The following is a 144179-nucleotide window of genomic DNA, read 5'->3' as shown; positions in this document are numbered from 1 at the left end:
TAAAAAGTAACCATTATTCAAGCTCATAAAAGGATAAATTTCCATCTAGATTCCATTTCCTCAAATTGTTGCCAAAAATAGAGTTATGCAATCTACAAAAGAAAGTTCCAGAAATGAAAACCTCTACTGTGAAAATCTCTCCTCGTCAGAAATCTAATGGATTTGGCAATCACACAAGGGTCTTATGCTTTTTCCTCAAGGATAGAGATTTACAGCCCTTTATCAAGTTCTGCATTGTTTCTGTACATGTTCTATGGTATTTATGCTTGATTTTTCAAAATGCAATTCTTATGGTTATAAAATTCAAATGACATACAATGATATTCGTGAATATGAAAGCTCACAACACTTCTCTACCCAGACTCACCACATTGCAAGACTGCAAGAGGCATAACCTATAAAAGACAAAGTAAGTGGAATCACCTTAGGATACAAATTCACCCTCCAGTTGTCTGTGCCTTCATGCCTGACTCCACTTCCTAGAGGAAACTGCTATTTTTAAATCAACTTTTAAAAGTATAATTTTTGCACAACAAACTAAGACCATTGAAAATGTACCTTTTAATAATTTTTGACAAAGGCATACAGTCATGAAATCATCATCCCATTCAAGATACAGAGCACTTTTTTTTCCCCCCAGAAGTTTCGACCTGCTATTTTTCAGACAGTCCCTCCTATAACCATGAGCCCGAGTTCAACCACTAATCTGCTTTCTGTCACTTATGATTTTTCCCGTTCTGGAAATTCACATAAATGAACTCAGGACATGTGGATGTTTTGAGTCTAGCTTTGTTATTTGTCATTTTATTGTTGAATTATATATATTGTTGATTCATACATTCTGGAAAAATTCTTTATCATAAATGAGCACTGTCAAATGCTTTTCCTTCATTTATTGATATACTCTAATTATTTTTTTCTTTTTTAGCCTATTAATTTTGTAACATGCACTGATTGATACCCAGATATTAAGCAAAATTGGATTCCTGAAATAAGTCCCATTTAGTCATAATGTGTAATTCCTTTTATGTAGTGTTGGATATCATTTTCTAAAGTTTTGATAAGGGTTTACATATCTATGTTTATGAGAAATTTTGGTATAGAGTATGCTTTTCTTGTAATCTTATAATGTAGTCTTTGTATCAGAAGAACCCTGACCTCAGAAAATAAGTTGAGAAGTGTTCCTTATTCTAAATAATTTTTTGTAGTTTTGGTATTATTTTTCCCAAAAATATTCAATAGATTTTGCCCTTGCAAATATCTGGGCTTAGAATTCTTTGAACCTAAGATTTTTAACTTTTAATTTATTTAATAGATATAAAGCTATGGTAGGCAGAATAATGGCCTCTCAAAGATGTCTACATCCTAATTTCTGGAGCATGTGAATATGTTATTTTATATGGGAAAGGAGAATTAAGATAGCAATTATTAATTAACTGATTTTAAAATAGGAGATTATCCTCATTTTGTGCTTAGGTCAAATGTAATCATCAGATTTCTAAACACAGAAGAGGAAGGTAGAAAAGACAGTCTCAGAATGATGCAGTTTGGGGAAAACTCAACTGCTGTTGATGACTTAGAGGGCAGATAGAGGAGCATGAACTAAGGAATTCAGGTGTCCTCTGGAAGACAGAAAAAAGTAGGAAACTGTTCCTTCCCTAGAGCCTCTCAAAGAGAGGCAGCGCTGTTGACACTTTGGTTTCAGTCAGTGAAATCCATTTTGGACTTCTGACTTCCAGAACTATCAGATAATCAATTTGTATTGTTTTAAGTTGTGGGGTATGTGGTGATTTGTTATACCAGCAATAGAAAACTAATGTAAGAGTTCTTGATATGTTCTATTCTCACTTGAGTTTTGGTAAGTGTGCCTTTCCAACAATTATTCATTCTGTCTATGTTGTCAAATTCATTGTGTAAATCTATTTATAGTATCTATTTATGAATTTTAATGACTATGGATACATAATGGTGTATCTTCTTCATTCCTAATGTTGGTATTTTGTGTTCCCCCTCTTTCTTGAACAGTCAAGCTAGAAGTTTATACATCTATTTTTAGAGTTTTCAAAGAACCACTTTTGTTTTTATTGATTTTTTTCCATTGCATGTTTTTCTTCCTGTTTCATTACTTCCTTTCTTCCTTTCATCTGAATCTAACTTGTTCTTTATTTTCACTTCCAAAACGAAAGCTTGGATCTTCAACTTTATAGTATTATTCTTCCCCATGTAAGAATTTGAAGTTATACATTTTCTTCTAAAGCTTCATTTTAGTGGCATCCCACTAGTTTTGATGTTTTGTGTTTTCATTATCATTCAGGTAAAAATGTTTACGAATTGCCACATGTTATTTAGGAATGAGTTAATGAGTGCCTACCTATTTGGTTCTTTTTAAGATATTTTATGATTTCTAATGTAATTTCACTGTGATCAGAAAACATGCTCTAACATTTTGATCTTTTGAAATGAAATCTATTAAGACTTGTTTTATAGCCCATAACATGACCTCTCTTAATGAATTTCTATATGGGCTTGAAATAACCGTTCTTTTTGCAGTTATTGAGTGTGGTGTTCTGTAAATGAAAATTAGGTTAAGGGAGTTGGTACATCCTGACTGATTATTTTTCTAGTTAACCTATTCATTACTGAATGAGGGGAATTAGTCTCCAACTATAATTGTGAATTCATATATATTTTAATTTAGTTTTGACGGTTTGGACTATTATTTTTGAGGCTTTTTTTATTAGGTTCATATATATTTATAATTATTATACTTTCAGAATATACTGATTCTTTTACCATTATTATATATTATTATTTAGTTTTTTGTAGGCAGTGCTCCTTGTCTTAAAGTTGACTTTTTGTGATATTGACATAGTTACCTTACTTTCTTTTTTCATAAATGATTTTTTTAAAGTTTATTTATTACTTATTTTGAGAGAGACATACACACACACACACACACACACACACACACACACACACAGGAGTGGCAAAGAGAGACGTAGAGAGACAGAATCCCACACTGTCAGCAGAGGGCCTGATGCGGGGCTCGAACTCATGAACCTTGAGATCATGACCTGAGCCGGAGTCAGACGCTTAACTGACTGAGCCACCCAGGCACCTCAGTTATCCTACTTTCTTAAGCACACTGTTGTCTGCATTCCATATCTTTTTTCCATTCTTTTATTCTAATCGTTTCATATCTATGTATCTGAAGTGCATCTCTTGTCAATTGCATAACATTTGTCTTCTTCTTTTTTTTTCTTTTTTAATTCCATTTTGGGGATCTCATCCTGAATAATTAGGAATAAAGTTTATTTAGGTCTTCTAACTTGCTGTTGGCTTTGCATTTGTCTCATCTTATTTTTCATTTGTTCTATGTTCCTACTGGAATTCTTTGGGTTGCTTCTTTGGATTGGTAAATATTTTTGGTATTTCATCTTAATTATCAGATTTCTAGTTATATTATTATAATTTAGTGGTTCTTCTAGGAATTACAATATGCATCCCTAACTTATCCTAATTGAAGTGTCTTAAATGAGGAAAGAACTATGAATTTGTATTTGTATGTGCACCTAATTTATTTTTGTGACTTTCTTGAAGTCTAAAATAAAGTTGATATTAAAGAACTATAGTCAAAAATATGAAATAAAATCTAATCCAAATTCACGTATATGTAATATATAACAAATTTCAGAAGTAAACAATGATAAATACAAAATTCAGAGAAATGATACATAGCATTGCTGTTTTAGCAACTGAGAAATATGTTCAAAATACATGTGTATCTACTGTCAGCTATGGCCAGAAACCCTATATTTGATAGAGAAACACTTTCCATAAGCAATGTAAAGGGCCACAAGGATCAAAATCAATATTCTAATAAGATAATTATAAAAAGCCTATATTTAAATAGGAATTTTAAGGTAACACACAACTGATGGTTTCGAATAAATATTTGATCATTTTTGAATAAAACACTAACACCTGATATAGACTTCTTTTTTAGATTAAAAAGAAGGAAACAATACCATGTGTTTTAATTAAAGCCCTTGATTCTTTCTTCATTCATTAGTCTAAGAATATAAACATGAAAATAGTTATTTCCACTCTTGAATTGCTTACCCATGGGTATTACTTACCCATGCACATATAATTATTCATTTACATAATTTGTAAAAACTTACTTAAAATGCCTTAATTTTTATTTTATTCTGACATTATGGAAATATAAACATACCACTTTAGTTTGTAATAACTCAGAAAACAAAAACTTTTGTGAATCCTAATTAAAAATTTAAACTCACATTCAATTTAAAAGAGGTGGCTTTAGTAAATGCTTCTGACTAACGAGGGAGTAAAAAACAATATTTTATATTCACAAAATTACTACAGTTATAGATAATGAGAAGAAAGATTTAATGAGCAAATATATGTGAGGTCACTTTTTAAAAAGGCAAAAATTTAAAGTGTTATGCTGTCTTGTCATTCCAAATAAAATAAGTGGGATAATTCTTTTCCTACATGAATGTTTTTACTTCAGTTTTTATATGTACCTTGTGAGTTAGACAGGCGGTTGTTACTACCCTTACTTTATAGATCAGGAAACTAAGATGAGAAAACTATATATATATATATATATATATATATATATATATATATACACATTGTTTTAATATTTATTTAAAAAAAATTTTAACATTTATTTTTGAGACAGAGAGAGACAGAGCATGAACGGGGAGGGGCAGAGAGAGAGGGAGACACAGAGTCCGAGGGAGGCTCCAGGCTCTGAGCTGCCAACACAGAGCTCCATGCGGGGCTCGCAGTCACCAACTGTGAGATCATGACTTGAGCCAAAGTTGGACGCTTAACTGGCTGAGCCACCCAGGCGTCCCGAGAAATATACAATCATACAATTAATAGTCTGTAGAGTTACGTTCAATTCCAGATGTTTGACTCCAAGTTCACTGCTTTTTTAACTGCTTCATGAAGCTTCAACAAAAACATAAATTCTCTTGATTTTGACTTTAACCTCACCCAGTAAATTGAAGAACTCTTTTTTAGAATCTAAAGTCTGCAACAATCTCATTAACCAACTCTGCAAGATAGAAAAGCTCCAGGATAGTTCTCATGCTGATCAGAAACACTTCTACCAAAATAAAAAGCATCAAAAACCAGCGGAGGAAAGGCAGAAAAGGGGAAGACTAGACAAAAGCCAAAAGAGAAAGAGTACTACCTGGGGAGGATTTTGAAGATCAAGCTCAATGCTGGTGGGAGGTTGGGTATGCACAGGAATTACATAACTGGTGCTGCCCACACACTGTCCCTGCTGCTAAGTTAAAAATAAAAAAAACACGCTTGGTAGTTGGGAGATAGAATTGATTATAATTGGCACATTTGATGTATGTTGACACTGTACCCAATGGAAGTAAATGTCTACAGGGGTAGGATGAAGTAGGGGAAGAGGAAGGAGAATGAAGGGGTTATATTTCTAAAGTCTATTTGTTTTCTTCACATAGGGTGGAGGAAGCCAAAAGGTCACGGATCAAGGTCTTGGGGTAGCCTGTAATTTAATTAAGATCAAATTACACATTTTCATTACCTGGTACCAAAGAAGCCAATGTGTTAATGCTTGTCTGGTATTCAGTACACAATTCAGGGTTTCTGTTCTTGGCTTCAGCTGGTCTCCCGTTTGAAGTAGGCATTTGAAGACTTCATGTTAATCAAATTTTCCCATTCTTGATGATTTAAAAATATAAATGTGCAAGTCTGTAAAATACAGAGTGGGAGAGAGTTAAAACTTCATTTTTATACAGTACAGTGCAGTTTTAATTGTAAATCGGCTTTCTAATTTTATATTTTGGAAAGAAAAAAAAAGGTGGGGTTAACATATATTGAGTATTATGTCATCAAACATTTGGAAAAAAACTTGAGAGGCATATTTTTCATTTAAATGATGTGACAAACATCATCAGTACACAGGTGAGAAAACTATCTGAATGAATAAGCTAAGGTTCACATCCTAAAGGCATCTGTTTTCAAAACCCATACTCCTTCTAAACCATAGCCACTCTGTTTCCCTCTCTTCCACCTCCACCTACTAAATGATAATTAGCGATTGTGAATGAGACACTCTTCGTCTTTCCTTGATAAAATAAAGTCCCGTTAATGTCCACCAACAACTGAATCAGATCATATCTGGGTGAGCTATGGAAAGAAGGACAAGAAATCTTAAAGGATAAACACTGTCTTCTCAACAGCAACTGCACAACCAAATGCATCCACTTATTTGGCATTTAATCAAGCCTTCTTTGAAAAGAGACAAGGGGTGCCTGGGTGGCTCGGTCGGTTGGGCCTCCGACTTCGGCTCGGGTCATGATCTCACAGTTTGTGAGTTTGAGCCCCGCATCCGGCTCTGTGCTGACAGCTCAGAGCCTGGAGCTTGCTTTGGAGTCTGTGTCTCCCCTCTCTCTGCCCCTCCCCTGCTCACGCTCTGTGTCTCACTGTCTCTCAATAATACATAAGTGTGAATAAAAAAAAAAAAAGAGACAAAATTGCTTTACTGGGGTCAAATGATTATATATAAAATATTATGATTATATATAAAATTATGTATATAATTTATATATTTTATTATATATTATATATAATTTATATATATGTATGTTGTATATATGTATATGTATATATGTATGCATATATGTATATATATGTTGTTATATATATTATATATAATTTATATATATGTATGTTGTATATATATGTATATGTATATATATGTATATATATGTATATATGTATGTATGTATATATTATATATATATAATATATATAATAAAATAATCATAAAATGCAGATCATAAAATCCTTGATTTCTCACAGAGGCTTAGACCATAAACCCAGAGGCTTTTCCGTGGTTATTCCAAGTTTTATTCTCCATTTCAACTCTAACATAAAAGCTATTGTTCTACTCTGAGTTTACAGTTTTTGTTTGTTTTTGAAAGATAAATGGTCAAACACCCCGCAAATCAATGGGGATTAGCAGTTGAGACTGTCAAAACTGGTTCAGCCTGAAGGAAAAAAAACCAGAAAACAAAAAACAAAAACTAGATTGTTATATAATACTACATTCAGTGGTGAAATCCTGATAAACCGGATAAAGATTCACAATGAAGGGTCAAATGATAAATTTAATAGAAGAGAATGCAGTATAACACCTTTGTGATATAAAAGTGAGGACAGACTTTCTAAGTAAAACCTACAAAACATTGAACTATAGGGAATTCATTTACAGTTCAAAATAAAGGATTTCTTTTAACAAAGGACAGCATAAATAGAGGCAAGAATCATCACAAGAGCTGATACCTATATAGTGCTTACTGTGTGCCAAGAACCTTTTCTATCATTATGCCCATTTTGCTGATGAATCAAACAGAATAATAACAACAAAAGAGATAAAGTAACTTGTCCAAGATCATGTGGCTAGTAAAATAAGGAGTCTATGTTCTTTACCATGATTTCTTATAGTCTCCTATTGGCTGATGGGAGACACATTTGCAATATCCAAAACCATTGAGGGCTGGCTACGTAGAATATACAGAGAACACCCGCAAATTACAACTACAACAAAGACTAATATTCCAAGGGATATAAGAGAAAGGATTCTATTAAAGCAGTTTACAAAACTGAAACCATCTAAACAGCAATGGATTCTCAATCACATCAGTAAACACAGAAGTATAAATTAAAGCAAGAAGATATCACTTTCTAAAACTGGCAAATTTCAGAAAGATGAATGAGTCGAGTTGATGGAGATGGTGAAATATAAAACACTCCTGCATTGTTGGTGGCTACGGCCCTTCCAGACAGTTGTGGGACAGCAGCATTAGGTCAGTTAAGATACTTGTTTCTGCCTGGGTACATATTCCAAAGAAATGCTCACGTAGGTTCTTCAGGGGGTGTGTGTAGATGTTAACCACTGTGGGAGGTGGAGTTGGATCTAATGTAATGTCTATTATCAAGGATGTATATTAGTAAATTGCGGGAGATGCATATACAGAAGATAATAAAGCAAAGAACCACGTAGTCCTCGTAAAGGCACATGGATGGATCTAAAGAAGGAAGCAGTGCAGACAAAAAAAAAATGTAAGGAAGAGATGACATCTCTAATGGAATACTATACGTATAAGTCAAAATCATATGTACCCCAAACAAAAATAGACACTTCAAAAAAGCATATAGCAACAAAATACTTCTGGAAAGTAAATATTGAATAAGAATAGGAAATAATGCAGCTAAAGGGAAGTAAAATGTTCAAATAGTCAAAAGATGGGCACTGCACACACCAGTGATGATAATTTTACACTAAATGAGAGGTACAATTATTTCAAACAACTGCATCAGAAATCCAAATGGAAAAGAAAAAAAAAACAAAACAATGACATTTTTGTTTCGATTTAATATTAAATGAATAATGCTTATTAATCATCTACTTCATTTTTTTTTAAAAATGTTTATTTATTTATTTTGAGAGAGAGAGAGAGAGAGCGCACATGCCCATGAGTGAAGGGGGGACAGAGAGAAAGGGAGAGAGAATCTCAAGCAGGCTCCATGCTCAGTGCAGCGTCCCGTGTGGAGCCACTCGCATGTCCCCCAGGCACTCTACAGGGGGCTCGAACCCGGGAACCATGAGAGCATTACCTGAGCTGAAGTCGGACGCTTAACCGATTGAGCCACCCAGGCGCCCCTATCACCTACTTCATTTTGAATTACTGAAGTAGGCAGTTACATATATTCTATTCTATATTCTTTCCCTCACAAATGCCTGTAATATAAATATTAAATGCCATTTACAGAGGAGAGGAACTTGCATCTAAGATATGATGTGGCCTGCTAGGAAGAGGCAAAACTGGAGGGTAATCCCATGTCCCTTATCTGTTTCAAAAGATTTTAATCATTTCACTCTATTTATCTAACATGTTCAAAAGAATTCCCAGAGGCTTATATCCAGATTTCTATAAATACAGAGAAAACCAAGGTTTCATTAATACAGGTCTTCCTAAAACTTTTAATTCCCCAATATTGACAGTGGTCGCATTTGTTTGAAGGAAAAACAGCACCACACACATACAAGCACCATTTAGCCAGTCTGAGAGAAAGGGTGGAAACAAAACAAAACAAACAACAACAACAACAAAAACCTTTTTTCTTTCTTTCTGATAGCTCCTATTTTAGACCTTCTTGAAACTAGCGTTTTCCCTGCCCTCATAGGTAATATTGCTTGGGTCTCGTACTCTATGTACACTTTTAGGAAATAAAAAGTTACCTGGTCAGTTATACTCAAAAAGAATCAGTTCAGTTATTAAATAGCCGATGTAATAATTCAATGTAATAATCAAAATAATCCAACTTCTTTTAAATTGGAGCTCTTTCCTGCCCCAGTGTGGTTCTACGTTGGGCTGGCTACCTAACCTGGGATTTTATGATTGGCTTTTTCATTCTTTCTCCTGTTTTGCGTTTCTACCCAACTTCATCAGTTTAGGAGAGGGGGGTAAGAAGGACAGCTAAAGGAAGCAGGAAATATTTGTAATAATCCAGGTGAAACATGCTGGCAGTGGTTACCACCCTGGTCAAGTTATCGTTAGTGTCTCCTGAATTATTTATGATACTAATCTCCCTCCACTCCTTTTCTTATTTTCTGCTCTCAGCATAGAACAAGCCTGATCCATTTCTAACAAGTTGGGTCGTGCTACTCATTTGCTCAAAATCAATCCCCCAACGCTCAGTGTAAAAGTCAAATCTTTGCACGTCCCTACATAATATGGACACAGCCCTCCCCCATCTTACCTCCTATAGACACAGCCTCTATTCCTTCATTCTTTGTAAGCTTTGCAGCCATAAGTGATTTTCCTTGAACACAGCCTTTCAGGTTTAATCCAAACAAGACCTTGGGTACATTATCAATAAGAGATCAGTTACCTCCCAAACCACCCTCTCTACTCCTATTACAAAGGCTAGCCTTCAGCCAGCCTCTCACCCTTTTGATTTTTTTGTCCTTTGTCCCCATGCTCCAAAGGAAACATGTTAAGCTTTTTGACTGGATCTGTTTGAAACTCCTCTCCTCTCATGCTTAAAGTGAATGGGATGCAATACCAACTCATCCCTTATGGTGGGGGGGGGGTGGGTGGGGGGGTGGGGGGAATAACTCAAGTAGCAGCATATTCTCAATAATATTTTCTACCATGATGAAAGTATTGGGTAATTAAAGATTTCTTAAATATGCCTTCGGGATTTGAATGATGACACAGGGAATATAATATAGGCTTGCAAATGATAGTTTACACATTAGTATTCAATCTGATTGTTTATTCTTTTCATAAATATTTATATAGCACCCACTGCAATCCCAGTCCCATCCTGGAGGCTGATGATCTGTTGTGGAAAAACATCTGAGGAGACTCATATTTTAGTTGGAGGTAGATTGGAAATAAGCAAGTCAACCAGTAAGTGAAGAAAAGCCTCGTAGATATGACCAGAACTTTGAAGAAAATCAAGTGAGGTGAGTTGGGAAAGAATAGCAGGGCATACTTATAATGGAAAGTTCATAGAATTTCTCTTTGAGAATGTGTTCTTTGAAATGAAAACTGAATTTAAGGCATTTCACATCTTTTAAAAATTGGACAGCAACACAGAGAAGAATGAAACTGGACCACTTTCTCATACCATACACAAAAATGAATTCAAAATGGATACATATGTTTAAAATTAGAACATGCTCATACTGTATTTAGGAATACATTGTGTTTAAATTATTACTGTACACATTAAATATGCATACATACATATACATGTATTTACCTACATACACAGATATATATATACTCGTACAAATGTTTCCATATATATTAATTTATCTTCATACAAAATGTACATGGTATGAATAATGTATACAACTATATTTATATTATATATATTACATAAAATTTTATAAATAAAATATACCAGGAATGTGTTTTCTACTATGAATATATTTCCATGATTTATTGTGTTAAATTGACCTCTTTTTTTTTCCCCTACTATTATCAATAGATGAGGTTTCTAATAAATCAGCACTTCTACAGATTAATGGTATGAAAGAGTTCTTAAAATACAGGTATGTTATAATTTTAAGATCCCTTTTTATTTCTACGGTCATATTTAAAATAAATAAATAAGTAAATTACTGGCTTCAAATTTTCTGTTTCCTTATTTATAGTATTATGGATTTAAATGCCTTTTGTGGCACAGATACATACTTAAGGATCTAGAGGAGTCTAATTTACAGCGTAAGTTATTTTATTTTTATTTTTTAAGTTTATTTATTTATTTTGAGAGAAAGAGAGAGAGCTAGGGAGAGGAAGTGGGGGAGGAGCAGAGAGAGAGGGGAGAGAGAAAATCCCAAGCAGGCTCTACACTGTCAGCACAGAGCCAGACGCGGGGCTCGAACCCACGAATTGTGAGATCATGACCTGAGCCGAAATCAAGAGTCAGATGCTTAACTGGCGCCACCCAGGAGCCCCTACAGTGTAAATTATTTTAGTTGAAATATAGGTTCTATATTTTAATGGCAGGGAAACTGATGTTCTGATTCCAAGGTTCTTCTGTAATTCATTCCCAATGCCTTTTTACCAGTAAGAATTTTTTTTTTCTCAGCTTTTATCTTCTATTTTTTGTATCCCTGCCCCCAACCTCTTCATCACTAAGACCAGGAAACTTCTAAGTTGAAAATTATTTCATTCACTGTCTTAAGCTTCCCATGAATGTATTTTCATTTTCTGTTTACTTTTTTCCATATATAATAAGTGCCATTTAAAGATGCTATACTTTTCCATTCTAGTACTCACAAATGATTTAAGAGTTGGACTTTATTTTTTGTCCTTCAGTAAATTTTAGAAAGAAAAAGAATATAATGCACAAACATCATTCATCCACACAATAAATTATGAATTCACACATCCTTGAAAAATGTTTGGTTTCTCACAAAAACAAATGTGTGCATTCACACCCATTATAGAGAGTAACACATAGCTATATCTCTTATGAAAGGATCTTTATGTACTTTACAGAATTTATGAAGAAAGGTCCTTTTAAGCACCACTGAATGATACCATCTGTGGTTGAAAATACAACAGGTATTCAGTGCTGTGTCACAGAGAAAAGGGGAAAATGAGTTACAACTCTTAAGTGTCTTGCAGCCCTTGTTAGTTAGAATGACTAGAAACTTTTTTTAACCAAGGAATTCATAGTCATTCTAAAACACAAATGTGAAGCAAGGAAATTTATTCATAATATCACTGCACAAAGATTACCATTTTTGTTTTCTGTTTTCTACATAAAATGCTTAGTATCCTGCTTGGTATATTGTAATCATTCATTAAAAGGCAATTATTTAATAATAATTTTAATAATATTTTCAGTAGATTAATATATATCAAGTCAAATGTTTCTTAAGATAATTTCTTTCCCTGTTTTGCCATAAATAAATCAGTCATCTTACATTTTTGTTGACCTCTGGCATTCCCTTTAATCTTTACATATTTATTACTAACAAGAATAAAGATGAGGAATAGTTAGCATTAAGTATGCATTAGAGCTAAAATTAATATCATACATTTATGGTAGCATGTACTGTATATAACAAAAAACTTTCAGGTAGGTACTGATATAGAAAGTGAAACAGAGGTTAAGAACTTAACTCAAGGTCATGCAAAAGGTAAGAAAGGAGACAGAATCCAAACCTAAGTAACTACTCCAGACCCTACAGTTCCTGATACTATAAGGAATTACATGTTTTTATTGATGACAGTAGATATCTCCACCTATACACCTGAGGAGATATATCACTGCAATGAATCAGAAGCCAGAGGACGAGGGGCGCCTTGTTGGCTCAGTCAGTTAAGTGTCTGACTTCAATTCAGGTCATGCTCTCATGGTTAGTGGGTTCGAGCCCCGCATTGGACTCTGTGCTGACAGCTCAGAGCCTGGAGCCTGGTTTGGATTCGGTGTCTTCTGCTCTCTCTGCCCCTACCCCGCTAGCACTCTGTCTCTTTCTGTCTCAAAAATAAACATTAAAAAAATTAAAAAAAAAAAAGAAGCCCCAGGACTGACTGAGCAGTGATCCATAACTCAAACTATTAAGAGTGCGTGGGTAAGAGTGCATGGGTCTCTGAGTGACCCCTCATAGGAGAGACTTGAAAGCCTGAAAGGTGTCTTCACTTCTTCACTACTCAATACTTTTAGGAAGTTGCAGGCAGAGGAAACAGAGGAAGTGAATTGTGATTGTAAAACGTGTCCTAGAGAGTAAATATACATCAACTAAAGACAGTCTTATAAACACATCCCTTTGCTCACAAATTGCTTATCCCACATATTAGTGTAAATCTTTAGATCAATAAAATGTGATATGCTGTAATCTAGATTTTTGTCTGCCTTCGCTAGTTTACCGCAGGATATCAGGGCGGCCATAACTACCAGAGGAAGAGGTTTTGCCCCAGATCCCATAACCAATCCTGGCACAAACATCTTGGGCAATGAAATTCCCAAGGCTCTGAATTCCTCTCTGGAAAAGTGATGAGAATGCTTGCCATATAAAAATTATATAATATGTTAGGAAAGACGTGTTGATGCTGAATTATTGTTAGAAACCTTTAAATATCCTATTTTACTTGAAAATACATTTCTGACACTTACCAAAGTGATGCATTCTTCAAGCCTCAGTTGAAACCCTTTCTCCTTGTGTAACATTTTAGTTTATTCCAAGCCTCAAAAATTTCTCCTTACCCCACTCTTGTGACACTGGGTAATGTATATTCAACTGTTAATTGTGGCCTTTCTTCTCCCAATCCTTGTGTTTTGTTGAATTTAAAATTACCTCATGCATTGCCATTTAACTGGGTAGAATTTCACTTTGCCTTCCCACCTTCATGATAGGTATGTAAATAACAAAAACTGTGTTATACTTGTTTTTACACCAACATTGTCTCTCCAAGGGTAGGAACTCAGTATATAAATACATGAATGGATACGCTGATGTCATCAATTGATGAAAATATAACTCTTTTACATTGCAAATAAATTTGTAAATTGTTTCTCAACTCATAAGATTCTTGTGAGGAGACACTTTTATATCTAGGCATGTTAGCAGTATTTGATAAGATGTAACTTTTAATTTTAGTGGATAATTTAATATTTCATAAATACAAAATGTTTTGAAAATATATTTATGAAGAAAAATCACTTTCACTAAAGCAAAGTTGTTTGATCTTTTTTTCCAAGTTTCATTATACTTCAATTTGACATCGATTGATAGGGAACATGCCATGAAAAAGTGACAAAAATTCTATACAAATGTTACCTTGGGAGGTTTCTAGGTAACGTATAGCATAGGGAATATGGTCAATAATATTGTAATAGTTTGTATGATGACAGATGGTAATTAGATTTATGGGAATCATTTTGTGATGTATAAAAATATTGAATCACTACAATATACACATGAAAGTAGTAAGATATTGTATACTAATAATACTTCAATAAAATTTTTTTAAAAACTAGGGATACTTTATTTGCAATAAACAAACAAATAAAGCAAAATGGAGCGTGGTGGATGGAAGTTTCCTCTCTAGATTAAGTGGATAAGATTGTATCTAGGGTGACCTTGATTTCACTGTCAAATTTTATTTACTCTTAAAATCAAAAAGATACTTAAAATTTTTTTAAATGTATATTTATTTTTGAGAGAGAGAGGCAGACTGCAAGCAGGTGGGAGCAAAGAGAGAGGGAGACACAGAATCTGAAGCCAGGCTCTGAGCTGTCAGCACAGAGCCCAGCAGGGGCTTGACCCCATGAACCATGAGATCATGACCTCAGCTGAAGTCAGATGCTCAACCAACTGAGCCACCCAGGCACCCCAAAAAGATACTTTTGTCTTCAGAAATAATTTACAATTTATCATATGTGAAGTTAAAAAACAAACAAGCAAACAAAAAAAACACCGGCAGAGGAGAAAATCTAAAAGTGGAAACTCAAGACAAAATGAAACAAAACACTGATAGAGATTGATAGAATCTTGTGGATGAGATAGGAAGGCTGATTCCTTACCCTTCAGTTATCACAAATTTGATGCAGAGATGTCATTCTTACTTCTATAACTGTAACCTTTTGGTAACTTCAAGTCCTTTTAGATTTTTGCTTATCCTCACACTGAATAAAACAAATCATCTAAATACTTTAACATACTAAACCCCAGGAATGAAGCAAGCACTACGGAAGGTGAATCAATTCCTGAAAGTCACTTGGGATGCTAAAGGGATGCTAAAGGCAATAGTACAGCATGATGACTTGGGCACTGTCGTAGGGACTGATACACAAGCAATTATTAGCCTCAGACCCTCAGTTTCCACTGTGCCACTCTTGGAGTATACTGGGATTCAGTGATCTGATAGGCTATTGCTGAAGTAGGATATGAAGTAAGATAGAAGGTGTGTATCTAATACAAGGACTATTACATCCTTATCAAGGATATAAGGATCAAGGTTCTTATCACGGACCACAGTACATCAGTGTTTATAGCATAAATAATTGCTTTATTTTTATTTTTTAAAGTAAACTCTGTGCCCAATGTAGGCTTTGAACTCATGAGCTCCAAGATCAAGAATTGCATACTCTATTAAATGAGCCAGCCAGGCAATCCTAATGCATATTTCCTTTATTTTTAATTTTTAAGTAAGTGTTGAGCCAACAGGTTCAGCTTTCAAACACAGTAAAAAAGATGGTCATATTTGTAAAAAAAAAAAGAATAAAGTTATTATCACTCTCAACAGCCTTCCTTTGATTCATTAATACTCAGTTCATTTTGTTTTCTGTTGTTTCCCTTTTTGATCACTCTGGGCATGTTCTTTTTCTGCTTCAATTTTTAACTGATTTAGTTCTAGTTCTGTTACTTAAAATTATATGTAAACACCACAGAAAGGCACAAAGGAACTTTCATGGGGATGGAAACATTCTATACCTTGATTGTGGTGCTGGTGACATGATTTTGAATATTTGTGAAAATACATTAAACTGTTCACCTTAAAAGGCAAATTTTATTGTACTTTAGTTATGCTTGAGTAAGCCTGACTGTAAAAAATAAAATAAAATAAAATAAAATAAAATAAAATAAAATAAAATAAAATAAAATAAAATGATATGAAATGAAATAATAAAATAAAATAAAATAAAATAAAATAAAATAAAATAAAATAAAATAAAATAGCAAAGCTGATGTCCAAGAAATTACTGCCTGTTTCTTCTAGGAGTTTTATGGTTTCAGGTCTCACATTTTAGGTCCTTAATCCATTTTGCGTTTATTTCTGGGTATGGTGTAAGAAAGTGGCCCATTTTCTTTTCTTTTTATTTTAGAAAGAGAAAGAGCACAGAAGCAGGGGAGAGGGGAAGAGGGAGAGAGAGACAGGATCTTAAGCAGGCTCTATGCTCATCACAGAGCCTGACTCAGGGCTTGATCCCACGACCCTGGGATCATGACCTGAGCAAAAATCCAGAGTTAGATGCTTAACGGACTGAGCCACCATGTACCCTTAAAGTGGTCCATTTTCACTCTTCTGCATGCAGCTGCACAGTTTTCCCGGAACCATTTGTTGAAGAGACTGTCCTTTCTCAATTATATATTCTTGTCTCCTTTGTCTTAGATAATTGGCCATGTAAGTGGGAGTTTATTTCTGGTCTCTCTATTCTATCAATCTGTATATCTATTTTTGTGCCAGTACCAAACTGTTTTGATTACTATAGCTTTGTAATATGTCTTGAAATCTGGAATTGCAACACCTCTAGTTTTGCTCTTCTGTTTCAAAGAAGCAATTCAGGGTCTTTTGTGTTTCCATGAACATTTTAGTGTTATTTGTTGAGTTTTGACAGGTATTACATTGAATATATAGGCTGCTTTGGGTAGTACTGACACTTTAACAATATTAATACTTTCAATCCATAAGCATAAACTATCTTTCCATTTGTTTGCGTTGTCTTCAATTTCTTTCATCAGTGTTTTATAATTGTCAGAATATAGATCTTTCATAACTTTGGTGAAATTCATTCCTAGACATTTTATTCTTTTTGGTGCAGTTGTAATGGAAGTGTTTTCTTAATATCCCTTTCTGCTACTTTGTTATGAATGTATAGAAACACAACCAATTACTGTATATTAATTTTATATCCTGCAACTTTACTGAATTTATTTATTATCTCTAATTTTTTTTGGTGGAGTTGACGGTTTTCTGAGCATAGTATCATTATCTGCAACAATGACAGTTTAATTTCTTCCTTACCAACATGTATGTTTTTTTATTTTGTATTTAATAAATATGCCTTCTATTTCATATTTAATAGAGTGGCAAGAATGAGCATCCTTCTCTTGTTCTTGATCTTAGACTTTTTCAGCATTGAGCATGTTACCTGTGGGTTTTTTCAAAAATGGTTTTTATTATGTTGAGGTATATTCTCTCTAAACCCACATTGTTGAGAGCTTTTTTCATGAAGCACTGTTGAATTTTGTCAAATGCTTTTTCTGCATCACATACTTCTTAATTCTTCCTTTTGTTGATGTGATGTATCATGATAATTGATATATGAATATTGAACTATCCCTGAATCCCCAGTGTCAATCCCACTTGTTAGTGGTGAATGATCTTTCAGTGTATTGTTGATTGCAGTTTGCTAACATTTTGTTGAGTTTTTTCATGTATGTTCATCAGGGATATTGGCCTGTAGTCTTTTTCTTTCTCTCTCTCTGTCTCTTGTAGTGCCTTTTCCTTGTTAATGTATCAAATTAATGGTGGTTTCATAGAACAAATCTGGACATTTTCCTACATCTTCTATATTTTGGAATGTTTGGGGAGATGTTAGGTATTAATTCTTCTTTAATTTTTTGGCATAATTCAGCTACAAATTCGTCTGGTCCTAGACTTGTCTTTGTTGGCAGATTTTAAATTACCATTTTAATTTTGTTACTGGTAAGTGATTTGTTCAGATTTTCTATAGCTTCCTGATTCAATTTTGGAAAATTGTATGTTTCTAGGAATTTGTCATTTCTTCTAGGTTGTCCAATTTGTTGGCATATAATTTTTCATAGTGTTATCTTATAATCTTTTTTATTTCTATGGTATTGATTGTTACTTTCTCAGGAAAATGAAACAAAGACAAAAATAAACATTGGGACTACACCAAAATAAAAAGCTTTTTCACAGTTAAGGAAGAGATGAGCAAAATTTAAAGGGTGGGAGAAGATTCTTGGAAGTGATATATCTGATAAGGAGTTAATATCCAAAATATATAAATCATTTCTACAACTCAATACCAAAAAAGCAAACAATCCCATAAAAAATGGGCAGAAGATCTTAACAGACACTTTTTACAAATCAGACATAGAGATGGTTAAGAGACACATGAAAAGATGCTCAACATCACTTATCATCAGGGAAATACAAATAAAAATCACAGTTAGATATCAGTTTACATCAATCAAAATGGCTAGAATAAAAAAGAGGAAATAACAAGTATTGGCAAAGATGTGGAGAAAAAGAAACTCTCATGCACTGTTGGTCAGAATGTTAATTGATGCAGCCATTGTGACAAACAATATAGAAGCCCCCCTCCCCAAATTAAAAATAAAAATATCATACAATACAGTAATCCTGCTACTGGGTATTTAGCCAATGAAAATGAAAACACTAATTTGAAAATTTATATGAACCCTGTTTATTGCAGCATTATTTGCAATAGCCAAGAAATAGAAACAACCCAAGTGACTATCAATACATGAATGGATAAAGAAGATTATATAAAAAAGGATGAGATCGTGCATTTGTGACAATATGGATGGACCATGAGTATATTATGCTAAGTTAAATAAGTCAGAAAGAGAAAAACAGATATTTTATGACCTCACATATATATAAAATCTGAACAACCAAACAAATGAGTAAACGAACAAATAAACAGAGAGCAGAAACAGACCTATAAATACTGATAACAAACTGATAGTTGCCAGAGGGAATGCGGTGCAGAAATGAGCAAAATAGGTGAAGAGGAATGGGAGATACAGAGTCCCAGTTGTGGAATAAAAAGTCATGGGGATAAAAGTTACAGCATAGGAAATATAGTTGATGGTATTGTAATAACGTTGTGCAGTGACAGATGGCAGCTCAGCTTGTGGTGAGCATAGCATATTGTATAGACTTGTCAAATCACTATGTTGTACACCTGAAATTAATGTAACATTGTGTGTCAACTCTACTTCAATTTAAAAAAAGGAACAGCGATAGCAAAAAATATATTTAATGATTTCTCTGTGTGTGCCCCTGTGTGTTCTCCAACACATTAAAAATGCTGTGTGGGGCGCCTGGGTGGCTCAGTCGGTTAAGCGTCCGACTTCAGCTCAGGTCACGATCTCACAGTCCGTGAGTTCGAGCCCCGCGTTGGGCTCTGGGCTGATGGCCCAGAGCCTGGAGCTTGCTTCCAATTCTGTGTCTCCCTCTCTCTCTGCTCCTCCCCCGTTCATGCTCTGTCTCTCTCTGTCTCAAAAATAAATAAACGTTACAAAAAAATTTAAAAAAAATGCTGTGTATTTTGCAATATTTGTAGCATGATATTTCAATACATTTTTATTATATGTGTAATACATTAGCAGATTTTTACAACACCCATGGGTTATCAACAGTGAGAGACCTACTAATCATGACTGGGGAGATAACTGACAGGAATAAATGCTTGGCAGGTTTGAAATTTAGACTTATAAATCAGATGTTCAGAAACATGACTTTCCTAATTTTCTAGTAAGTGAATATAAGTAACTCTCCATTTTCATAACAGTAGAAAACTCAATATCAAGCCCTTTTAAGGGATCTAATAATACCCAGTTTAATGTACAGTTATTTTTATAAAAATATTAATCAAATTTAACATATTTCTTCACCATTTCCCTTACCTGGCTTCCTAAGGGTGATCGATTTTGCTGAGATTAGTGAGTGGCATTCTCAGAAGGGGGAAGGAAGAGAAGTAGAAAATAAATAGTTTTCTGATATTAGTTTTTATGCCATCCTATGTTCTTTCTTGCCTCTGCTCCTTTGTACCTCATTCCATTGAAGCACCCTGTGCTGTCCAGCCTTCATCCTGTCCAGCCTTCAAGACTCCCGCATTGTCATCAGCTACAGATACCCAAGATCAGTGCTGTGCCTTCCCAGTAGCGAGTGATATCAATGTCTTCTGGGTCCCCTTAGGCCGGTCCTCTTCTGGACCATGCTCCTTCTCAGCACTTCCTAGGACCCCACATTTCCAGGAAAATCCTGACTACACTTTCTTCATACAAGGTTAAGATATTCATGATTTTTCTGAGACTATTCACCTAGACGATCTATATGCTAATTTGCCACTAAGTTGTCTTGTTACTCTGTGGCCTTGGTAAATATCAAGATTTCTGAAAGGCTCACAGTCTTTTGAAAAACACAATGGAAAGCATTAACACTCCCACCCCTGAGTTTAGCTTTCAAGGGGCAATATAAAAATCCTCTTCTTAGAGGACCATCCAGGTATAACTATTCATTTATATTTTTTTCTTTATAAAAGAATTCTTTTATAAATATTCCTTTATCATGGATGATAATTGAATGGGTCAAAAACAGTGTTTTTTTTTTTTTACTTTAAAATACCATATTTTAAATATTTTGAAATTTTAAGTTAATTACTTTAAAAAAATGTAATGACTTATTTTAACATCACAGTCCCTGGTTTTCTAGTGGGTGTATTTTATACAATTTTGTAAGTAGACAGTGAATCAGTACATATATTGAACATGACTGGTGAGAAAACTAATAGGGATAAATGTTTGCCAGGTTTGAAATTTTGGGGTTATTTTGTATTTAAAATATAAATTATGAGGCACAAATAGTCAAGAAAAAATAAGTTTAGGAGAGAGGAATATTTTTAACATTTTTTAATTTACTTAATTCCTGTATTTTGATTATATAAATCAATATAATTTTATACATGAAGCATTTATTTTGACAATCATGTTTATTCTTTTTATTCTGATGAATACTGTTTGTTTTGCAACCATGAAACTCTGGGGTATTAGGTTAATGAATACAACAATAAAATGAATTGCAGAGATCTGGAATTTGTATTTCATTTTAGTAAAAACATCTGTCAAGAATACAAAGAGTGACAGAAGTATTAAGTCTCTACTCTTTCATATTTCATTCAAATTAAAAAATATCTGTTTTTCTTATGGCTTTTCTGAAATATATTTGAGATAACATTATTCAGCACATTAAAATGTCTTGACAATTCTTTGTAGGTTCCATTTTTTATCAATATAAAATGACTTATCATTATCTTTTTCAGTAGGTTTTGCTTTGAATTTCATTTTATTCGACTTCAATATTGAATTACAATTCCTGGTGATATTACGTTTTCATTTGCCTGATATATCCTTCCTTTCACTTTTAACACTTTTTTCGATGATTTTATTTTAATTCTATAAATGGCATAACATTATTTTTATGCATTCCTACATGAATTTTATTATGGAAATTTTTAACCCATTTATATTTATTATTTTGCCCGATATATTTTATATTTTGTCATCTTAAATTTTTCTCCTTAAGCATTTATCATTAAAGCTTCAGAGTTTACAACAAACACTGATGGGTCAATGCCCAACCCTGGCTTACCTTCCCCTACCTTCTCTCACAGGCATACTGCTTTTCAGTACCCTTTAGCTTTACTTAGCCTGTTCCAACATAAAGCATAAGCTGAGAGTGAGTATAACAGCTGCGTTTTGTGTAGTGGTATCCTTGTATTTCCCAGGAAACACAGGTATATGTAATGTTTGTTTTCTAGACCAATGGTTCATAGCCATCCCATGGACATAGAATTATCTGGAAAATTCGTACAAGAAAAGAAATGTATAGTGTTTCCCTGGAAACCAAGATTAGGATTTAATTGCTCTGAAATCAGATCTGCATGTGATTATTTTTGAAGTTTATTTATGTATTTTGAGGGGGTTGGAAGGGGAAGAGCGAGAGGGAGAGAATCCCAAGCAGGCTCTGTGCTCAGAGGGATGCAAAACTAGATCTCACATCCGTGATATCATGACTTAAGCTGATATCAAGATTTCCACACACAGCCAACTAAGTCACCCACACACCCCAAGAACGTGATTGTTTTTGAAAACTTCCTCAGGTGGTCTAATGTGCAGCCAAGGCTGAATAAACCCTTCCCTTCTGTCTCTGCCATACCCACTCACTCCAAGCTCTAGAATTGATTACTTCTCCTATTGTAACTCATATGCTTTTCTATAAGAATTTCTCCTGAACATTATCTTCTCTAAATTCCTCAGTCCATCAAGAATAGATATGTCATCTTTCCCTAGTTTCTGCTGTCAATTTTTCTATTTTTATATAGCCATTTCAGTATTTCAGTGAAAATTCTGAAAAAAGTGGGGTGTGCCAATTTCCATTCCTGGGCTTAGTTTTCATTAATAATGAAGCCTCAACATGGAATTCTTATCAATTGTTGCTTTATGATGCTTTAAGAGTTCTGATAGTAGAAATGGATTTTCCATGATATTCGTGCCAAGCTAGTAATGACTAAATATCCAAAGATTAAATTAGATATGAAAGAAAAAAATGAAAATGCTTACTATTTATATGATAATGTGCATTTTATATGAAAGAAAAAAATCGTAAGGTATAATCGTATAAAATAATTTTTATAGAAAATTATCTATAATTGCTCTAGTGGGATTTAGTTAGATTTTTCACAATAATAATGCAAATAACATATAGCATTTATTGATTTTAAATTCAAGAAAAATAGTTCTCTTTAAATTCCCAAAATAATATAAAAATTATAATAAAAATAATAATTTACTGAGTAATTATTCTGTGTAAGGTCATGTTCTAAATCCTTATGATAATACAACTATGTGAGTTATTTTTATTAAGTGTTGAAGAAACAGAGAGTTTAAATCATTTGTTTGAGGTCACAGAGTTGGACCCAAGCGGACAGTTTCTTATACCCATGTTTTAGCCATTATGATGCTTTGTGTCACATAAGTGATCTTTATTTTTCTCATTATACCTTTGGTTTTCTTGCTGACATTTTACTGTAATAAATGGCTATTTTTATTAACCACAATAAAATGTTAATAACAGTTAAGAACAATTTTTAGCCCCAAACAAACAATTACCGCAAGCATTTACGTGAGCTGTAAGCAATGTTAAAACATTTGTCAAGTTCATTTGAAATTCGTTATGTGAAGATGCCACATACAAATTTCTCTGAGACAAAAAAGGAAAAAAAAATTCATTACCATACCAAGTGGTATTTATTTCTCTCTGTTTTTTAAAGGTTGACTTTGGGTCTAGATTACTTAGAATGATGGAATTGTACTCAACTCTTGATAATAGTTTAGTGTATCTCAGTTTAGGGAGGGCAGATACTGTTGACTGCTGATCTTAGACAGAAAATTCCCCAGACATTTTTTATAATATAAGAACATGAACATGTATATACCATATGACAGTGAACAATGGTGGCTTGGTCAATAGCAGCCTGGTCAACATGATCCAATTTTATAGTGTTGTTCTATAACTTAGTTAATAACCTTCTCCAACTTCTCTTTCTGACAAAAAAAAAAAAGAGGCATTTAACGATCAGTTAATTTTCAAGGAGTAGAGACAATCATTTTTAAAAAATATTTCCCAGACAACTAAATTCCAGGATGACAACAACCTATGGTTTTATTCATTTTGACATAAATTTTCAGCATGTTTGGCAAGCAAATAAAGGGTCGGCCCTTATAGGACAGATAATTACATCTATCTCAATTGTATGTTTTGAATAATTGGGAGTGGGAAAGGAGTGATAGATTGAAAATCAACATAGAACTAAAAGGTTTATGTCAACTTTCCCACCCACCTTTGAATTTAAATACGTGTCTATGGAAACATCTGCCAGGTGTTAAGCAATCTGCTTGGTGTTATTGATTAGAGAGACTGAGATAAAGTCTCTGTTCTAAGAGAGTTCATCATCTTGTAGGGACAAAAGACCCACGACTGGACAAATTATAATTCAACATGATTCATATGATATCAGGGTATTTAAGCAGTGTTGTGAGGAAGCAAAGAGGGCGGGGCTGCTAACTCTACCTGCAAACAGTGAAGAATAGTGTGAATATTAGGAAAATGATGTTGAACATTCGCACCATGAACACTGGCAGGATGCAGAGCTGGAGAATAAATGGAAGTCTATCTAAATATATATATATATATATATATATATATATATATACACACATACATATATATATACATATATATACATATGTACATATGTACATATATACATAAGTATATATATGTATATATATGTGTGTGTATATATATATATACACACATACATATATATACACATACATATATATACTTTATATACCATATTATATGTGTGTGTGTATATATATATATATACACACCATATATCTAAATATTTAAAAGTTATTATTCCAGGTTAGAAGCTGTTAAATATATTTTACCATGTATCCAAAATGACACAAAGATGTGTACAGCTAGGGTATGCATATGACAGTCAGTCAAATCATGTATATGACAGTCAAATAAAACTATGACTCATTATTATTGCATTTGTCTCGGTGTCTTGATACAATTACTTGCACATTTGTCTAGGCCAACAGTGTTCTAATGGGTAATAAAATGTATACATGAGGGGCACCTGGGTGGCTCAGTTGGATAAGTGTCCGACTCTTGATTCTGGCTCAGGTCACGATGTCACGATTTGTGAGGTCGAGTCTCACGTCGGCATTCTCAGTGCAGAGCCTTCTGGGGATTCTCTCTCTTCCTCTCGCTGCCTCTCCCCTGCTCTCTCTCTCCCTCTCTCTCCCTCTCTCTCTCAATAAATAAACATTTTAAAAAATGCATTCATTTTTTAATGGAGGAGTGTTTATTTTGTACTAGCTTTCCATACTGCATAATAAATCACCACAAACTTTGCAGCATAAAGCAACTGTATACACAAATGTATTATGTCATATTTTGTATGAGTCAGGAGTCTGGTCACCAGTTAGCTGGGTCCTCTGCTGTATCTCACTATGCTGAAATTGGGTGTTGGCCAGGATGTTTTCATTTGAGGCTCACAGCCCCCTTTCAGTTTCACTGTTGTTGGCAGAATTCATTTCCTTGTGGTTGTAGGACTGAGGTTCCTGTTTTCTTGCTTGCTCTTAACCTGAGGTCATTCTTAGCTTCTAATGCCCCCTTCCCATTACTGTCTACTTATACAAAATCATATATCAGGAGAATGGCAATATAACCAAATGCTTTAAAATAAGAGACTTACTGGTACATTAGGATTTAGGAAACACATACCTATTGGCTTTTAATGTAAACAAAGAATGCTAATAAAACTTTCAAAGTTGAAGAAGAGTATCTCCAAGATGCCTCACTAGAAAGCTTTCACTGAAAGTAAGGTATCAAAATATCAGTTCATGGCAAAGAAATCATATATTTTACTCTGATTTCAAGAATTAAAGTCTCCCTTTGAGCAAAGTTTCACTTTCTCCGTGCTTTATTTTTTTCTTCATGCTAAGCCTGTTAAAATAAAACAGACCCTAGCCATTATTTTTCTTACCTATATTTATTTTTTGTATATTGTTGCCCACATAATCATTCTAAAACAGTTTATTTTTACATGAAAGTGAAATGAATCTGAATTTTCCCAGCAAACAAAATAAGCTCACAAAACTGACCTGCAGCACTGTCTGGTAAACACAACCATTGTTACACTGAATGCTTACAAAATTAATTTAGTAACTGCTCTGAGGATTAATGAAGGAAAAACATTTAGCATATTATTTCTTGCCTTCCTCATTAGTATTTTTACCACATCAAGGAACAATATTGATTCCTCTGTTAAGAAGGGGGAAACAAGTAAAACCTGATGTGCCCACGTAAGTATGACATATGAATTGGTTGATTGATGATGGGTTATTTACCAGTTGATGAGTTACACTTTGATATTTGTAACCTTTAATTCAGCCTGAATAGGTGCAACTCTTTCAAAGTAGGCCATGATATAGTAGACACTAAAGCTGTCGGATTTGATGAAAAGGAAATGTGGCCTGTGCTGTTGGCCTATTAATGGCTTGGCCACACACTTGATGTCTTACACTTCTCTCCAGTATTTCATTTAAAAATGCACACGGTGAGTGAGCTAATAAATGCACATCTTTCTGGAGCTCAGTGCAGGAGGCACCTATAGAACAGCTATTTATAAACACCTTTGGTCCTCCCAGGCAAAGGTTGAAGCCAATTTATAACAAAATTTCACCTACATCTCTCAGATACGAGCTGGAGGTCAGCAACAGAGAACACAGTGGCCATGACAACTAAAAGATCTAATAAACATCCACATGAATGTTTGAAAAGATTATAGAGCAATCTTTTTTCTGACCTGGACTCCATGGTTGAAAATGTTGAGCTGGGATTATCAGACTCTCATTACAAAATCCATTGAGTAGGAAAGTGTAAGATTTAAAGTCATTAGGTCATCTTTGTTCTATTAATATTCCTTCTTATTTCATGATTGAAGAAGCTTATTTTGTTAAAACCGAATACATATTACATTATATCTTCATGCAGTTTTAAAAGATTGCCCAGTTTTGAAATTTCAAACAGACTTGTATAGATATAGATTTTATTTTCATTGCTACCCTGGACGCCATTTTAATTGTTCTATTTACACTATTTTCCCCTGAAGTCAACAACAAAAAAGTCTTCCAAATGGAATGTGTGAAGACTGAGCCTCAGTATTTTTGTCTGAGTTTTTGATGATACTGTTTATGTCATAGTCACTATCATATTTCAGTTTAGGAAGCCACAACTAAGCTGTTTAGGGAGGTTATTTCTTATCACCCACAATTCATTCAGCCTGACCAGGAGCATAATAACTCCAGAGAAACTAATTAGAAGTTCAGAAAGAACAGAAAGGCTTTCAATGACTTTTTTTTTTTTTAATTTCCCTGTCCAGTCTTCTAGCACCATGTGACAACAGAACGTCAAAGAAGTGAAAATATACGTACACAATATAGTAGAGACAGGTCTCCGTGGAACTGAGAAAGGAGCGTTTTCAAGCTGACTGGCATTTTGTTGGCTTATCTATCATACCTTCTAACCAGAATTCAGACTCAATGTTTCCAAAAAGTTATACCGGCAAAAGTTATTCTCTCCAATTGAATTTTAATTTTATATTCTAGTTTCCCTTAAATCTTTCACCAATATTCATTGAAAATAACATTACCAAATGCGGCCAAAATAAGTGGACCCATGATGTCAATGATTTAGTTTGAGCACCTCACATTCTGATCCTTTGGGGGATCTGCTTTGGCTGGTAAGTGCTAGTCAGTCCATCCGTGTGCTCATTTATCATCTATAGTATATGTTGTCCGTTCTTATAGCTGTGTGACAAAATGATGTCCAAAGCTTCCTCATTTTCCGATGTTTTTTTACATATCACCTTCTTGTATGAGTTTTCTATGACCCAGCATTCTTTTGGTTTCCGTCCCTTGACCCATCTTATTGTTTACTCAGTGTTCTAATGCAATTTGTCTCCCCCCTTTTCTTTCCTTGTAGCATCACAAAAGTCCTAACGGCATCTGAGAGCTGGGCCTCCAGAGAGAAGAAGCCGCAAATCCTGCAAAAGCTGACCCTTGGTAGTTAGTGGAGACCAATACACATGCTCTGGATCTGGATATTGGATCTGCAGCAAGGCCAAAAAAGACTTGGTGGGACTAATTAGAATTCTGGCAGTGGGGTAATTTCAAGACACAGTCGTCACAGTGGAACCAGTGATGGTATTTTATTTTTAATTGATTTATTTATTTTTGGAGAGAGTGAGAACAAGCCGGGTAGAGGCAGAGAAAGAGGGCGAGAGAAATCCCAAGCAGGCTCCGTGATTTCAGAGCCCAGTGTGGGGCTCGAACTCACAAACTGCAAAATCAGGACCAAGAGTCGAGTGCTTAATGAACTGAGCCACCCAGATGCCCCGACAGTTTCTAAGATCCAGTGTTGGAGACAGTGTGACATAACCAGGCTACTCTCGTGGCATGACTTGAAATGTTACTACAGCACGCCAGGTAGGGTGACTACTCTTTCCAGTTTGCCCAGGACTGAGGGATCTCCCAGGACCTGGGACTTTCAGGGCTAAAACTGGGAGAGTCCCAGACAAACCAGCATGAGTTGGTCACCCTACCTCTAACATGTCTAGTTTCTTTCTCAATATCTGATACTGGTTCTTGGTCTTCCAAGGTATTCTGTGACCTATTTCCATTCTACCTTAAAAAGCAGGGGTTCAAATTAGTAGGGGTCTCTGTTCAAATTTGCAGGGGCTCGTTTCTGATTTCATCATTACAGAATCCTGACTGGCATAGATATCAGCAGAGTGTGAGACGCAGGGGAGATATCGTCAGGGAAATCAGATAATCTGGTACTGGTTATCTGGCTAGGTGAAAATTCATTTAACAATCAGGGCAGGGATATTAGATGGAAGAGTAAATTAGTAGTCAGAAATGAAGTGCTCACTGAGGCTTGGCTTGGAGGAAAGTGGTCACTACTATAAGAACAGTAGGAAGAACGTAAAATGTTGAGAACTGAATATGGACTGTCTGCTGGGAATAGCACTACATAGAGAGAGAGAGAGAGAGAGAGACAGAATGACATGCTCTGATCCTTGAATATTTGGTAAGGGAATAATAACTAAAACCTGGGAATTTTCCAGGACTGATGATAAAGAAACACTAATTTTTAGCAGCTGCACAACTAAAATAATGAAAATCTAAACAGCATGTCAAGCCTAAGCGTTGCTGCATTCCAAAATGCGTCAAATTCAGTCTCCTAAATATCTTCTGTAAAAGGAAACACACTAATCAGAAAAGAATAGGATTCTGAAACAGACAGAGTGATGAGGCATAAGGCACTGGGTTTGAGATACTGCACTGCCCCATCATCCCTAAACTGCCTTCCTCCAAAGAACCTCTGTCTTCCTTGAAGACACTTACGCCTTCCTCAGCTGATGGAGTTACTTGGCAACATGAAACACATTTTCTTGTGGGCCCTCCTCCCCTTTCTTGTCCCTTTGTTTCCATTTCTATAACTAGAATCAGCTCCCAGTTTATCCAGCAAACGAACTTTACATCACAAAAGGTTAGTTAATTTAATTTACAAAGTTCCAATGAGTACCTGAAATAGATCTTGGGAGTACTTGATGAAGGAGAAAGGAACAGTATATTTTAGATTACACTGACTTTATTATTTTATTATTATTTTTAAAATTTATTTTGAGAAAAAGAAAACATGAGCAGGGGAGGGGCAGAGAGAGAGAGAGAAAGAGAGAGAGAGAGAGAGAGAGAGAGAGAGAGAGAGAGAGAATCCTAAACAGGCTCCACACTGTCAGCACAGAGCCTGATGCAGGGCTGGGACTCAGGAACTGTGAGATCATGACCTGAGCCAAAATCAGGAGTTGGACACTTAACCGTCTGAGTCACCCAGGCGCCCCCGATTAAGCTGGTTTAGCCACATAGGTGCACTTACCAAAAATTCTAGATCCCATGTATTGAATTAGCAGCTAAAACCCGGACTCCATAGCACCCCATGACAGCACCGACATGACAAAAAACTAGGGTAGATTCCAGAGGAAGGAATCCAAAGACTGTGGAGATTAAAATAAGTGAGTGAAAATTTCTTGTTCAGTCTTCCACTCAAACAAACTCTGATTCACAAAGGATCTAGAAGGTCCCCTTACCCCAAGGCCTTTGGAAACACACTGGGGAGGGGAGTGCAAGCATTTCTAAAAAATTATTTTAGTAGCTGGTGGGAGAAGGGGCAGTTGATATGATCTCCCCGGTAGAATGGGAGTGAGAGGATAGCAGAGGTGTGGAGACACAGACAGTATAACTTTCAGAGGGCTATTAAGGGCGGGGTCTTGCGAGGCAGCAGTCTGCCATAGTAATCTGAATGGTGTGAAATGCAAGGTATTTGACGGTGCTTGACTGATCATGGCGCCTGAAGAGCAAAAACAGATGGGCATCCATCCCACTCACGTCCTACCTGACTTTTATAACCAACCATGGTAGGGACTTGTGACTTCTCACCCAATTTCTATTCCTAACTTATTTCATGGACTCACAGACTCTTAAAGAAGAAACCTGATAACTTTGAGGAGTTAACTGTTACACCTGCAAATCATACTGGTTCTGTAAATATTTCTTCCTTAAGGAAGAAGACGGGGGAAACAACTCAGAAAACTTTGGATTATTTTTTTTTTTCTGCCTGTGGCTCTGAGCATCTAATGGCTGGGTGTGTAGGCAGTTGCTGTGATCCAGTGACACAACTTATAAAGGGTAGTAATAAATGGCATTGTGATATCTGTCTATATCATAGAGCCTATAAGATCCAGAAATTCACATGCTTACTTTCCCAGTTCTTGAATGTGTAGCCAAAATATGCCCTTGGCAACTGACAGGCTTCTACATTAGCTTCCTGGACTGCAGGCTGTTTTGATAGGAAAGCTCATATAGAAGCTTCTGGAACTTCCTTTAAATGGCAACAAAAATAAAAATAATTGCATTCCTAGTGGAATCACAGACATTCCCACCACCATCAAAGATGTGACATTTACAAAGGCACTGATTCTGCTCACATCCCTTCTAGCTCTCCAGCCCAACATGTGCAGGAGTAGATAAGTTTTGGAGACTAGCAGAGGACTATCAATGAACGTAATCAGATAAAGACTTCAACTGGAGCTCATGCAGCAAATGATTAAAAGCTCGATACCTGGCATGTATTTATTGATCTGAAGTGTACTCTTTTCTCTACATCTACTTTGTTGTCATTTTGAAGGAACATATACTTCCATTGTTTTGCCACGGGATTATCTCAGCTCTCTGGCTCTGAGACACAATTCAGTTGGGGAGAACCTGACCACTTCCCGATCCATAAAACTGCCTCCAGATCCACATCGCTGAAAGTATCATGTTAACTGGATTTGGAGAACAAGAAGAATTAGGTGTCTCAAATACATTCAAGTGGGTGGGAGATCAAATCCATGCAAATAGAGATGCTTACTGTTCTTGGGGTTTCTACGGATCAAGTCATCTGGGATGTATCGGGACACTAGCAGAAGGTAAAGAACTCTTTGCTGCCTTTTTTACCTTTTATTTTTATGAAATGGCCACTCGCTTTTGCGTCCAATATGTACCATATTGGGGTAAGCAGATTTGTTAAATTTTCCAGGTGACCAGAAGGCTGTCAATTCTGGGTGTGTCCCAAGACCAGAGAACTATCTGCAACTAGTTTTGGCCAAAGTACAAGCAGCCCTTATCCTTCATCCTTACAAAACCAGCCTGTTCTATAACAGATCAAATGGCTCAATAAAGGCAGCTTAAAGTTTTTGATTTACGGGGCAAAACTATGCATTCTCGGGCACACACTTTTTTCCTTTGAAACAAAATTCTGGCTCTGGTAGAGGTTGCATATATTACCATATGGCCTAAGCTATCTGCCATGAACTGGACACTCTCCTCCCTAATCCCAGCCTGGTTACTCTGATGCCCAGAAACTAAGGAAGTAATACATCCAACTTTGAAAGATGATCCCAACAACCCTAGTTGATAATGTATATCTATAACCTCACATGATAGTCAAAAGCAACTGCTGAGGGAGGCCTGATGGCTCAGTTGGTTAAGCATCAGACCCCTGATTTAAGCTCAGGTCATGGTCTCACAGTTCGTGTGTTTGAGCCCTGCATCAGGCTCTGAGCTGACAGTGCAGAGCCTGCTTGGGATTTTCTCTCTCTGCCCCTTCCCTGCTCACATGTTGTGTGTGTCTCTCTCTCCGAAAAAAAAAAATATATATATATATATATACATATATATAATATATTTATATATATACTTATATATATAAATATATTATATATTATATATATAATAAAAAATAATAATAAACTTGAGGCACCAGGGTGACTCAGTTGGTTGGGTGTCTGACTTTGGTTCAGGTCATGATCTTGCGGTTCATGCCATGCTTCTGGCTCTGTGCTGACAGCTCAGAGCCTGGAACCTGCTTCGGATTCTGTGTCACTCTCTCTCTCTGCCCCTTCCCCACTCGTGTTCTCTCTCTCTCTCAAAAATAAACATTAAAAATTTTTTTTAAAAAGTAACTATTAAATGTGGAGAAAGAGACAATTCCACAATTTGCAGAACGACTGTAGATGTTTCACACACTGTGATTTCTGTTGTTTTGTTTTGTTTTGTTTCTGTTGTTTCGTCTTTTGCTGTTCTCTGTTCCTCCAAATTCAAGGAACTGATAGCATGTTTGGGAGGTATACTTTTTACAACCCCTTTAAATCTCTGAATTCTTCACAATGAGGCCAACAGACTTGCAAGAAATTATCTTTAAACACTACAAAAACCCTTGCCTCCGGAACCGAGAGCCATGTGGGTAATGAAATGCAACAGCTTGGGGTTTGTGCCTCTCCTAGAAGTATATAACCCACTCCCCAAACTGTCATGCATAATTTGATACAAATGGGTTATCTGCCTTTTTGATTTAAACACAGAGCAGAACTGGCAGGGAAAAAAAAATAATAAGTCACCTGTAAGTTATTGAGAAGGCGGTCGGCTCTCTGGGAGTCAGGATAAGGGTAATTAGCCAGGAAGTCCACACTCTAATTTGCCTGAAGAGAAACAAATGAAAAAAATTACATACTGTGTGTGTGTGTGTGTGTGTGTGTGTGTGTGTGTGTGTGCATGTGTGTATCTCTGTACGTGTGTTTACATTTTCAGCACGACTATTGCTTTAATATGCCAAGATTCCATTTTCTCTCCCTGACTTTGAGTAAAACCCAGGTGCCACTGACAATATTGTAAGACTTATTTAATAGGCAGCAGTGGGAGGCAGCATTTTTTTTTTAGCCTGCTGAATTTCTCTTATTTCTTGCCAGGTACAGCTTTCACCCCTTACATCCACTGAACTTTGCTGAACAAGTCAGCTGTTAGGTGATTTTGCATGCCTCTTATTTTTCAGCTCCCAGTAATTTGCTCAACAAATAACAGAAGGCCCAGTTATTTGCTGCTAGCACGGAGGCCATTTCCTCCACTTGGAAATACAGGATTCATCACTTAGATCTCAAATCTTGAGTATGCTATTATTTTTTTGCGACATTTTCATCTTTTTTCTTTGCCAACGACAGTTACAATGTATTTTCATATTTCACCTTTTCTTCCACATCTCCTTTTTATCGTTGTGTTAAGGGCGACGCATTTTGTATGTATTCCTTCATTCGAAAAGTGTTGACAAATTCGTTTCTGTCTCCTAAAATTGAGCTTGTAGTGGAAAGACGAAGTGTAAATGCATGCCTGTGTAAATTTTCCAGAGTAAAAACAGTGACAGATTACATTTTAATAAAGTTGAGAAATCCGTTTGATGGGTGAGTGTACCTACCTGTCAAAGGCCGTTTGAAAGATAGGACCGGAATCTAGTAGAGTAGACCCCTGGCATCTAAGGAAACTCCTGAATCCATGGATACTAACCCTACTGCATTTTTAGATGAGATTATATGCTAAAATATAAGCTTAAATGCATACACACCCTCAAAGGCAGCAGCGCTGAGAAAACGAAAACCTATGAGATGCAGATGTCTTCCCTCTGACAGCCTTGTTGGATCTTCCTCTCACTCAATCCCCTCCCCTGAGAACTGGTACTCTGTGGGCCACTACCCCTTCCCTCCCTCACCATTGCTGCCAACATCTTCTGCATTCACTCCAAACCAGTAAACCAGCTGTATCTTGGCCAATGGTCCAAACTCTCTCTTTTCATTAGGGTGGCACTTAATATGACACCATTCTCCTAGCTTTAGGGAGAAAGGGTATGGTAAATATGGCCCCCACCCCATTTTCTGTCTGTTTCAGTGTAGTGAAATATAAAGTAGATGTTCTTTCTCTTCTTCTGCAAACCTCTTTTTTTTTTTTTTTTTTGCTAACACACACCATTCACATCATACCCCCTCTGCTCATATTTACTAGGAAAGTGAATCCTTCTCACACTTGCCTGGCAGTTTAGGATTACAATTCGTGTTTCAGGAAAATGGAAAATTACAGGATATGACAGACCCTGGAAGTGTCACATTAAAGAAAAGAGGAATAGTAACTTTTCTCTATCCTGTCTGGAATAAATTCTTTACAACCTAATGATACAAGGTGTTAGTAACTTCCGAAGGAATCAGTGGCTCAGAATGGAAGGAAATTATGTTTGTTTTTTTTTTCCAAGAGCAAGAAATTTGTCTGTGACCTTTTCTGTGTCTCCAGTACCATGTTGGGCATATGGCAGGTGCTTAATATTGAATAACTTAAGAGGAAGCAAATCAACATCAAGTTGAGGAAAGAACTTATTGGGTTTAAAAAATAATATCTGTATTCTCTTATGTTCCAGAAAGATGGAGAAGGGGAACTTTTAGAATGAAAGAAAATATTAAAAGCACGAATGACTGTCAATTATACACACACACACACACACACACACACACACACACATATACATTTATATATACATTATTTATACTTTATACATATATAAATTTGCATTAGCTTCATAGCTCTATTTTCAATTTTTAAAAGAGGTGGCTCTTGTCCTTTTTAAAAGTTTTATTTTATTTTATTTATTTTGAAAGAGAGGGCATGCATGCAAGTGGGAGAGGGGCAGAGAGAGAGGGAGAATCCCAAGAAGGCTCTGTGTGGTCAGCATGGAGCCCCATGTAGGGCTCAATCTCAGGACAGTGCGATCATACCTGAGCCAAAATCAAGAGTCAGATGCCTAACCTACTGAGCCACCCAGGTGCCCCTCTTATCCTTTTAAGAGTAGAAACTAATAATTTGTGTCATTTCCCCACAAGGTAAGATGCTGAGGGACAGAGTTTTTGAAATCATTGTTACTATTTTGTGAGTGTTTCATATGCACATAAGGATCATGAAAGTGGAGGTAATTAATGAGAGGATTTAAAATGAATAGTTCTATAAATACTGACCAAAAATATCATCTTTTAATTCCAACTGGGCAACAGTAGAGGGGATGACAGTAACCTTACTTTTTAGAAGCTGGTTTAGATTACTTGTTTTCAGAGGCACAAAGAGACTGACTTTAGTTATATATTGTCCAAGAGAGTTATTAAGTATTTTAAATAGTGTAGGTGAGTGAATTTCTGTGATATATCTAGCATTCTGTTATCTGAGTCTGATCCGAAAACTCTCAACTGCAGTGACCTACCTGATAGGGTATCCTTATCGCCATTCCCTAATATAGACACAGATGCTGAAATCCACATACATATGTATTCCAAAGAAAATAGGAAATCCATTTTCCAAAGCAAATGGAGTTATGATCAATATTTTTAAGCAAGGAGAGGAAAATCAGTCACAAAAATTAGTTAATTTAATTTTATGGCTTATATACATCAAAATACAGCTGTTTGACCAGATGTTTTACTTATTTTGCTGGGTATATTATTGCAATGTGATTGAGTCTTTTCTCTAATGCTAATATAGTTCAGTTACTCTTTATAAAAATAAGCTCATCTGATGCCAACTATAAATGAGTATGTTAGTTTTTAGTAGTGATAATAATTTAAGACTTACTCTGAAATAATTTTTGGAGAAAAAATATGAAAATTTGCTAAAAATGCCATCAGAAATACTGCAATATGAATTGGTTATTTATTAAAATATTTGACAATTATACAGTTCTGAACCTCAAAGAGCGCCATAGTAGATATAAATCACAAATTTTAAAGGGCACAGAAGCCAGACACCTGGAATATTGATGCCTTTGCCTTCATTCTTCTCAAGCATTAGAGACCTTTCCCTATATCTTATCATTTCTCCTTTTCTCCTTTTAACCAGAAAGAAGGGGCCTCCCAACGTGATTTACTCCAGGCCTTAAACCTACCTCAGATTTGGCCCTGAATGGTGCCTTTGAAGCCTAAAGGAGGTCCAGATGAAAGAGGGGCTGTCTGGAAAAGTCCACAGAGAAATACTTTACAGAGATTAACATGCCACAACCTCTTAATCACAAAACCTGAACAAAAATCAACAGGCAACAGGGCTGCATCCGGAAGTTGTTGAAGTAAAACTGTGGAGAGAAAGGACATCTGGACAGGAAGGAGGGGTTGACATAATGTCCACGGCTCGGTGCTGACTAAAGGAAAATCAGAAAATGCAAAATTCTGGGACCAGTAAAAGGAACATTAAGCAATGTCTTAAGTTAACACGGGAGTTACTTGTTTATGGATATACACATTGTGCTGCATTTTGACAGGGAAACTTTTTCTTTGTACACCAACAATGTTCTAGGCACTATTATTTGTTATACAAATATCTTATTCCACCTTTACATTAGTTTATTAAAATCAATGATACTGCTTTGCATGTGGATAAGAAAATTCTGATTAGAGGGAACGGGATTTAGTCAACCTTAAGTGTGAATGGATAGAGCACAGAAGAGTTGTAGCTGAAAAGTATGAGACCCAAAATTCAAACTGAAGTCTGGTTCCAAAGCCCAGGCTTTTCCCATTAAGTCCCACTGCCTACTAAACCATTTTGCTTTAAACTGGGAATAAGAACCACAGGGGTATTCTTGAAAGAGAAGAACACTTAAAATTTATTCTCATATAAACACAACATTAAAATCATGGATGCAGATATTTACCGTGCATAAGAATTACTTGGCAAAACAAACCAAAAAAAAAAAAAAAAGCATATTCACTGGTCCACTTTCAAACAGTCCTATTCAGTACATCTGAGGCCATCTTCAGGTACATTGAACACACTTTTAGAAATATTAGTGTTTTAATTATGGTTCTTCATTGCCAACAACTGAAACTGGCTTTGGCTGAAATAATTAAAGAGTAGAAAACTTCTGTTTCCAAGCAGACTAATGGGCCTCCAAAGATACCCAAATGTTAATCCCTGGGATCTGGGAATGTGTTACCGTACATGGCCAAAGGGACTTCATAGATATAGATATGAATTAAGGATCTTGAGACAGAGATGGAGAGAGAATTCTGGATTGTACAGGTATACCCCATATAATCACTAGAGACCCTTTGAGCGAAAGAAGAAAGCAGAGTCAGCAGCAGAGAAGATGTGTTGTAAGAAGCAGAGAGAAAAAGGGCGAGTGGGGTGGGAATGGAAGCACAGGTCAAAGAGATGCAATTACTGACCTTGGTGGTGGCACCCTTCCCTGTGTCTTGCCATATGTCTTATGGAAGGGGCCATTTTTTGTATCTCTACAAGAAAAGTGTACTCTACCTTGGAGATGATGGGGTTTTGAGGTGATGGTGGGGTGGTGCGGAGCCAATGGCCAAGACATCTTTGGGGCAAAAAGGTGATTTTATTAAAGCATGGGGACAGGACCTGTGGGCAGAAAGAGCTGCACTGGGGTTGTGACAGGTAACCGATTATACACCCTCAGGCTGGGAGGGGGTTAGGGATAGTGTAAGTCTCTAAGGAATTTCAGAAGCAAAGTTTCCAGGACCTGGAGGAGCTAGGTGCTGTTAGGAAAACACCATTTCACTAAATTTTTCATTTGCCTTAGTTTCCCACATCACCACGGCAAGCACTTAACCCTCCTTACCCCTCGATAACGGTGATATTAGGGCTCCAGGAAATGGAGTCTATAGGTTTCTGGAGATCAGGCTATGGATAAAATTGCTTTTTTTCTTGGAGTTTACCGAATGACCCATAAACTGAAGGAGACTCCTGTCCTACATGACTGTGATCTCTATCAGTCAACCATTCGCTTTCTCTCCTTTCCCCTGTTCTTGGGCAGCCAGGAGTGAGTGGCCAAGGAACATCACACATATCTCACCTGGTGGGGGAGGCGGGGGTGCTGTTAGCCTGTACTTTGCCCTCAGCTTGCCGCACGTTCCCGCATCGGATATATTGTGCATTCAGTTCTGGATCACCACATGAAGCAAATATTACAATAAAGTGAGTCAAATAATGTTTTGGTTTCCCAATGCACATAAAAGTTATGTTTGCACTCCACTGTAGTCTCCCTAAGTGTGCAATAACATTATGTCTAAAAAGCCAATGTATATACCTTAATTAAAAAAATACTTTAGTGCTGGGGCACCTGGGTGGCTCAGTAGGTTAAGCATCCAACTTCAGCTCGGTTCACGATCTCTCGGTTTGTATGTTTGAGCCCTGCACTGGGCTCGTTGCTGTCAGCACGAAGCCAACTTTGGATCATCTGTCCCCTCCTCTCTCTGCCCCTCCCACACTGGTTCTTTTTCTCAAAAATAAGTAAATAAACTTTAAAAAGTACTTTATTGATAAAAAATGCTAGCCATCATCTGACCTTTCGGTGAGTATTAATCCTTTTGCTGGTGGAGGGTCAGGCCTCCCTGTTGGTGGTTGTTGACTAGTCAGTGTAGTGGATGCTGAAGGTTGGAGTGACTTAAAATAAGACAACAATGAAGGGTGCCATGTTGATTGGCTTTTCCTTTCATAAATGATTTCTCTGTAGCTTGTGATGCTGTTTGATAGTATTTAACCCACTGTAGGACTTCTTTCAAAGTTGGGGTCCATCCTTTCAGAGCCTACAGCTGCTTTATCAACTCTGGTTATGTAATATGCTAACTCCTTGGTTGTCATTTCAACAATATTTCCAAATTCTTCACCAGGAGTAGATACCATCTCAGGAAAACACCTTCTTTACTCATCCACAAGCAGCAATTCCTCATCTCCTAAAGTTTTATCATGAAATTTCAGTGATTGAGTCCCACCGTCTCATTCTAATTCTCTTGCTATTTCCACCACATCAGCAGTGACTTCCTTCACTGAGGTCTTGAACCCTTTGAAGTCATCCACGAGGGTTGGAACCAACTTCTTCTAAACTCCTATCAATGCTAATATTTTGACCTCTTCCCATGAATCATGAATGTGCTTAATGGCATCTAGAATGGTGAATCCTTTCCAGAAGGTTTTAATTTACTTTGCCCAGGCGCATCAGAGGAATAGTAGCTATAGCCTTATGAAATGTATTTCTTGTTTTGTTTTAAAATTTTTTTAATGTTTATTTACTTTTGAGACAGAGACACAGTGAGAGTGGGGGAGTGACAGAGGGAGAGGGAGACACAGAATCTGAAGCAGGCTCCAGGCTCCAAGCTGTCAGCACAGAGCCTGACACAGAGTTCAAACTCATGAACTGCAAAACCATGCCCTGAGCAGAAGTCAGGCGCTTAACCATCTGAGCCACACAGGTGCCCCCGAAATGTATTTCTAAAATAACAAGACTTGGAAGTTGAAATTATTCCTTGATCCATGGGCTGCAGAATAGATATTATGTTAGCTGGTATGAAAACATTAATCTCATTGTGCATCTCCATCAGAGCTCTTCGATGACAGGTACATTGTCAGTGAGAAGTAATATTTTGAAAGAAATCTTTTTTTTTTCTCTTTTCCTCCTGAGCGGTTCTCCAACAGTGTGCTTAATATATTCAGTAAACCGTGCTGTAAACAGATGCATTCTTGTTCAGCTTTTATTGATCTATTTATAGAATACAGCAGGGGGCTGAGTATATTTAGCATAATTCTTAAAGGCCCTAGGATTTTTTGGAATGGTCAGTAAGTATTGACTTCAACTTAAAGTCACCACCTGCACCGGTCCCTAAGAAGAGAATCAGCCTGCCCTTTGAAACATTTAAGCCAGCCATTGACTTCTCCTCTCTAGCTATGAAAGTCCTAGATGGCACCTTCGGCTAACAGAAGACTGTTTCAGCTACATTGAAAAGGTGTTGTTTAGTGTAGCCACCTTCATTAAATATCTTAGCTAGATCTTCTCGATAACTTGCTGTAACTTCTATGTCAACGCCTGCTGGTTCACTTTGCACTTTTATGCTATGGAGGTGGCATCTTTCTTTGAATTTCATGAACCAACCTCTGCCAGCTTCAAACTTTTCTTCTGCCGTTTCCTCTCCTCTCTCAGCCTTCACAGAAATAGAGTTGGGGACTTGCTCTGGATTAGGTTTTTGGTTAAGGGAACGTGGTGGCTGTTTTGATCTTCTACCCAGACCACTAAAACCTTCACCATAGTAGCAATAAGACTATTTTGCTTTCTTATCATTCATGTTATCCCTGGAACAGCACTTTTTTCCTTCACTACCTTTTCCTTTTCAATCATAAAGTGGCTAAGTGTTTGGCACAAGAGACCTAGCTTTGACCTATCTAGACTTTCAACATGGTATCCTCACTGAGCTTAATCATTTCTAGCTTATGATTTAAAGGGAGAGATATGTGACTCTTCCTCTCACCTGTACACTTAGAGGCCATTGTAGGGTTATTCACTGGCCTAAATCCAATAATGTTGTTTCTCAGGGAACGGGGAAGCCTGAGGAGAGGGAGAGACAGGGGAATGGCCGGTCGATGAAGCAGTCAGAACACACACAGCATTTATCAGTTAAATTTGCTGTCTTACATGGACGCAGCTCATGGTGTCCCCCCAAAATCGCAGTAGATAATATGAATAATCACTGATCACAGGTCACCGTAACAAAAATGATGATAAAAAAAGACATACTGTGAGAATTACCAAAATGTGATGCAGAGACACAAAGTGAGAAAACTCTTGGAAAAATGGCAGATCTAGATTGGCCACACATGAAGTTGCCACAAACATTCAATTTGTAAAAAAATATAATATATATAAAGCACAATAAAGTGAAGTGCAAGAAAACAAGGTATTTCTGTATATAAAGTTACACTTCTGGGTGTGACACACACTCTGTTCTTTGGGTAGATCACTTCACATCCAATTACCAACTAAGTGTGCCCTTGTCCTAACTTCTCATTACTTTTTTCTAAAGTCTTTATTACCTGGGACCTTTCCCACAGGATTTCCCTTGGGCTACCAGAGCGGTAGTTTATGTTGAGAGTTTAAGTGTCCCAAGTCTCTTTTACACTGCCAAGAAATACTCTAACATTAAATAGTGATCTTTTTAGGATTAACTTCTTCTCCATGCAAATGTGCATAATTATCTGTTAATCATGATTACTATCTGATTGCATTTTTCTCTCATATTAGGTATTCAGGTAATGCATTTCAAAGGAACATGACAGCGAATGAAAAAAAACGAATAAAAATATCCCCAACATATCCTGTTTAGTATTTGATTGATATAACAAAATTATCCCAATAAATACATATTATTCCAAACCACGTACTCTAAGAAGAATAAGGAAATTTATTTAAACGCTTTGTTTTCTTTTTACTATTAATGGGGTGTGATAAGTGAGGATGTATTTTGGATGTCTCTCTGGCATAATTACACACATGAATAATATCCACTGAAGTTTCTTCTCAGTCAAGAGTTACCCTAAGAGAAATTTAATCATTGATGAAATGACAATAGTTGTCTGGCTCAACAGTTAATTTGTAAATCATTCACAAAAGACCCATAAACTGTTCAGTGTACTTAGCTTTAAATATGGCAATTGAGGAAACTGTATTCTTTTGAACAGAAAATGCCAGAAAGCCAGCAGACTGACATTCGTATTACTCAGATTCATTCAGGGTGTATCGATGCTTTCCTTGGCTTGCTAGACATGATTCATGATTCAGCGTAATGACGAAAGAAAACAAAACTGATTTTAATTTGCTATGTCTTCTGCACCATCTCTAATTTCAGCATTTTGGTTGAAATAATGGAATTTGTCTCAAAATTCATGTTTTTTTTAAACGATATGAGTATAAGATATTTTTTTATAATTTATCATAATAAAAACAATATCTTATTTAATATTTTATGTTTTTATTTTATTTTTTGAGAAGGAGAGACAGAGCTGGGAAGGTGCAGAGAGAAAGGGAGACACAGAATCCGAAGCAGGATCCAGGCTCCGAGCTGTCAGGACAGAGCCCATCGTGGGGCTAGAATTCACAAACCCTGAGATCACGACCTGAGCCAATGTTGGGCGCTCAACCAACTGAGCCATTCAGGGCCTCCAAAATATCTTATTTAAATAATTTATGAACCTGATACTTTTACAAAATTATAGTGTTTATAGTTTGGGGGTTCAGCAATACTAATATACAATAAGGTAAACCAATCAATTTGTTTAAGGGGATTTACTTTATGGGAGAATTTCAAAAATAATTTGAGAAATTTTTGGCTAGGCAATAATTAGTGAAAACATTGGCTATAATGAAGGAAAAAATTGAGTTAGAACCATACCCCATGTCATACACAACAACAAATACCTAATGGTTTAAAGAACTGGGGCACCTGGGTGACTCAGTCGATTAAGCCTCCAACTTAGGCTCAGGCCATGATCTCGCCGTTGGTGAGTTCAAGTCCCACGTTGGGCTCTGTGCTGAGAGCTCAGGGCCTGGAGCCTGCTTTGGATTCTGTGTCTCCTTCTGTCTCTCTGCCCCCCTCCCCTCATCTCTGTCTCTGTCTCTCTCTCAAAAATAAACAAACTTTAAAAAAATAAAAAATAAATAAAAGAACTAAAAACAAAACAATTATCAAAGAAAATGTGAAATAAAAGTTTGGGTAACTGTGAATTATAAAAATTCTTCCTAAAAAGAAACAAATCCAAAATCCATAAAGCATTCCATAAAGAAATAAACCAACAGATTTGACTATGACAAAATATAAAATTTCATTATGATAAATTGAACTACTAAAACATTAAAATATAAGTTACAGTTTGAAAAAATGTGTACCATATTTAATAAACAAAGAATTAATATGTAGAATATATAGCTTTCAAATATATAACTAAGAAAATTACATATATTCTAACAAAAAAGAATATGGTTTAATCAGTCAATTCAGTCAAATAAATATAAATGACAAAAATTAAAATACATACATCTTTGCTCATAATCAGGAAAATATATATTAAAAACCATATTGAGATATCTTATTAGGTAAACCAAAAATTTAAATGGTTGAAAAATGATGTGAGAAAATAACAATTCTCTTCTATTATTAATGGAGTATATATTAGAAAAAGCTAATGAACCAGTTTTGTAATATATACACCAAAAATTTAAATGACTCTATCCTTAATTCAGAAACTTCATCTCTACAATATTATTGTTGATAAATATTTTCACACATGCATGATAATATAAATATGAGGTTTATTGTGATATTGCCTCATAATTTTGAAATATTGAAAACAACCTAAGCGTCTAACAAGACAGGAATTGTAGGGGCACCTGAATGACTCAGTTGGTTAAGCATCCAACTTCAGTCAGGTCATGATCTCAAGGTTCGTGGGTTCAAGCCCTGCTTCAGGCTCTGTGCTGACAGCTCAGAGCCTGGAGCTTACTTCAGATTCTGTCTGTCTGTCTGTCTGTCTGTCTGTCTGTCTCTGCCCCTCTCCCACTCGTGATCTGTCTCTCTCTCAAAAATAAATATTAAAAAATTTGTTAAAAAAAAAGATGGGACTTGTATATTATATATTTTAGGATCCTCACTATACAGAATACCATGCAATCATTAAACATAATGAATTCTTTGTGAATTGACATTGAAACATTTCCAGAATATGTTGTTCAACATAAAATCAAGTCTCAGAACATATGGATCATGATCCTATGTACGCTTTAAATAAATAAATTCTTTGTGTAAAATGCACACATGTAAATGGATAGAAAGGATATTGACTAGTCCATTAACTGGAGATGTCTCTTTGGAAGGACTGTGTGAGGAAAAGAAGATGAAAGACAATTTTATTTTTATGCCTTAAAATATAGTGTGAATATTGTATAATATGAAATACATGTGTTTTATTATTAAAAAGACAAAAAATAATTTCTTGTAAAAAGCATTTCCACATTTTAAAGTTAGAACTAAAACCTTCTTTGATATGAGAATATTCAGATTTTTAATAGCTAATTACCCTTTAAGTCATCTATTTTTCTTACCAGAGAGCACCAGTAGGGCTCCGGTCATTAAATAATATCAATTAAACATATGACATCAAATACATAGCAAGCACAAGCTTCTCAAGACGATTCCTACTAATATCTTACAGCCTAACTTGCCACATGTAGCTTGCCACTTGAAAGATTCTGAAATTCCATAATTATATTAAATTAAATTATAGTGTACAAATTTTGAAATTAAGGAGAGAAAGCCATTTTATGTTCCTATTTCTTCTCTGTACTAGATTTAAAACAATTGTTTTAATTTTAGAGGGAGAGAGCACGCGAGCGGGGTAGGGCAGAAGGAGAGGGAGAAACATAATCTTTTTTTTTTAAGTTTATTTATTTAGTTTGAAAGAGTCAGAGATAGCACAAGTGGGAGAGGGGCAGAGAGAGGGGGAGGAAGAGACCATCCCAACCAGGTTTCACACTGCCAGCACAGAGCCTGACATGGGGCTCGAATGCACAAAACCACGAGATCATGACCTGTGCTGAAAACAAGAGCCAGAAGTTCAATCGACTGAGCCACTCAGGAGCCCCGAGAGAGGCAGAATCTTAAGCAGCCTGCACACCCAGTGTGGAGCCCGATGAGGGGATTGATCCCACCTGGGATTATGACCAGAGCCAAAATCAAGAGTTGGTTGCTTGACTGAGCCATCCAGGCTCCCCTCCTCAGTAGTAGATTTTTGACTCTTGATCAGTTGAGTCTGATTCCACTTTGGGGCTGTTCTCCTTTTCCTTAACAAAGCAATCCAGTACTGAGAATTAATTTAGGAGTACTTCTTCGCTTTCCTTCTAACCTTCCTTGGCTTGGTTTTGTATTAGTGAACCAATGATACACCCCTATGATGCTCTAAATAGTTTCTTGCTTTGCTTTGAGAAGTATTTGACTCTCCTCCACTTGGTCATTCCTTCTAGGCTAAAATTCACCATATATTCAAGAGGAAATTTAGCCTTAAGAAGTAAAACACTTATATGGGCATCTCCGATTACAGAAACACATGGTTGGGTTGACCTTACATACAACACTTCGATGATCCCAGAAACCGAAGAAAGAATTTCCTCGAGACCCAGTGTGACGAACAACAAAATAAAATGATTATGGTGAGCCTCAGCCTAATGGCGACATCCCGGGAAACTGACAGACCTGAGGCGGCTCCTGGGACATCAATGCAGAGGTTGACAGAGCCTGCCAAGAAGCCAGCTGCTGCTGTCAAAGACAGGAAGAATGGACTGCAGTTGGGTGTCTGTTTCCTGTGATTAGCATCAGCAGCACCCGTCACTCCCTTTTCCAGATTAATTAGTAAAATCTGGTGTGAAGAATTTCAGGAAAATGTTTGTTCAAAAGGGGGAAAAGAAACATCTGTTTCAGAGTTGTTTTTCCCCCTTGGTCAAAGTCTGTCAAATGTGTGTATATGTGTGCCGTTATACACATACACACACACACACACACACACACACACACACATATGTATATATATATATATATATATTTGTTTCTCTGCTTACAGTTTTGGGACATTAAAACAGTGCTCAAGCACAGTTAAAGACAACTTTGTGTCTTATTTTATGACACATCCCGTATGAGTCCCATAGATCAAGATTCAATGGTTTCTGCTTTTCCTTTTCCTTCTTTCTTTCCTTTTTACTTTCTGTCTTCCTTCTTTCTTTTTTTTTCTTTGTCTTTTGTTTGTTTTAATTATAAAAGCAGCTCTTTGTCATAGATCAGTTTTATTTAAGAAGCAAAACAACACATTAAGGACCAGTAATACTGAGGCGGTAAGCCAAGTTCAAATGGAAGCATGCTGTATTGTGAAAAGCCAAGGAGACTATGATCTGAAATAACTGTCTGTTACCCTTAAATGAAAAGGCCATGTAAAAAATATGCAGGTTTCTTTTCCCCTCAACCTCTCACATGAGAAAGACCGGTTGATTGGGCGGGGGAGTGGCCAAAGGCTAGTATGCAATGTGATCAAGTTTATAGTTTAATTTAAAACCCATAGTATAATTGAAACTTTTCCTCTTTTCCATGAAAACAGGATGAAAAGAATTCATGCTTGAATAGAGCTTCACATTCTGCATGTACCTGTGATGAATATTACCTCACTTTGTCTTTACAATAAAATTGAGAGATGAGGAAACCAGATATCATAGACTTGCCCAAAGGCAGACAGATGGAAAGTGCCAGAATGGGGACTCAAAATCATGAGTTTCTTTCTCCAATGCCAGAGACCTTTCAATTACACTACCAAAGCTTTAAAAGAATATCATCTATTAGAGAAAAATATATATCAAAGATGCTTCAAAATACTGGTGCAACTATTTATAAGCCTGCGTCAAATATACTGTTTTCTTAAGAAAATAGTTAGATAAATAGACAAGTAGATTATAACTGCAAGTAAGAATTTCATTATCTTACTTTTTCCCACTTGTTTTAAAGGATGTGTCAAACTGCATTAGGGTTACTTAAACAAAGATGTGCCATTTGAGTCACTGGTATTAGATTACTTTTGCAACCATCACCTCAGAGGTTTTTGAGTCCTATTTTTATAAAAAGCAGGGTAAGCAGTGTGTTCAAGGTCAGATACGAGTGTGAGAGCTGGCACACAAATGAGGCATTCTTCATCTGAGCCCATTCACTGAACATCTCTCTATCATAGTCATCTCTCTCCCTCTCTATTCAGCTAATTATAAAGTGTCACATTATATAGCAAAATATAATTTACTTCAATAGCTTTTCCTGGGAAAATTCTACATGTGTATTTCCACCATTTGTACAGAGGCGAACATGTGTAAAATCTCCATGACACAAAGCTCCACGGTGACCTTTGAGGGGTCCTTACTTGTAGCATTTTCAGATGCTTGTGCTTTATTAGTCAATAGCCAAAGATAGTAAAAGTTTAATTAGCTAAAAAAGTGGATATATATATATATATATATACATTATTGTTAATGCATGCACAAATTACAGCTTATGCTAATAGAGATGTCATCATATACTGAGAAAGGAACACCCCAGATAGTTAAAATATTTAGAAGTGTGATTTCTTGGTGAGAATATTGTGTACGGTTTGAAGATTTGCCTTATGGCCATTTTCAAATCTGTTTATTGAGCCTTCAAAGACAACGAAAATCTCCTACCTGCTTCTCACATGATTCAGTAGAACAATTGAGGGAATAAGAATACATATTTTTCCTAACTACAAAGCATGTCAATTTTTAGGTGGAAAAGGGTCTACAGATGCAGAAAGCTCAGAGCAGATGTGCTATTTCACCTTCAATTGTTTTTTTATTTTTATTTCATTGTATTTTTAAGACAGAGTGTGAATGGGGAAGGGGCAGAGAGAGAGGGAGTCACAGAATCTAAAGCAGGATCCAGGCTCTGAGCTGTCAGCACAGAGTCCGACGTGGGGCTTGAACCCATGGACCCAGAGATCATGACCTGAGCCAAAGTCGGATGCTTAACCACTGAGCAACCAAGGCACCCCTCACCTTCAAATTAAACATCAGAGAGGGCTGATTTTTGTGGCTAGTGAAGATGAGGCTAAGAAACCATATTCAAGGCTAAGCAGCCTCAGGGCACCTGGGTGGCTCAGTTGGTTAAGCGACTGCCTTTGGCTCAGGTCATGATCTCCTGGTTGGTGACTTCGAGCCCCAGGAGGCTGCTTGGGATCCTTTGTCAGCACAGAGCCTGGTCGGGATCCTCTGTCCTCCTCTTTCTCTCTGCCCCTACCCCCATCAAAAATAAATAAGAAACATTAAAAAAACTTATTGAGTTTTCTTTTAAAAAAGAAAAAAGAACAGCAGCCTCCATGATGGTCACAGAGCTCATACTTGATATTTTAAAGGTAAAGGACAAGTGAGTACCAGCTGGAATTACTTTTTTTTCCTTAAGAGTTTATTTACCTAAATCACTTTGATACTCCATTTATAATCAAATTATTGGGGCGCCTGGGTGGCGCAGTCGGTTAAGCGTCCGACTTCAGCCAGGTCACGATCTCGCGGTTCGTGAGTTCGAGCCCCGCGTCAGGCTCTGGGCTGATGGCTCAGAGCCTGGAGCCTGTTTCCGATTCTGTGTCTCCCTCTCTCTCTGCCCCTGCCCCGTTCATACTCTGTCTCTCTCTGTCCCAAAAATAAATAAACGTTGAAAAAAAAAATTATAATCAAATTATTAAATGGTTGAATATATAACATGTAGTTATTTTTTATTTTAATCATATAATAAATATAAAGATATCTTAAATTTACTCCCGGCAAGTAAGATATAAGATAGAACACATCAAATGATGACCAATCTGTACTTATATTTGCAACTAACAATGCCATATCACACACTTTGAAATATAGTGTTTATATATGCTAAATATGCTGTGTATATGGAATCCAAATAAGTAAACTTGAAGCAAATATGACACTTCAGTCATCTGTGAATCCAACTGTAATTTTTGGTCTGAAAATTTTTTTTAAAGAATTTTTTTAAGCTTATTTATTTGAGAAAGCAAACATGAGCGGGGGAGGGGCAGAGAGACAGAGGAAGAGAGAGAATCAGAAGCAAGCTCCGGGCACTGTCAGTGCAGAGCCCTATGTAGGGGCTCTGTGTCATGAACCCTAAGATCACCACCTGAACCAAAATGAAGAGTGTGTAGCTTAACTGACTAAGCCAATCAGGTGCCCCAAACTTCTGCATCTTCAAGGGAATTTGGTTTTAATAATTACATTTTGAGATTTAACTGGAAATTTTCATTTAATTTTTAAATTTAATACTGGCCTCTCTGATTATTTAATTTTCATCTTATGTTTCTGTTATTGTATCAAGTAGAAGATTTCAACCATCTAAGCAAAAGCTTTGTTATTAAAGTGAATTATCATGTGCTTGGAAAAGAGCCAGTGACATTTACATACTGAAATTTTAAATTGTGACACAACAGTTCATGGAATCATTTTTTTTAAAGGATATAGTTCAACAACTTTAGGCTTTATTGAACCATATTTGAAAAAAATAATTTCACAGATACACAATTATGATTTTTAGTTACGTTTGTATTTGAAAATTTAAGAAACATTGACCCACATACCAGTAAATATGAATAGCTTTAAAAATGAGCACTTTTCCTAAAAAACTATGTGCATATAAAAAACCTACCATAAATCTCTCTCAGATTTTTAGTAATATGATTACTAAAGGAGAAATTTTCGTGAGAATGTCAACATTCTGGAAATTAATTTTTTTCTCAAAATAATAAAATATTTGGATTTTGAAATAAAATATGATGTAAAATGTTTAAGTCTAAATAGGAAGATCTTAAACTGAAATTTGTAAAATTCCAATATATCAGTTCATGGAGAAAAGAAATACTGTCATCAAGTACAATATTGCAAACGAAGAAAAATAAATTTTCAAGAAAACAGGAAATTATGGAAAATGTTGATGTGGTGAAATCTATTTGATACCATAGGAAAATGAATGTGTCATCAATTTGATATTTATTGCCAATCTGCTTTGAAAGATATGCTTTTTCTATTATTTTGTTTTTCTGGCTAAAAAGCAGAAACTAAATCGCAGGTAAAGATTTAGCTTTCTATTTCCCATTATAATTGAAAAACTTTCTTGAATATGTAAGATCTGGCTAAAATAAACTATTCATGTTGAAGTTTTAAAAAATATATTAATACTGAACTTGTACAATACGGATTTTTATTTAGTCATATAATGTTTTAAAAACCATAAATGTCAGGGGCGCCTAGGTGGCTCGGTCAGTTGAGCGTCCGACTTCGGCTCAGGTCATGATCTCACAGTTTGTGGGTTTGAGCCCCGCGTCAGGCTCTGTGCTGACCACTTGCTCAGACCCCGGAGCCTGCTTTAGATTCTGTGTCTCCTTCTCTCTCTCCCCCTCCCCTACTCATGCTTTGTCTCACTCTGTTTCTCAAAAATAAATAAATGTAAAAAAAAAAATTTTAAAAACCCATTACGTGTTATTAAACATAAAATTAATGTATCCATTTTTGCAATTGCAGAATACAACTATACATAATTGCTCACATTTTTAAAAAATAGTTTGAAATCCATAGAAGTGTCTGTAGCATCCTTAACTATAAGGTTGGAAAGCTAAGAGGGGCAACAGTGACATTCTGGGTATTAAAGGGCTAGATTGGTAATAGGATCTTGCCAATGATATGCATGTTTCTTCCAGATAATTTTACAATTACAATAACATTGGAAACAACATAAATATAAAATCATTGGGGTTTAGGCTTTCCTATGGACATCTACTATGATCATCTAATTTTACTTCTGAAGAGTTTTAATGATATGAAATTCAGGGCAAGAAACAATGTTCTGTCTTTCAATGTAAGGACACAACTTATGTGTGTGTGTGTTTTCTAGTGTCATATGTGTAGTCTTTGTGAGTGTGTCATAGTTAATAACAACCCTTTTAAATTAAGTATAGAGATTCAAATGTTAGAAGCAAATGCACTAAGATTTAGGTAATGCTCATCTAAGCTTAATTTTCTTTATATTTCTTTTTAAAAAAATGTCAACGAAGAGCATGTCTTTTATAATGAGAATGAATTCTTTTTATATGAAATGTATGCTACGATCCTAACCAATATAACAGAAATCCCTGGTATCTGGATAGCTTGAAAAAAAAAAAAACATGTGAGTTTGCTTCTTTTTATATAATTTTACCTAGCTAAGACACCCTCCCTCCATCTTGTAATAGCAAAGAAATGGAGAACACATGCCCGCTCTTAATGATTTCAATCTCAAACTGACAAACGGAATCTATCGGCCTGTACTCGTGGACACTGCCTGGGAAATTTGGAAGCCCAAGAAGCAAACACAGATCTTCCTCAACTAATAAGGACTTATGTCCTGACAAACCCGTTTTAAGTTGAAAATGCAATAAATATGCCGAACCAATTGGACAGCATGGCTTAGGCTAGCCTACCTTAAATGTGATCAAAACACATATTAGCCTACAGTTAAGAAAAATCATCCAACAAAGCCCATTTTAGAATAAAGTGTTGAATGTCTCAGATCGTATTTATTGAATACAGTACTGGAAGTGAAAAGCAGAATGGTCCTATGGGTGCACAGTGGATGTAAGTGTATTGTATGTCATGATTCCGTGGCTGACTGCAAGCTGTGGCTTGCTGGTATTTCCTGGCAATGTAAGAGTATTGTGCTGCCTATCACTAGCCCCGGACCAGCATAAAACTCCAAAATTCAAAGCATAGCTTATACCGAACATGTGCGGCTTTCACACCATTGTGAAGTTGAAAACCCACAAGTTGAGTCCTCATAAGTCAGGGACTGTAAATATTTGCTAATGTTAATTATCCCTGCTACAGATGGCTAGTTTTTCTATCTATACCTTATGGACTTAAGGTGACAAGCTTTCAATGGTGTTTAGTTTTCTAGATTATTCCTCTTACATTGTTAAATCTGATCCTTATTTAACCATGATGGTCATCTTTGTGTATCAATTTGGCTAAGATATGGTGCCCAGTTATTTGGTGAGATGCCCGTCTAGATGTTGCTGTGATGTGGTTGTTTTTAGGTGAGCGTAACATTTCAATCAGTAGACCTTGAGTGAAGCATATTGCTCTCCATAATATAGGTGGGCCTTATCCAATCAGTAGAAAGTCTGAAGAAAAAATAAGACTGAAGTCCTATGGAAGAGGAACAAATTCTACTTGCCAGACTGCCTTACACTCAACGTTTCAAATTCAGATGAACTCAACTCTTTCTGGAGCCAACTCTCTCTCTCACCCTCTCTCTTTATTTATATTTATGTATGTTATTTATTTATAATTATATAGAACAAAATACATATGTAATATCAGAAAGTAGCAAATACTGAATTTGCTATGTACCAAATCTGAAATTCTGACATAGAGGAAAATACTTGAAATTATAACTTTCAAAAATCTAAGATAAATAGCACCCCAATAATTTGCCACTAAAGACAAAAAAAATGTTTCTATAGGCGTCATCTGTGAAGGGATTTGTTCTTTTCTCCTATCTCAGCTCCAATCACCTTCTATTCATAATTTGTTTCCTTACAAAATTGAAAAGAAAACAAAGAAATAAAACTGAAGAGTATTTTATTCCATGCAACGCTTAGTTTGTAGTTTTCCATTACAGATATGATTACCTATCTGTAAAAAAGGGACCCACATTGGTAAAGTGTCTTGTGAGGTTTGGCAACTTTGTTTTATCTTTCCCTATTTTGGTTTATCTTTCCTATTTCCTATAATATATGTTGTATTTTTCCTGGCTATGCACTTAACAGGCTTCCCAGGTTTAATTTGTGTCCAGTGGGAGCACTATGTTTGCTTGGTTTTGAGGTTGACACTTCTCTTTGGATACTTACCATATGTTTTTACAATATATATTATACCATGTTCCTGTTTTCTCAGTGCATATTTTTATATGTGGGGGTTAACTAGAGCAAAATGAACAGATTAAATTATACTTCAGTCATAGTCTGGCTTAATTTTCACTTGAATTCATTTCAAACTAAATGTTTCATCCCCATTCATCTTTATGCATTCAACTGTATCCCATGGATGTTTGCCATTTAAACACCTGGTAGTTTTCCCCTCCTGGCAGATTCTTGGACTTGTCCTAGATTTTCTAGTGCTTTGGTAGAATTAAGGACATTATTTTTCTCAAAGGTGAGGAGGGTTTGGGGGGAAATTTAATGTAACTTATTTCCTTGCCAAAGATATGTTATGGGTTTGAGAGCTAAATTTCATAGCTACAACTTTCCCTCCAGGGTTCCATACTTGTTATGAATGTAAATCTTTACAGTGAATTTGTGAGGGCTTAGAAGGTGGAAACAGCATGGAGTCATTGCCAGAAAGCACCAATAAATAGCAGTGTTTCAATGTCTGTCTATTAACTAAGAAGTTCAGAAGACTCAAAAATATAATCATAACACAACATCAACACTACATCTAACTTCCGTTGCGCATTCACTGAATGCATGGTTTAACAACTAAAGACTCATGAGTTTTAACCGTATTTTAGTTTCTCAAAATGTGAGAGCATCATATTATTTTTGCCCTTCCCCTCAATGTCCATTTCTATCTGCCCATGCTATACTTTAGCAAAATTGTTTTGTATTATTTTATCAATTCTCCCAATAAATCCTACTGCAGTTTAAATGATAGATTATGATCAACAATAATGGAACAAACCTGCCAGCACTCTCTCTCTACCTCCAGTAGCTGGCATGCCCTACATTGTAACAGAGCAGAATTCCCTATTCAAGGTAGCCTTGACCTCCATATAGATTAGTCCATTCTGGATAAAATTTTACACCAAACAGAGAAAGACAAGAGCAAATTACAACAGGTTCTTCAAACGGTTCCTGCACACAAATGTAATATGTTCGATGTGGGAAGCATTGTTAATGATGCATACATTTTCCCAACCACATGCACACATTGATCAAGGCCACTGTCGGTAACAGTGTGTATATGTGCGTGTATGCTGGGTATAAAACTCAATATTTAATTATTAAGTATCAAAAAAATTGTCCTAATTAAAGAAATATGCACTTGGGGAGGTCAAGGGTACACTCTTTTCTATGTGAAGTGACCTAACCCGAAAAAGATAACACAACTTTGCAAAGCACTAAAAGAGAGTCTAAGCTGTTTCCACAGTTCCATGAAATCAACTTAATTCAGTGAGATAAAGAACTCATGAACTGTGAGATCATGACCTGAGCCGAAGTTGTACAGTTAACCCACTGAGCCACCCAGGTGCTTCTGAGTTACCTGATATTTTAAGTCAATTTATTTAAGTAACTCTTGGGATTGATCATTATAAAATTATATTTATAAATGTAGTTTTACCTGTAAAATAAGTTTGAAAGCTATTTTTCCCTCTTGCTTACCATTTTGTATAGTATTCAGCAGGAAAACATATTTTCCACATTACTCTGAAAACCTTTGTTTTTCTATATGAAGAGCAGAGTGATATCAATAAAGCCTATTAAATGGGGATGGTTCTAACTCTTATGTTAGTGGGTTTTGTTACCTTTGTTTTGGTGAAGGTTGGCTGCTGAGTTGCAGGTAAACAAAAGAAAAGTCACAACAAATAACACAATTAGAATAGGCTGGATGTATAATGGAACAACTCACCCATGCCTTGTTTGTAAACTCAGATATAAACTTTAAATTCAATGCTCCTTTAAACATACCAGAAAGCATGTTTAGATAGCTTAAAAGATCAGGCTTAATTAAGTCTGATATGTAGGAGACAAAGCACTGATAATTTTATTTTTTATTTATTTTTTATTTTAGAGAGAGACAGAGAGAGAGCATGTATGAGGCAGAGAGGCAAGGGGAGAGAGAGAGAGGGAAAGAAAGAGACAGGGAGAGAAAGAGAGAATCTCAAGCAGGCTCCGTGGTTCAGAGCGGAGCCCAACACTGGGTTCCATCCCACAACCCTGGGATCATGACCTGGGCCAAATCAAGAGTTGGTGGCTCAGCTGACTGAGCCACCCAGACACCCACAAACACTCCTAATTTTAAATAAGCTATCACAATAAGGATTTGGCACTCTAAGGTAAAACTGGACGTTCTCAATCTTATTTCCATAATTAGGCGCATTTATGTTTGTGCAGATACACAATTCTGTAAATATTCAGTGATTCTATAAAAAAAATCCTGAAAATATTCCTGTTTTCTTTCTCTCTGCCCTATAAATAATAGTATCGTATTAACATGAAATAAAAGATCATGATAGTACAATTTCTCTGAGAAAGACTTTAAGTTCACATCCGACATACAGTGATTTTGTTTGGAGAAACCTCTGGAAAAGGAAATAAAGAAGAGCTGTGGAACATTGGGATGACGGTCACACCCTAGGGTAGGTCTGACGCTGAGTGAAGAAGAGAGGGAAAGAGAGATGTGAAATTCTAGTGGATGGCGAACTAAGGAAGGTGTGGCAAGGCCATCAAGGAGTTCTTGACCTACAGGGCCATCTGAGGTATATTAGGTATTTCAGGAACAAGCTTGCCATAATATTCTTGGCTTGCTCAGTCACTAGCTTGGAGCCCATGACAATGTAGGTTCTGTTCAACAGGCCAATGAGTTTCTGTTCAATGCAGTAAGCAGTTGGAGCCTTTCTCCATAATATTACCTCTGGTTGAAAGCCCGGATGCAAATGTCATAGTTGCCACAAATGCAGATCGTTCTAGAAAATACTCTCAAGCCTTGGCTCTCTTATGTGACAAAGTAGGATCAACATTTTAGAGGAAGAGTAAAGATGCACATGATGGAAGAAATTCCAGAGCATGACAGAGCACACTAAATAATGTCACAATATGTAAGTGCTAATGTGGGGCTCGGCATGGGGGTCAGCCTCATACTGTCTTCCTCTCCCGTGTAGGAGAAATTAACCCAGACCCACGAGGATGTTAACTGAAAGTTCTCTTCATTTTGAAGCATGGGGGTCGCTAACATGGTTGATCTAATCAAATATCAGTGTTATTCCTCGGGGAGAAAATAAAAGGATAAAAATAAATGCTTACTGATTGAATTTTACTCCTCATACATGCATATCATCTCCATTCAGAGTTGGAAAATACAGTTTTGAAATCCAGTCGTGCACACTTCTACACTGATGTTTTAAATAAATAAACGTCTTTTGGCATTGTGTTGTTAAGAGCAGCAAACTTCACAGTGGGTACAGTATGTATTACTAAAATAAAGATAAGCTAACTAAATTAAACTCTATTACAAAAATGCTTAATACTAATGAATAATGCAGAGCCCTGGAAAAAGCGTCCTTTGATATTTCCTTATAATATTTGCCTTCCTGTTTTAAAGAAACAATAACATGAAGCTACCAACCCATGAGAAATTGATCTTCAGTACTTTAATGTAATTAGGTCTTAATTCCCCCTGTAGTTTCTCTGGATCTGCTTAAGTTTTGTAACCAATTCAAAGCAGTGTTTTAATTATTACAACATGTAACTTAATGGGAGTTCTTTAGTATCTCAGTGCAAACACCTAACAAATCCCTTCCACCCCCATCCTTCTGATGTCTGTATTTAATTTTCAACTTTCCACAAACCAGGCATGCATTTGCCGCAGAGCAATGAAGTAAGATAATCACTGTTACGTATTAACACACATCCTGGGCCTGCCATTTTATGTCTTGGGAGAAAGAAAGAAAATCTTCCTGTGTAGACCTTGGAGGTGGCAGCCACTAGCCATCCACTGAGGATATCTGATCTACTCCTGCAGCACATTCCCCTGTTTTCATTCCACATGATATTCTATTTTATTTCAGTTGGTCATAATGAGAAAATTCAGCACTTAGAGCCCAAGTGTTTTACAAACAGAGAACCAGATCCTGTGATTCTTTCAGATGAACAAGCTGTCTTCTGTGTTTGGTTCAGGTATTTCCCAAAGTGTCGTAATTCCTTTGGGTCATGAGGGTGTGATAAATTACAGCTACACATTAAGTGGTAAGGTAGGAACAGAAGGAAAAAAAAAAAAAAGGAGAGTCTCCAAATGAACACATAAACTCATTTGCAAATAAAGGAAGATTTAACTCATTTTTCTCTCTCAATAGATCGTCTCTTGTTAGGCTAAATGCAGTCTTTTGTTTTCTCCTTTTAAAAAAAAAATTGTGAGTACAGATTCAGCTAACTACAATGTCTGTCCCAAAGGTGACATAGTCATTAGGAACTGGCAACAGATTCGAATAATCTTTGTAAGTCAGTATTTTGTTTTGTTTTATTTTAGGGATTTGTTGCTGTTGTTGCTAGGAAAAAAAAAGCTTCTAAGAGAACTAGATTAAAATATATGTTTCACTAGAACTAGTGTCTCTAGTGAGTCTCATCTTATGTTAACATTAGCTGATCAGCATTTTGTAAGCCCCAATTCCCAAAGATATAACTTCATGTCTTTTTGTCTGCTTATTTGTTTAATGAAAGAAATAGGCAAAATAAATGCATTTGGAATTACTAAAAGAAGTGTACAAACTATAGTTGAGAAAAAGAGTAACTAAATCATGCACATAGTTGCATTTCTTTCGACCAAAGCAGATAGGGAAGGCCCTGAGCTCAGTAATAAAGTAGGTAACATATGCCCTCAGAGGCCTTCATTCTGACCCATCCAGATATCCAACTGCCAGAATCTCCACACGTGACTGCAGACTAACCTCTTTGTTATGGTTTCTATCTTCTCCCTTACCTAGTCCTCCAGATGACATTTTCTACCTTTTTGCAGCCCTTAAAAAGTAAAAGAAACTACTTCAAAATAAGATGTGAATTTTACTGATAATCAGTGGAACCTATCTTGGAGGTATTAGGGTGGCAACGTCTGGAGATATGCATTCAACTCAAAGGAAAGATAGAGAAATCATAAAATTCCAGGACGAGGACTAGCCAGCACTTAGCCTTTTGGGAAAATAAAAGGAAATATATATTTGTAAAGAACTTCCAATGAGCCAAACAACATGCTAGGCATTTAATCATCCAATTATCACAGAAGTTTCAGAAAGTAGATCTCATGTTTTATATATGGAAAATGAAACACAGAAAGATGCTGGCTTAAATTGTCAATAAAAGCTTTCAAACTGCTGCACATTTTCCAATAACTCAACTTTAAATCCATCATGTACTGAAGTAGGAACATGTAATTTTTGGTACCGGATCATGAATTGGTGCCTCCAACCACATAAAGACCTACTCTACAATTTATATTTTTTTCTCCATTTTTATTATTTTCATCTAATTCCTCCTCTATTTTTCTAAACTTCTCCAATTATTTTCCCACTTCCTCTTTGATAGTACTTTCTCAGATGCTTACATATATTGATTAATTTCACTTTTTCTTCCCTTTTACATAGAACAGAAATTATTAATTTGGGATCCTAAAAGCCCTGAAATGTACGTATACATTTGGAGAGGTAGGGAATCAATTCCAATCTTCTATTAGATCCTCAAAGGGATCCTTGACCAGAAAAGTTTCCAAAACTCTGGGTAGAAGTGGCTCTTCATCCAACATGGCACTGAGATCCTTGAGTGTTCTTGAGAACTATTGTTTTTTTTTATTTTGACTCTAATACAAACTGTGAAAGTCCAGTAAAACTCTAGGGCTAGACATTGTGACATATGTTCAGATTATTTGCATGCGAAAAAAAAAGTGCTTCGGGTGTTAGCTGCTGGTACACAGAACTGTCAAATGGCATCCCAAGATGTCCATTCTCAAATCCTCTTCTGCATAATTTCTGTGATGGAATTTTGCAGATATAATTCAAGTCTCGAATAAACTGACTTTAAATATGGAGATTATTTGAGAGAGATGGATGTAATCACACAAGCCCTTTAAGAGCAGAGATTTCTCCGGCTGGTAGTAAAAAGGAACCTGAGAGATTTGAAAAGTAAGAAGTAACGACATAAAAGAAATTCTCTGTTGCTGATATCAGATGGAGAAGGCCATATGGCTGGGACCTGGGAGTGGCGTGGAGGAGCCAATGGAGTGGTCCCTGGTTGTTAGCCAGCAAGATAGTAGGGACCATCATCTATTACCATAGGGAAGCAAATCCTGTCAAAAACCAGAGGGAGCTTAAAAATACATCTTACCTTAGTCAGGACTCCACATGGGTGCTCAGTTGGCTGACACCTTGACTTCAAGTCTATAAGACGCTCAGTAGAGGACCCAGTTAAAATCTGACGGAATTCTGACCCAACAAATCTGTAAGATAATGTTTTTTTTTTTCATTTTAAGGCACTAAATTTATGGCAATTTGTGACATACCAATTGTAAACTCATACATTTGCTAACAGACATTTTCTCTATCTATATCTATCTATCTATCTATCTATCTATCTATCTATCTATCTATCTATTTTTATGGACTCAGGATACCCATTTACCTAAATTTAACAAATTCAAAACTGCAAACATCTTAGTGATTTCTCACTCTAGTAGGAAATTTTCTCTCAGCCAAAAATAAAATAAGATAAAAGAAAGAAAGGTGAATTATTATGTTTGTCATTTCCTACATAAAACCTACATCAAATTGGGGGCAAATAAAAGTCCGTTTCATTACCCTAAAGAATGAACAATGATATATAAAGTTATAGGAAAGAGATGACCAGTATAATTTCACTATTTGTTAAATAACTTCTAGTATCTTTTTATATGTTTACGTTGCTTTATATGTTCCCTTTGCTTACATTCCCTTTATGTAAATTTGTTGTGAATCAAATGAATTGAAGAGACCTAATGTTTTTTTTTTGTTTTAATTTTTTAACGTGTATTCATTTTTGAGAGAAAGAGAGACAGAGCACTAGTGGGGGAGGGGCAGAGAGAGAGGGAGAAAGAATCTGAAGCAAGCCCCAGGCTCTGACCTGTCGGCACAGAGCCTAATGCGGGGCTCCAACCCACAGACCACGAGATCATGACCTAAGCCAAAGTCAGACACTCAACCAACTGAGCCACCTAGCTGCCCCAGAAGAGACTTAATGTTCAAGTAACATAAGAATAAGTTTGGTTGTTTCCTGTAAATATAGATTTCCAAGCACTTTCAAAGGAAAATTATGACTCAGTTTTCTGGGGTAAATTAAAAAAATCTCTATTTATTCACACCATTCCAAGTGGTTTTATGGCCATACATATTTGGGAAACTCTACCTTAGAACAATTGCAAATTTATTGGAAAACCTGACCTGCTTATCTATAACATGTGACATTAAAAGGAAAAAAAAATGTCTATGCCCAGAGGAAGTTTCTATGTAAATACACCATGTCACATACAGTAAATTAAGAACATAGCCAATGGGAATAAGCATTGGAATTGACTGGAGAAAACCTTTACCACAGACCATTGTGGTCAGAGAAGATCTACTTTGTTCAACGAACCAGAAACCAGATTGTTTCAAAAGCATGAAACCAAGAAATTCTAAAGTGCATTCACCAAAACACGGTTCCAGATAGCTTCCAGCTAGCACAGAGCATAACTGCAAAAAAATGGAGCTTGCTTTCCATGTGTACTTTTTGTGTTTGGCATTCTTTGCGTATTTTGTGCCTCACAATCTTTCTGTTCTAACTTTCTGGGGCATTCAACAATCCTTCTCAAAACCTTGCTATCAGGAAACTTGCCCAGTATTCTTAAATGCTTCTGTATAATTTTACTTTACATTTTACTGTAACGTTTTAAATCATCTGTTAATTCAGACAGGATTTGCAGAACTAGTTACACATATAGAGATAGTCTAATATTTCGGGAATGAATTTTAAAGGGATTTTCTTTCACATCTATAAATAATTTCACAGAAAAGCATTTATATAAGCCCTGCCAAGCTTAATGTCATTTCACAAATAAGCTCTAGCTCTTGATTTGGCTATTTTTAGAGCTCCTGAACATTCTATCAATCGATACACATTTATTGTAAAACCCTCAATAATTAACTTATATCAGTTACCTTTGGATAACCCCGAAAAAATATATAATATATTTCTATCAAGATAAATATCCAGCTGTTTACTTTGTATTTATTTTAGCATAAAGCATCATTTATAATGCCTTTTGATGCTTAGAATTCCTTAGTTTTTTTACATCATTGTTGATGTTTAGTAATAAAAACACGTACGTGTTTATGCATTTAAAAGATGTATATTGTTAAATACAGATGCCGCAAAACTCCAGGAAAAAGCTGCCTAAAATATTCAGGAGAGGCTTGACCATTTCTACTTTGCAGCAGTCGATGTGTATTTTTACCCTTGTTTTATAGATGAAGAAAATTAGGTTCAAAAGAGTTAGTGGGGTGCCTGGGTGGCTCAGTTGGTTGAACCTCCAACTCTTGATTTGGCTCAGGTTTTGATCCCAGGGTCGTGGGATCAAGCCCCACATCGGGTTCTCTACTGAGCGTGGAGCGTGCTTAGGATTCTTTCCTTCTCCCTGTGTCGCTCCAGTCTGCTTGCACTCTCTTTCTTTAAAATAAAAGAAAAATAAATAAAAATGGTAAGTAATTTTCTCTAAATCACAATGCTAATAATTGAGAGAATTAGAGGTCAAATAAAATCAATCTTATGCAGAAATCACGTTTTTGTTTGTTTGTTTTTTTCTCTACCACAATAACCCCAGGAAAGAGTCAAAGCCCTGGTTGTAAATGCAGGTATACACAGCACATTTCTAAGTAAGAAGTGTTAGTCGAACAAACACAAATAATGAATAGCTGACATTCCTTTATACACACACACACACACACACACACACACACACACACACACACACATACTTAAATACAAAAATGCACTTGTAAACTTTTTAAATACAAAGATATTTCAGGGCAATGATAGCTGGTGGCATCCTAACTCAGGTTTTTGTAGTCACATAATAGTCTTTTGACAATATTCACTCAGACATGCAAAGCTATCCAGGTTGTGCAACTGCATCGCAATGCAACAAACCTAATACCAGGGAACACCTTTAACCTTTCTTATCAGTGGAACTAAATTTTATTTTTAACAATGCCCACCAGGGGGTGCTGGCACATTGACACTGGATAGCAAAAAACATTGGCTATACTGTCAGGTCAAATAAAATACTAGCAATTAACCGTCTTTGACTGAATCTATTACTGTGGATAACTCTAGAGAATAGAAGTTATTCACACTTATTGGCTCAGAATTATAGTCCTAACTTTTTTTTTTAAGAATTATAAAGCCAACTGAAGTTTTTTGTATTTTAATCGTATTTTTTATAAACGTACCTGGGCTCTAAAAGTGGGTTTGAATGAAACAATTTTGGCACAAAATGCTTTTTAGCAAGAGTAGTTGTTAACATAGACATGGTTTATATCTATGCAGCTATTAAATATCACAAAACAGTTGTGTGTTAAATTATCTAAATAAAATGTATATATAAACCCCTACTGAAGATATTTGGAAACTGAATTCTCCTGTTCTTTAGCAATTTACAAAGTAAAGATATAAAACTTATTTTTAATAAAACACTAAAAAACATATGAAATACTATTTTATGCTATATCTTGGTAACTATTTAACATATAGTTGAATCATTCTGTTCAAAGAAAATGGCCAGTTCAGTAAAATACTATGTTCAACAAGTGGTTAGGTATTTTTAATGCAAAACTATTTCAAAATGAACTGAATTTTATTGGGAGGAGATGCATTTTGGTGGTAGAAGTTGGACACAGATTTAGATCAGAAATAGAAATAATCTCCCTCCTCTCTTCATCAGAGATGCTTTTACCAATGGAATTCAAATCATTCAACCAGGAGGAAAATCTATATTCTTCCATCTGTGGGTAAAAGCTATTTGGCTGTAATGTCTCCTTATTCATCTGCAGTTCGGTTCAGTTGATCTGGGGCTAAGTACACTCCAAAGCCGGGCCCTTGATTCTAACCTCAATCTTCCCAAACAGAGGAGAAGCGTTCTTTGCTACAAGGTCCTTGAATAGTTGTGCTCTCCATCTAAATAGTTGTACTTGACTGAAAATAGGTGACAACTGACAGCACCTGTGTCAATTCAGAACATCATTAGGTTCTTAAGAGAGGAAGTGAGGAGGAATGTATAGGAGGATGTTTTTTGTTTCATAATGTCGGATTCAAATGGCTATAGGACTGTGTCCAAATGTGTATGGAATTAGGTCGTCTTCAATTCCACTCTGGATTTATCATTCATCAACGTATCTCAACTCTCCTCAAGCCTACCTATGTGTCCAGCCTACCTTGGCACCTTCCATCCAAAAGTGTATTAACCTTTTTATCATTAGTCTTATTACCTTCATTTATTCACAATGGTCTTTCAAGTTTAAAGAGTTCCTCAACATACTAATAATCAAGCATTTAATGAGGACATTTGCATTCACTCAATTCGGATCCTTCAAAATTTCATAGACTTTAATCACATAGTTTACCCTTCATTTTTCCAGATGAGTCATATGAAATATTCAGCCCTATTATCATATGCAAATTCCTTGATTCTATTGATGCAGTAATCAATCAACAAATATGTACCAGGTGACTGCCGTGCCAGTAACATTACATCAGGAGTTTCAGGGCATAGAAGAAATGGTTCTGCTTCCTAGCCTTTCCCTGCCCCACTCCTTCCTTGCTCCAAAGGTTTTTGGTGCAAGCTCCATCCAATTATTGAGCCAACCACAATAAAGACTGGCAGTGGATTATCAAATCTTATCTTCACCAGCAGGTAGGATTTAGAATCAATCTTACTGTTATATTCAGTATGGCAGGGATGAGTTCCAACCCTGCCTTGGTTTTAGTCTATCTGTCACCAGTGTCAGTATCCACTTTCTGCTTCATAAAATACACGCTAATTTTCCACCTGATTTCCCAAACTCTACACTCTGGTTTTTCTCTTACTTCATGAGCTACTTCTTTTCAATCTTCTTTGTTTTACCATTTTCTTCTGCTTTCCCTGTAAATATCAGAAAGCTTAAAGGATTGAGACAAGACCCCTTATCTTTACCATACACCAGTCCATGAATCAACTCCAGGAGAGATTTCTGAAACAGGAAGCTTCGACTTACCGGACCACAAAAATCACTACTGCCTATAGACTTCTGTCACCATGAACCTCATGTTCATTCTGGAACCCACAATATATTGTACTTTGTGTTGGGGACTATTTATTGATCATCCTTTTTCAAAAAAGTGACCTCTAAAGCTGTAATTTTTCTCTAGCTCAGTTCCAGTCTCCATTATTTCCCTCTCCCCTGGTTCTTATCCTGGTATTAAGGTCAAGTGTACATTTAAAAAATATTTTCATGAATAACTGAAGTTCAACAAACTGCACGTACTGAAACTATACCATTCGATTAATTTGACATACACATACAGCCATGAAACCATCACTGATATCAAAATAATGAGTTTTTGTCACCTCCCAAAGTTTCCTTTTTTATACTACTCTTATAAAGATTGCAATCTAATAAGAAAGAATGAAAGTATGGCATACTATGAGAGAGACAGCACTGTGCCGTGATCAGTTAACAGTAAACACTGATAGAGATGATAACTGGTATAGGAATTCAGAGGAGGGAGATATTATCACGGGAAAGACCACTGGAAATGGCTTCATCACTACCTAGTTCATATGTTTTCTTACAGTTTTTCTCTTTACATTTTATTTGATTATCGGCATTAATAATTATCTTGCATTTTCTTCAGGCATTGATATAAACTATGCACTGAATTCTATATTGGGACTCTTCCGGGCTTTACATAAGGATACAGTGTCTTCTTCTTGGGCTACTAATCCTTCCCCATGCCAAATAATCTTGCGCTTTATATTCCAGATGTAATCACACTATAAAATCACTTAAGTTAGAAAAGATCTTGGATTCCCCTGTTGTGAACTCCAAGAAACCATCTTTTCTTTTCCATCATTACTGCAAATACACGAATGTAAGTTTTTATGTCTTCTATTTAGATTAGTGGTTCAAACAGGTTTTAAGTATAAGGATTGTTTTATTTTCTGAACTGCCATCTTAGGCATGACTCCTTAAGTTGCCAGCCACAGAAATGATTTCTTGACTCATGCAACCTAAACGTCCAATGTTCGTTTGACTTCTGGTGATGTTAGATGTGTAGGCTCTGATTGAGGTCATTATTCATTGGTGCTTTTCTCAAAATTCTTATGCGAGCTTATTTTTATGTCTCTTACAACCATTTTGTGCTTATGTAAGTGATTTTTGAATCACCATGCAGGTCTTTTTTTCGACTGTATTCTTTCTGAATTCCAAATCTATATGCTGTTGTAGGTAGGTATTTCTTCCCCCATATCTTAAGCTTCCTTTACTTGATCCTTTGTCGTAGCTGCACACTGGAGCAGTATCTTCATGGAATTTTCAGGATAACACTTAAATTCCATCTCTTGATAACACTTTGTCCATTCTACTGTCACTATGATTTTGATTATTTTTACTTTCCTTTACAAATCATAACTGCTGCTTATCTCCTATGGTTGAGACCTTCTGATATCCTCCAATCTTTCTTAAAACTTTTTTTTTCCCCCAGCAAAATACAGCTTGACTTTCAAGCTTAGAAATTTCAATCTGCATCTCACTTTTACAGACGAGCTACAAAATATTTTATATGACCAATTTGAGCTTTAGTTTTGGGGAAAAGAACCATGTGCTATAGCAGATAATATATAAATACTTCTTTGTAACATTTACTTTAATAAGAATAGAAGAAATGTGATTGTAATTACATTTTTATCCTATGTCAACCCAATAGATTTAAATTGATTAGAGGTAAAAAGATAGAGAGATAACAGACAGATTATATATATATATATATATATATATATGTAAGTCATTTTAATGTACATGAGAATACATATGACAAAAATTCTTAACCAAACAATAGAAATCTTAAAAGGAGATCCAAATGTTATATTGGGTAGACCTTCAAGCTGATTAATGTTGCCAAATTCCCATTTCTGAGACTCATCACAAATATCCATATTGGCAAGAAGTATACCTCACTCAGAACTTCAAGGCTTTAGAAATTGAAAAATAGTTTCTCCTCATAAAAAATGCTGAGGAACTTCTGGAAAAAGTCTAAAGTGCAGTGCTATGGAAAATGCAAGTGATACAGAATCTGAAATCCTGTATTTGAAACTTCATTTTAATGCTTACTGCTTAACCTTGGACAAATTATTTGCTTGCTCAGATGGAAAGTTAACAATAAGGTGGATTCAAATTCACTTTATTACTTACATGTTATGTGACTTGGATAAGTTATTTTTCTTCTCTGAACCTTGTTTCCTGTACGCATAAAATACTAATGCAAACACTTAAATTCAGAACTATTATGTAAATGAATAAAATTTTACAAAGCTTTAAGCATGATGTCTCTCACATAATGCGGCATATATATATATATATGTTATATAGGAACATATATATATATATATATATATATATATATATTAGTTTCTGAATCAAATTCATTGCGATTTTAAAGGAAGTAATCATTAAATCCTCAGTGGATCAGATAACTCATATTGAAGAGTTTGCCAGACTCAAGTGCTAGTTTTATCATGGGAAAGACTGACAATCACTACTGTCAGTACTAGAACGACCCCTGTAGTATAAATAGGGATATAGAGTTGAAAAAAAATATTTACCTAGGGATATGGAAATTAGAGTTATATATATATACACATATATACATATATATGTGTGTGTGTGTATATATATATATATATATATATATATATATATATATAAAAACCATATTTATATCATTATAGCCCATAAACTCTCTCTGAGTACTGATAAGTATCAGTAAGGCATCCACTATGACTGACATCTGACAACTGTCAATGGGCCCCAATCACTGAAGGACCTTCCTAAACATGACCACTGCCTGAGAAAGAGGCCTATCCAGGCTCTGCTCACTCAGTTCCCAGCTGTCCTCTTTCGATGCTAATTAACTCCCAGCCGAAAACTGCCTGCCCAAGCTTCTAGAGAGTTTTTCTGGGCCAGTTGACTTTTTTCTTTCTGACTCCTTAGTTTAAAATTCTTCCTTCTTGATTTTTGTGTTTTTGAAATATAAAGAAGATTGCATGTTTTATTGTATACAGGAAAAAAAGAAAACAGTGGCTCTTGCTGATATGGTAAGCTCTTACCGTTTACTATATGCTAACTTCTATGTTTTCTTCCCACATGTGTTTGAAATGTTCTGGGATACGGGATTATAGGAGATGCCATGTAATTAGGAGGCAGCGAGAATACCCTGCCTTTACAGTTGCCAGTAATGCAAGTTAATGCCATCTTGTGAGATGATCTAGTATAGTCTTTGTCAGCACTTTCGCTAAAAATCCCAATTTTTAGTCATTTATAACATCAACAAAGAGGACTTCAGAGGGAGTAACACAATCTGTTGTTGTTAAGAGTGACATTGCCCAAGGTTAGGCCAGACATGCAGAAACCCTTTCATCTTCAGGATCTCTTGCTTCTCTCTGTTTACCATGAACTTGTCTACTTGAGTTGATGAAAAGTATGCAAAGATCAATTTGGAATAAATCCAAACTAGTGAAAATGTTGTGAATCAGCTGAGGGAAGTAATGATTTATCAACTCTTGTTCTCTTTCTTCTGGAATGTGATAACATCATGTATACTAAGAATTTATCATTGTAATTCCCAAACCTGTAAAGGTCTTATCTACCCTGAGAAAAACTCCTACAGTTACAATGCCTTTATTCATGTTCTGAAACAACTAATCCCTAAGAAGACAGCCCACAGTTCAGAGACTGGGACAAATTCAAAGAAACTGGATCTTAAATTTAGAAAAAATATCTATCTAGCACATAAAGAAGTAAGGAAGTAGAAATGATACACCAGCAACCATAGAGTCAGATCAATATATTATGCACAAAAGAAACCATTAAATAGTAAGGTACAAATATCATGCGAGCTTCAACTATCATTTTGTAATCTTGGAAGATAGCGTTACCGGAAAAAGCAGCTAAATCAACTCATTAGGATACAACCAGCAACTATTGCTGTTATTACTAATAGCATTGCGTGTATCTCCGAAGAAGCTTTAAAGTTCATTAATTTTCGCATTTTTCTTCCAAACTTTGGAAAGTTACTATGAAGATCTATATAACTACAATAAACAAATATTTAAATGACTTTAAAAAATAACATCCTCACTTGGAAATCTATTGGGGCAACTCTGAAGCACTGAAAGTATAGATTCTTGTCACCATACGCCTTTTTCCCTTCTCTCTTCATTTTTAGTTTTTATTGCCTTTTTCCATGGTCCTGCCCTCAATGCTTATTATTCCTCCCACACATTTTGTCATTTTTTTATGTGATTATTCCTCAGATGTGTCAGTGACATCTAGTGATAACAACTAACATCAAGGCTAAAGTTGTTATTAATTCCTGTCCTAATAAACAAAAGGTGACTTTTTAAAAGAAAGACCATTCATTGTTTTGAGAATCCTAGCATACAATCTAGCAAATGACTGTCAGAATAATAATTTACAGTTATCTGGTGCCTTAAAATTTACAAAGTGCTTGTCCACACATAATGTCATCTGATCTTTGCCACAACCTATTGAGAGAAGTTGAAATCAAAGTGACTTGCTGCAGTCATATAATTAAGACATTTGACAAGTTTTAAGTAAAAAATTAAATTTAGAAATTTGAATTTAAATCCAATACACACACACACACACACACACACACACACACACACACACACACATATATATATATATATATTTTTTTATGAAAGGTCACTAAACTCAGTTTGTATCCTGTGGAAATTTTCTTCAATCATAAAGCATCATTCATTTAGTACTAGCAAATATTTTCATTGGAGCAGAAAGAGTAAAGATTCATCCTAAATTAATAAAAAATAACATTGCAAATGAAAATGTAAGACATTTATTTATTTAGGAGGAGATCAGAAAGGCAATCTTGTGATATGTTTTCCATCAAGAAAAACAACTTGACCTTAACTGTAGTTCTAAGGTGAAATCCCCTGGGAAATTTTATAAATTGTTTTGCTTTATTACACTGTTAATATTTGTGATTTAAATATTAACTCATGTTTTCTTTTGATATTGACAAGACGTAGATTGTGCTTAAATACGCAACTATTTCAGTCTTTTTGATATAATTGGTAAAAATACCAAAATATGTCAAATAACTTTAAAAACAGATACACATTTACATTAAAAAAAATTATCTATATATCTAAATGTGCACACACACACACACACACACACACACATAGGCATGCACATTTATATTTCAGTTCCTATTTATTCCCATCAATTCTTCCCTTAGGTGAATACTCATTTCTTATTTACATCTTACAGTTTATTTAAGCCTATATAAGGATATTTGACTATAAACTCCTCAACATGGCGAAATTCTTATTTTGTACTTTCTCACTTATCAATCAAGATAATTGTACTTATTTCATATTATTATAGATATGACTTCTCATTCTTTATAATAGCCTAATATTCCATTACATAGATTTATTTAACTGAATTGCTATTAAGGGATATTTTTTTTCAAAAATTTTTTGCTCTTACAAACAAGGTTATGATAATTCCCCTGTAAAAACATTTACATTCCTATTTGGGTGAATAAATCTGTATCACAAATTCCCATAAGTGGTTTGCTTGGTCAATAGAGTATATGCATTTGTAAATATGATACTGATAAGCTGCACTGCATGGGGACTGTATACATTAATCTTCCCCACAGTAATACATAAGGATGCTTATTTCCTCATAATTTCACTAACAAATTGATTTTTAATTCTTGGACTTTGCCAGTCTGATGTCGAAAATGTTCTTAGTGCTCTTTTTATAATGAAAGAACCTGATGATATTTAAATATGGTTAAAAGTCTTTTGAGTTCACCATTCTGTGAACGCTATACTTTTTCCCATTTTTTCTATTTAGTACGTAGTATTTTTCTTAACAATTTCTAAATACTTCTTATGTATTAGGGAGTTTTTAACAAATTGCAAATATTATTACCCCTTCTCATTTTTTTGATTATGTATACATTAGCTGTATTTGCCAAGTATTAGATTTTTTACTTTATGTAGAAAAAGATTATTGACCGTATCTTTCATGATCAAGTTTTCTTTTTAATTTTTCTAAATGTTTATTTACTTTTAAGAGAGGAGTGGGGGGCGGGGGACAGAGAGAGAGGGAGACACAGAATCCAAAGCAGGCTTCAGGCTCTGAGCTGTCAGCACGGAGCCGGACACGGGGCTCAAACCCATGGACCAGGAGATCACGACATGAGCTGAAGTCGGACACTTAACCGACTGAGCCACCCAGGCGTCCCTTTTATGACCAAGTTTTGAGAACTAGAAAGACTATATATATATATATATATATATATATATATATATACACATATATAAGTTAATTTTCATGTTTTTCCTGATATTTGTATGATTTCATTTATACGTTTAAATATTTGATCCATTTGGGAATTTACACTGCACATTGTACAACACAAATCTAACTTCCTTTTTTTTTTTTTTCCACATGGCTGCCAGGCAACTTTAAATGTTACTGAGTTCTGCCTTTCATCAATGATTTCTGAGTTCTCCTTTTTAATATTCTATATTGTTCGATATTATCAATTTTAGGCTTTCTTGCTTTGTTTAATTGTTCTACTAACACGGAAAAGAAAAATTATTTTAATAATGAAAATTTTTTCATATATTTTAATATCATATTGGGCACAGGGCATCATCAAATTGCCTGGATATTCAGTTATTTATTTTTTAATTTGATAATCTTTTTTTTTAATCTTAATGGAGCTTGAGATTTATGAAATCATTGGAAAGTAGGTAAAGAAAGTTCCCATATGGCCTATAACCAATTTCTACTGTTATTCACATCCTCACATTACTGTGAAACATTTCTCACAATTAATGAACCTATAGTGATCCATTATTATTATTACTAAAGTCTATACTTTATTTAGATTTCCTGTTTCCCCTATTTTTCTTTTCCAGGACCCCATTTAGGATATCATATTATAATTATTAGTCATGTCTCCCTAATTTCCTCTTGGTGGTGAGTGGTTTTTATACTTTTCTTGTTTTTGATGGCCTTGACTGTTTTGAGGCTATTTTAGTATCTATGTCCCTCAGTCAGGATTAGTCTAATGTTTGTCTGATTATTAGACTGGGGTAATATGTTTTATGGAGGGAGAACAAAGAGATAAAGTAGAATTCTCTTCATCATATGATATCGAGTACATACTATTAGCATAATTAACCACTGTTGATGTTAACCTTGATCACCTGGCTTCAGGTAGTATTTTTTAGGTTTCTCTCCTGTAAAGGTATTCACTTTATACTATAATTTTTGGAAGAAAACACCATGGGAAGCCCAAATTTAAGGAGTGGGGAGTCACGCTCTCTTGTATAAAACAAATGTGTCGTATCGACTAGACTTTGCTACTATGCCCAGTCCCTTTTGCCATGAGACTTACAGATTCCACTTTCCAATTTAGCATGTTATTCCCTCATCCTTTTCAGCGAACTCCTTTCACTCATTTGCAGTGCATTTAGAATCTTTTGTTGCATTCTGTGTTTAATCAATAAAATCCCTCTAATTTTTAAATACATTTGTTTTAATTTGTACACCTTAACATGTACACTGTTGCGTAAAGTTTCCTGGATTTTGACAAATTCTTAATATTTTGTATTCACCATATAGTATCACACAGAATAGTTTCACTCCTCAAATATTCCCCTACTTCACTTATTCAAACTTCCCTTCCAACCCATCAAACCCTATACATTATTGCTTTTTCCAGGAGATCATATAATTGGGATCATACAGTATATACCTTTCTCAGACTGACTTCTTTCACTCAGTAATATGCATTTAAAATCCATCTATATCCTTTTATGGCTTGATAGACCATTTCTTTTTATTGCTGAATAATATTCTATTATATGGATGTTTCACAGTTAGTTTATCCATTCACCTATTGAAAGACATTGTGGTTCCTTCCAATTTTTTGGTCATAATAAATAAAGCTGTTATAAACTTTCATGTATAGATTTTTGTGTGGAGATATGTTTTCAAATCAGTTGGGTACATCAAATGAGCATAACTGCTGAATCATACAGTGAGACTGTATTTAGTTTTATAAGAAATTGCTAGATTGTCTTCCAACATCGGTGTACAATTTTGATTTCATACCAAAATAGAATGAGAGTTCTTGTTATTTCATCTCATTTCCAACAATTGATATTGTCCTTTATTTATTTATTTATTTATTTATTTATTTATTTATTCATTTATTTAGTATTTTAGTTATCTTAATAGGTATGCCATTGTATCTTGTTTCAATTTGCAAATCCTAAACAACAATTGATATTGAGCATTTTTATAAGTTTATTTGCCATTAGCATATTTACTTTGATAGAGTATCCATTCAGATTTTAGGCCCAGTTTTTAATTGGGTGGTTCATTTTCATATTGCTGAGTTTTTAGGATTATTTATATATTTTAGGTACAATTTCCTTATGAGCTATATATTTCCTCAGAACCTGCAGCATGTCTTTTCATTCTCTTACCAATGACTTATAATGCAGATATTTAACTTTTAGTTAAGTTCAACTTACCATTGTTTTTCCTTCATGGATAGTCCTATTGATGCATTTAATACCAAATACCATTACCAAAGAAAAGGTCATGTACAATTTCTCCTCATTATTTTTTTTTCTAGAAGTTCTACAGTTTGATTTTAGTTATGCCAATGGTCCATTGTGAGTTAATTATTATGAAAGGTATAAAGAATTAGTATAATTAATTATATTAATTATATGATTAATAATATATTAATATAATTAATTAATTATATATCAATTATATGATAATTAATATATATTAATTATATAATAATATATTAATATAATATAATTAATTATATATTAATTCTTTATATCAGATTAATATATATAGTATATGATTAATTTTATAGATTTATTTTTTTTGCATTTGGATGTTCAATTGTTCTAAGCATATTTGATATCATTTTCCTATTGAATTGCCATTACTCCTTTGTTAAATATCAGTTGACTATTTTTGCGTCTATTTCTGGGCTGTCCATTCTGTCACGTTGATCTATATAGCTTTTCTTTCACCAGCACTATTATATCTTGTTACAGTGGTTTTATAATAAGATTTGAAATATTCAGGGCGTCTGGGTGGCTCAGTCGGTTAAGCCTCAAATTCTTGGTTTCTGCTCAGGTCATGATCTTATGGTTTCTTGAGTTCTAGCCTGCATGGGGCTCTGTGCTGACAGTGCTGAGCCTGCTTGGAATTCTCTCTCCCTCACTCTCTGCCCCTCCCCTGCTCATGTTGTCTCTGTATGTCTCAAAAATAAATAAACTTAAAAAAAAATATTTGCAATCTGCTAGTGTAAGTCCTTAAACTTTGTTTTTTTCTTCAGTAGTTGATAGGATATTCTTGATTTTTGATGTCCAAATACACTTTAGAACGTGTTTGTCCCACAAAATAGCTTGCTGGATTTTAATTGGGATTTTGTGGAATCTATATATCACATTGGGTTGAGAAGAATCCACATCTTAACAATTATTGAACATTACAATCCATAAACACTGATTATGTCTCTATTTATTTAAATCATTTAAAAATTTTTCATCAATGTTTTGTAGTTTTCCATTTATAGAGCATATATATATATGTGTGTGTGTATATATATATGTATATATATGTGTGTGTGTGTGTGTGTGTGTATTAGATTTATATCTAAATATTTAATTCTTTAGTTCCTATTTATTCTTTAGATGCTAGTTGTTCACTGTTGGCGTACTATCTCTCTACAGTCATTCAGTTCCAGGAATTTTTTTTTTTGATTCTTTGAACTTTCTTACATAGATAATGATTTCATCTTGAAAAAAATAGAGCTTGTTTTTTCTTTTCAACATGCATTGTTTCCCTGTCTTTTTGCATTATCTAGACTTCTAGTACAGTGTAAAATAGAAATGGTGAGAAAGGACATCCTTATTCTTAATCTTAAGGGAAAAGTGCTCAGTCTCTAGCCATTAAATAAATACAAAGTGGGCTACTAATTTTAATAAATGTTTATTATTAGGGTCTGGAAAGTCCCCTCATTCCTAATTTGCTGAGAGTTTTTAATCATGAAAATATTTGGATTTTTCAAATGCTTTTTGGCAATTCTGATATAATCATATGAATTTTCTTGATGCATTACATTAATTGATTTTTAAATGTTGAACCATTCTTGAATATGTGGAATAGCTGGCAATGGTCTATAATTCTTGTTCTACGTTGTTGAATCTAAGTTGCCAATATGTTGTTGAGGAACTCTGAATCAATATTCAGAAGGAATATTGTTCTGTACTTTTCGTATCTTGTAATGTTTTTAGCTGAATATATTGTATCAGGTCCTAGAAGTTGAGGTACATAATCTTCTAGTGTAAGGATTTATGTGTATCTGGCCAGAAGTTGGGCTTTGTTTGACATTTGCTATAGTTATAGATATCAGAGGATTTAGATTCCCCCACCGCCTTTGCTGTCGTCTCCCCTCTTGCCTTTGAACTTCTGTACTGCTGTAGACTGGATTGCGTCCCCCTAGATTCATATGCTCACTGACCTAATGCGACCTTGTTTAGAGTAAGGAAGTAATTAAGGCTAAGTGAGGTCATAAGGATGGAGCCCTAATCTAATAAGACTACTGTCTTTAAAAGAAAAGACATGAGAGAGCTCACCCTCTTTCTGTCATGTGAGTACACAGCAAGAAGGCAACCATCTAAAGCCGGGAAGAGTTACCAAAAACCAAATTGGCCAGCAACTGCATCTTGGAAAACCCAGCCTCCAGAACTGTGAGAAAACATTTTTCTTTATTTAAGCCACTCAGTCAGGTGTAGTCTACTACTATACTGGAGACTAGATGGCATAGTGGTAAGATATGATGGAGGGGAAGCATTCTATCTAGCATCTTATGATTAATCCCAACCTTGACAGACCTGGGTCTCTGACCTACTACGTCCACAAGTGTTTTGCTTATAAAACATCTCCTCTTCTCCTTTGGGAGACGGGAGATTAAGCAGGACGAAGGACAGGAATGCCCTTTGTGCATGGCTCTTGGAGAGAGCCCTGATGAATTATGTTCTCCTGGGTTGCATGCTTTTGTTATGGAGAAGATTCTGGATATGCCGGAAGTTTTCCTCTTCCCACATCCCTACTAGCAACAGGGAAACATCTGAGAGGATGGTTTTCAGATCGTCCCCATGAGAACCTGGTTGGATTTCAGAAAGAAAAGGTTTTGAAAGTGTAGGGGTCCTCCTAAGACAGTAGCCATGAGAAATTTCTCACTCTCACACTGGTCCATTTTCAACTTCTAGAAATTTATCAAAGTGACATTTTGAGTTTTCCTACCAATTTATCGCCCTGGAGGCTTCTGCTCCAGGTATGCAGATCTCAGCCGTGACACTCTGGATTCACCAGGCTGTTCAGATTTCTGAGTAGCAAGCCTTCGATTTTCATTTTGGACAGGTTTTTTTTTTCCTTTTTTATAAGAACAGCAATAACAAGTTCCAAGTTGCTTACATACTGAAGCAGAAACCAGAATTCCAGTCTTGTAATTTTTCTATTTGATTTTCAGAACTGGTTTCTCCAAATAACAAAGATAGTGTTTTTACTTAGATCCCATTATAGTTACAAAGTACATTGACATTTTTATGATTCTGAGTCTTTTAAAACAAGAATGTCTTTCCATTTATTCAAGTTGTTTTTTTCTTTTTCTTTTTTTCTGAGAGAGAAAGAGAGAGAGGGAGAGCACGAGTAAGCATGAGCACAAGAGGGAGAGAAAATCTTAAGCAGCTCTGCATTCAGCCCAGATTCCAACGTGGGCCTCAATCCCATGACCCAGGGATTAGGATCAGAGCCGAAATCAAGAGTTGGATGCTCAGTGGCCTGAACCACCAAGGTGCCCCTCAAGTTCTTTTTATTTAATGTTTATTTATTTTTGAAAGAGACGGACAAAGTGAGAGGGGTGGAGCAGAAAGAGAGAGGGAGACACAGAATCTGAAGCAGGTTCCAGTCTCTGAACTGTCAGTACAGAGCCTGTCGTGGGGCTTGAACTCATGACCTGAGCCAAAGTCAGACGCTTAGCCGACTGAGCCACCCAGGCGCCCCTCTTTTATGTTTTTTCTTGTTATTTCCTCTTCAGTACAGTATTTGTATAAGACAATTCTTACATATTAAGTTTATTGCCAGATACTTTGTTGTAAAATTATTTATTGCTATTATAAATGGATTTCTTTATCATATCTTCATACTAGCTTTTAATAAATAGGTTCTATTTGTTTCTATATAGTAATCTTATATCCTGCTTCTCAAATTATCTTATCATTCAATTATATTGTTTGCAAACAGATAGTTTTACCTCTTTCTTCTCAATTTTTATGCACTTTTCCCCCTGTCTAATACATATGCCATCAATGTTTAATACTAGTGGTCTGTGTGGCCACTTCTTGTTCCTGGCTTTAGTGGGATATGATCAAGTTTTTTCTCCATTAAGCGTGTTCTAGATTTTGTGTTTGAGAAAGAGGTATTTTTGTCACGTTAACAGATATCCATCTATTCCTATTTAAAGACTGATTTTTTCACAAACAATGATTATTGCCTTTTGTTCCTTGCCATTTTATTGTTTTATTAAAAGCTTTCCTAGTGTTGATATACACTAGTATTTCTGGAATAAGCTCCACTTAGTCATGTGTTTTTATTTTCATATTCTATGGGATTTTCCTAGTACTTTGTTTATGATTTTTATTAATAGTGATAAGCGAAAATTCTTCTAATTTTTGTATGCTAAATTTGGAATCAATGTTATACTTGCCTCATACATAGAGTTTGGAGGTTTTCTTTCCTTTTTCTATTTTCTGAAATAGCTTAAATAGCATGGGAATCATCTTCTGTGTAAATGTGTGATTAAATTTTCTTGTGAAAGACTTGGCTGTGGTATTTTTGCTTAAAAGTAGATCTTTAATAACACCTGTTGGAATTAATTTCTAGGCCCAAGATGGAGTCACCCCTGCATGTGGTGTCACATCAGACAAACAAGACTTATACAACTTTTGTATCCCTGTGAACATTCTGCTTTACCAGAAACACAGTATTCTCAGTCGGACGATTCCTAAAGACAAGCTGAATCTGGGTCTTATCACCCCAGACAAGGCTGACTGTGTGGTCTCAGCCAACCAGATATTTTCTATGTTTTTCTTCGTTATTCTTTATTGTGTATCCTATAAAAGTTTCCTGACATCCATTCCACTTTACAGTTCTCTGAAAGGAGACTGTTCATTTCATGAAGTTTTAAATAGTTTGTTTGCATTAGAGAAACTGCTCTATTTAATGATTTTTAACACACTCTCCATGGCCACTATGGACGTTGATATTTTTTAGACCTTAAATGTCTCATGAAGTCAATTTTGATAAATATAGTTTCCTAAAAACATCTATTTTTTTTCTTTTAACATTACTCAGTACTCTTAATCTCCTTACCTTATCCATTTTTATCCAGTTTTTCAAGTTTATGTATGTCATGCAATGTAGCCTTCTCCTTCCTTTAACTTTTGTCTTTGTTTAAATTTTTTATTTGGGTATAGTTGACACATAATGTTACATTAGTTTCAAGCGTTCAGCAGTAGTAATTCAGCATCTCTGTACGTTATGCTGTGCTCACACCCTGTGTAGCTATCATATGTCACCATCCAATGATATTACAGTATCAATGGCTATATTCCCTATATTCCTTATGTTGTACCTTTCCTCCTAAGACTTCTTTATTCCATAACTAAAAGCCTGTATCACCCACCCCCCTTTACCTATTTGACCATTCCTCCCATCCCCATTTCCTCTGGCAATTATCACTTTCTAAATTTTTTTTAACATTTACTTATTTTTGAAAGACGGGGGAGGGGCAGAGAGAGAGGGAGACACAGAATGTGAAGGAGGCTGCAGGCGCCAAGCTGTCAGCACAGAGCCTGATGCAGGGCTCGAACCCACAAGCTGGGAAATCATGACCTGAGCCACAGTGGGACACTTAACCGACTGAGCCACCCAGGTGCCCCTGGCAATTATCACTTTTAATATTCACAAATCAATCAGTGTCATACACCACATCAACAAAATAAAGGATAAAAATCATATGATCATCTCAGTAGATGCAGAAAAATAATTTGATAAAGTTCAACATTTATTCATGATAAAAACTCTCAAAAACAGGTGTCTAGAGAAAACATAAAACATAATAAAGGAAATATAAGAGAAAAAACACAGCTAATGTACTCAATGGTGAAAAACTGAGAGATACTCCTCTAATATCAAGAACAAGACAAGAATATTCATTTGCACGACCTTTATTCAACACTGTACTGGAAGTCCTAGCCACAGCAATCAGACAAGAAAAATAAATAAAAGGTAGAATATTGGTAAGAAGAAATTTAAACTGTCATACAGATGACATGGTAGTGTATGTAGAAAACCCTAAAGACTTCACTAAAAAACTATTAGAAGTATTAAATAAATTAAGTAAATTTTCAGGATTTAAATTAATGCTCAGAAACCAGTCCTATTTCTGTACACTAATAACAAATTAGCAGAAAGGGCAATTAAAGAAACAATTCCATTTGCAATTACACACATGCAAACATACACACACACACACACACACACACACACACACACACACACACAGGATAAACTTAACCAACAATGCAAAGGACTTTATTCTGAAAACTCTAGAACATTGATGAAATAAATAGATCACACAAACAAATGAGAAAGATACTCCACCTTCATGATTATAAGAATTAACATTGATATAATATCCATAATACCCAAAGAAATCTGTAGATTCAATGCAATTCCAAAAACATTTTTCACAGAATTAGAACAAATAATACTAAAATTTGTATAAAACCACAAAAAGCCACAAATAGCTTCTTTGAAAAAGAACAAAGCCAGAGGTATCCGAATTCCAGATTGAAATATATACTACAAAGCTATAATAATCAAATTAGTATGGTACTATCACCAAAACAGAGACAATAATCCATGGAAGAGAACAGTGAGTCAGAAATAAACCTACACTTATATGGTCAATTATCCATGACTTGGGAGACAAGAATATACAATAGGTAAAAGACAGTTACTTCAATAAATGGTGCTGGGAAATCTGGACCCTTGCGTGCAAAAGAATGAAACTAGACAACTTTCTTACACCATACACAAAATAAACTCAAAATAGACTCAAGACGTACATGTGAGACTTGAAAGCATATAACTCCTAGGAAAAAACATACACTGTAATTTCTTTGACATTTGATGTAGCAACATTTTTGTAGACATGTCTGTTAAGGCAAGATAAACAAAAACCTTGGGATAAATCAACTATTGGGACTAAAGCAAAATAAAAAGATTTTGCACAGCAAAGGAAATCATCAACAAAACCAAAAGACAATATATGAATGAGAGAAAATATTTACAAATTATATATCTGATAAGGAGTTAATATCCAAAATATATAAAGGACCTATACAACTCAACACCAAAAAACAAAACAAAACAACAAAAACAAACAACAACAAAAAACAACAAAGGATCCAATTAAAAAATGATCAGAAGACCTGAATAAACATTTTTCCAAAGAAGACATCTGCATGGCTAATAGGCACATGAAAAGATACTCAACATGGGCTCTCCATAACACCTATCACCCATGTAGTCCATCCAACGCCCACCTCCTCCCCAGCAACCCTGTTTATTCTCTGTAGTTTAGAGTCTCTTATGGTTTGCCTCTATCTCTTTTCCCCCACCCTTTTCCTATGTTCATCTGTTTTGTTTCCTAAATTCCACCTATGAGTGAAATCATGCCGTATTTGTCTTTCTCTGACTGACTTACTGCATTTAGCATAATATACTCTAGCTCCATCCACGTCACCACAAATGGCAACATTCCATTCTTTTTGATGACTAATAGTCCATCACATATAATGTGATACATACATATCACATCTTCTTTATCCATTCATTTCCAGTCGATGGACATTTGGGGTATTTCCATGATTTGGCTATTGTCGATAGCGCTGCTATAAACATTGGGATGCGTATGCCCTTCAAATCAGTATTTTTGCATCCTTTGCGTAGATACCTAATAGTGCAATTGCTGAGTTGTAGGGTAGTTACATTTTTAACTTTTTGAAGCACTTCTATGCTGTTTTCCAGAGTGGCTGAACCAGTTTGTATTCCCACCAACAGTGTAAGAGGTTCCCCTTCCTCCACATTCTCACCAGCATCTGTTGTTTCCTGTGTTGTTAATTTTAGCCATTCTGACAAGTGTGAAGTGATATTGCATTTCAGTTTTGATTTGTATTTTTTTAATGATGAGTGATGATGAGCACTGGTGATAATGAACACTAAATTGTCCTCCTGAAGCCAACATTACAATATATCTTAACTGTAATTTAAATAAAAACTTGAAAAAAAGGTACTCAACATCACTAATCAGGGAAATGTATATCAAAACCATAATGAGATACCACCTCACACCTGTCAGAATGGCTAGAATCAAAAAGACAGGAAAGGAAAAGTGTTCATGAGAATGCAGAGAAAAGGGAATCTTTGTGCACTGTTGCTGGAAATGCAAACTGGTACAACCATTGTGGAAAAAAGTATGGAAGTTCCTCAAAAAATTAAATCTAGAACTACCATATGATTCCAGAACTGGCTATTTACCCAAAGAAAATGAAAATATTAGTTTGAAAAGATATGCATTCTTATGTTTATTGCAGTATTATATACAATGGCCAAGACATGGAAGCAGCCAAAGTGTCCATTGATACATGAACAGATAAAGAAAGTGTGGTGTATATATATGGAATATTACACAGTATTAAAAAAAATATGACCTCTTGCCATTTGCAAAAATGTGGATGAACTTAGAGGGTATTATGCTAAGTGAAACAAATCTAACAGAGAAGACAAATACCATATGATTTCACTTACACATGAAATCTAAAAAGCAAAACAACTAAATAAGCAAACAAAAAAAAAACAGAATCAGACCATCGATACAGAGAACAAATTAATTAAATCAGGAGTTTTATTTTTCCTCTTTTTTTTTTATTTTGCACTTTTTGATTTTACACTATTTTCACATAGGTTAGGTTTGGTGTTTCTATTTTATTTTTATTCAAAGAGCAGACATTTGTATCTATATATAGTTCTATTGATTTTTCTTTCTTTTAAAGTAGTTTCTGTTATATTTATTAACTCTTTCCTTCATATTGTCTTTTTTAAAATTTTTTATTTATTCTTGAGAGAGAGAGAGAGAGACAGAGCATGAGAGGGGGAGGGCACAGCGAGAAAAGGACACAGAAATCGAAGCAGGCTCCAGGCTCTGAGCTGCCAGCACATAGCCTGACGCCAGGCTCGAACTCACAAGCCGCAAGATCATGACCTGAGCCAAAGTTGGATGCTCAACGGACTGAGCCACCCAGGGACCCCTGTCTTTGTTTTCTTTGTTTGTTTGTTTGTTTTGTTTTATTTTTTGTTATTTTTAGTCTAACATTTTGTTTGTTTTTTGTTTTTGGTATGGAATGTTTATTTTTTTTAAATTAGTGTAATTTTTCATGACTGAATTTTCTTCAAGCACTAATTTTGCTTATTCTCGTTGGTTCTGAGTAATGCAATTTCATTGCATTTTGATTTTCTTGAAATACTGATATTTATATTTGTATTTTTTTCTGTCATTCAGTAGTCATTTAATATGGAGTGTATCTGTATATTAATTTCTTTGTGGAAAGATAATTTTTTCTAGCTTTGTCATTAATTCACAGAATTTCATTTGGCAGTATGATTAGTTTGTTGCAAACTAATATATGGTTAATGTCTGTGAATATTCCATGAATATCTGAGATTTTTTTTATTTTTATGATTTTCACAGTTATATGCCATCATCCATGTGCTGATTATTTTATGTTTATATTTTATTTTCTTACTTTAGTCATCTCTTGTGAACCGAGAAAATTAGTGTTTCCTATTATGATGAGTTTCTCTGTATCCAAATTTACCTTTTTTGCTTGCTTTATGCATGTTGATGTTACCTAGTACATAGTTATGCAAATGTCTGGGATCACATGTAAATTGCACACTCCCTTTTTGCTTGAGTCTGCCTAACATACCTTCATTTCTCTTTTTATTTTCAAACTTTCTCAACCACTGTCTTATCTGTGTCTCTCTACTGTATTCTGGATTTACAACCTGGTTTGGGGGTTTATTTTGTGTCCTACTTCACAAAACCTTTCTTTTAATGTGTGTTCTTACTCTGTTCATAGTTACCATATGGCAGATATATTTCATGTTAGCTCTGTCATATGATTTTAGGTTATAGTGTTGGTTTTTATAGTTTTAACATACAAACCCCACTAAGGTTTTCATTGCCATGTGCACGTGTGTGCAGGTGCTGTAGTATAGAGGAATGTCTGTATTTATTCTGTCCTCTAATATCATATTTTATACAATAATATTATATAACAATTTGTTAGATACAAATTCAGTCACCCCATTTCCTCAATATTTATCTTTCTAAGTACTTTGAAATGGTATTAATCTATCACTTGACTTGTCAGTGATCAGAGAAGAGACATTGAACTTACTCTCTTAACTTCTTTACTACTTCTCCTCCCAAATTGTGTTCTGTCATTTTTACATTGTCACAGCATCTGCATTTACATTCTATTTTGGGACCTAATCCTACACTTTTTTAAATATTTTTTTCAAATGTCTAATATCAGTCCTATCTGTAATTTCTCCAGACATCCCTTTATTACCTATAATTTATCTTAAATAGTGCTTTCATGAAGAAATCATAGGGAAAATTCTCTTTGATTTCTTTTCTTAAACGCTTATTTATTTATTCTTTAGAGACATAGAGACTGAGAAGGGGAGGGACAGAGAGAGAGGCAAACAGAATCCCAAGCAGTTTCTGTGCTGTCAATGCAGAGCCCCATGTGGGGATCAAACTCAGGAACCATGAGATCATGACCTGAGCCGAAATCAAGAGTGAGAGGCTTAACCAACTGAGCCACCCAGGCACCACAACCTTGATTTCTAACAGGTACAGGACTCTCTGCAGGTTTCAAAGTTGTAGAAAAGCTTGACTCACTATCTACTCCATGGCTGATACATTTTTCCCTTAATATCTGATTGATGTTCCATTCTCTTATGACATTAAAGGTTACCAGGAGAAACTGACCAGCCAGATATTTTTGCTCCTGTATAATGATACACATTTAAAGCTCCACATATGTGTATTCTGTGCTTGCCCTGGGTCCATAATATACTTTTCTATATCATCCCAATTTTAGCATGTATCTACAGAAATGAGCAAGCAGTTTTTGAGTAGATTTAATCAAATCAAGACCATAATAATTTTCTAAATAAAAAATTAAGATACCAGTTAAAATAGAGCATGTAATTGTTATGTAAACTGAAGTTCCCTAAAACACTTATATTTAAAGCATGCTAGAATAAACTGGCATATCTATTTCCAAAGTTACCAGATTCACAGACATTGATTGAGATTTACAAAATTTCAAATTGTCTCACCTATATATACTGTCTTCTTTTCCCATTTAATAATGAGAGTTCCTTGGCTGTAATATTAATATTTACCAAAGTATTTCTCCATTACATACTGGAAAAATCATCACTGAGTCCTTCCCAACAATTACTCTGTTTTATATTAAACATAACCTTATATCTAGGTTTTACATTAATAGGGAGAGCTCTAAGACAGTTTTTCTTCCTTCTTAGTCTGGAATGCAATTCACAGCTTATTTTGTCAGGGTTTTATAGATCTGATAACCTATAAGTTATGAGATTTTGATAAATAATTTATTTTCTTTTAGCAGTTATTCACTGAACACATGCTATCTGCTAGGCACTGTGCTAAGCTTTGGGAATATGGGAAGGAACAATGCAAATCAAGCCAAAGCCCCCCGCAGTGAAAACTGGTGCCATGTCAGGTAAAATGCAGCTGTGTCCCACTTGCTGGGAACATTAGATGCTACTGGCTCACAACAGCATCCATCCTTGGGAATTGTTCTTGGCCATACGGACTTCTTGACCCAAGTTTATCATTCCTTCTTCCTGCCCTCCAATCTGCCCCCAGGAGGAGTAGCCACTCTGAATGGTTAACTCAGCTCCAAACATTCGTATGAGACCAGCTAAATCACAGTTGCAACTGCATTGCCAATCAGTTTCCCCGGGTTCAATCATGCCTTCCAAACTCTTTTCGTGGTAAATCTCTCAAAAATACTGCCAAATAAATCTATAAGTCACCTTTCAACTCAGGATCTCTTTCTAAGAAGCCCATTCTATGACCCTCTTCACGACATTGACATCCCATTTGAGGAACACAATAAAAAAAGCAAATTGCTGGTAGCAATAGATGTTAAGAATAATTAGGAAGCATCTACATGGATTGGAAGTAAAGTTCTTCCTTGTGCGCATTTGTATTTATGTGTATGTGTGTCCCAAGTGTCCATATTTTAGACTGAAACATATGTAAATAAAAATCCTGAAGCTCCCATTATCAGCAAAGTCTTAATAGTTTGTTCGTTGCTCTGAGCTAAGCAGATGTTGTACATGCAAATAAAATTAGAAGACCCAAATGAGAAAAATAGGGATCACAGGTTTCTAGTTTAGAAGTGCCTAACTAGTGGCGGCAATAAACTTTGAATTATAAAATATCCTGTCGATATGGGAGAGCCTACAGCAGTACTTTACTAAAGTAGTGTTAACGTAATTTATGTTACCACAAAACTATGAAGCTGGAAGCCAGAGCCATAGGGCAACCTGGATCAGTTTCCTAGATAGCTTCGGGGTATCCTCTGCATCTCAGCCCACTCTACCAGCAAAGTTCACACAAGGACCCCCAATTAGCCGAGCTAATTCATATTATGTCTAAAGAGAGAACCAACATGAAGTCTTTCTGTCAGTAGATACAGACTTACACATTTGTTTGATGTTAGTTTTGTTTTGTTTTGTTTTCATTTTTTATGTTTATTTCTGAGACAGAGAGAGACATGAGTGGGAGAGCATGAGTGGGAGAGGGGCAGAGAGAGAGGGAGACACAGAATCAGACACAGGTTCCACGCTCTGAGCTGTCAGCACAGAGCCTGATGCGGGGCTCGAACTCACAAACCATGAGATCATGACCTGAGCCAAGGTTGATTACTTAACCGACTGAGCCACCCAGGCACCCCTGATGTTAGTTTTGTTTTGAACAGTTGCACTTATCAAACTAGTTGGGGATCAGTGAACACATAGTAACAGTAATTAAAAGGTCTTCACCAGATGATTCTTACAGAAATGTACCCAGTCCCTTTACTGACATTTTGAGAGGGGCTATTATAGCAATTCTACACCCCAGTACTGTTTCACAGGCTGGTTAAACACTTTAACAGTCTGCACTCATTCTCCATCATTAATGTTCTTTAGAATTGTTAGATAAGTTTGATGTTTATATAGTTGAATTTTTACTATTTTAACTGCATTCTCTTGAGGGAAAATGCACACATCCACTAATTGAAATCTAATGCCTGTGAAATTGGCTTGGCTAGAATTTACTATTTTTCTTTTTATATGAGAAAAATATTAGCAAGAAAATTAGTAGTTTAAAGACATTTTCAGTTGATATGCTTAATATGCGTAAGGAAAAGGTCAATGCTAAACACACTAGGAGTCATAATTAAAGATGTGATAATTACAAGTTACTCATTAAAGTAACTCTCCATTTCGTTGTCTTATAATAACCAACTTGAGTTACTACTCATGTTATAACAAAAAAAGCTTTTAATATATGCATTACAGAATCAATATATGTCACTAAATCACACTAGTCCACTCCCCCAGTTAATAAAAATGTATTAGACATTAATTCATACGACTTTGTTAACAGCATTGCAGTTACATGTTAACTGATCTCTGAAATAACTATGCCAAAAACACATGTGCTCATCAATTTCTACTCATCTTTACAGATAATAATGAGAAACTGCCTGATTACAGACTTATTTAACCAAGGTATATGAAGCCTATTGTTTAATTGGCCCCATAAATCTGTGCTTCGCTGACACTTCTCCAGCCCATAGAAGTCCTCATGCGTCCGTCCCTAATAAGAATATAATAGTAAGTAATATAAAATGATTTACAGTATTTAAATTAAGACACAAAATCACCAATATTTTGATACTTCATAAAAACTCCTTTAACTGTAATCATATGAAGCAGCCCCTTTACTCATTTCTACTATTTTAATACCTCAACTGGAGAGGCATAGTGTCTGTTGGATTTCTCCAAGTCTCCACACTATTTGAGAGATTTGATAGAAACAGAAAGGTTCATCTGGGGACACGTGTCAGTAGAAACGGGAAACATTTCCTTGAGGAATAGCATGTTGCCTCTTTCATGGTGGCCTCCTGTAGAGATTCATTAAGCGTGCAATTAACAAAAGTGCATTAACAAAAGGAAGCCTCTTCTATTCAAATAGAAAAACTCAATGAACTTCCACCAGGGGATAGTTTTAAAAGTGAGACATAGATGAGTGTATTTTTTTTTACATTTAGAAAATAGCTTTATAAATCACATTTTAATGTGGCAAGTTTCCTTGACATATCTAAAACTTATCTATTTTTATAAACCCAGAACTATAGCATTTGATGCCTATTTTTAAAGAATGCAATAAATATTTCCCATATTCCTCGGGCTCATCACTATGAATGTTAAAATTTTTCTAAGCTATGGTGGAAATATCTTCAGGAGGTCATATTATATTTGACCATAACTAGAGGGCTTCATTTTATTTCTTATATTTCCTTTTGATATATTTTTCCTCTCTTCCATCACTGTCAGATTCATTGTCGTTTTTTACTGCCTCTGGTAAACCTTCCTCAGCCTTCTATTTCCAACTTTTTGCCTTTTTTTTTTTTAAAAAATTAACGTTTATTTATTTTTGTGTGAGAGAAAGAGAGAGAGCGTGAGCAGGGAGAGGAGCAGAGAGAGAGGGAGACATAGAATCCAACATAGCTCCAGGATCTGAACTGTCAGCACGGAGTCTGATGCTGGGCTTGAACTCACAGAACATGAAGATTGTCACCTGAGCCAAATTTGGATGCTTAGACGACAGAGCCACCCAGGCGCCCCTCCAAGTTTTTGCTTTCAATATTCTGTATTTTGTAGTGACTTGCATTCATCTATCCATGTAACCTATCAAGTTTTATGTATACATATATATATTGTGTGTGTGTATATATATATATTTTTTTGTATCATATCAAAACATTGATGTTTATCTTTATATTTATATAAAGTGTTTTTATATCTTTATATACTTATATTTATGAGATATAAAGTGTTTGTATTTATAATTCATAAAACAAATTATTCATGAAACAAATTTAAGGAGACAAAAAGTAATGCATTTCTACTATTAAAATGTACAAACAATTCAAAACTACAATAAAAACACAAGTTTGCAATATAATAAATGATAAACAAGCATCATCATTTTAATGGAAAGTATCAGCCACTACTGACTTTCCCTAATTTGTTCTACTTCTGTTCCCACCAGCTCTGCGTGCTCCTAGCATTGACTTGCTTCAGTGGTCCTTGTCCAATGGTCTCTTGCGGTGTTCATCTTCCATGATCAGATCACTCAGAACCACCACTTCTGAGAAACGCTTCTTTCCAACACTTTTAATTTCTCTCTTCACCAAGCTGGGAGAGATGACCCTAATTTCATCTTTCTTCTATGGAAAGATCCATGTACTTCAGAGGTCCTCCTACAAGATCTAAGCAAAACTCTTTCCTTCCATGGCAGTGAAAAAGAGGAGATAAGAGGTTGGGGGTGGAATCTGTTGCTGAATGATAGTGTAAAGAAGGTTATGTTCTCAGGGACATTGAAGAAACACAGAAGGGGCGAAAGAACCAAACACTTTTATAACAAACAGAATGACTGAGGCCACTCATCAATGTCTAAAATAAAGTTAATGTGTTCAAAAAAATACTGGCATTCTAGAATATGAGAATATTTAATCCTGGTGTCATAATTTTATGGAAAGCAGATAAGTGAAAATAATAAAGAATCGAAGGACATGAGTTAAATCCAGAGGTACTTTCCTGTGAGCAATTTAATTTAGCGCTGACATCTTTTCAGCTTAAGACTTTTTGTTATCCATTTACTGATTCTCAACTCTATTTCAATTTATGCAGGTGCCATATAATGGCTGAATGAATAAATGAAATACGGTTATTTAAAAAAAATAGGTTTATTTATTTATTTATTTTTGAGAGAGAGAGAGAGAGAGAGAGAGAGAGAGCGAGCGAGCAGGGGAGGGTCAGAGTGAAAGAGAGAGAAAGAATCCCAAGCAGGCTCTGCACTGTCAGCACAGGGCTCCATGTGGGGCTCAGTCTCATGAACCATGAGATAATGACCTGAACCAAAATCAGGAGTGGGATGGTCAACCAACCAAGCCACGCCCAGGCCCTGAAATATGGCTATTATATAATATGATCAGAAAATATCATGTAAGAGTGAGGTTGTGTATGTTCCCTATTTTTTTGACTAGGTTTAAGTTCAAGAATAGGCAAGGCTATCAATTATGAAGGAGTGTTTCTGGTTAAAATTCATGAAGTTATTAGTTATTACCGCCTGTTCTAGCCTTACACCCAGGAGATAAGACGGGTACAGCTTCAGTTTGGTTGCAGGGCATAATCCTACTGACAATGTGATTTCCTTTACCCACTGCTCCTTTCCACCTCTTTCTCCATCTAAATAGCCTCCATCCCTTGAACTGATTATTGACATAGTCCTGAAATGGCCAAATATCTTAGTTAAAATTTTGGCTGAGCCATTAACCTCCCTTTCGGCTGAATCTTTATAGCCAAACTGTTGTAGTGTTTCAGAATATTGGTTAAATTCCAATTTTCTGTTTATCCGCAAATTCCCTACAAAACACAACTAGATAATTTCCCGTTTTCGAATTGGTTACTAGGGATTAGAACAGTGTACCCCACCACACTGTTCTTCCAGTTTATAGAGAACAACACTGGTTACTTTTGTTAACATGATCTCTTTTGAGTATTTATCACTGTATTTTATTTTTGAAATAGAGCACATACAGAGAAGGGTGCACTGATCAGAATACTATGGCTTGGTAAGTATTGAAGAGTAAACACATCTGTGTAACTACTACCAGATTGGGAAATAAAATGTTAGCAGCTTTCCGGAAGCCTGCCTTGGGCCTACCCTAGGTGTTATCTCCTGAAAGATAAACATCATTCTGACTTCTATAACGATTGATTAGTTTTTCCCATTTCATTTTTACATGACAGACATCACAGAGCATGTATTGTCTTATGTCCTTTTGTTTTATTCAATTTTGCGTCTGTGAGGTTCATACATATTACTGGAAAATTTAAGTTTAATTTGATAAGGTTATTAATATATAGAATGAGTATACCACAGATTATAACTGCCATGCTATACTTGATGGGGATTTTATTATTTCTCCATTGGGCTATTTATGAGTAATGCTTTTCTTGTGCCTATGCGTCAGTGATATACTTATGCACCTATGTTGAACACATACAGAGATGGGGGGCTTATAGGGTCATAGAGTATGCATACATTAAAATTTAGAGCAAAAAAAATACACTTATCAAAATGGTTCTACCAATTGGAATTCCCAATGACATTTTATGAGAGGCCTGTTGTAACTCATCCTCACCAATACATGGTGTTTTGAAGTATTTTATTTTGCTAGTTTTGCTATTCTATTACTTAAGTGGGGATAGGTGAGAATATTCTATTGTGCTCTTGATTTGCATTTGCCAAATAACAAGTGAAGTAGAACACATTCAAATATTCATTGGATATCTGAATATACTTTCTTGTGCAGGGACTTCTCAGTCCTTTACTCAGATTTTTTTTTTCCTTAGTGGCTGTAATGAGATCTTTAAAATGCTCACCCTTTGACAGATACATATATTACACATATTTTCTCCTCCTCTGTGTCACATGCTCTGATCTTTTCTACGTTGTTCTTAACTAAACAAGAAGTTTTATGTGTTTAGTCAGAATGTCCGATCTCTTCCTGTACAGCCAGTTCTTTTCATGTTCAGTTTAAGAAATGTTTGTGTACTGAAAGTTATGAACACATGTTCTTATGTTGTCTTCTGGAAGCTGCGCATTGGTTTTGGTTGCTTTTGTCACTATTGTTTTATCCTTCATGTAAGTCAAAGAGCTATCTGCAGTGCACTTTGTGAAAGGTTTAAGATAGGAACCATGTTTATTATAATTATGATTCAGTTGTACCAGCACCATTTATTAACCAGGCCATTCTGTCTTTATTGCGATGAAGTGACTTCTCTGTCACATATCAAGTAACTCTGTGTGCTCATCTCTCTAAGCTCTGTATTTGGTTTCATAAGTCTGTATCTATCCCTGTGCCAATACTGTGGTATCGTGATTTCTGTTACTATAGAAGTCTTGATACTTGATACTGTAAATTCTCTAACTTTATCTTTGCTATATTGGCTCTTTGAATTTCTCTATAATTACCGGAATCAGCTTGTCAAGGGAAATTATTGCAATGTTGATTGGAATCTCGTAACTTATTTGAGAATTGACATATTTACAAAATTGAAACTTCCTACCAAGACTAGTAAATCTTGGGACACCTGGGTGGCTTAGCCAGTTAAGCATCACATACTCTTGATGTCACGTGAGGTCGTGATCTCACAGTTTGACAGATCAAGCCCCATGTTGGGCTGTGCGCTGACAGCATGGAGCTTCCTTAGGAGTCTCTTCCTCTTTCTGCCCTTCCCCCTCTTGCGTGCAAACTCTCTTTCTCTCTCTCAAAACAAATAAATGTAAAAAAAAAAAAAAGACAAGTAAATCTCTTCATTTATTTGAGTCTTTTTAGTTAGTCTCAACATGTGTTGCATTTCTCTATAAACACTTCACACAATGTTTTCAGTAGATTTCTTCTTGGGCATTTGATTGATTCAACTGTAAATGACATTGCTTTCAACTCCATTTTCTAATCTCTCTTTTCTAGTCGGTAAAACTAGAATTTATTTTTTATCACAATCTTGAACTCAAGAGCCTTGCTCAATTCACAAATTACTTCCAATAATCTTTTTTTGCAATCATTTTAACTTTCTTACATACATAGCCATGTGCATGTAGAAAAATACATATATAAATAATGAGAGTTTTATTACTTACTCTCCACTCTTTACATATTTAAACTTGTCTCACTTTGTTACTGAGATCTCCAATACTATGTTGCCTAGAAGGTGACTAGTCTGTCTCTAACCTCAAAGTGACAGTTTTCAATACTTATTATTTAATATAAAGCTACTTGCATGTTTTTGGGTGCACAAATATTGTAAAGGTAGCTATTTCTCTCTTAAATCATCCATGGTCATTGGATTTTATCATAAACTTACAGCATACAAATATCCATAGTATCATCTCAATGTTCTTAATGTATGTTTTTAAAATTTTGGTGTTGTTAATTTGTGTATCATATGTTTGAATATAATGTATATTTTTATAGTTTTGAATATTGTTAACTTGTGTATTCTCATTTTATTGACCACTCATCGTAGAAATTTTATTATAATTTGCAAAGAAAAAAAACTTTGGTATGCTTTAAGATTTCTATTGTACATTTGCTATATATCTTGTAGTTTTCCTTCTTTCTATATTCATTGGATTTGATTTGTTACTCTTGGCCTATCTTCTTTCTAAACACAACTTCCCTTAACTCTTACAGGTGTTGATTTTTTGTTGTTGTTGTTGTGTTCTCTTTTGGTTCTTCCTTTGTTCATTTAGAAATGCATGATTTAATTTCCAAATATTTGTATGAGTTATAATTATCTTCATGTTCATGATTTCTTGTTTGGGGGGTTAGTTAACAGTTGATCTGTGTTCTTTTCTCTAGTCTCACCCGAGGGGTAAACTTGCTAGAATCCTTTTGCAATAATAAGTCAAGAAATTTATAGGAGCAAACTGGATCTGTAATAAATGCTATGCTTTGACTAAGCACACGTGCCTAGTTGCTGAGACTGTTTATTGAGTAACCTGCAATCGGTGAGTTTGAGCTACTCTGAAAAATGGGAGAGAGCCATGTATCCGAGAGCACACATATAACCAGTTATTAAAGCTAAAGAAGCCCCCAAAGAAGCTAGCTTCTTGGGACTGAAGTAGTTTCACACATACTCAGCTCAGTCTCTCATGACATTCACATCCCAAGAGCATACTGAAGTCATGGGGGTACTGTGTCTGAGACTCCTGTGTTTTGCCATTTTTGCTGTAGCGTGTGTCATGTATCTTTTCTTAAAGCTAATAAACTCGGTGGTGGACAAAGCCTATTGTGTCTACAGAGTTTGACTTACATTCAAACCCAAGACCAGTGAATCTTGTCAAGTTGAATGAGGAATTTTTTAAAGATCCCTTGAAAGATTCCTTGAAAGATTTCTTGTTTTACAACCCAATGGTGTACTGTATTCTTAATGTTGTCAGTGCTCCACGTGCACTTGAAAAAAATGTGGGCTGTGCAATTTGAGAATTCAGGGTTCTTTGCATGTCAATTAAGTCAAATTAAGAATATTTGTCTGGTTGATCTATCAGTATTTATGGAATGTGTTTTAAAATCTTCCATATGATTGCAGGTATATCTATTTTCCCCTTATTTCTGTTGGTTTGCTTTGTTTTCTTTCATTTTCTGAGGCTATGTTATTAAATGCTTGCAAATTTATAAGTGTTGAATTATTTCAGTAGACTGTCAATTTTATCTTTATGAAATATAGTTTTGAAAAATATGTCTCAGAACTGCTTGAACTGGTACTAATATAGCTATTCAAAGATTATTTTTAATATTTATTTATTTATTTATAAATGTTTACATATCTTTGAGAGAGACAGAGACAGAGAGAGACAGAGACAGAGACAGAGAGCAAGCGGGGAGGGGCAGAGAGAGGGAGACACTGAATCTGAATCAGGCTCCAGCTTCTAAGCTGTCAGCCCAGAGACTGACATGGGGCTTGAACTCATGAACTGTGAGAACGTGACCTGAGTTGAAGTCTGTTGCCTAACCAACTGAGCCACCCAGGCGCCCCTCTTTTTTTTTTAACTAATTTATTTATTTTGAGAGAGAGAGTGTGTGAGCAAGGGGCAGAGAGAGAGGAGAGAGAGATTCCCAAGCAGGCTCCATACTGTCAGCACAGAGCCCAATGCAGGGCTCAAACTCACAAACCATGAGATCGTGACCTGAGCCATAATCAAGAATCAGAAGCTTAACCAACTAAACCACCCAGATGGACCCAAAGTTTCTTTCTGATGGTACTTGCATCACCATCTTTGTCTTTTTCTTGTTTTAAATTCCAACCTCTCTTGTGGTAGGAAGTATTTTTGGTTTTGTTTTAATCTGGGCTGGTAATTAAAGACCTAATTTGACTTCCTTTATTTCTATTGAAGGTTAGCCATCGGTTTTATTATTGCTCCTTTAAAGACACTGTGTGTTGCTTGCAAAATTTTCTCTTCATCTTTGGCATTCAGCAATTTTGGTATGATGTACCTCAGTGTGGCTTTATTGTAAATATTCTGTTTTGCATTAATAAATCTTTGAGAATCTGTGGTTGGATGTCTTTCAACAATTTTGAAAAAAAAATTTTAGGGGTGCCTGGATGGCTCAGTCGTTTAAGTGTCTGAATCTTGATTTTGGCTCAGGTTGTGATCCCAGGGTCATGAGATCAAAGCCTGCATTGGGCTCTGCATTGAGTGTGGAACAGGCTTAATTCTCTCTCGCCCCCTCTTCCCCTCCCCTGTGCACATGAGCATGCACAGATGCTCGTTCTCTCTCTCTGTCTCTAAAAACACAACAACAACAAAAATCTTTCCGAATAATTTTCAAATACTGTTGTCGTCTCATTCTGTTTCTTCTTTTCTTCTACTTTAACCTCATGGACAATAAAACTTTCCATTGTTTCATATGACTGTAGAAGATCTTTACTGAATGTATTTATTTGTTTATTTATTTATTTAATTTTTTCTTCTTTCCATTCAGATATGTTTTTACTTAGCTAGATTTCAGCTCACTAATTGTTCTTTTATTGTTTTTCATTTGTTACTTATCTCATTAAATACATTTTAGGTATTATAGTTTTGATTCTCGTTTAATGTCTTACATAGTTTAATGATTCCAGTTTAATGTCTTGCATCTTACATAGATTGCAGTACTCTGGCAAAACCCTCCATTTTGTGTTGCATTTTCTTGATCAGATTTTTTTTTTACATTTATTTTAAAGTTCATCACTAACTCCAACATATGTTGGCCTATCTGCCTCTATTGTCTCAATTTTTGTGTTGTTTTGAATCATTTCTTCCTATCTTTAGGCATGCCTGTAATTTGTTTTTAAATTCTAGACCGAATATATGAAACATTGTAGAGTCTCTAGATACTGTATTTTTGTTTTGTTTTGTTTTTCCAGAGAAGATATTATTTTCTTCTGGAAGATTGCTTTAATTCAATCTGTAATAAGATTATTCCAGTCTAAGTGTGGCATGGTCCACTTCTAGTGCATTTACTCTAAGAAGAAACCTTTCAGGAATCACAAATAAAATCCAGAGATGTTTGCCAGGGTATCTTCTCCTCAATGGGCCCTACATTTCCATTTCTTCTCCTCAATGGGCCTTCCATTTCCATTTTCTCCCTGAAACTGATTCTATCAAAAGTTTTGCTTAGACTTTTTAACCCATTCCTTGCTATTTACTTGGATTTAAGAAGAAAGCACTGGGGAATATCAGGCTTCCCACAGTGTATCTCTCCCCATCTGGTATCTTGCCCCTGGAGAGATGACTCCTTGAACATTGTGCTGATGCCTTCAGAGAGCTACATTTTTAAAAAGTGTTACATATGATTGGATAATGATAATAATATAAATGGCTTAATGATTGGATAATCCATACCTATGATTCTGTAATAGCAAGATATATGGCTTAATGACTAGATAATTCATGGCTATGATCCTAATTATCATAATCAGATGCAGAGGTTTCAGAAGGATTGCTCCTAACTGTGAAATTCATGTTAACAAATTTTAAATGCTTTTCACTCTTTTACATCACTGTGTTGTTCTTACAAGAAGAAAGGAGAAGCGGGAAGGAAGTAGATATCTAAAACTTGAAAGATGTTTATTTGAAGAACTTCTATTATATAGCAGGTGTTTCAAACACATAAAAATGCATAAGCCCAAGAATGAATCCACATAACACACACACACACACACACACACACACACACACACACCACAACTCCTGGAATACAGGAATTACAGATTTCCTTTCTATAAAGCTATTATATTGAGTGTGCTGAGTGAACTTTTCAGAAATGCCAAATAACGTTTCAAAAGACAAAATATTATTGGATTGTGGAGAAGAAAATAGACCTCTAGAGATCATTTAATTCTCATATTACTTAAGATTAAACCCATACACCAGGCAGAGAGCACCTAGGTGGGTAGTTTCACAGCTCTGGCTTGAAGCCATGCCTATGGACTCTTTGTCCTATTCTATTCTCATGGTTACCCTGTCCTTCCTGATAGCCACCACGATCAAGAAATAAATATAGCCTTAGTAATGAACACATATTTTACCATTTCAATGACAGGAATAAAAACGAAACACACACACACACACACACACACACACACACACACACACGCGCGCGCTCCTAGCATTAGAATCCTGATAATTATCTCTTATATAGCATTGAGGTTTATTTCATCTTTACTCATGCAATTCACAGATTTATTATATCCATTGTTTATCTCAGGGCTTTAAATGAGGCCTTAAAAAACTATCGCACATTTGAAAGACTGATGAGAATGTGGAATAAATAGGCCCAAACTGTGGCTGCACACCAGTGTTACAAAGAAGTGCATTTGCCTTACCAAACAGAGATCAGCTCACTGCACAAGGCACAGGAGAGCATCCAGTCAAGTACTAATCGAGACATGTTTTCTGGCAGGCTCTCCTAGGTCATCTGTCAATGGTCACTGTCACATGCAAACATGTGTGTTTATCTGATTGCTTAGGCAGTTTGGGGACTTGGCACACTGCCTTTTGCACATCTCAGAAGAGTTAACCTTGCTGAAACCTCTGGGCAATTTTTCAAATGCAGATTTCATTCTCTTTGCTAACACTGACATTTCCAAATATCTCTCACTCACCTGTGACTGAACACTAGCCATCCTGACATACCCCAGAGATCCCTACCTAAGGAATGAATCATGTGGTACGTATATTCAGATTTTACAAAGTCCTCAGGGGTTGTTCTAGATATACACGGCAATTAATGTCATTATCAAACTAGCTCAGGACTTCATATCCAAAATAATAAATGCAGTATCTTGATGAATATGGGCTTACAGAGCAATAGAGAATGTGCTTCTTTGGAAACACAGGCCTTAAACACAGCAATTGTGTGTCTGAAATAGCTACCTTTCCACATGAGAATCAGATTATTATAGACAGGTAAGGAATTTGATTCTGCTTTTACCCACTAATTCAAGAAAACAAACATTTATTTTGGCATGAAGTATATAAGGTGCCATATACCAAGTCCTAGGATACAACTTTCAGCAAGAGAGATGTGGCTTCATGTACGGTAGTTCAGAGTTTAGTGAAGTAATATAAATACCACCATATTGGCCGTCATGAGACCTGGACCCTTTTCTGGATATCACGCTAGTGAGCAGCATGTTGTGGATCACTACTCTCATTCATTAGGAGGCAGAACTCTGCATGGGGGTAAGAGGTGGGACTCATTTCTCACCAAAAAAAATTGATAAGGATCAGTCTTCTTTTTATTCTTAATACTTTTCATTTGAGAGAGAGAGAGAGAGAGAGAGAGAGAGCACGAGCTGGGGGAGAGTGGTACAGGGAGAGAGAAACAGAATCTTAAAACATAATCTTAACCTTAATCTGCATTCTGCACAGAGCCTGATGTGGAGGCGATCCCACAACCCTGGCATCGTGACCTGAGCCGAAATCAAGAGCTGGATGTTTAACCAACTGAGACACCCAGGTGCCCATGGTCTTATTTTAATTCCCAGTTTTCCTTTTGACTAGCTGTATCATCTTGGGCATATTATCTTACCCTAATGTCATTACTGGGATCATGAGAATGATAATAGTAGTACTTATTTGGTGGATTATTGTGGGGATTAGATGGAATTGTATCTCTAAAACAACTAGACGTTGCTTGGCATACCGGACATTTCTGGTAAAAGTTAACTATTGTTATATAATCAACACAGTTGGTACATTTTCCACACTGTACTTCAGCAAAAATTTCTTAAGACAATATTACTAGTGTATATAGTACAAGATACACTTCTTCATTTCTTGGAATGCTCACTATCAGGGCCTTAGGGCAAAAACTGTTAGCCCCTAACATAATGCCTTATATTGTGATAAAAACAAATAACGATATATGCATTGTGACATATGCACAAAGATATCTGAGAAATCAACTTTATATGATAGACGGTAATGAATATATTATGAGAGATGTCAATTTGAGCTGGATGCGTGATTCAAATTCTGACAGATGGAATGATCTGTGAGAAAGTTATTTAAAATATATTCTAATTCACTCCAAAATTTCACTCTCTTATATATACACAAATGCACACATGTACAGACCCACACACAGTCATACTCTGAACGTTGGAGAACATACAGAATTTACATTCTCAACACCAGCTCATGTTTCCATGCGAGGCGGTGTAGATTAAAGGGAAACATATGGCTACAATTAGACTTGGGTTTGATTTCTGGCTCCTGTTATATGGCCTCCTATCCCCCTCCTCCTAATTAACCTGGAGAATCTGCTATATGCTCACTCGCACACTAGGTTTAAGTAATTGGTGCAAAATACTCATACAAATTCCTGTGCATTTATAAGACTGGATGGAAGGAAGGTAAGTTTCCAGGAGTATCGTTCAACAGATCCAAATATCAGGCTTGCCTCAAGTCTCTCTTTGGAAAAGTCTCTCTTTGGAAAAGTCTCGCTTTGGAAAAATCTAAAATCTATCGAAACTTCCGTTCAAAAGTTCCATTCCATTCCAAGCGGTAAAATAGGGGACAATTAATAATATCTTCATGTTGAATTGTTTGGAAGACTTATTCAATAATGTTCAGTAAATATATACTGGATGCCTCCAGGCATGATCCTAGATACTAGGATAGGAGAAGAAAAGAAGACCTTCAAAATCCCTCCCACTTTGAACTGACACTCCAGGGGTAATATATACAAAATGCAATCACAAACTGGTCGGTCTGAAATAATATTAGCTTCAATCCCATTCAGCATTATTGTCACTAGTATTTCAAGATAAATCCTGATGTTCTTTCTGAGAAGATTTCAGTTCTATAAAAAACGTTGGACAACTGGGTATTGAAAACACAAAGTATTTTTGTGTGTGTGTGTGTGTGTGTGCAGAATACAAACGGAAAGAACAAAAGACATATAGAAGGAAATACAATTGTGAAAACAGAAACAAAAACAAGACAAAATTACTTCAATTAGTTGAATTTCAGTTGGCATACATATTTTCCTTCTGGTTAATACAGGATTTCAGAAAAGATTATTTAAAAATTATTTTCTTTTGCAACAGTATTTTTTCCCCTGAAGCCAGACTAGGGAATGTAAAAACATGAGTATAAGGAGCTACTATGTTTAAAACTAGTCTTAATATGCTTATTGGGCTGAAAGTTACAATGAAAGAAATAAAGATTAGAATATACCTACTGAAATAGAAAATAAAAAAGGCAATAGAAAAGATAAGTGGGAGTAAGAGCTGGTTCTTTAAAAAATAAGCAAAATTGACAAACCTTTAGCTAGACTCACCAAGAAAGAGAAAGACAATCCAAATTAGATAACAGTCAGAAATGAGAGAAGATATCACAACAGATACAACAGAAATGCAAACAGTTATAAAAGACTATTGTGAACAATTATATGCTAAATTAAGCAATGCAGAATAAGTGGATATATTTCTGGAAACACACAGTTTACCAAGTTCAAATCATGATGAAATAAATAATCTGAACAGACCCATTACTTGTTAGGAGATTGAGTCAGTAATCAACAGCATCCCAACAACAAAAGTCCAGGACTGGGCGACTTCACTAGCACGTCCTTCCAAACAGTTAAAGAATTCTTCTCAATCTCTTCCAAATTAGAAAAGGAGAGAACTTTCAAATAACTTTTACAAGTCTACGACTGCCTGATACCAAAACCAGATAAGGATTCTACAAGGAAAAACAAAAATTACAAGGCAATATTCCTGATGAGCATAGATGCCAAAAGTCCTCAACAAAATCTTAGCAAACCAAATTCACAAGTACGTTAAAGTGATCACACACCATGATCAGTTGGGACTTAGTCCAGGGGTACACGGATGGTTCAACATCTGCAAATCAGTCAGGATTGTACCCCACATTAACAAAATGAAGGATAAAAATCATATGATCATCTCAAGAGATGCTGAAAAAGCATTTGAAAATATTCAACAGCCATTTATGATAAAAACCCTTAACAAAGAGGGTACAGAGGAAACATCCTCAGCATAAGATATGGCGAGAGCCTGTAGCTAACATAATACGTAACAGTGAAAAGCTGAAAGCTTTTTACTCTAAGATCAGAATAAGACAAGCATACCCATCCCACTCTTGCCACTTTTATTCAACATAGTATTGGAAATTCTAGACAGAGCAGTTTGTCAAGAAAAAGAAATAAAATGTATCCAAATTGGAAAAAAAAGTAAAATTGTTAGTATTTGCAGATGACATGATATTTATATATAGAAAATCCAAAAGACTCCATCAAAAAACCGTTAGGACTAATACACAAATTCAGTGAAGTTGCAGGATATAAAATCAATATGTAAAAATCAGTTTTGTTTCTAATCACTGCTATTGAACAATCAGAAAGAAAAATTAAGAGGCAATTCCATTTACAATTGCATGAAAAAGAATAAGATATTAGGAATAAATTTAACCAAAAAGGTAAGAGACTACATGGTATTAATTTTAAAAATTGAAGAAGACACAAATAAATAGAAATATATACTTTACTTATGGGTTGGAAGAACTTATATCATTAAAATATCCATGCTCAAATGAACAGTTTCAACACAATCCTTATCAATGGCATCTGTCAGAGAAATAGAACAAAAAAAAATCTTAAAATTTGTATGTAACCATCAAAGACCCCAAATATTCAAAAAAATTTTGAGGAAAAAGAACAAAGCTAGAAGCATTACACTCCCATATTTCAGACTATAACAAAGATAAAGTAAAATGGTATGGTATTGGCATAAAAACAGACATATGGAACAATGGAACAGAATACAGTGCCCAGAAATAAACTCACACATAACAGTCAATTAATTTACAAGAAGGGACCATGAATATACAATGGGGAAAGAAAAGTTTCTTCAATAAATGGTTTTGGGAAAACTGGACAGCCATATGCAAATGAAACTGGACTACTTTCTTGCACCATATACAAAAATTAATTTAAAATGGGTTGGATGTGAATATAAAGAATAAAACCATAAACCTCCTAAAAGAAAACATAGGTAGTAAGCCCCTTGACTTGGGTCTTGGCAATAGTTCTTTGAATCTGATGCCAAAGACAAAAATAAGCAAATGGGACTACATCAAAGTAAAAAGCTTCTGCACAGCAAAAGAAACTTTCAAGAAAATGAAAAAGCAACCTACTGAATGGGAGAGAATATTTGCAAATTATGTACGTGTTTAGGGGCCACTACTCAAAATATAGAAATAACTCATACAACTCAATAGCAGAAAAGATAAACAATCCAATTAAAAAATTAACAGAATATAGGAGTAAACATTTTTCTAAAGACATACAGATGGCCATCAGATATATAAAAAGCTGTTCTCCATCATTAATCATCAGGGAAATATAAACCAAAACCACGATGACATATGGCCCCACACCAGTTAGAAGTGCTATTATCAAAAAAGACTAGAAATAACAAGTGTTGGTGAGGATGTGGAATAAAAGGGAACAAGTATGACCTAATGGTGAGAATGTAAATTGGTAGGAAAGTGTATGGAGTTTTCTCAAAATTTGAAAGTAGAGGGGCCTCTGTCTGGCTCAGTTGGTTAAGCATCTGACTCTTGATTTCAGCTTCGCCATGGTTTGTGTGATCCAGCCCAGCATGGGGAGGACTGTGCAGAGCCTGCTAGGGATTCTCTCTCTCTCCCTGACTCTCTGCCCCTCCACCACTCTCTCTCTCTCTCTCCTTCAAAATAAATAAATAAACTTAAAAAATAGTAGAAGTATCGCATGATCTAGCAATTCCACACTTTTGAGTATTATTCTGAAGAAAACCAAAACACTGATTAAAAAAATATATATGCTAGGGAGGAGCCAAGATGGCGGAACAGCATGGAAGTTTTTTGTGTGTTTCGCGTCCATGAAATACAGCTAGACCAACACTAAACCATCCTATACACCTAGAAAACTGATTGGAGGATTAACACAACCATCTGCTCAACCTGAACAACAGAATTTGGCAGAAAGAGAAAAAAATTCATTTTTATTTTCAATTTTTATTAAAAATATATTTTTTTAATTTTTATTACTATATTTTTTGCTTTTATGTATATGTTTTCAAATTCTATTTTACTTCCATCATTTTATTTTAGTCTACTACAGTGTATTCACTTTTTCAAATTTCAAACGATTTCCTTTTTTTTCTTTCTCTTTTTTTTAATCTTTTTTCCCTTTTTCATTTCTTTTCTTTTTTCTTGAATACAGAAAAAGAAAAAATCATATTTATTTTTAATTTTTATTAAAAATATTTTCTTTGATTTTTTTCTACTATATTCTTTACTTCTGGGTATATTTTTTCAAATTCTATTTTACCCCCATCATCTCATTTTAGTCTACTTCGGTGTATTTATTTTTTCAAATTCTCAAATTATTTCCTTATTTTCTTCCCCTCCCCCTTTTTTTTCTCTAATCTGTCAAACCACTTTCAACACCCAGACCAAAACACACCTAGGATCTAGCATCATCTATTCGATTTTGGTGTGTATGTGTTTTTATTTTTAATTTTAATATTTTTTTAATTTTAATTTTTTAATTTCAATTTTTCTACCTCATTAATTCCTTTTCTCCCTTCAAAATGACAAAACGAAGGAATTCACCCCAAAAGGAAGAGCATGAAGAAACGACAGCCAGGGATTTAACCAACACAGATACAAGCAAGATGTCTGGACCAGAATTTAAAATCATGATAATAAGAATACTAGCTGGAGTCAAAAATAGATTAGAATCCCTTTCTGGAGAGACAAAAGAAGTAAAAGCTAGTCAGGATGAAATTAAACATGTTATAACTGAGCTGCAATCACGGATAGATGCAGCGGTGGCAACGATGGATGAGGCAGAACAGAGAATCAGCGATACAGAAGACAAACTTATAGAGAATAATGAAGCAGAGAAAAATAGGGAGATGAAGGCAAAAGAGGATGATTTAAGAATTAGAGAAATCAGTGACTCATTAAAAAGGAATAACATCAGAATCATAGGGGTCCCAAAAGAGGAAGAGAGAGAAATAGGGGTAGAGGCTTATGTGAGTAAATCATAGCACAAAACTTTCCTAATGTGGGGAGAGGCACAGACATCAAAATCCAGGAAGCACAGAGGACTTCCATTAGATTCAACAAAAACCGACTATCACCAAGACATATCATAGTCAAATTCACAAAATACTCAGGCAAGAAGAGAATCATGAAAGCAGCAAGGGAAAAAAAGTCCCTAACCTACAAGGGAAGACAGATCAGGTTTGCAGCAGACCTAGCCACACAAACTTGGCAGGCCAGAAAGAGGTGGTGGGATATATTCAATGTGCTGAATCATAAAAATATGTAGCCAAGAATTCTTTATCCATCAAGGCTGTCATTCAAAACAGAAGGTGAGATTAAAAGTTTCCCAGACAAACAAAAATTAAAGGATCTTGTGACCACTAAATCAGCCCTGAAAGAAATTTTAAGGGGGAATCTCTGAAGCGAGAAAAGATGAATATACATACATATATGTATATATATACAGATATATATACATATATATACATATATACATATATATATACATATATATATGTATATATATGCCAAAAGCAACAAAGATTAGAAAAGACCAGAGAACACCACCAGAAACTCCAACTCACAAGCATCATAATGGCAATAAACTCATATCTTTCAGTACTCACTCTAGACATCAGCGGACTCAATGCTCCAATCAAAAGACATAGGGCAACAGAATGGATAAGAAAACAAGATCAATCTATATGCTGTTTACAAGAGACCCACTTTAGACATGAAGACACCTTTAGATTGAAAATAAGGGGATGGAGAACCATCTATCATGCTAATGGTCAACAAAAGATAGCCGGAGTAGCCATACTTATATCAGACAATCTAGACTTTGAAATAAAGACTGTATCAACTGATGAAGAAGGGCATTATATCATAATCAAGGGATCTATCCACCAAGAAGACCTAACAATTGTAAACATTTACGTGCCAAGTGTGCAAGCACCCAAATATATAAATAAATTAATCACAAACATAAACACATCAGTAGTAATACCATAATAGTAGACTTCAACACCCCACTCACAGCAATGGACACATCATCTAATCAAAAAACCCAACAAGGAAACAATGGCTTTGAATGACACACTGGACCAGATGGGCTTAACAGATATATTCAGAACATTTCATCCTAAAGCAGCAGAATATACATTCTTCTCCAGTACACATGGAACATTCTCCAGAATAAACCATGTACTGGGACACAAATCATCCCTAAGTAAGTACAAAAAGATAGAGATCATACCGTGCATATTTGCAGACCACAGCACTATGAACCTCAAAATTAACCACAAGAAAAAATTTGGAAAAGTAACAAATACTTGCAGACTGAAGAAGATCCTACTAAAGAATGAATGGGCTAACCAAGCAGTTAAAGAAGAAATTAAAAAGTATATGGAAGTCAATGAAAATGACAACACCACAACCCAAAACCTCTGGGATGCAGTAAAGGCAGTCATAAGAGGAAAGTATATAGCAATCCAGGCCTTCCTAAAGAAGGAAGAAAGATCTGAGATACACAACCTAACCTTACGCCTTAAGGAGCTGAAGAAAGAACAGCAAATAAAACCCCAAACCAACAGAAGACAGGAAATAATAAAGATTAGAGCAGAAATTAATGCTATCGAAACCAAAATAAAAAACAAAAAACAAAAAACAAAACAAAACAAAAAACCAGTAGAACAGATCAATGAAACCAGAAGCTGGGTCTTTGAAAGAATTAACAAAATTGATAAACCACTAGCCAGTTTGATCAAAAATAAAAAGGAAAAGACCCAAATAAATAAAATCAAGAATGAAAGAGGAGAGATCACAACCAACACAGCAGAAATAAAAACAATAATAAGAGAATATTATGAGCAATTATATGCCAATAAAATGGACAATCTGGAAGAAATGGACAAATTCCTAGAAACATACAAACTACCAAAACTGAAACAGGAAGAAATAGAAAATTTGAACAGACACATAACCAGTAAGGAAATCGAATTAAAACCAGAGTGTAGGGCCAGATGGCTTTCCAGGGGAATTCTACCAAACAGTTAAGGAAGAGTTAACACCTATTCCCTTGAAACTGTTCCAAAAAATAGAAATGGAAGGAAAATTTCCAAACTCTTTCTATGAAGCCAGCATTTCCTTGATTCCAAAACCAGAGACCCCACTAAAAGGAGAACTATAGACCAATTTCCCTGATGAACATGGATGCAAAAATCCTCCACAAGATACTAGCCAACCAGATCCAATAATACATTAAAAAAAGTATTCACCACGACCAAGTGGGATTTATACCTGGGATGTAGGGCTGGTTCAATATCCGCAAAACAATTAACGTGATTCATCACATCAATAAAAAAAGGACAAGAACCATATGATGCTCTCAATAGATGCAGAGAAAGCACTTGACAAAATACAGCATTCTTTCCTGATAAAAACCCTCAAGAAAATAGGGATAGAAGGATCATACCTTGAGATCATAAAAGCCATAATGAACTACCCAATGCTAATATCATCCTCACTGGGGAAAAACTGATAGCTTTCCCCTAAGGTCGGGAATAAGACAGGGATGTCCACTCTCACCACTGTTATTCAACATAGTATTGGAAGTCTTAGCCTCTGCAATCAGACAACACAAAGAAATAAAAGGCATCCAAATCAGCCAGGAGGAGGTCAAACTTTCACTCTTCACAGATGACATGATAGTCTATATGGAAAACTCAAAAGATTGCACGAAAAAAGTTGCAAACTTTGCAGGATATAAAATCAAAACACAGAAGCAAAGTTGCAGGATATAAAATCAATGCATAGAAATACATTGAATTCCTATACACCAACAATGAAGCAACAGAAAGAGAAATCAAGGAATCGATCCCATTTACAGTTGCACCAAAACCCATAAAATGCTTAGGAATAAATCTAACCAAAGAGGTGAAAAATCTATACACCTAAAACTATAGAAACCTTATGAAAGAAACTGAAGAAGACACAAAAAAATGGAAAAAGATTCCATACTCCTAGGTAGAAACAACAAATATTGTTAAAATGTGGATACTACCCAAAGCAGTCTACATTTTCAATGCAACCCCTATCAAAGTAATACCAGCATTCTTCACAGAGCTTGAACAAATAATCCTAAAACTTGTATGGAACAAAAAGACCCCAAATAGCCAAAGTGGTCTTGAGAAAAGAGAGAAAAAAAAAAGCAGGAGGCATCACAATCCCAGACTTCAAGCCAAACTACAAAGCTGTAATCATTGGAACGAATATCCAATGGAATCAAAACAGTCTTTTCAGCAAGTGGTGCTGGGAAAATTGGACAGTGGACATGCAGAAGAATGAACCTGGACCACTTTCTTACACCATACACAAAAATAAACTCAAAGTGGATGAAAGACCTCAATGTAAGACAGGAAGCCATCAAAGTCCTCAAGGAGAAAGCAGGCAAAATCCTCTTTGATCTTGGCTGCAGCAACTTTTTACTCAACACGTCTCTGGAGGCAAGGGAAACAAAAGCAAAAATGTACTACTGGTACCTCATGAAAATAAAAAGCTTCTGCACAGTGAAGGAAACAATCAGCAAAACTAAAAGGCAACCGACAGAATGGGAGAAGATATTTGGAAATGACATATCAGATAAAGGGTTAGTATCCAAAATCTATAAAGAACTTATCAAACTCAACACCCAAAAAACAAATAATCCAGTGAAGATTGGGCAAAAGACATGAATAGACACTTCTCCAAAGAAGACATCCAGATGGCCAACCGACACATGAAAAAACACGCCACATCACTCATCAGGGAAATACAAATCAAAACCATAATGAGATAGCACCTCACACCTGTCAGAATGGCTAACATTAACAACTCATGCAAGAACAGATGTTGGCGAGGATGCGGAGAAAGAGGATCTCTTTTGCATTGTTGGTGGGAATGCAAGCTGGTGCAGCCACTCTGGAAAATAGTATGGAGGTTCCTCAAAAAACTAAAAATAGAACTACCCTACGACCCAGCAATTGCACTACCAGGCATTTATCCACGGGATGCAGGTGTGCAGTTTTGAAGGGACACATGCACCCCCATGTTTATAGCAGCACTATCAACAATAGCCAAAGTATGGAAAGAGCCCAAAGGTCCATCGATGGATGAATGGTTAAAGAAGATGTGGTATATATATATACAATGGAGTATTACTCGGAAATCAAAAAGAGTGAAATCTTGTCATTTGCAAGTACGTGCATGGAACTGGAGGGTATTATGTGAAGTGAAATTAGTCAGAGAAAGACAAAAATCATATGACTTCAGTCATATGAGGACTTTAAGATACAAAACAGATGAACATAAGGGAAGGGAAACAAAAATAATATAAAAAACAGGGAAGGGGACAAAACAGAAGAGACTCATAAATATGGAGAACAAATTGAGGGTTACTAGAGGGGTTGTGGGAGGGGGGATGGGCCAAATGAATAAGGGGCACTAAGGAATCTACTCGCGACATCATTGTTGCAGTATATGCTAACTAATTTGGATATAAATTAAGTATATTTTCATGTTCATTGCAACATTATTTATAACCAAGATTTGGAAACAACCCAAGTGTCTATCCCTGGTTAAATAGGTAGAGAAAATATGTTCTGTATATATAAATTGGAGTACTATTTAGTCATGAGAAGGACTGAATTCTTGAAATTTGTAACAATATGGATGGATCTTCAGGGCATTAGGCTAAGTGAAACAAGTCAGACAAATACTGTATAATCTCCTGTATATGTGGAGTCTAAATATATAAACTAAGCTTATAGATACAAAGAATAGATTGACAGTTTCCAGAGGTGGGAATGGTGGGTGAGAGAAATGGGTAAACAGTTTTTTGTTTGTTTTTAGTATATATATATATATTATATATTATATATATATTATATATATATTATATGTATTATATATAATATATATATATATAATAAAAATAAGCTCAGTAGACACTGAAGATGCATTGGATAAAATATCAATCCTTATATTTTATTATATATATATAATATATATATACTATATATAATAAAAATAAGCTCAGTAGACACTGAAGATGCATTGGATAAAATATCAACCCTTATATTTTTAAAAATTAAATATAGCAAGATATTTCCTAAACATGATATATTGAAGAAATTTTAAACTTAAAGATTTGAAAGAAATCATAGAGGACAATGTATAAACAATGTCCAGTTTTCTTCTTTTTTAATTTTTTTCAACATTTATTCATTTTTGAGAGAGAGAGAGAGAGCGCATGAATGGGGGAGGGCAGAGAGAGAGGGAGACACAGAATTCAAAGAAGGCTCCAGTCTCTGACCCGTCAGCACAGAGCCCAACACAGGGCTCAAACCCACCAACTCTGAAATTATGACCTGAGCCAAAGTCGGAGGCTTAACCGACTGAGCCACCCAAGTGCCCCCAAAACATCCAGTTTTGAAAAAAGAACTCTCAAGTTAAAGGGAAGGATATAAGAAAATATATTCAAAAACAATAAAGAAAGGTTGATATCAAAGCTTAAAAAAAATGACCACTGGAAAAGAACCACAGTAAAGGGAGCAACAAGAAAAAATAAAACACTTTGCATCATCATCTAGTATAGTTTCATATGGATTAAAGAAGTGAATATGATTTAATGAAATCATATGAAACTGGAAGAAACTATGCAATTTCTCAAATCTCTATACTGTAGAATCTAGATAAAATTATTAATAAGCACAAAAAATATATATTTTTAAATTTTATTTATTGATTTTAACTAATCGCTACACCAAATGTGGGGCTTGAACTCGGAACCCCGAGATCAAGGTTCACATGCTCCTCTGGCTGAGCCAGCCAGGTGCCCCATCACAAAATATAATTAAAAAAAAAATCCTAGATTTGATTTCAAAGGATCAGATTTGACTCCACAGTGATCAAGATTATCTACATGCCAAAAATAAATATAAAAAGAGTACAATCAGAAGAATGTATTTGCAGCACAGGTAGTTGAGGGTTAATACTTTTAATAAAGAAAAAGTAAGAAATAGCAATAAGAAAAGCACTGAGAATAATGAGAAAATGAAATTATACAATTTATAAAGGAAGAAAAATAATAGAAATACAATGCATGAAAATTGATCAAATATTATAACAATCCAATAATTGTGAACTGAGTTACCCAAATTCAACACTCATACCTGCCAGAGTTGCAAAGTTTAGGAAATGATGGTACAAGCAAAAGAATAGCTTTTAAAAGTTCATGTACCAAAGACTTATACTGTTCTTACCTTTTGACAAGGAATTTCATTTCTGGGACCCTGCTTCTGAAAGTAAATGCAATGGAGAAAAACTTTTCTTCCTGAAGATGTTCATTTCAACCTTATTTTTTCAAAGCAAAACCTCAGAGACCGCACGTTTCGAGGTGCCAAATAGAATATTATAATATTATTCGTGAAATTTCATTATGAATGTGTATATGCTGTCATGATGTTAAAAGTGAGCAGGAAAATTATGTGTGAATTATTACAGAAAATACAAGAAAGATCGTCTCACATAAAAATAAAAAAACGTGAGGGAAAACACTCTAACGTGTAAATAGCATTAGTCTTTGGACTGACTGAGTTGGGGGTGTTGTTTTTAAATTTTCTTATTTCCAGATTTTCAAATTTTCAAATGTGTGTGTGTTTGTGTGTGTGTGTTCAAGGAAATAATCATAAAACATTAGTTTTGTGCCATATTCTTTTGTTTTTAAAGTTTATTTATTTATTTTGGGGGGGGGCGGCGGTAAAGAGAGAGAGGGAGAGAAAGAGAATCCCAAGCTGCTCTGCCTTGGCAGCACAGAGGCCGAGATGGGGCTTGAACACACAAACTGTAAGATCATGACCTGAGCCGAGAACCAAGAGCCGGTCGCTTAACACTGAGCCACCCAGGTGACCCTGTGCCAGATTCTGTACTTAAACCTAGAGATTCTATTTATGCAGATGGCAGTGGGTACCTCCAAGGGTCCTCAAGCTAATTATGTCTGTGCATGCTGGGTTCACTTTAAAATTTTGTTAAGTCTTTGCCAGTTTTCACATTTGTGGATTTCTGTATTACTCCTCAGGTACAGTGACGGCAGTGGCTGTATGGCAGAACTGCCCACAACTAAAAATTTGAATAAAGAAACAATTTTTAGTCAATTTATTTAACCTATGAGGAGGTCTATACACATACACATTCTGGGCATAAAGATGATGATATCCACTTAAAAATAATTTGATGGCGACATTTACAGAAACGTATAGCTCCCAAGCCATTCAAACAGAAGTGTTCTGTCAACTCACAGGGGATGTGACATGGTGGGAAGCTTTTTGTCAACCTAGCAATACCCTCGTAACAGTAATTATTGGAATTATTGGAACAGGAATTATTGAAATGTTCAGATCATTTCCCTAAAGGAACTTGATGGGTGCAAAATAGTGTTATTATCAAGATTCTCTATCATTTTTAAAATTATTACACAATTCACATTTCATACTGGTTCTCAAAAATAACTAGTTTAATTATAGAATAAATTATGTTTATATAATTCTCTGATTCATGTTAATGATGTAATTTATAAATTATAAAATATATAATAGTAGTAATAAGAATAATGATTTAGAAAGTGCTGTTCGAATTTCTTTTTTTTTTTAGAATTTCTTTTTTTGATGTTTATTTATTTTTGAAAGAAACAGAGAGACACAGAGTTCGAGTGGGGAAGGGGTAGAGAGAGAGGGAGACATAGAATCTGAAGCAGGCTCCAGGCTCTGAACTGTCAGCACAGAACCCATCACGGGGCTCGAAACCACGAACCGTGAGATCATGACCTGAGCTGAAGTCGGACACTTAACCGATGGAGTTACCCAGGCATCCAAAGTGTTAGTTTTTCTAATCCTCCAATAGCATCCATGAGTAGTAGACTAATAGAAGATAGGTAACTTGCCTAATGCCATAGAGCAATTACTGCCTAGGCCACGTACTCAAATCCAGGGCATCCTTTTGGAAGTCCTGTGCTTTTGATGTCCATTCTATACTGTCTAAATAAGTCCTCGTTTGGTCATTTAGGTCATGTTAATAAACAAAATACTGAATTATTGATTCCAGAGAATCAACCGGCATTTGACTGAACATTTATTATGTCTTAGAAATAGTTTATGGCTTCTCACTCAAAACAGGTTCAGCTGTCTTTGCAAAAAGAATCAGAGAATCATTAAGGGATATGTATTTCTTCTAGGCCTTCTCTCTACCAACCCAAGCATAGCTGCGAACAAATGCAAGAATAAAAGATGATGAGGAGAGAATTCTTATGGCGTACCATTCCCCTTCATTAGTCTGCCAACAAATATAAATGCTGGTTCTCCAAGCCTGAGTAGCAGTTAACCCACAGAAGTACAAAGTACTAATGCAAGATTTTGACCTTGCTCGCACTGCTGAAATTCTAATAGGTGATGACAATGCGCTGAGTCCTTTGATGACATAGATTGTTTACTTACGGTCTTTCCACCAATGGCTTAACAACATTGTACAGAGTTGCATAAAGTGGTTTGCAGCCCTGTTGTCAAAGAATTAAAATACACTGTCCACCGTGTCCTAGAAAACTGTTAACACGTTGTTAGTAGTTTCCAAGCAAGGACATTGTTAAACATATTTCATATTAATGTAGTCTAGCTCAGTGGCAATTTTCTTCTAGTAAAGAAATATGGGGTTCCTGAAAGGTTTAAGCAAATAATACAGAGTGCACCTGAAACATTCACAAGTCATGCGTTGAACTTTCTCTCCTTGTATCTTAATAACCCGATAATACATTCTGTACCTAATTACACAGTATTTTTTTATGTTGACTTCCAGGGGTGTGTGTGTGTGTGTGTGTGTGTGTATATATATATATATATATATATATATATATATATATATATATATTTACAAGTATTATTAAGAAACCGATAATGTAGAGAGATACAGCTATTTTATGTACATCTGGTTGGAAATTTTTAAGTGAAGTTAAAATGCAGAATGTGATTATGCGTTCATTATACAGTGAGTTGTTAATCAGAAGAGGTTAATAAGATTCAATTAAGGATTAGATGCTTATGAGAAATTTAATAGTGTGTTCTTAGGAAAAATAAGAGTTTCTCTGTAACAGTAGTATAGAGATAAACAGTTATCAGGCCTCAGGCACTATGGAATAAACTAACCAGCTACCAGAGTTAAGAAGAAATTTCCTTGGCAATGCTATATTTCTCAATTAGGTGCATCATGGTGAGTTTATAGCTTTCTCCTAAAATATCCACCATTAGACTCAGTAGGAAGCGGGATGCCCGACTGGATAGACCATTGGCTAGTTCTGGTGTGTAAATTCCAGTTTGGAATTTACAGGTCTCTTGAAATTCTAAAATCCAACAAGATTTTCCCCAGGCTCTGGAAACTAAATCATCTCTGGGACCAAAGGAGATACATTTATGCTGCTGACAAGGAATGCATGTACTGGAGGAAAGGAGAGAAAATCTAAAAGGCCTAAATACTGAAGGGGTGTTCTCACTTCATTTATCAGTGATTTTAACCCACTATATTATTTTTTCCCTCTGGACTGTTGGTTTGTACTATTGTTAGTTTGGTTCATATCACATTTATTTTAAGGCTGATTTTTTTAGGGGTCAACTATGTAAAATTAAATATTTACCCCAACTTCCAAAACTTCAGAAAGAATATATTCCTTCCAGTATGACTACCCAGTGAGTCACCACACTAATTTGTTATCACCAAACACTGGAAAATGGGTAATATTTGTTAGCGAAACGAGGCAATGAGGGAAAACTGAAATGCTGACATTAAAATGTTCATATAAAAATCCAGTATTCTCCCATCAAGCAGCCATGACTTGGATGACTAAGACTGAAAATTAGAAGAACTTGAATCCTGATTCAGTACAGATCTGACAATAACTGATATAGCCTCAAGAACATTGATAGAAAGAAAAAATAGCACAATAGTAATGACAGGGTACAGGTGAAAATCAGGTATTTGAAAAGACAGACAGCAAATATTCATGCAATAGACAATTTTTCTATGTAGAAACAAAAGGGGGGTTTTAAATCTAAGTCATCAAAGGATGGGAACAGTTACCACCAACAACTCCTCTAGAGTTTGAATACCTCTGCAACATTCATTCATTCATTTTGGCATGCGCTCTGACTTACTCTGATACCTATTGTTGAGCAACGCTTCTTTATAAGGAATTACCAACATGCACCAATATCCTGTTTTTCATTGAAATATCCTTATTGTAATAACATCATTACTTACATTAAAGCAAACTCTATTCCCCATGATTCCCAGACATCTATTTCTTCTCTTCAGGCCCATGAACCACCTCTAATCCCTCTATGAGGTACATCCGCTAATTTTGAAGGTTTGCATTTTTCTAGTTGCTGGGATTTATTAAAAAAATGAAAGAAGGAAGGAAAGAAAGAGAGGAGAGGGTAGGGAGGGAGAAAGAGAGAAAACAAAAGCACCTGAGTGAACGAGCTCTTGCTTCTGCTATGGCTTTTCAGTAGATCCCTCTGGTACCTTCTATTGAAAAAGCCTACCATTGTGCCAGTTGACAAGGGAGGAATCTTTGTAGCGTCCAATATCTTATCACAAAGCTGGGAAAATAGGGTGAATATGAAGTGGAAAGACAATAATAACTTGACAACTGGCACAAATAGAAAATAAGAGTAACTGTTACAGTAGCAGGAAAGGATCAGTTCAGGCCAAGGCAAAGATAAAGAGAGCATATAAAGGGATGGATGAAGGCAAGAGATATATCATTGATAAAATATGTAAGACTGGGGTTGGCTTCACTGTATGGGACCAATATATATTGAAAAGAATATGAGTTTTGGAACAAATGAGGTGAGATTGAACTCACATGTGATCTCAGCTCCATCATTTGCTCTCTGTGTAAATGGGCAAAGGCAACAATTTTTCTCCCAACCCCAGATTCTTCTCTATAAAAGGTGGTAAATAATATTGTATTTCTAATGCTGAGGTGCCTAGCACAAAACCTAGTGCATAATATCTACTAAGTAAATGATATACATTAAGTATGTTAGTAGAAAAATTTGCTTCCCCCTTTAGACTTTATTTATGGTAAAGAACATCTATATCTTGTTTATTCCTTATCCTTCTTTATTACCCTGCTAAAAACCTATCTTTTACATCCTCTTCTGCCATCCTGTTCATGTTTACTATCACCATTAATCATAAAGGATCAAAATTATGTGGCAGAATCAATAAAAATTAAATATTAATTACTGCAGAAGCATTGATTGGTGCAGTCTTATGCTATCACAATCTACAAAACAGGAAGAATGTCTGTGCAATAATTTTCCACTTAATATGAAAGCTAATTACAAAAATTATGCTTTCTGAATAAGTGGTTTACTACTTATCACAGATATACGTTGTAACCAAGAGACTCATTTTACCATTGCTCCAGCATTGCTACCATGCTTCAGAAAATAACATTAATTCTGTACAATAGAGAAAACACTTTCTAGAGAGAAATGGCCGATACTTACATTTCAATACTCCTCTTAGACTTACATTCTTTCCTTGGTCAATGGCATGCAGTGAGCACCCAACTCTCTGAATGACCACATCTTGTGGTTGGAGAGAAGTACGGGGATGAGAGATATCCTAACTATTGATGACCAGGGAATTCCTGGAGGGTTCCATCAAAATAGCTCCCCAAAATGTCTTCCTGAAACCCCATGAGAGGATTTGTGATCCTTTTTTTTTTCCTTTGGCCACAATTCACTTTTACTCATCCAGGGAATTTTCTGGCCTTCAGCACGAATTTATTTCAAAGTGGATTAGTTATTATAATATAAAATCAGCCACATTTAAGCTTCGGTTTTTATCCTCCAAATTCAGGCAATTCAGATCTTCCCCTAATATGTTCCTTGATTCAGTAGACACAATTTCTGCTTTCTTTTGTCTTCCTTTGGAAGGACTTTGCGCCTGTTTTATGCCACATTATATTCTGCCTCTCACTGCAATTAGGTGATATCTGTATTTCAGTGTCAGATTATAAACTTTGAAGACTTGTGCCCCTTCCTGTTCTCATATAGTTTAGTACTGTATTCTGTAAGTACAGGGGCAGAGCAAGTGTGTGGTGAATTGAATTAATCTGAGATAAATTGCTTTCCATAGCAATGTACATGGACCTTCAATACAGAAGCTACCTTGAACAAGTTAAGTTAAACAAACTATTTTAAAAGATCTTAACCCTGACCATAGTTACTCCTCCTGTGATGGCCAATTTTATGTGTCAACGTGACAGCGACATAGATTGTCAGGCTATTTGGGTAAACTTCACACTTGTTTTGTCTGTGCATTTATGAAAGAAGTTGATATTTGAATCAGTAAACTGAGTATAAGCAGATTTCACTCTCCAGTGAGGGTGGGCATTGTCCATCCATTTGCTATAGACTGAATGTTTGTGCTCCCCGACCCCAATTAATATGTGGAAACTTATTTACTGATATTTTGAGGTAGGCCTTTGAGATTTGTGCCCTATAGAGATCTCTGAGGGCTCCCTTGCCTTCTGCCATTTAAGAAAACAATTAAAAGCAGCCATTTATGAACTAGGGAAAAGGTTGTCATCACACACCAAATCTACTGGAATATTGACCTTGTATTTGACAACGTCCAGAACTCTGAGAAATAAATTTCTGTTGCTTATAAGCTACCAAGTCTATGGTATTTTATTAGAGACGCCTAAATAGACTAAGACACCCTTGAAACACTGAATAGAACAAAAGGCAGAGTAAGGGAGAATGAGCTCTCTGTCGGACTGTCTTCCAGTTGGGACACTGGTTTCCTGCCTTCAGGCACAGGCTAGAACTATACCATCCCCCGTCCTGGGCCTCCAGCTTGCTGACTGCACATCTTGAGATTTCTCAGCCTTCATAACCGCAGGAACCAATTGTATATATCCAATTGGTTCTATTTCTTTGGAGAACCCAAATGAATACGCCCCCATAACTGTTTCATCAATCCAAGAATGAGATGCACAGGCCACATAGCCCCAGAGTCTCTTGTCTCCATTGTCAGACTAAAGAGTCCAAGATGAGATGAAATGACTCAGTCGTGATGTTCATCTCATAGACTGACCCTAGAGAGAGCCATTCAACTGACACAAGTAACACAAATTTCTTTACATGGCTCTTGATGACACTCTGTCCTTCCTGTCATATTCAAACCAGATAAGCACTAGCACTCCGCAGGTGCCTGTTTCCCTCTCCCGTGTCCACCAGCTGTAGGTAACATCCTCCTGAGGGACATTGATCACCCTAAGCAGAAATTCAATGCAACTTAAAAGTTGAGAGTCTGAAATAGTTTACTTGGATAAATCTATGGCATAACATCTTCGGAATATGTGTCCCTCCCTCTTTAAAGAGCATAAATAACTTCCTAGGTACTCATTGAATAATGAGAAAGGAAAAGTTACAACAGAAAACAAGGAAATGGCACTCTACCTTTGTGGAATCAGCAATGCCAAACACTAAGTCTTTTGGCTGACCAGGGTTAGAGAATAACACTTGCGTGTTGGTCTTATTGTATTAACGTTACCAAACAAAATCTAGGTAAATAAAGAAATAATCATACATGTCAATGGTAAATAAGAAAACATACACAATTATACTGAAAATCACTTGGTAAAGTATTTTTAATGATCAGAACTAGTTACTTCAATTTTTCTTGTGTTTTACTTCATTATTTTCTGGAAAAAAAAATTGCCTCTTATATGAGGAACTAAGCTACAGAAATACAATTGGATTTCCCACATGCCTCAGGGAGTATGTCCTTTATCTATCCTCCCACGATAAAATTAGAAAAAGAAGTTGATGAGTTTGAGCTGAGAGTAGCCTCATGAGCGACTAGAAGCCCAGTGAGGAGGGACAAAAGAAGCATTAGCTTTATTGGAAAAGTGACAAGTATTTTCAAGGCAGAGGAGTTTTGCCTTAGGGCTCCATCATACTAATCCGTAAACCCAGATTAAACATTGGCTTAGCATTTCCAAAAAGTACAAGCCATGCCAGTATGGCATGTTGAAATAGAATCAAAGGGGACACAGATTCAGATTTACCACTATTTGCTGCATATGATTCTAATATGCTCTAGAGTGACACTAGTTCAACACAAACATCACATATATGCCTGTAACTAAGGAAAAACAGACTTTTTATGAAGAGCTAAAAGGTCATCAATATGTCTTTATTTTCTCTTGCCAAAACCACACGGTTTGTGTAAGTACCAATGCAAAGAATAGAGGGCAAGGTGTCATGAAAATTTTGGAATTATAATCATGAATTATCCCTCTGATTGTTGGTGCTCTGGCTGTCATTTTCTCTACACAGCACCATAATGAAGTAGAATGCCATTATTGCCAAGTTTCTTGATCAATAAAGAATAACAAACTAAGGTAATTCACATTTTGTAAAAAAAAAAAAAAAAAAAAGGAGGTCTTTCAAGCCCCCAACATTGTTTATTTCACTGTGAATTTGGACTTTTTGTAATGTCAGGATAACTAGTTCATTTCCCAAACTCTTTTTCATTTTCAACTTTTTAGCACCACGAGGCAATTTTCACTCTTTGACCTACATCCAACAATGAGAACCCACTCAAAACCATTCTCCTCTCAAGGCAAAATGGACTTGGCTATTAAAAAAATTATGGATATTAACCTACATTACAAATTGCCTTTTATAATTCAATGCTCTTTAATTGACTTGTTTTTTGTGTTTCTGGGTTTTTTTTGTTGTGGTGGTGGTTTTTTTGCTAAACAAATATGAATCCCACATAGAGGGATTTGATTTGATCCACAATTCAATTCAGTGGGTGTTATGTACTGATGCATGTTCGCTTACAGTGTGTACTGGCAAACATAAATGATGAGAGAGAAAAAAAGAATTTTCAAGCTGAAGATAAAAAGGACTTTTTTTCCAAGTTGATTACCTTATTCCTCCTTTCTCTGGAGTCATTTCCAGTCATTGCTGGGTGGGGTGATTAAAAAAATTGATTATTTAAATAGGGCTCTATCTTTAGAGGTTGCATTTAGGGCAAGATGAATATTGGATATCTTGGTAATGGAAGCTCTCCCCAAGGGCATTAGAGTTTTCTTTCAGAGCGGGATAAGTGCAGTGATAAATACTCTGAGTACCTATTGTCCACTATGATATCAAAAAATGTGAACAACTTGATATGGAAAGACGATAATTCGCATTTGCCACAAACTAATGCAGTTTCAGCCTTCTTCCCAGGTCCGGGTGCGTCAAATACTGCTAGAAGAGTATCACTATGGATCCAAATTGCCCCTTTCTTCTTTTACTTCCTTCATGGATTGTTATCTGGGAGAGAATCTCATGCATGTATAAAGAGAATACCTTATCAGAAATGGGAAACTGTTCAGAGAATCCAGAGGCTCAACTGTTCCCACATGTGCTCAGATTCTGAGTCATTCTGGTTCTCAGGAAATGGGCAAATCTCCTTTTCACAGCAATTTTCAGAGCCATTTGGGAGTGTCAGGGAGGCTAAAACTGCTATGAACATGCACAGGGAAGTTGCTGGCAGAGTAGACATGTGAACTTTCAATGGGAATAAAGGATGGATAAAGATAAAGACAAAGATAAAAAGAAAGAACTAATCTGTGTTGTACATGTCATTTATCCTCTTTCTTGGTTTGGCAGATAATTTTCTTACAAGTACAAGGGAAATAATATATTGAAACATTGTCAAGCATATTTATTAACATATTTATATGCAATCTGAGTCACTCACAATGATTTTCCTTTTTCCAGGCACGGGCAAATGTAGATAATCAATGTTACCAGTGACTACAAATAGTGTTCTTAAAAGACTGTCTTCCCTTTTCAACAGACAGATTGTCAAACTACCAAACAGGAATGTTCAATGTTCCAGAAATAGTGCTTACTTGACTAATTGCAGATTAACACTTTCTAGGCATCAGTGATATTAGAAAGCTTCAAGCTGTAGTAATTTCTTTCCCTTAAAGACAAAGCAGTACAATAGCCCAGGGCCTATCAAAGAAGTCACCTGTGTGCATAAAACTTAACAGCTACTTTTTCTTTCTTCATGAAAACCCAGGATTCTTAGTATTAAGCAGATGTTTGGGGAATAAAGAGCATAATTATTGTTTCTTTAAAAGAAAACAGAAGGAAATTTGAGCAGTAAGAATATATACACAGAGAGAGATAATAAAATAATTCAAGGAGAATTAGAAGGGTGATGGTTTATAAAAGTATACAAATATTAAGAATCTAGTAATTCATAAATAATGAAGGCAATATGGGGATCCTGACTAGAGCACAGAGCAGAGCATTTAAAAGCTTCTGCTCTTTTTCTCAGACTGAATACTCCTCTTCTCAGAAACCACTATGCAGTTCTGGTACTTTTCCCCATACTGTGAGACACTCATCATTCCTTATTTATAGAGAGCTAAGTTGTAGGATTTGAGATGCCTCTGCATCCGAGAGCTAAAACCTCTGGGGATTACTGATCAATTCCAATAGTTCTAATACTTTTTGAAACCACCTTTCCAGCATCAGTTTGATACAAAACTCCAAGGGGTTCTTTTGTGAGAAGGATAGAGCTTGAAAGACGGGGGAGTTTAGTTTTCCACCTGTGGGAAAATTCTGTAATGCAAGGTGATGTCTGAGCTGAGAAAAACTGAGGAAAAAATATAAACTATCAGAAATTTATTTTTTTACCTTTTTAATTTCAATTTCGGGTAATATCCAGTGCTTTATTAGTTTCAGACGTATGATATAGTGATTCAACAATTCCATACATCGTCACCTGGTGTTCATCACGACAAGTGCACTCTTTAAACTCCATCACTTATTTCATCCATCCCTCCATCCCCCTCCTTTCTGGTAACCATAATTTTCCTCATCAGAGACTTATTTTTATGGTGCAGAATTCCTTAGTGCTGAAGAGCCTGAGTGTTATGATCAGACAGCCTGGGCTTCAGGTCATGGCTCTGCCATTTATTATCCCTGTGACCTCAAGCAAGTTATATACTGTCTCAGATTTCTCTTCTATTAAAATGGAAATAATAATTCATGAGGGGTTTTGTAAAAGTTATGTAAAGTGATTAGGACCCTGTCATATGTTAAATGCCCAACAGTGGTGATTATAACAGTAATTACTTTTATAATAACATTAATAATTACCAATATTTTCAAGAACTTTAAGGAATTCTGTGGATGTTCGACACATATACTGGCCCAGAATGACGCCTGGGACAGTACTTAAAAGAACATTTGACTTGGAAATTACTATCTCCCGATTCTGATAAAGTTTTTCTCCTTACCATCTATTTCCTGACCGTGCTGAGCAGATACTTGATGACTGCCGAAGATGCTGTTTCTTGAATAATAGAAAACCCTGCAGACTGATAATGAACTTACTTAGTTTACCCAGTTTCCTTCTGAATTTTCCTTTCTCCTGGACTCAGGGCCCTGATTTCCTTAGGGCACATGCTTAATTGTAAAAGAATCCCCAACCTCTATTGAGCAGCATAATCACAACCCAATAATTGGAAATGAACTCAATCACAAGTAGGACTTGTTGAGTTCCTGTTGGGTCCCAGACACTTATCCTAGGTGGTGATGATGCACCAAAAGCAAAAAATAAGCCTTCCCTCCCTTAGGTACCTTACAAAGAATAATTGTGATTTTCATAGGGAGCTTCTTTATCAACTAAGAGCAAATATGTTCAGAATATGAAGATTTCTAATTCATTTCTCATTATTTCCTCTCTGGCATGACATGTGTTCACTTTCAGTATATCTCTAATGATCATCTTTCTGATGCTTCCTCAAGGATGAAGTTAACAGATAGAACTGAGTGCTGAGAGATACAAGAACCAAGAAAGGAAAAAAAAACTATACAGAATAACAAATCACAATCACAATTTTCACCTAATCCAACACTTAACTGAAAAGGTGTACTCTCTATCACATGGATGATTGAATTTTGCACAGAATTAAATTATGAGGAGTAAGAGAGAAGATAAAGAATCAGAAAATATAAATCCTTCTCTCAAGAAACTTGGAGGAAGTGTTTTGGAATCAATAATGGAAAAAAAACACATGAGCACATTCAAAAGAATAAAGTTTTTGTGAAATAATAAAAGGAAATGGATCTATGTCAAGTATGTGTCTGTTTATGTTACCTGTTTGATAACTTTCTCTCCATCAAAAAAGTTAATGTCCTTAAAGTCAGGCCCTCCAACTATCACAACGTTCTTAACATTAATTTAGTTCGATCAAAGAGTTATGTCAAAACATTGTTGGGAAAGTTAGCAACCAGAGAATAACAATAGAATAAATATAATTTTGGGGAAAACACTACATATGCTAATATAATGTATTTGGTGGATTGAAGGAAAGTTGATATGTGGAAAAAGTTAGATGTGATGAATAGGCAACAATCACTGAGAAAGATTAAAGTGCTCCTATAATAGAATCAGAAATAATAAAGTAACTGGTAATAAGCTTAAGAAGAAATATATAGTCTGTATATTAAGAAATATATATAATGCTATTAAAAGACACAAAAACCTGAACAAATGCTAAGATAAACCACGTTGTGTAGAGGATGGTTCACACAATACAGTTTCCCTATTAAATCTTACATAAATGAATCCAAAGAAATATACCAACAAAATTTCTTTGTATAAAATAACAAGTTTCCTCTACCCATTATACAAATACATGAGTAAATAAGAAAGAAGAGATGGGCAAATTCTGAACTTGAAGAATATTGAGAGAAAAACTTAATTCACAGTCATGGAAATTTCCTCGAAAGCAGAAATGATTCAAATGAAATGTCATCATTTGAAAAATTAGCAAACAGAACAATGGCACAAAACAAGACGTCCAAGAAATGTATCAAAGCACACATGGGAATTCAGTATGTGATAGTGATGAGATTTCAAATCAGTGACAGAGCAGATGGATGATTCAAAATGGTTTTGGGAAAAGTAGTAACCATCAGCAGTAACGATTGAATTTCTATATCATATCTCACACCCAAATTATTTCCACAAAGAAAAAAAAAGCCAGCATAATGGATGAGAATAATATGTAGAAAAATGTAACACTTTTGAGTGAGGAAGCTGTTGACATATACAAAAGATAGTAATCCAGATTCCATAAATGAAAAGACTTACACATTCAACTCTATCAAAATAGAAAAAAATTCTGCAAAGCATAAATATCACATAAACAATATTAAAAACTGAAATTTGCAGCTCATATCACAATGCTTTGATACATGGAGAGTCCACTGATATCAAGAATAAAATGGTCTAAAATTAAAGAGAAAAATGGGCAACAAATGTGAACTGACACATCAGAGAAAAGGTTAAGCAATGGATTTTAAAAATATGAAAAGCTACTCATTCTTCTTCATAAAAAGACAGATGCAAACATAAGCTATAATGAAATGTAATTTTCAGCTATCAAATTATCAAAACTTGAAAAAACTGTAAGCCCAGTATTGACAATGGTTTTGGAATGACTAGTCTCACTCAATGCTGGTGGAATGCCATATAATTCAAGCATTATTTGCTATATCAAAAAAAAAAAAAGGAAATATCTGAAATACCCATCAATGTATGGATAGATATATGTGTACATCCGTGATGGTACATCCATTCAATGCAACATTCAATGTTGGAATAGCATAATGGTACACTTCCACATGTATTGATTGGATAGGCTCCTCAATTCTTACTGATCAGTGCTAAAAATCAAGGGCAGTAGAATGTGTATTATATATTTAGAAGATTATATAAGAAACTGAAAACAACGGGTGCCTCAGGGAAGTGAAACCCGATAGCTAATTCAGGAGTGAAAATGAGACATTTTCTAACTTGCAACTTTTTAATTCTATACCTTTTGAATGTATTGCCTGCCAACAGTATTTTTAAAAATATTAACCTGAGCAAAAATAAAACTATCAAAACATGTTTAGTAACATATATAGATTGATTAAATATGTAAATCTTCAGTCTCTCCCAGAACCTCCATGAAAAATGAATGATTTGTTTTCAGAAGCGTAAACCCACATACATACATAGAATGAATGAGAGAGGATAATTTGGTCATTGGGAGATATCAGTGAAATGTTGCAAACTGGAGAACAGATAACGAAATGGTTAGAAAATAATTCAAAGCTGAAATTCAAGCCTCTACAAGATAGAGGTAAACTTTAAATCCACACCCAAAACTCTAAAACGGATCAAAATTTGTAGAAGATCTATAGACAAGGACATATGGGTGTCCTTCAATAAGAAATGCCACATTTTTCACTCTTATCTTCCTACCAATTGACATGCCAGATTCATCCATATCTATCTTTTAGTTTTTTGAGACCACTCTCTTAGAAATGAAATCTGTCCAAGGATTATGAGGTGCTTATGGAAAGCTTCTAAAATGAAAGAAAACAAAGCAAGCTACAAAATAAGGGAACTTTAAAAAAAAAAGAGCATGAGAGAGAGAGAGAGACAATGCCTGGAGCAGAAAAAATATATGAAAATACTATAATTAATATTCAGAAAGAAATAAAAATATCTCATCAACTGAAGAACACAATGTTTTTTGAAAAAGCATTAGTATAATAAGAATAAGCTGTTAGAAATTAAAAATAGGACAGCAAAAATTTTTAAAAAGACAATAGACATTGGGAAAATAAGTTTAAAAAGCTTTGTGAAAAATAATATAGGAGATACAAAAGGAGATATGAATTTGGAGACAAAGACATGCAAATTAGAGAATAAGCCCAGAATAGTGATTAAGAAGGGCACTAGAAAAGTTTGGAAAATTGAGAGGAAAAATTCCACCTCAAACAAACACATAAATAGAATTTTCCATATTTGCAAGGTCATAAAGATGCAAACAGAAAGGACCTACAGTAAGCTCAGTAAAGTAAATAAAAAGTGACCTATGTCAGGTTCCACCGCTAGAGATCTTAGAAAAGTGAGAGTAACAGCTTCTAAACGTTTGCAGAAAAAAAACGTATTTTCAGCTCAGAAAACATCAACACCAGAAGTTGGATCACTTTGAAGCACTGCTTTCAAAATTCTGAGGGAAAATGATCTGTGTTCCATAGTAGCATACCCAGTAAAAAGCAACAACCAAATGTGAGCCGAGATTTAAAATAATCTCAGGCAGTGTCTCCAAAAACTTTTCCTGAACGTCTATCCTGCTGATAGAGCTTTGCCAACCAGGCACTGCTCATCTCTGGGTGTCACCATCCACACAGACTTCGGGGTGTATGGAACTTCTGGATTTCTATATCAAAGTGACTCTGTTTACATTCATCCTTTGTGATGAACTTACTGGAGAACAGGCTCAACAAAATAAGGCATTGATCCAAGAAAGAGAAAAAAGAACGAGGATCTAGGAAAAATGAGCCCCACCTGGCAGAGAGCAAAAAGAATTTCTGGGATTGTGATTAACGGGACTTCAAAGTCTGGAATACCTGTTGGCCTTGAGAAGAAGACAAGTTCAATTTCAGCAGGGAGATAGAAGTCAAAGTTGCTTTTTTTTTTCTACAAGGAAAAATATTCAATTTGTTGATTTCCAAATGTATTTTATCATTTTGTGACAAGTTTTACAAGTACAGAGGAGAATTTGGTATTACATTAGCAATGGGGACATTGAAGACAAAGAAAATGAATAATGGAAGCAATTATTAACTTGGGAGAAAATAAAAAAGATCACAAGTGAAAAAGTGCACATTGTGTAGTTTTACTTTGAAGAATATTTATGGCATAATCATAATTTAACGCTGGATATTAATTAAACACAAAGTAATATATGAAGAAAAAGAGCAGAGGGGAAGTATGGTTAAAGTCATAATGTATGTGTAAATGCTAAGTCCTTCACACCCACAGTAGGAAATCAAGAGGAAAATATCCAAAATTGAATATCAAAATGTATTATTTATAAGCATGTTGTTTGAAAACGTGAAAGTAAATATCCAGGAAAGAGCAAAAAGACTTGAAAGCGATTGGCTTTGAGAAGTGGAAACCATGGTTCAGGTCATGATCTCAAGGTTCCTGACAGCAGTGCCTGCTTGTAATTATCTCTCTCTCTCAAAATAAACAAACAAAATTAAAAAAAAAAAAAATGGAAACCAGTAGTGAGGAGGAGTGAAAAAAGTTTTTGTACATATATTGTTTTGATGCAAATAAAATTTCAGTTAAACAAATGGCAAAATGTGTATCGTCAGTATCTCGTTTTTCTCACGTAGCAAGTGCAGTCATTTTGTTGTCTTCGTTTTCTGCGCAAGTTTTAATAACCTTTTAAATGGAAGGGTCAAAGGTTGTAGACACAAGCTACCACTTACAGCACAAAGAAGAGCTTAATGGTGGCACATGACTTGATTGTGATTGTGGCATTTTAACTTTACAGCCGGCCTAGTGTTTACCTCCAGAACAACTGTCAACACTGTATTATCACAGAAAACAGTTTAAAATCATTTCCTCCAATACACCCAGGGCCCCTTGCCTCATCTACATGTCCATTGCCTTCTTTCTCGGTTAACTTTGGTTTCACTAACAAAACCACCACAAAACTTAGTGGTTTAAAACCCAAATAAATTTGTTTGCCCGTGAGTCTGGTCCCAGCTGGGCTATTCTTCTGCTCCTCTTGCCTGGGGTCACTCACATGACCGCTGGCATCCGGCAGCTCATCTGGGACTCTGAGGACCAAGTTGGCCGTCATAGTCCCGAGGGGTGTCACTGTCTTTCTGCAGGACCCCTTTCGTAGCCTGGTCTCTTATCCTCGAGATGGCTGGCCTGGGGTTCGGCAAATGGTAGCTTCAGTTTTTCAAGAGGATTAGAACGAAAGCTGTCAAGGCTTTTTGAGGGTTAGACTCAGAGCAACCACAATATCACTTCGCCACATTCTGTTCATCAAAGCAAGGTTCAAGGCAAGCCCAGATTCAAGGGCATAAAAAATAGTCTCCATGGGTTTTTTGTGGTTGTCTCTCATGGTCTGAGCCGAAATCGAGTCGAGTCAGAGGCTCAACTGACTGAGCCACCCAGGTGCCGCGGTATCCATGTTTTGAGGGGAGAAGTGGAAACTATTTTGTGGTCACATTTAATCCACGACATATCCCAGAACTGACTCCAATCTTAATCAGTTTGCAAGTAAGAGAATTTAAAGTGAGACCTTGTTGATTTGTATTTGGAGGTCTGCACTGGTTCACACTCTCATCTGTTCGTATCTCGTGGCCTCTCCCCACCCCTGTATATTCACCCCTGCCTTAGGGCACGTTATCCTTTATAAGGTTTTATATCTGTTTTCCTCCCAATTGGGCAAGTTTTCTTTGAAGGAGAATTCATGTAACGTTCGCTCTCCCATCTTGCAAGTCATTTTGCTAGGCAGAACGTACAAAAAATAATGGGGGCAGGTGGGTGGAGGTAATTTTCAAAAAAAAAAAATCCCTTAACACCATTAAAATAAATGAAAACGGAGTAAGAGAATAACATAGCAACAGTATTAGGAGATTGAGTTTGAAGTTTTCTAAATAAGATGCTTGAGGATTTGTGATAAAAATAGTGATTTAAAAATCAGGCAAGGAAAACAAAGAAAATAACAAAATGTCAACTGTCAGCTAATTATAGACCAGAAAATCGGTTCGGTGTTTACAACTATTAAATGGGGGAAAATCCAGCTACTTTTTGGCTTTTAATTATTATAAAGTCATCATTTTTATTCGTTTTTATTTGTCTTTGTGGCAACTGGAAAGCAGCTGGCATTTGGCAGGGAAAAAAAACTGTAACCCCATAGAACTTTCAGCAAAAAGAGATACAAATTGCTGCATTTGATTAAACTATTGTGTAAAAATGTATTATTATTCTCATTAAGTAGTTCTGACCATAAATGTTAGGGAAACTCACGATAGTAAAGGGCCGATGAATCATAGACTGAGGTCCAGAGTATAAAATTAAAGGATATTAAAGAATAGCAAATTTAAGCCGAAGGTTTTATTGGATAATGTGGGAGCAGGAAATGGAATTGAAAGGAGCCCTTTACTAAGAGCTAAAATATTGAATTATTTAGAGTAGTGCACAGGGACATAGCTGGGACCGATGGAATGAAACAAGGAAAATGAAAATTTTGCCTATCAGAGAAATGTCACTAACATTGGAGATATAATGAAACTGTCTCCCGGGAGACCTGCTTCGTCTAACATAGAACTTTTCAATCTTAAAGGCCAAAATCTCATCTGACCCTGTAGCATCCCAGCCTCCCGTACCTATGCATCACCATGGCAGAATGAATTATGTTTCCAAGCCGTAAAGACACTAGTGCTTAATGAGTTATTTTGTCTGTGACAAATGAATTATTCCAACAACCCACGTGATCACAATACCCATAGCCATCACCAGCAACAATGAAGAACAATCCCACTGAAATTATTACCAAGGTTATTGATAGACCCTCTGACTTACCATATGAGTATGTGTGAGGGGGAATCTCTTCTGAGTTTATTGTCATCCTATAAATCCTCTTCTAGGAAAAAAAATAGTTTCTGTCTTTCAAAGTGTATCCGTCTCTCTACCCACAAAATGGGTCAATGACGATGTCAGCTCCATACCTACAGAAGGAAAACAAAAGCACACAAAGAAAATCACAAGATGTTGAGTACCTTTGTGACATTTATGAAGTTGTATAAGTTTCTCTACAAAAGAGAGAAAACACAGGCCCACAATTCCTAACTAGAAATCCCTGGGGCCAGATTGGTTTAGGAATTCAGAATGTTCAAGTTTGGAAAGGTAATACAGTACATCTACCTGAAACTTCTCCAAGAGGCCAATAATCAGAATGTGAAACATTTGACTGCTCATATACTAAGTGGGAATGTCCGCAGGTTTTACAACCAGATTGATTCACATGAGGTCAGGTTTTGCCATGAAAGAGTTTATAAAAAAAACACCCAACAACACTTGTTTTCCCGGCTTTGGGAGTTAAGAACCACAGGTTTGAGGTTGTATACCCACACCTGCTATGTTTAGTATATAAACAAATCTGAATACCAAGAGAAAATGAATGTTCTCATGTCTCTGGACATAGTACTTGTAATTGCATTTGCATACACAACTTAATGAAGTAGCTTCCATTTTTCAGTTAGACCAAAAATAATATTTTAACAAGAAAAACAAACGATGTCAAAGTGAAGAAATCGATATGATAAAATATGATCAATATGGAAAGTACGATCTTACAATATTTCAATGTGCCATATAAGAAGCAAAACTAAGATACATTTTTAAAGTTGAAGTCCCATGAATAAGTCATATATGTTATTTGAAAAGTTCATGCTTAATTTTTAATTTTCTTGACTACTTTTGTCTGCTTCGTTACACGTGATCAACAAATATATATTTTTTTTAATTTTCATTTTTAAGACATGGAGACGGCTGCCTGACCTTATGGGACAATTCTAAAAGGAGCGTGGAGTTAAGATAAGAGCTCATCCACAAAAATAAGTTGAAGCTAATACTGTAATTGCAAGCAAGGTATTTGCTAATGACCTTTCCACAGGGCTTAGCCACAAAAACAAAATGGCAGGCACAAGTATTCAGAGAATGTGTCCTTTTTTATTGTGCAAAGACATTAACTCTTTAATGAAATTCTGATTATATTAAAACTCAGTTAATAAATGTAAGATGTAAAAAAGAATCTTATTGTAAACAAAAGATGCACACTCCCATATTACCGAGGAAATATCCTTTTTTTCTAGAAATGTATATTTCTCATTCTTCCCCAGATTATACATTTGAGTTAAGTATAATCATTAGATTCTTGGAAACCAAAGCTGATCTCAACAGGGCTAGTAACCAGATACACAGCAAATTTTGTAGATTGACGCTTTTGGGGACAGGACTTAACAAGTTTTATTTTGTCTTACGTTGTCTTGAAAGTGTTAAATACACTGTCTTGCTAGTCTTATTAAGCCATTATGAAGAAGGAACATTTCTATTTTGTTTTACTCCCACCAAGTTTGATTATCAGAAACTTTTGAAATGATTCTGCTAGCACAAATATGTAAATCCCAAAAAAGGCCTAAGTTCTAGAAGTCTTAAGGTTTTATGGAGCTGTGAGGTCTAGCCAAAGAAAGCAGATCTTTCTGTAGGTAAGTGTGCTGTGAAGAGTCTAGGTTTGACTTTCAAGATTTATTTCTTTGAGATGCCAGGGTGACTCAGCCCTTAAGCATCTGACTTTGGCTCAGGTCAGGATCTCACGGCTCATGAGTTAGAGTCCCACATTGGGTGAGCTCGAGCCTCACTTCGGGTAAAACCAAGAGCCTCACTTCTCTCTGTCTCTTTCTCTCTCTCTCACCCTCTGCCCTTCCTTGGATTCTCTCTCTCACTCTGCCCCTCGCTGACTTGCTCCCTCTCTCTCTCTCTCTCAAAAAAAAAACCAAAAAAAAACAACTTTCTTTGTATGTTATCCTCATTTACAACAAATTTATATACCGGATACTATAGAAAATAAATATAAGAAAGTATTAATTTTGTTTACCAAATCTTATGTACACCCATGTTGAGTTCACTTGTACATTTTCTTCAGCAAACATAACTTTACAAATAATTTTCACCCTTTCTCCCAAGCCAGTGTGTGTTAGGGCCATGGTCAATCACATTCTTAGTGAAGAGAGTGGGAGTAACGCCTGGAGGGGGAAAATTAAAAATAATACTAATATTTCATGAACAAAATCTGTGGATTATCACATGATATTATGAGTTAACTTATTCTTTCTACTTTACATGAGAATGCTACATCTGTAGATTATAAATTCAAAGGTAGAATAGTAAGATCCACGGTATATAGTGAGGAAAAGGTATAACCATACATTTTCTACCTCCATATACTGCCCCTGGAAAATTCCTGTAACACAAAAACAAGCTAAGCAACCCATATATTGGAAGATAAATATGTTGCCATTCTATCAGAAATGGTATTTTGATATTCTGATTATTTGTTGTTTTGATTATCTGCACTACTTATTCCTTTATATCATTAAAACTGAACTCAGTGATCTTTATTTAAAAAAACAAAAATCAAAAAACAAAAAACAACTTTCTTTTGCATAGATCCTGCACAGATTAAAGTTAAAGCCACAAGGTGGGCTTTCTTGCATCAGAGAATTCAAGATCATTTTATAGGAAAGTTTAATTCTGGCACTTGTTCAATTATTTGTATGGTTATGCAACTGTATTTATATGGGATTTTGCTTGTATTCATGATTTTATTTGGAATTCTTTACCATCTATTTGGGTTTTCAAGGATCCCAATGGCTCATGGATTAGTTTTTTTTTTTTCTTTAAGGATTCAAGATATTACTTACATACCTGTTATAGGTTGAATTGTGTCCTCCAAAAATTCGTATGGTGGTCTTAACCCCTTCACTACCTCAGAATGTAAAACTATTTGGAAATAGTTTTGATGCCGATGTAATAAGATAATATAAAGTCATGATGGAGTAGGATAGATTCTTAACCCAATATGACAAAAAGGGGAAATTTGGACACAAATAAACACACAGGGAAAACACTATGTGAATATGAACACAGAGATCTTGGTGTCTCATCTATTAGCCAAAGAATGCTAAAAATTCCAGCAAATCACCAGAAGCTAGAAGACAGGCATGGAACAGATTCTCTATCACAGCCCTCAGAAGGAACCAGCCTTGCCACTGTTCTGACCTTGGACTTCTAGCTTCCAGAACTATGAGACAATAAACTTCTATTGTTTAAGCTACCCAATTTGTTGTATTTTGTTATGTCAGGCCTAGAAAACTAATACAAAATCCAAATAATTATTTCCTAGGAATTCACTTTCTAACAAATGTACATTAATCTTTTAAAAATCATAGATGCACACTTAAATATCCTCTCGATAAAACTGACACTATGTAAAAACTTAGTGATTAGTTGGGGGTTTACACACAGGAAATACAGTCACTCTTACATGCTCGGTTTTCTCCTCTCTCCCATCCTGACCAGGAAATAAACACCAGCTGTAGACTACAGAATGGCCATCACAAAGATGTCTCCTGGGCCTTCCATAGGCCTCATGCTGAATGGCCCCCCAGAAATCTATTGCTAATCTCATTACAGGACTTTCCCCCTCTGCACAGGGAGAACCAGATAAAAATATTTCCTGTCCTGTGTTCAAAATAATGGCCCTAATATTCAGAGGTTATCTCGACCATAACCCTGTCTTAGATAAATTATCCTAGGTTTTATCTCAAGAAAAGAAAGGACTCTATAACACTTAGAAATATCTAATAATGGATCTTGCTTCCTGGAAAAGCTCAGAAACTGTTGCAGCAAAGGGATGTTGTACAGGAACTTAAACCCACCCAGGGACTTTGGATTAGCTGACAACTAACTTTCCTCCACGTCTTGAGTTTTATAGTTCCAGGAGGCAAATGTAAATGTAAGTAGCACTATATATATATATATATATACATATATATATATATATATATGTATATATATGTATATATATATATATGTATATATATGTATGTATATATATATTTTTTTAGGGGGAGGGGTTTATTATGTTTTTAAAGGATGGAAGCTTCCTGTCAAAGGATGCCAGTTTTCAATATCCCACTGAGTTTACTGCACAATGGGCTTTTAATCAATGCTTACTACTAATAATAGTAATAACATTAAAAACATAATAAACAATGTAAGCCTCAGTTGCTGCCAAGCCTATCTCTCACTGGAAATAATGAAAATTTCATCCTTGACTAAAAAGCTATGGAAGAAAGGATGTTTGCATCATAAACCTGAGAAAAGTCTAGAAAACCACAGAGGTGCAATGAAACTGCACTACAAGAGATGAGCTATCAAGGTAATGGTTATTAAACTGCACATTTCTCTAAAGAAAATGCAACCAATTAGATGGCCAAGCCAATTGTAAATAGAAAACCAATGCCTATTTTATTTTAAAATGCAGAATACAACCTCTAGATATTATGAATTTCAGTTTGAGGGTGGGGAGAATCTTATACACAGATGGTGAAATGGTCTTTAGCAATGAATCTATCAATCATTTTTAACATTTATTTTATTGAATTTAAAAGCACATATCACAAGGTCTACCTTCTTCACAAATTTTTAAGTCTGCAGACCAGTGTTTTTAACTAGAAGTGCAATGGTGCATATCAAATTTCTAGAACTTTTGCATCATGCATAACTGAAATTTCATATCCATTGAGTAGAAATTACTCATTTCTACCTCCCCTCAGCTCCCTGGAAACCACTATTTTTCCATTTCTATGAGTTTGACTACTTTAGATACTTCATATAAGAGGAATTAGACAGTGCTTGTAACTCTATAACAGTTTATTTCACATAGCTTACATAATGTCCTCAAAATTTATCTATGTTGTTACGTATGACAGGATTTCATTCTTTTATCAGACTAAATTATACTATGTTGTGTGTGTGTGTGTGTTTGTGTATACATACACATATATATACGTACATATATATATATATATATACACATTATATATTATTTATATATTCTTTAGCTATCATTCATCCACTGATGTACACTTAGATTGTTTCTACATCTTGGCCATTGGGAATAAAAGACAATGAATAGGGGAGTAAAAATATATCATTGAGATCCTGATTTCAATTTGTTTGGATAAATACCCAGAAATAGGATTGCTGGATTACACAGTAGTTCGATTTTATTGTTGCTGTTTTTTGAGGAACCTCCAAACTGTCTTCCATAGTGGTTGCAACATTTTCCATTCCCATCCACAGTGCACAAGGGCTCCAATTTTTCCACATCTTCACCACATCCTTGTGTTTTTTGAAATTACCTTACTAACAAGTGTAACATGATATCTCGATACAGAGTTTTTTGTCCTTTTTAAGAATTTAATTTTAATTCCAGTATAGCCAATATACAGTGCTATATTAGTTTCAGGTATACAATATAGTGATTCAACAATTCCATACATCATCTAGTTCTGATCATGACAAATGTCCTCCTAAATCCCCATCACCTATCTCACCCATCCCCATCCCCCCACCCACCTACCCTCTGGTAATCATTAATTTGTTTTCTTAACTTAAGAGTCTTGTTTCTTGGTTTCTCTCTTTCTCTCTCTCTCTCTCTCATTCCTTTGCTCATTTGTTTTGTTTATTTTTTTAATGTTTCCTTAGTTCTGAGAAAGAGAGAGAGAGAGAGAGAGAGAGAGAGAGAGAGAGAGAGAGAGAGCGCAAGAGGTGGGGAGGCACAAGGGAGAGAGGGAAACAGAGAGGACCTGAAGTGGACTCTGTGCTGACAGGAGAGAGCCCGATTTGGGGCTCGAACTCATGAACCCTGAGATCATGACCTGCTGAAGTTGGATACTTAACCTATTGAGCTACCCAGGCATCCATTGTTTCCTTTGTTTCTTAAATTCCCATTATGAGTAAAATCATACCATATTTGTCTTTCTCAGACTGTTTTTTTCCAGTTAGCAGTATACTCTCTAACTCTATCCACGTCCTTGCAAATGGCAAGATTTCATTCTTCTTCTTCATCCATTCCATCTATTGTTGGATAATGGACTGCTTCCATGATTTGATTATTGTAAATAATGCTGACATAAACATAGGAGTGCATGTCTTCTTTTGAATTAGTGTCTTTTTTCTTGGGAGGGGAGGGTAAATACCCAGTAGTGTGATTCCTGGATCATAGGTAGTTCTATTTTTAACTTTTTCAAGAACGCCCAAACATTTCCACAGTAGCTACACCAGTTTGCATTCCCACCAACAGTGCAAGAGGTTTCCTTTTTCTCCACATCCTCACCAACACTTATTTATTGTGCTTTTGATTTTAGCCATTCTGACAGGTGTGAGGTGATATCTCATTGTAGTTGATGTGCATTTTCATGATGGTAAGTGATGTTGAGTATCTTTTCATGTGTCTGTTGGTCATCTGCCTACCTTCTCTGGAGAATGTCTGTTCATGTCTTTTGCCCATTTTTAAACTGGATTATTTTATGGATGCTCAGTTGTATAAATTCCTTACATATTTTGGATACTCACCATTTATCAGATATATCAATTGCAAATATCTTCTCCCCATTCAGTAGGTTGTCTTTTAGTTTTGTTGACTGTTTGCTGTGCAGAATCCCTTTGTTTTGATGTAGTCCCAATAGTTTATTTTTGCTTTCATTTCTCTTGCCTCGGGAGATACATCTAGAAAAATGTCACTACAATCAATCTCAGAAACATTATTGCTTGTGCTCTATCATTGGATTTTTATGATTTTAAGTCTTACATTTAGGTCTTTAATCCATTTTGAGTTTGTTTTTGTGTATAGTGCAAGAAAGCAGCCCAGTTTCATTCTTTTTCATGTAGCTGACAAGTTTTCCCAACACTGTTTGTTGAAGATAGTGTCTTTTCCCATTGGGTATTCTCTCCTGTTTTATTGAACATTGATTGACCCTGTACTTGTGGGGTTATTTTTGGATTTTCTATTCTGTTATATTGATCTATGTGACTACTTTTTGTGCCAATACCATACTGTTTTGATTACCACAGCTTTGTAATACAACTTGAAGTCTGGAATTGTGATACCACAGGTTTGCTTCTCTTTTTCAAAACTGCTTTGGCTATTTGGGATCTTTTGTAGTATATAAATTTTAGGATGTTTTGCTTTAGTTCTGTGAAAAAAATGCTCTTGGTATTCTGGTAAGGATTGTATTAAATGTGCAGACTGCTTTGGGTAGTATAGATGTTTGAGCAATATTTGTTCTTCCAGTCCATGACCAAGGAATGTTTTCTATTTCTTTGTGTCTCATTGAGATTTTGATATGCATTTCCCATATGATTAGTGATGCTGAGCATATACTCAAAAACCCATCGTTTTGTTGTTGTTACTGAGTTGCAGAAATTACTTGTAACTTTTAGATACCAGTGTCTTATCAGATATATGGTTTGCCAATGTTTTCTCCACTTCTGTCTGCTGAATGTTTTCTTTGCTGTGTAACCACTTTTTAAATGGATGTAGTCCCACTTATTTATTGTTGCTTTTGGGGCGCCTGGGTGGCGCAGTCGGTTAAGCGTCCGACTTCAGCCAGGTCACGATCTCCCGGTCCGTGAGTTTGAGCCCCGCGTCGGGCTCTGGGCTGATGGCTCAGAGCCTGGAGCCTGTTTCCGATTCTGTGTCTCCCTCTCTCTCTGCCCCTCCCCCGTTCATGCTCTGTCTCTCTGTCCCAAAAATAAATAAACGTTGAAAAAAAATTAAAAAAAAAAAATAAATGGATGTAGTCCCACTTATTTATTGTTGCTTTTGTTGCCTGTGCTTTTGGTGTCAAATCCAAGAAATCTTTGCTAAGACCCTTGTCATAAAGATTTTCCTTTTTGTTTATTACTAAGAATTTTATAAATTCAGGCCTTATATTTAAGTATTTAATTCATTTTAAGTTGATTTTTATATACAGTGTAAAATAATCCAATTTCATTCTTTAAAAAAAATTTTTAACGTTTATTTACTTTTGACAGAAAGAGACAGAGATAAGAGTGTGAGCAGGTGAGGGGCAGAGTCGGTGACACAGGATGTGAAGCAGGCTTCAGCCTCTGAGCTGTCAGCACAGAGCCTGACGCGGGTCTCGAACTTATGAACTACAAGACCATGACCTGAGCCAAAGTCAGAGACCTGACTGAGCCACCCAGGCACCCCTCCATTTTCATTCTTTGGCATGTGGATGTCCAGTTTTCCCAACACCTTTTGATACAGGGACAATCCTTCCCTCGTTGTGTATTTTGGCACCCTTGTTGAACATCAGTTAGCCATAATCATTTGGGCTTATATCTCTATTCAGTTCTGTTGCTCTATATGTCTATGTCATTATAATACTGTTTTAATAAGTGTACCTTTGCATTATGTTTTGAAATCACAAAGCATGAGGCCTCTAGCTTTGTTCTTTCTCAAAATCATTTTGGCTCTTTGGGGTCCTTTATGATCACATTTGAATTTTCGAATTTCTTTTCTATTTCTGTAAAAATGTCACTGAGATTTTCATAGGGATTTCACTGGATTGTAGGTCACTTTGGGTAGGATGGCTATTTAAGTAATATTAAGACTTCTGATTCTTGAATACAGTATGTCTTCATTTATTGGCTCTTTCTCTAGTTTCTTTCATCAATGTTTTATAGCTTTGAGTGTATAACTCTTTTGCCGCCTTGGATAACTTTATCCCTAGGCATTTTTTAATAATATTATAAATGAGGTTGGTTCCTAATTTCTTTATAAAATTGCTCATTGTTAGTGACAGAAATGCAACTGATTTGTATATGTTGGTTTTGTGTCCTACAACTTTACTAAGTTTGCGTGTGTGCTTGTGTGTATGTGTGTGTGTGTGTGTGTGTGTGTGTGTGTGTGTGTGTAATATTAAGGGTTTCCTACATATAAGATCATATTATATGTTAATATTGTGTTGAATATAAGTTGTGAGGGTGGCATTGTTGTCTTCTTCCTGATTTCAGAGGAAAAATTCTTCAATTCTTCAATATGAACAATTCTTCAATCAGTATGATGCTAGATGTGGGTGTTTCATTAATGGCTATTACTATGCTGACCTAAATTCATTCTACTACTAGTATGTTTAATGTTTTTTCATGAAGAAATTTTGAAGTTTGTTATTTTTTAAAATCAATTGAGATAACCATGTGATATTTATCTTTCATTCTGTTAATATATTACATAAATTGAGTTATACATGTTGAACCATCCTTGCATCCCAGGAATAAATCCCACTTGGTCATGATGTATGCTTCCTTTACATGCTGTTTAATTCAGTTTGCTAGTATTTTGTTGAAAATTTCACATCAAAACTCATCAAGGATGTTGACATGTAATTGTATTTTCTTGTAGTGGCTCTATCTTGTCTTGCTATAAGGGTAATTATGGCCTCAAAAAGTGAATTTTGAAGTGTTTCCTCCTCTGTATATTTTGGAAGTTGAAAAGTATTGGCATAAATTCTTCTTGAAATGTTAAGTGGGATTTACTGCTGAAGTCATCTGGTCCTGGAGTTTTATTTGAAAGTTTTGATTACTAATTAAATATTCTCACTTATAAATATGTTAAGATTTTCTATTTTCTTTATGATTCAGTGACGGTAAGTTGCATGTTTCTAGAATTTGATTTCTTCTAAGTTCTCCAGTTTGTTGGTGTATAATTGTTCAAAGTAATCTGTATGATCCCTTGTATTTATGAGGCATAAGTTGTAATGCCTCTTTTATTTCTGATTTTATGTATCTGAGAACTCTCCTTTTTTTCTGGCTTAGCTAAAAATTTACCAGTTTTGCTAATATTTTTCAAAAAACCAACTCTTAGATTTATTTTTTCTATTTTTAAAAATTCTCTATTTTGTTTATTATGGCTCTGATATTTATTATCTTCCCCCTTTTTGCTCTCTTATATAATTACATTATATTATATTATATTATATTTATTATATTATAATTATAGAATACTCCATTTATATACTGAAGAATACAGATTCTCTTCAAGTGAACACAGGATATTACCTAAATGGATATTCACCAAAATGTCCATATGGTGGTCACACAGACCATATTCTGTGTAACAAAGCACACATTATTAGGTTCAGAAATTTAAAATAATTGAAAGTATCCAAATATAGTCTATTATAATGGATTAAATGAGACAGAGAAAGAAAGAGAGAGAGAGACTAATAATACTGCTACTAATATGATGCAGACAATAAATGGTTAGGATGTCCCAGAAAAGTGTGAATAATGAGTTTTGAAGTTGTTGAAAAAGATTTTCTGGAGGAAATAGAATTTATTCTGATGTTTATAATTTTGCATATTTTAGATTAAATGCTCTCTCTCTCTTCTTTCTATTCCAATGCATGATTCATTTTTGAACTATCATTATGAAATCTCAAATTCAGCCATGTAATTTTCTTGCCTATAAGTGCTTGATAGTGCCCTGCTTTCATATCCATATATTCCTAGTTCCTTAGTATAGTAAACAATACATTTCAGAAACCCTTCCTGAGCCAAATTTACCTCTATACTATCTCTCCAATGTGGGGACAATATTTTCTCACCAGGGTCTTGACCAGCCATATAGAATTCAAGTCCTAAGTAATGATTACACAATACAAACCACCTGGATATAGTTTGAACTCAGAAGAACCAGAAGGAAAGGACAAATGTTGGCCAATGAGACCAAGAAATAGTCTTCAAAAGACCAAGTGAAAGCAGATCGAATAAAAACTTTAGGAAGGAGATAAATCCAAGATTGGAGACTAGAAAGAGACAAAATTAAGAATGAATCTCAGGAAAGAATACTAAAGAGATGGGAAAAGATGATGCCAAGAATGGGGATAAAATATTCAGAGTTTTGCAGAGAATGGGGGACAATTGACAATCGGCCTACTGCTTCAGATCTTGGGGAAACAAATTTAACTCAGTATAAATATCTTATAGTACATCTCCCCAACACATATTTTAAACTGCCAAGTCATAAAGTGATAACCCAAAGAGAAAATACCTAAACAATGTCAACCTTCAACCTTCGGAGATAGATAGATAAATTATTTAAAGACAATTAAAAAAATATTATATATTAAATAAAAGCATAATTAGTTGCCAAAAATTTAAAACTGGAATAGTTTATATTAAAACTCCATACGTTGGGGAGCCTGGGTGGCTCAGTGGGTTAAGCCGCCAACTTTGGCTCAGGTCATGATCTCATAGTTTGTGGGTTCAAGCCCAGCATCAGGCTCTGTGCTGACAGCTCAGAGCCTGGGTCGCACTTTGGATTCTATCTTCCTCTTTCTCTGCCCCTGTCCAGCTCACACTCTCTTTCTCTCTTTCAAAAATAAAATAAACATTAAAAAAAAAACTCCATACTTTTTTGCAGTTTCTAGTAAACTTAAAAAAAAAATCTATGTTTCCAAGTCATTATTCCAACATTGAACAATTAGCTGAGGTTGACTATCAGAAGCTTCTTTCATAGATTTGATTACACAAATCCTTTACATATACTCTCTATAAATCATCATTTGCCATATGCCACCATCTAACTGGTTTGCTTTTAATGCTTTTTTAATAAAATTTTTTAAATTAAAAAGTATTTACTACTGAGAGACAGAAAGAGAGAGTGGAGGAGGGGCAGAAAGAGAGAGAATCAAAGAATCTGAAGCAGGCTAACTGTACAGAGCCTGCTTGGGATTCTCTTTGTCTCCCTTTCTCTCTGCCCTTCTGTGCGCGCTCTCTCTCTCCCTCTCTTAAAATAAATAAACTTAAAAAAAAAAAGAATTAAACTTAAAAAAAAAACTGTGTTCCAGTAATAGGTGAGAGAGGGGCCACATAATACCATACGTATTGTAAATATTGCATCTCTGTGTGTGTGTAGATACAAACTTACATTATACAAACACACACATGCATGTTTATATATGAATATACACACATATATATGTATATGTGTGGTTAATAGTTAATTATTTAATTAGGTAAATTTTTCAGTGCCATAAAAAATACATACAACAGAAGCAGAGGAAGTAGGAAAGAACTGTAAAATTTGGGTATTATTTCCCACTATGCCAGATGAGATACAATCATAAACATAAAAGATAATTTTCCATATATTCACTAGAGAAAAATATTGTTCTAACAGTAGTTTTTTACTCATATACAATAGAGATATTAATTTATATCAACATATCATATAAAAGGAAGAATCTGTCTCTAAAATATTTGTGAATACCCTTCCATCTATAAACTAATACTTTTGAATTTTGAATTTTGAATTGAAAAATGGTTAGTTCTCAGATTTGAAAAAATATTTTTAGGCATTTTAATGTATTCATATTCGGAAAGCTAAATAAAAGTTTATTTCAAAATTTCTATTCATATTTTTTTTAACTTTTTAATGTTTATTTATTTTTGAGAGAGAGAGAGAGACAGCATGAGCAGGGGAGGAGCAGAAAGAGGGAGACACAGAATCTGAAGCAGGCTCCAGGCTCCAAGCGGTCAGCACAGACCTGGACGCCGGACTCGAACTCAGGAACCGTGAGATCATGACCTGAGCCAAAGTTGGTCAGTCAACCGACTGAGCCACCCAGGCGCCCCTAAAATTTCTATTCGTATTAACAGCAAAGCTAAAAAGCCCATGAAGTTAGAAAGCAAAAGACTTTCAAATGGAACAACTGTATACGTGTGTGCGCGTATGTGTATATATATATATATATATATATATATATATATATATATATATATATATACACAACTAAAACACACTGTAAGGGTCTGATTGTGAAGGTATTGTTAAATACATAAATGATAATGAGGAACTCTATAAGAAAAGGCTTCTGAAGATGTGTGAGGCAATTACCTCTATGTACACGTGCTTAAGCAGAGTAAGGCAGGCAAAAAAGAAGCAGGTGTAGGTAGTTCTGTATGCACAGAAGTAGGATACAGAGGGAGACAGCATCATATTTTTCTCTGGGAAGTAAGAAATAAGATGGTTTTTCTGTTGGGGGCTGGAAGGCTTTGCTGGGTTCCAGTTATGAAAAATGTGGCTAAGAACTAACACCTTAAATGCTGTAAATAAATCATTGAAAAGAAACTTGGAGTAATATTTACTACAAGTGTTTATGACTGGAAAGGGATTTTGATAACAAAGTAAGATGCCTAAAGGAGTATGAATTTAGTAAAGCAATGAACTGGAACTTTTACTGATGTCCAGAAACAACCATAGCCAAGAAAGCAGGTACTCGGAGAGTGTGATGCCTGAATTAGTGAATGCATAGTAGAAATATTCTACATTTGTAACAAAATTCAGAATATGAAGGTAGGGATGTGAGGGGAGGCTGAGGACAAGGTCTTCAGAGATGGGAGGACATTCATGATGGAGAGTCCCTGTTTACACTGATGTCACCAAGGATGAAAATAAGGGGATTTGAAGATAGATAAAATTAGTGATCGAGTCACCAAAATGTTTGACAAATAATAAGCAGTACATTGGATTTTTCTGTTCATGATTGCAGTAAGAAGGCAGTGAGGAATGCATAGTGAAAAATAACGGATCTGAAACAAGTTGGAATGTGTGTGTATCTGTTTGTGTAAGTTTTATAAGAGAGTGGAGGAATTATTGCTGGAGTATAGAAACAATGCCTCAGTATCCAGGAGTACGAGTGTGGGAAAGTAAGCAGCTAGCATCCAGCAAGGAAGCAAAAGTGATACCTTCAGCTGAGAGTCAAGTTTCAATTATAGCAGAGAATTGAAGAAGTTGAAGATTGGGCTTTTTTGGTGATTACATATGGATAGTTCTTGAGAGTCTGGTGGGTAAGTTCCAGAGGTGAGGGTGTGGTAGAGGGCCCAGGAAAAGGAAGCGATGACACTAGGGATAATAGTACAATACAGGATAAAAAGTTGTGAAGCCGTACACATGAGGTATTGACCAATTTAAACAGAAAACAGAACAATGATGGATGGAGAACCCCCTTAGCAGCGTGCTATCTGGGCATATAATCTGATAGTTTGACTCAGAAGGAATTACTATTGTCCCAATAGTTTCCAACTCTGTCTACATGACATACGACTGGGGTGAAGGTGGTTAGAGAAACCACCACCATAATAAACTTATACATTGTCATTTTATTTATGTATTAGTCCTCCCTAAGTCTTTTTAGTGTGAATCATTATAAGAGTATAATAAGTTTTTAATATATTAACACAATTGATTTTCTGCGTCTGCAGATCTAATGTCCGGTCTTTAAATCAGTATGTTTTCATCAAGGTCATTATATTTATGGGATGCAGAGCCTTGTAGCCAGACAGCCTACTTTAGGGTGAAACAATGATATTATTTTGTTATACCTTTTCAACTGTAACACATATATGAACACAGATTTATACCATATATGAAGAAAAATAATTAACCCATTATTCAGTATCATAATGAGACAGGTTATTCCCACTCTCCACCAAGAGCTTATATCTTAATTTTCTGAATTGTTAAAATGTACCCAAACAATTGCCTATCTTTCACACAACTGTATATCCTGCCAACTATCATTAATCTTTCTAAAGTAGAACTCAATTATAGGAGGCCTTTGGAAAATGGGAGGAAAAAAGGAAAAAAAAGGTGTCACTTGATTTCTTTCACTGTTCTTTTTGTTCGGTCTGCTAACATGCAGTTTTCCAGAGTACTTTCTAGATACTAAGTATTGTGTTGGGTCAAACCTCTGAACCTGAGTTCATGAGCTGGTGGTGTTCAGGTCCCTCTACCTTCTGGTGATCCTACAGATGACCCACTTCAGTTTCCAATGTCATGTTCAGTACTGACTTTCCAACATTTTTAACAAAGAAAATTCATCTTAAAAAAATGTCCTTTACTTTAGTAACAGCCTTTAATTTTTTCCCCCTCACACAGATACTGAAACCCACGGCCTTCGTTCAAACAAGCTTTCACTTAAACAGATTTTCTTCTCTTCTCAGATTTGAATTTAGCTTGTGACTTGACAGTTGAACAGCTGTTGACTTAAATTTCCATAAGACTGTATGCTTTAAAAAAAGATTAGAATACTTTACTTTTCTTTTCAGGTCCAACACAAACAAGGGCAGTGAAATCTAAACCATTTGGCTGAGAGAAAGAGGGTAGGGTTCTTGTCTTTTGCATTGCACCCTTTCATGTTTCTTCCCTGCCAACCCCCCCAACCCCCCGGCCACATTGCACACATACACACACACACGCACACATGCTCTCACACACACACACACACACACACACACACACACACACAGATACCCCGACACCCCGTCTGGTCCTCAAAAGGATCCAATACTTAATTTTTACAGGCATTTATAGATATACATGTAATGAAAATAGTATTGTGCACTCAATATCACAGACTTTCTAGATTTGTCTATCTTTGTCAGTAACTTTTAAGAATCACTCATGTAGGAGTGCCTGGGTGGCACTGGTTAAGCGTCCAACTTCGGCTCAGGTCATGATCTCGAGGTCTGTAAGTTCAAGCCCCACATCAGGCTCTGTGGTGGCAGCTCAGAGCCTGGAGCCTGCTCGAGATTCTGTGTCTCCCTCTCTCTCTGCCCTTCCCCCATTCATTTTCTCTCTCTCTCTCTCTCTCTCTCTCTCTCTCTCTCCCTCCCTCCCTCAAAAAATAAACATTAGAAAAATGAATCAGTTATGTAAGGCAGTCTAGATACTTGTTTTTATTGGATAAAGCATCAAAACTTTCACAAAAGGAAGAACAGAAAATAGAGATTCCCTGCCAGTGTTAATTAACACTTTGGAATAGAGATTCAGGATACTTTGGGTCGGTTTCAAAGACGTTAGCCAAACTCATATGGACGTATTCTTATTTGAGCCACTTAAGCCTGGTGTTAATTCAAGTGAAGGCTCAGAAGACTTTGCCTCTCATATATTTAAATAAAATCCATTCTTTTGTAACGTATGCAAGGATACAAAATCAGTGAATGCTGCCTTTTGGAAAATTTGTTGAGAAGGAAAAAATAAGAGGAGACCTTTTCTCTTATTTCATTGCATGTGGAACCATGCTGCCCTCCGCATTCTGTTTTCAGGTAGACGCAAAACAAATGAACATACCAGGAAACAAAGAAAAAAAACAAGTGTATAGTCACCCTGGATCTTAAACTAGAGACGAATGCAAGTAGTTATTTCAGGATAATAAGCTACATTGACAGCATCCCATGTACCAACTACATATGGCAGGCTTAATGAAGCAGGGCTGAGTCGGGTGTGGTGTCAGGTTCAGTAGGTCAGACAAGAAGGCCCAGGTAAGCCAAACAATGGGAGGTTTCATAGAAGAAGAAGAAGAAAAAAAACAGATATTCAAAGTTCTGTACATACTTCATTAAATGCCACATTTAAGAACATTGTGTAGGTAAAATAGGCAAAATGCTACATTTTCTCCAGAATGAAACTATGTAACAACTATTGAATTTCATAAAATTTTTGAATTTGATTCTAATTATGAATATGGTTATGATTCTACAGGAATCCATTCACTCCTTGAGCCTGTGTTCATTGAGCACTTACTGGCTTCACACAGGAAAAGTTTTTTGAGTACCTTCCCTGTGACAGACATATTTGTAGACACTGAGGACACAAGAATGAAATGTCAGGGGTGTCTGGGGGGGCTCAGTCAGTTAAGCCGGGTCTTGATCTCAGTGTTGTGAGTTCAAGCCCTGTGTTGTGCTCCATGCTGGGCGTGCAGCCCATTAAAAAAAAAATGAGATGGTATATCTCAGATCCCAGGAATTTGGAAACAAAAAACATATTGTCTCTTCCTTTAGAGAGACAGAAGCATACATAACTAATTTTCATGCATCACAATAACCGCTGAAATAGAAATTAATATAAAGGCTCTTAGTGTTAAGAGGAAAATAGCAAGGAAGACTTCCCAGATGATAATGTATTAATAACGGTCCATTAACGAAGAATAGACACACCCGAAGCAATGTAAAAGGAGGAGGAACACTCAGATCTCTAGAGACAAGGAATATTGTAATCAGTTTCAATTTTTGATCTTTTTCACACACTGTCATTTCATATACA

At 35.4% G+C, this 144179-nt stretch overlaps 1 long non-coding RNA gene across 1 annotated transcript; it reads right to left on the bottom strand.

Moving 5' to 3' along the window:
• Window positions 1–32779: 32779 nt before the first annotated feature.
• On the bottom strand, window positions 32780–127144 carry LOC125168441 (uncharacterized). Its single transcript, XR_007153139.1, has 3 exons — window positions 127019–127144; window positions 58700–58811; window positions 32780–32832 (listed from the first exon to the last, which is right to left on the bottom strand). It is a non-coding gene; the product is annotated as an uncharacterized LOC125168441 (long non-coding RNA).
• Between the last annotated feature and the right edge of the window lie 17035 nt (window positions 127145–144179).

Source organism: Prionailurus viverrinus, chromosome B3, assembly GCF_022837055.1.
Source record: "Prionailurus viverrinus isolate Anna chromosome B3, UM_Priviv_1.0, whole genome shotgun sequence".
NCBI lineage: Eukaryota > Metazoa > Chordata > Mammalia > Carnivora > Felidae > Prionailurus > Prionailurus viverrinus.
The sequence above is the reverse complement of the archived record's forward strand: the minus strand, read 5'-3'. Positions and strand labels throughout refer to the sequence as shown.